The sequence below is a fragment of the Cyrtonyx montezumae genome, unplaced genomic scaffold (assembly GCF_038088225.1).
Source record: "Cyrtonyx montezumae isolate F1298 unplaced genomic scaffold, pur_monq_1.0 scaffold_18, whole genome shotgun sequence".
In the NCBI taxonomy this organism is placed as follows: Eukaryota; Metazoa; Chordata; class Aves; order Galliformes; family Odontophoridae; genus Cyrtonyx; species Cyrtonyx montezumae.
In genome coordinates, this window is record NW_027071914.1 from 16,800,971 (window position 1) to 16,944,174 (window position 143,204).

At 50.4% G+C, this 143,204-nt stretch overlaps 2 protein-coding genes across 2 annotated transcripts; one reads left to right on the top strand and one right to left on the bottom strand.

The window, feature by feature from the left end:
- Positions 1 to 63,538: 63,538 nt before the first annotated feature.
- Positions 63,539 to 69,363, bottom strand: YIPF5 (Yip1 domain family member 5). Its single transcript, XM_065734937.1, has 5 exons — positions 69,164 to 69,363; positions 68,258 to 68,427; positions 66,819 to 66,964; positions 64,504 to 64,685; positions 63,539 to 64,030 (listed from the first exon to the last, which is right to left on the bottom strand). Exons 1-5 carry the CDS (start codon positions 69,265 to 69,267, stop codon positions 63,868 to 63,870), a joined length of 765 nt encoding a protein of 254 aa, XP_065591009.1. The 5' UTR covers positions 69,268 to 69,363; the 3' UTR covers positions 63,539 to 63,867.
- Positions 69,364 to 77,639: 8,276 nt separating this feature from the next.
- Positions 77,640 to 110,343, top strand: KCTD16 (potassium channel tetramerization domain containing 16). Its single transcript, XM_065735015.1, has 2 exons — positions 77,640 to 78,682; positions 109,892 to 110,343. Exons 1-2 carry the CDS (start codon positions 77,851 to 77,853, stop codon positions 110,341 to 110,343), a joined length of 1,284 nt encoding a protein of 427 aa, XP_065591087.1. The 5' UTR covers positions 77,640 to 77,850.
- Positions 110,344 to 143,204: the final 32,861 nt, after the last annotated feature.

Here is a 143,204-nt window from a genome sequence, read left to right on the forward strand (position 1 = left end):
CTCAGGCCTCGACGTGGGATATACATTACAAAGTGTGCTCAACTATTTGCACATTCAGTTGAAATTTAGTGAAAAAATTCCTTTAGAAAGAGGGGAGAGAACGTTTGGTAACAGTGAACCATTTAAATCCAACTTTTTCTTTTCTTTTTTAATGCTTGTAAATCATACGAACCAAAAAAGAAAAAAAAAAAGAACTGGTTCAGCCCCTCCTCCCACTCCAAGTCAGGATCAATTATCGTTAAGTCATTCCTGATCATACCTGCCAAACTTCTTCTTAAAGACTTCCCATGATGGAGTTTCCTTAAGCTCTCCTGGCAGCCCACAGCAGTGCCTCGCTATTTTAATCGTTAGCTAGGTTTTCCTGATGTCTAGCCTAAATTGCCCTCACTGAAATGGGATGTTTCATCAGATCTGCTTTCCTGAGTAGAGAGCTCGGTTGTATTAAAAGGGGCCTGCACACAAAAAAAAAGAAGATTGCACTTGTAAGAAACTGGTCCATTAGGAAAAAAATATGGATCTGTTCTGCAAAAACCCCAAAGGAATGGCATGACTGCTGCCAGTGCTCATGTGAGATACGGGAGAGTCCAGAGAGGCAAAAGTAGCACAGGAAAGAAAGAATTTCACATTCTGGAGTTCCGAGTTGCTGTTGGTCAATGGGTTTATAACTCGGCCCAAAGAAAAGGGCTGTGAAAGAGCAAAGGAACTTTACAACAGATCTCCAGACTCAGCAGTGTGAAGTCAGTGAGCTCTGCCCTGTGCTGGGGGAGAGGGGCACGGGACAGCCGTGTGCTGGGGCACTGCAGGCCTGGCTGCACACCCACGGCCGTTCCCAACACGGGGATTCACTGCTGCTTCCGTCTGATCCGCTCATCTCAGTCCTAAAATGAGTCCGTGTTAGCATGGCAGGGTGCAAGCAAGTGCACGCAGATGGTGCAGAGCATAGTGGGCTGTGCAGAGCACTGTAAAACAGAAATCAATTTCCTTACAGTCAGTGGAAGCGAGCCAGGGTATAGCTACAGCCAATGAGATCACAACTGGGGCCGCATTATTTATTTACCAAGTACAATTAGGCAGTGCAGAGACAGGAGAAGGTTTTTCTTTTAATAGGGTGATTTAGTCCAATTCTTCAAGCAGCTGAAGTAAAACAGATAAATAGTATTTAAATCAAGGAGTTAAACAGGTGATGGATGCAGTGACTGAAGCACTGCTCCGTGATTCCCAGCCTGACCCCTCCTGCTCAGTGCCTTGCTGGAGACAGTTGTTCCCAGACACCTTGAAATGAATCGAAAATGCTCTGCTACTTTAGAAGTAGCCTAGGAGGAAGAAACTGCAAGCACATTTTCAGGTTAATGAGTAAAAATTGCAAACTTCAAGACGAACATGACACTAATTGCTAAATCCATGCAGCTCACAGCACTTCCTCACCCCGCGTCTCCTCTCATTGTGACAGAGTGCGACAGCAACAAAAGAAACGCTTGCCAGATTGATTACATTTTATGTTACTTCATCAATGTGCAATAACTTGCGCACTAATTACTGTGCTCCCAGCCCCAGTGAGAAACACTTGAGGCAAATGATGCTGCCGCCTGCGGGGACACACGGATGGGGCAGCGTCTGCCCGGGTCCCTGTTTGGAGACGTGCTTTGACACGGGTGCCCCATCCCTGAGCTGCTCAGACCACGGGCGGGCTGCGGGGAGCAGCCGGGCCGAGTGGGGCGGGGGGGCCGCTGCATCCTGAGCCGTTCTGTGGTTCTGTGCTTTCCCACCGCAACGCCGTTTTGCGGCCACATTCCTCGCGGAGCGTTTCCTATCGCTGCAAACCGTGCCCGCTCCGGGGCTGTGTCCCGGGGCCGTGCCCGCTGCGCGTCCCCGAGTGCCACCTGCCGGCCCGGCCCGGGCTGACATGAGAAAGTCAGCGCTCCTCTTGAGCATCGTCGTCTGGTCGAGAAAAGAGTGCTGACGGCACCGCTGGAGCTGCCTGCGGGCAGCTAACCCAACCGGGAGCAGAGGTGCGCGGGGACCAGAGTGGAAGCAAAGCAGGCACGCATCCACTTCCAGCCCCAGGAGGAGGGAGATGCAGCGCCGGGTTACCCCCGAGCTGCAGCACGCTGCTCCCAGCTGCCTTCCAGCTGCTCTATTTGCATCTACTGCATCCCAAAGGTCATTCGGTGCACCAAAAGAATGACTCTGCTTGCCCCAAATCGGTCACCATTTGAGCGGTAACAGGGGGAGGGGGTGGTTTTGTGGTAGAGTCCCTGTGATCTCCCCAGCTTTCTTCTGGGTCCCACTTTCCACGTAGCACCGTGCTTGTAAGGACATCCTTCTGTGCACTTGTGCATGCTCAGCACAGCATCCAGCTGGCCAGAAACCTTCCCTAAGGGAAGAGAGATCAATTCTGATGCAGTATGAAACAGACTTCCTTCCCGGGGGAAGAGCTGAAGGGAAAAAGTGAGCCCCATGCCATCCCTCGAAGGAGCTCTGAGTTTGGGAACTCAGAAAATAAAATAAAAGGTAATGTCTGAACCAAGGGCCACTTACAAAGGCAAGATGGGCAGCAAAAGCACAAAAGCTCATATCACATATGGAGGTTGAAACAAAGGGCCTGACCTGGACAGCATGAAATATCCCACCCTCCTCCAGCACTCAGCATCCCACCCACCGGCAGCTGCAGAGCTGGGCTGCTGCTGCCTGAAGCCTGAACACGGATGAGACAGCAGTAGGAAAATGTTCCAGGGGATGGGACCATAGCATGACCTTTCCTAGCTGCTAGGCAGATAGCTGACATTTCCAAGTTCTCTATATGTTTTGAAAACAACACAGAGTAAGAGATGTTTTCCATGACTATTTCCGCATCCTTCCCTCTAAAACCAGCAAACATTTGTCTTGGGTTCTTTTGCTATGAGAATGGGCCTAGTGCTGGAGAAAAGTCAGTTTTGTACTCGCAAATGCAAATATTAACACAAGCAGTTTGGCTCGTGCTTCCTCTGCTGGCACCACAACGTGGGCTTTTTCACCTACGAGCATCACTGCCGCGGGCTGAGCAGCAAGTATTGAATAACAGCAGAAAAATGCTCAGAATGAATGCTCAGTGAAACAGAAAGGGGCAAAACGAATATCCTAGCATTACAGGAGGAGGAAATATGAGTGAATTGGTAAAATTAGAACAGCAGAGCTCAAGTTTCATAGGTCAGAGAACAGAAAACTCTTTTCAGATTGTTAAACTTCTATGGGTCCAGCATTTGGAGGATGGAGCAGCTGATTTCTCTCTCCCATTGAGTACGTCCCAGTCTTGTTCAACGCAAGGCACATGTTTTTCTGCTTGTTTAGTCTCTTCTTAGTCTTATTCAAATGTGGTTTTGAAGCCAAGGATGCCTACTTATGTACAAAGAGCCTTTTGTTATTACTCTCATTTTCTAATTACATAGAACCAGTAAAAAAAAAAAACCTTCCAAGGATAAGCTGAAAGACTATTTTCTTTGGGAGATGCATTCTGATTATCTTCTTCTCTCAAAAATCAATCAGTTTCCAGCTGGTGCATTAGGAAGCTTAGTCCCTTAAATGGTAAGAAATGCCGGATGAGTGGGAGGGCTCCTCAGGCGCTGCTCCCAGGCTGGGGCTGCCCCAGAAGCACGTCTCCATCCCACGGACACACCGGGCTGAAGGCAAACACCAGGCACACAGAACTGGCCCAGGATCCAGCAAGACTTCCCTTCATTGTCGTCGCCCCGCGCAGCCTGCCTGGCTGCTGGCTACCTTTCCCAGCAGGGAACTGGTCCAATGGCACTTCACACCTTTTCTAAAGCAACAACTAAGAATCTGTTTAATTTCATTTATTTTGCCAGCTTCAGCTGCCAGCCGTTGGTGGGTCTGTGCTCCCCTCCCTGAACTGCTTGTTAAAGGCTGCCAGGCCTTGCATTATTTCTCTTGTTTGCCTTGGTGTTGCCTCCAGGTTTCTAAATGCTGCTTTAGGCCCGGGGACCTCAGAAGCCGTGGTGTGACCCAGAGCCTCTGCGTGCCGTGTTGGTACCGGCTCCTCCTCGGGACCGCGCTGCAGCGATGGAGAATCCCATCCCCATCACCTCCCTGGGTCACAGACCACATGCTCTCGGGAAGCACTGACACACAACATCCTGTCACTGAGTGCTGCTCTGGGCCAGCCAGGCTTGCACCAAGAGCAGCTGGACACATGGGCAGCACATGCACTCTGTTTCTGCAGTCAGACCCCACCTTATCTCCAGCCCTCCAGGCACAGAGAAACCTGAGTTTTGTGCAAAGCTGTGTCCCCGGCCCTGACCAATCCTGATTGAAATGAAGAGATGCCAAGAGTGCTGTTTATTTCCTTAAACTCTGTTTACACGTTGACATTTGCAGCCATAATAACTTCCCTGCAGGCTCAGCATGCTGCAGGAAGGCAGCACCCCGCTCCGTGTCAGCGGAGCTGTGCCCATCTGCTCTGCTCCCCAGGGAGGGAAGTCAGCACTGGTGCGTGTCTACCCTGTCCTGCTCAGTCACCAACTACAAACCACTATTGCTGCACTCTGCTTAAAGGCTTTCCTTCAGGTTTCACACAGCTCTGTCCCTCTCTGCCTGCCCCAGCTTCCAGAGCGCATCCTGACGTTGGCACTTCCAGGGGAGCACAGCCTCACCCCGCAGAGCAGAGCACAGTGCCATTCCACACAGCAGTCACCATCCCTCAGCGCCCGTAACAGAGCTCACCCCTCACCCAAAATCAATCCTGAGCTTTCTTTTAACGTCATTAAACTTACTTTGAAAGACAGAAAACCTGGGAAGGAAAACTTTGTAAAATTCTGAACCAACAACAAAACGTTCTGTAGTTGGAGGATTTTTTCCTGCATATCTACGATCAAATGAAAAGCCTGAGGCTCTCAGGTGTGATTTGGAGAGCTGGGTTCATGGCCAGGCAGAAGGAACATGCTTCTCTATTGATTTGCCACTGTTACTCATCATCCTCTTACTGTTATCAACGAGACAGGAATAGAATGAACAGACAGCTAAACAAAAAGGAAAAGTTCTGCAGCTGCTTAAAGCCAATAAAATAACCGCATTATTGACGAGGTTATCAAAATGTCAGATGTGCCAGCTCAGCTGGCATTCTTCTCTGCCTTTTTATTAAAGTCCTATTACAAATAAAGCACGCACACCAAGCAGGCAGAGCTCAGTATTCAGTTCCTTTTCTGAAACAATCGTTGAAGATGTTTTAAAAATTGCTCTGCAGTTTGCATCTTCAAGTAAATAAATGCACAGTGGCTTTGTTGTGCTTCTTTGCCTTTTCTTCCCTCTTTTTTATTTTTCCTGGGGATGTGGGGGCACTCCTGTGCCTGAGATGCACAGCACAGCACAGTGCTGCCTGGTATCCAGGCTGGGATCCGTGCTGCGGTTCTGCAAACCCTCTCAGGACATGGGGCTGCACGGCAGCGATGCCCGCCCTGCTCCTGTCTGCTCCCTGTGCTGCTGGCAGAGATGGCAGCCCTGCACTGCACTGCCCCTCCGGATGATGTTTCCCAGTGCCACCTCTCACTGCAACACGGACTGCACTGCCAGCTGCCGTCCCTCTGCTCAGCAGAGCCGGCTCCGAGGGTTTGGAGAACCAAGCCTTCGTCCTACAATTGTTCAGATCTTGTTTAAAGAAGTGGAAAAAAAATCATCTGAGCTCAAAGTGAAGGCACGGTGACACCACAGCATGCTGCCCCTCCACTGCCTGGCATGAAAGCCCTGACGTCCGTGGTTCCCAGCACAGGTCTGTCGCTGCGGCCTGTGCTCTCCGTGTGGCATTGCCTTGGCAACATTTTTTATGCTTTGATTAGGGAGCAACTGATGCAATATTTCAGGAGTCGGGGAAAAAGGGTTTGATACTGAGAAAAACATTCTGGCTGTTCTGTATTGTCCTTGAGGACTTCGCTGTGTGCCGTCACCGAGTGCTTAGCAACAGATTGGTAGCGGCTTGCAAATCAATCTCTGCAGAGCAGAAAGCACAGTATACAATGCTGCGCGTTCCAGTTCAAGAGATGCGATTGGGAAGCTATATAAGCATCAATTATGGTTTTTCAGATGTAGTTAATTATAGAAGGGAGGACTCTGATCACAAATCAGCTTTCCTTGCTCCCCTTTCAGCCTTTCAAAAATCAGGAGAGAATTACTATAGATTAGCAAATTAGAAACTGCAAAAAAGTAATTATCCAAAATTAAGACGAGTTGGCAAGTGCTGCTTCTGAGTGGATTTGTGCCAGAGAAAGGAAGGAAAATAAAGCTGGCATCCTCTACAAAGTTTGAAATGTAATTGCAGTTATTATGCCATTTTATATATATATACATAAACTTTTACTTTTAAAAGGAGAGTTCTATGATGGATAACTACTCAGGAGCACCAGCAGGATGGACGTGGGCATCCAAAGAGAAGGGAGCAGCCGAGTGCAGAATGCAGCCAGAGCTGCTGGGCCAACACGGGGTGGGGAGGGGGACCCGGGCTGACCCCAGCTCTGCAGCACCCGTGGGAGCAGCGGTGTGCCTGCAGCCCTCCCCCTCCTCAGCTTTTCATGGCTTCATTCAAATCCTGCCTAACCGAGAGTCCATCTGAAATAAACTAGAAATCATAGTGTTACAATAAAGGAATCTCATTTGTGTGTACGTATCCAAAGGGAATTTCAGTTCTCTTCTGGAGTTCCTACTGATTTAAACATTTGAAGTGGAGATGGAAACCTTCCCTTCCCTGACTGCATCTCACCAGGCGCGGCCACGTGGCTCTGGAACCTGCTACAATCCCTCGACGTAGTCCTTCAAATTCTGCACTAATTGAATTTAAAATTAGTCCCTAGTGGGGCCTAAGTAGAAGCCAAGTAATTTAATGGTCAGACAATTAACAGCTCCGTATTAACCAGACCTTGTGAACAACAAATGTTGCCGGAGCGAGCGTGCCGTCACGCCGCGTGTTCTGCTCTGCTGAGAAGCACAGCTCGGTGCTGCCTGGTCCTGCACCCGTTTCACTGCTGGGAAATGGTCAAATGCTGATCTGTGAATTTTGTTATGATTATTATCACTGCACCAGGTGGGAGCAGCTCCGTGGGCTCTCTTGGATTTCCTCTTGGTGACTTTGTGCTCTACTATAGCTGCATCTGTGCCCTTTCTGGAGTCCGTGTGCAGCAGCCGGGGTGAAACGCGGCGCCTTCAGCGGCAGTCACAGAGCACAAAGCAGCACCATAAGGTGAGAAATACCGGCTGACTCTACACCTCCCGCGGCAGAAAGCAGCGACCACCGCTTCGGTGGAGAAACAGAGAGAAAAGGTGAGAAGTACCGAGAGGACTTCCACGGAAAGCACTGATAGTTCAGGGATGCAGCCACTAGGGCTCAGCCAGGGATGGGGGAGGGTGGTGGAGGGGAGCATCGCAGACGGGGCTGGGGGGTCACGGTGGGGTAGCCTGCCCCTCTGCCCCCAGCCACAGTGTGCTCAGAGCGGCACAGCAGCTCTGAGCTGCTCGGATGGACAGACTGCACCTACAGCTGCAGCCATCCTGCAGTTGGCCCCTCACCTTCGGTTCGTAATTATTTGTGAGGGGATGGACTGCGAGCCCTGAATTGCTCCCACTCACATGGGGGGGAATCACTGAAGCGCAGCTGCAGAAGGATTTCTTCTTAAAACTAAATACTTCTTAGATAAGACAGCTCTCTCAGCAGCAGAGCATGCCTTTCACCCTCACACAGTCTGGGAAATGCAGTCTTTTTCTTTTCTTCCCCAAGGAAATCCCACTCCAGTACAGAGTGCAGTGCTTTGGACTCGAGTGCTTCCCTGAGCCCGGACCCGGCTGCATCCCGTGCTCCCACCAGCAGGCTCCTCACACAAGCTCTCTGCTCTGTTTCAGGTTTACAACCTGTCACATGTAATACTCCAAAAGTTCAAAACGAAGTGCTTGCATCAAATGTTGTGTGCAGCATAAACGCATTTCTTCAGTGCCTGGCAGGCTGGAGCGAGGCAGCATGGCCAGAACTGTCCCCGGTGCTTTACAAACACCACCCAACACACGGCCAAAACGTTCCTTCTCTATGCAATGTCTACAAAGGAGGAGGACCTCAAACCAAGGCCTGGGAACTCCGTGCTGGCTCCACGGTGTGGGAGTGACACACACTGCTGGCCTTGGGCAGCACCCAGCAGGATGGGGACCCACCCATGTGGCCCAGGCAGGGCAGGGAGCAGGCAGGCAGGGTCTGGAGGTAAAGCTGGCGGGGTTTGGGGGACACAGGTTATGATTTATGGAAACTTCACAGGTCAGTTCTGCTTTGGGATAGAGGACCCCATCTCTGCTCCCTGCTCCTCAGCCCCTTCACCTGAATGCTGGTGATAAGAGCTCTGCTCCCCGTGGGTTTTGTTGCACTGGCAGTGAGTGCCATTTATAACTCAGACTGCTTCCATTTTTACGAGGATGAGTTTCATTGGCTTCTGCAGAGACATCTCTGAGCTATCAGTGCAGGAAGAAACTCAGCTCCAGCAGAGGTATGCAATCTTACATGAGCCACAGGGTGCACTGCTGCTTCCCTTCCCTTCTCCCGTCCCTCCTGTCTGAGGGTGGGAGTTAAAGTCCCGAGCTGCACTGAGATATGTGTTCGTGTGCTGACATTTTTCACGGTGCAAAATGCATATCTGAAGAAAAGGCAAATGGCATGAGTTTGGTGTGAAAGTAGGAGGTGATAAATGAGCAGAGAAGCAATTCAGCAAAAGGAAGAAGGCTGATAATGCTGCGTACAGCACTGTGTCACACGGCCTCCTCATTTACACCATGCAGACATCACTCCACTCATTGCTCTGTTCAGGAACCTCCCCCCCCTCAGTGGGACGATGAGCGTCTGCAGCCATGGGAACAGGAGTCATTTTCTGAGCCCAGAAACTCCACTCTGATGGAGTGCACTCAGGTCCGACTGAAATGCACGAATTCCTCCAGCACTTCTGCAGAGATTACTAAGTCACTGAGCATAGGTGCTACATCTGCACCTCATTTCCACCGAGTCCTAACTCCCGAGCTGCCCTGTGAAGCCACAGCCCCTCTGTGTTATAAGGGCCTTATAACAAGGTCCGTGCCCCTGGGACTCAGTGAGGGGACACCACTCCCACCACAGCCTGGTTAACGAGCTGAGTGCTGCCCTAACTGGAGGAGGACCGCACTTCTGTTGGCAGTGACATTTCCATCTCAGCAGGAGATGCTGTTTTAGCCACTGAGCTCTGCTGAGCCTGGTGACAGCACGCCGTGCTGGATGCAGGTGACTGCAAAGGTTTAACAACCTCACTGCTCTAACAAAAAGCCCCTGTGATCACTGACTACAAAAACTCTTTCAAGAATTTTATTCTTGGAAACACCGTTCCCAAGGTTTACGTTACCACGTCTGCTCTGTTTGTGTGCTGCCTTGCAGCTGACAATCTAGCAGGGGCAGCTATGAGAGTTGTGTACGAACTACAGCAAGCCGTGTGCCAACAATAACTGCTGTCTGTACTGATGCACACAAAATAAATGCTTCCGTTCACTCTGGGAAAGGCAGGCTTTGCTCTTCCTTCCGCAGAGATGCGCATCGGAGGAGTTGTTTCCTTCTCACCATCTCTCTATTTGAGTTGCCAATGCAAGAAGAAACGTCCGCAGAGAGCACACTGTTGGTTGTCTGGGTGTGAAATGCTGGCTCGAGAAAACATTTGGATTTATATATCTTTTTAGATTTTGGGTTAATCTCTGTTACAAGATTAGAAGGTCTTCACGCTGAGTTATGCACAGAACCATTTCATATGAACACTCCCATTTCTCAGTGCTGTGAAGGCTTTCACCGTTTTATTCACTTAGCTTTCCTTCACCTCTCCACATAACGGAGGAAATAAGGGATGTCCTTTAGGATAAATTACGGCCGGTTGCTGCTCCTGTTCCAAACATGCAATTTGCTGAGCAGTCGGTGACTAATGCTTCAGTTACACTGTTGACAACTATTAGACTGACACCGCTACAGGGATTTATTCTGGGCACATGATAATGACTTGCAGGGTGTGCTGCTTCTTTAGTACTTCAGCAACTGTTTTCACTTCTGGTCTAATTAATTGCATCCAGTTAAAAAGGAGCTCGAACGCTGTGTTTGTCACTTTCAGTCATTTGACCTTCTAGGAACATTAAATGTGGAGCTCTGTCTGCCTCTACGCAGCTCTCCCTCACATGCTGCATGTCATGGAAGATAAAATAATTAACCCACCGTGCCTAATTCCAGCGTGGGAACTTATAGATATTGAGATGGGATTCTATCTGTATTCGTTTTCTTGCCCTTGGTGTTCAGTATTTCATAACACCACTCTGTAACGAACTGGGGAATGCTCATATCAGACAGCTTTTGCAAACCGTATTTATAAAGGGATGTTTACAGCCTGGACCGGGGAAGCCCATTCCTGCAGTGACACAAAGGAAATTAAGTGTGAGGTGAAGACGTTGGGGCCTCGAGGGGCCTTCCCCTGGCTGTAGCCTCAGCAGCAGCTCTGAGCAGCCACCCCAGTGCCACTGGCACTGCAGCAGTAGTGTGCACATGGCCAACCTCAGCCTTCCTCAGGGGCAGCACTAACATTCATTTCCAGCACATGTAATTTAGCATCTGCGAAATGGAAACACGTAGAGAAGCATGTGATGAAGACCAAATGAAAACAGCTGTTTCCACTGCAGTGGAGTGGCAGCATAAAAGAGCTTCTGAGTTGTTGGAAAAAAAGCAGTAGGAAATTGGTCTTCATTCCTCTGCGCTCTGCAACGCAAACAGCGCAGTGCACGCACACCTGGTACAGGGTCCCTTCACAGGGCCCAATACTTTAATGAGTTCTACTGATAAAAACAAAGAGTTGTGGCTGAAACAAAACCCTGAGTGCCAGTAGTACTCGTACCTTGCACACAAAGCTCACTTCTGTTCAGCTAACATGAAAGAAGTGAGCAGCAGAGGTTGCTCTGGTATGAATTTGTCCTTTGGAGGATAAAACCATGTCCTTGCCCCTAGAGAGGGCTGGAGTGGAGAGATAACAACATCTGGCCATGGGAAACCTTGCCTCCCTTCTGCTCAGGAGCGAAGCAAACAAACCCTGAGGTCACCACAGGGAATGTAAGCTACGGAGAAGTGGCAAAACCCAGCAGTCATTGCTCTGTGTATCTCTGTTTACCTGAATTAAGAGACCACTTTCTGAAAGGCGTCTTCAGATAAAGGAAGAGACCCAGAAGCGCATTCCGAAGCTTTGGGCTGTTTGGAAGTGATTTCAGGGGACAGTAATTCACCCTGCAGCAGTGAAGGGTGTACCTGGAGTGCATGTCCCATGCTACGAGGCACACGCAGGGCACAGCTGACTCAGACCTGGATGCATGAAGTTCAGCTAAAGTTGGACCGACTGTTCTCTTTGAAGGTGAGCTGTGAAATGAGAGCACCTCACCCAGTGGGGGCTGCAGGGCTGTGATGGGGTGAGCCTCTGCTCACTGCTCCGTGGGCGCTCCGAGGAACGGCTCCTAATGCTTTACAGCTGCCATCACTTCACCACGAGGGATAAATGTTTGCTTGAGATCTCACAAAGAAGTCAACAGAGCACGACACCAATTCAGGTCTTGCAGATGGTGCTGCCGTCAGCCCCGCGGGCCTGAGGATCCCCAGCACATCTCCACGCAACGGGCCAGACACGTGCCAGCAGCTGATGCTCACGGCTAATGAGCTATCTCAATTAAACACCCGGCTCGTTTCAGAACGGTGCTGCACTCATTCCAGGGGTCAGGCAGCAGGGGCTCAGCACACCGCATCTCTTTGGAAGCTGTGCCTTCCTGCTTGCTGAGCTCCAACCCTGCTGCACAGCAGGCATTGCTGGCAGCTGCTGAGTTAGAGTTAAGTATTTTGTTCGACCTGAAACCTTTGATTGCTTTCAGTCTGGTCACTGATATCTGAATACTTAGAAAGCCTTGATTTAAGTCAGTGGGGGTTGGACTCGAGGATCTTTAGAGGTCCCTTCCAACCCCTACAATTCTGTAATTCTGATTTAAAGAGTTTTCTTTTGCACATGTAAAAAAACCCAACAAACAACAAAAAACCAAAACCAAACTAAAAGATAAACCCTCTCAGAAACAAATGCAGATCCCACCGAGACGTTCTGAAAACTTTATCCTATTCTCCCAGCAAAAACATTTGCTTGCTTGAGTCATTTTCAGTCACTTCAACAGAAACAACACACCTGAATGCGAATGGATATTCACAGTGCAGAACACGAAGCAAACTGTCAGGGAGGCGTGGACAAACCCGTGCTGTGCAACAGGGTTGAATGAGCTTTTTTCAGTTATGGAGCCCTTCTTTCCCTACTCCCAGAGTTTTGTCCAGCAATCGCAGCACCCCAGATGAGGGACGCTGTATTTGCAGTAACCTGAAGATATCTTAATGCCAAATGGCGCAACAGAGAGAACTCGGCAGCTCCTATTTCTGAAGGACTTGGCACCCAGGATGGTTATCGTGGTATTTTTGTGATCAGTAAACACAGCGTAGTTTGTGTCATAGAGATAATTTGCAATTAAAAACTTATTAACAAAGTTCAACGATAACAAGAGGGATAAAATGCCAAGATGTGGTATTGCTTAATTACGTGAAATAGTTCTACCAAACCCAGAGCTCCACAGAACATTTTTTCCTCTCTCTAATGAACAATCCGTTCTCACTGAATCCTAATTAGCCTCAATAATGTTGATCCTGCTCAAGTATTAGAGGCAGAAGACGCGAGCTGACTGCATCCTGGGGCACAGCCGTGCGGGGATGGCTGCGCAGTGCTGGTGCCCAGGCCCTGCTGGCAGCTGTCTGCAGAGGACAGGAGCACTGCCCAACACGCGGCGAGCTGTTGTCATGCCCTGCCTGTCGCCCCGTCCCCTCCTTTCCAGCAGATTAAGCACGTGAGCTTATCCAGACCTGTTTAAAGCCTCAAAATAGGCCTGAAGAATCCAACAAGAAGAGGCTTGTAGGAGATTTTCTTGTTTAATCACCATTAGAAATATAAGAATTGGAAACCGAAGAGCAGAACCCCTTCAGCACGTTGCTTCTGCCAAGACTGCAAAGTACTGAAGTGTATGAAAATGAGAAGTTGACAAGGCCCCTGCCCTGCCAAGCCCGAGCTGCTCCCATCCCCAGCAAAGAGAAGCAAGCAAGAACACGGCTCTTGAGACAGCTTTGGTGAAGTACAGACGCCAGAGCCCCGTGCTGTCTGAGCCACGTTCCTTCCTCTCTCAGGGACCGAGCACTGCCTGTGCTGTTCCTGTGTCCCCCTGCAGCAGCTGCAGCCCCCCCGCACCCCCTCCTCCCGCACACTTCTGGACCAGTCTGGGCAGCACCAGCCTCTCCCATTACAGCTCCTGATGTCCTGGAGAGTCCCCGAATTCTCTTCACACCTTTCCTAGAAATCAAAAACCTCTCCCCATCAAATCTTGTGGTGCGTCTCCACAAAGAGAACAGAGCGCTGTAGGAGATCGAACTGGAGACGAACAGTGCAGACTGCAGGCAGAAGAGAAGCCAGACTTAACTCCCACGCCCCAGTGCAGATCCAGAGCTGCTCCGCTCCTGAGAGGAGGACGGAATTAATTAATATTTCAACCGATTAAATTCTACTATCTATCTGCAAAGGGCATAAGCGATTGGTTGTTAATGATGCCCACAGTAACGAAGTGATTTTTGTGATTTACTGTGCTGAGGATCCTCAGAGTTTCAGGAAAGTTTCCACTTCGCAGTATGGATTTGCTCTCACTGCTGTCTGAGAAGTGCAGGAGGCAGCAGAGGAGTGCCTGCACATGGGAATGTTTGTGGAGAGGGTCTTCCCACGTCATTAGCTCGGCCAAGGAGAAATTAAATCTCGAACTGAAGCAAAATGAGATCCCATCCCTTTAACAGAATTCTTTCAGCCTCCAATAACAGCGTCTCATAGCTTAAGCCCTGAACTGGAACAAAGCACTCTCTCTTGATCTACTTTCTCCCACTCCTCCTTGCCAGCCTCTGCTTTTTTTAGTGCGCTGAGGCATTAACCCCATGCAGATTCACTGCTTTACATGTCCCAGCAGCAGAAATGAAACCCTCACTAAGGAGAAATAGGCTTCGGTTGAAGCAAAAGCTGCATGAGGACTAGGTTTCTTTGTATGAGGAAAAAGGAAAAGTAGAGACACCCCCTGGACACCTCCTCACATAACGTGATGTGGGTCAGACCGTGTTAATGGAGCAGAAAGTGCTGGAAGTCACCAGGACACGCTCAGCCCTGGCACAGAGATGGCCAATAGCAGTCAGTGCAGAGCACCGAGCTGCTGGCACGCTGTGCTCCCTGGTACCAGCCTGCCTCACTCACACCACACAACATCTTGCCATTGAAGATTCTTAGTTGGGTAACCATACTAATGAGATCTAAACCAAAAAGGTTCCTCCAGGTTCTCTACCTGAACAGCAGAGGAAGGGCAGAGACTGTCCCTCCTGTGGCAGCTCTGGGCAGAGCCAGGACTTCTTGCTGCAGGAGCTCAGTGCCCTTCTGCTTATTTAGAGGCCTCAGTGATCATTCCTCTGCACGTCTCTCGTTGCTGCAACACCTTCTGCAGCCTGTTCCCACTCCTGATCAGCTCACCTTACCCATGCACTGCTCATCACAAAACATCTTTCCTAAGTTGCCTTCCATGAACCAAACACTTCTGCATTTCTTCTTTAAGTCTCCAGGGGTCTTTTCCATTCTCTATTTTACTTTTGGCATTAAACCAAATTGGGAACAGAAGAGACCAATGTTTTTCTGTGGACCCAAACTCCTGTCACTCCTGGAATCACGACCGCCCTCCCATCAGTAGATCTGCACGAGTGTGAGTGAAAGTACACTGATCTCTCAAGTGTTGGTACACATCCATTTGTGTAACAGAAGGCACAACAGGAGAGCAGTGAGCTCAGTGCCCGGCTCAGGTGTGCACAGCATCACTGCTCTGCTCCTCACACTTCACACATTGCATCACAAAGATTATACATCAACAACTATGGATTCTTCAGCACAAGAAGTGCATATGCGTGACATCTTCTATGGAACATTAAAATGGCAAAGGAATCAGGAAGCTCAGTAACCTCCAATCCCTGTGAAAGAAGGCTAAACGACGAGGAGGAACACAAGTGGTCTGGCAGTTTGCATGCATTTCCCTGATAAATTTAGGAGCTAGAGTCCTGTGAACCCATCCATCCACAGCAAAGCAAACAGCTGCATGGCCCACTCACCCAGCACAGCATTCCTGAAGACAGCCATTCTGAAAGGCAGCAGTGTTTCATTTTCCCTTTTCTTTTTCTTTAAGAAAAGCATGAAAACTAGCTGTGTTGAAGTCAATTATTCACATCTACTGACTTCCAGTGTCAATATCCATTACACAGCAGCAATTACTGACACAGAAACAACAGTGCAATCCTCTCTGTTGTTGATATGAAAACAACCAAGTACAAAACGGTCCAGCTGAGCCCACGTGAGTGCATGCAATGAATTCCCTTCGCTGCTGAGGGAGCACCCCTACTCTTGCTGTTGCTGAATGTGTGCATTAGCACTTTCTGGTTGGAGAAGTATGCAGAGCAGATGCTTTTTTTCGCAGTTCTGTTTATGTAAGTGCTGAGCACCTGCCCTGTCACCCCCAGGCCCAAACGCTCCATTTGCCCCTTCTCATCTCCCCCTCCCAGCTCAAGTGTGGGGTGGGCAGTGTGGGGGGACAGGGGTGAACCTCCTGCACACACCCACCCATGTTCACACCCCAGCAGCATCACATCTGCTCTGGCCAAGCAGCTCTCCAGAGGCATCCAACTCTTTCAGTGATCTGTGATTTCATTTTAACAAAGCATCACATTTCTCAGCCTTGGAAAAGAAAAAAAGGCTTTTTGTAATGCATTCTTTGAGGTCTCCCCTGCAAATCCCAGAGTAGAGCTTGCCAGAAGAAAGCTGAGGGGAGAACTGATGAGAGAATGCAGCAACATTGGGTCTCACAGCCACTTCCCTGTCTTGCCTAGTGCTGGATGACAGCACAGGGACACACTCCAGCTCTGATTTGCTCTCTGCCCCCCACCTCCATGCCCCCACACCCCAGCACCTGCCTCGCACTGCTACGAGCACCTTGAGACCACATGTTCAGATGCACATTTCAAACTTCCAGAGCACGTGTCAAAAAGAAAGTGAACAAACCCCTGTGCGTGTCCTTCCTCATGGATCTGGAGCCTAATTGCTTAACAAGCGTTCGCTTATCTGGTGAGTGAAGTAATTAATGACCACGTGAACCACGTTAGGTGATGCATGGCCAATAACACACCCCCTCCCAAGAACAGCAGTGATGAACTGCACTCAGCCAATTACAGCTCTTGCTGTTTTCTTCTCAGATGCCCAGATTACAAGTTAAGCAGCATCATTAGCTAATTAAAATCAGAAACAAATCGAAGTCTGAGACTTCTTAAATTAGACAGCAACAGCAGATGGGTAGCCCAACAAGATACTGCCTTGGAAGTTATTGTTGTGACTCTGCAATGAAAGCACATCACAGAGTAAGGGTCTTCTGGCATGGATGCTCTCATAACTGCAGCATTATGGACTCCCATGGGTGACACACACGGGCAGCTGTGGGTAGTAGGCAGCTTTGCCACGTGTGCTTCTAGCTATGTATTCCCAGCAGAGATAAAGAACCATGAGAGCAAAATCCGCAGCGCCTGATGGTGCCATGTCACACATCACAGCCCCTCTGCCTGCACAGCCCCCCCACCCCACATGCACAGCAGCTCTGAGCTGGGATGGGGGCAGGAGGGCTGGCAGTGCTGCCAACACACACCTCACCTGGGTCGTGCGCAGGGCCATAGCATGAGTACTGCATGCGTTCATCTTCAGCATCGCCCACAGAGAAAATCCTAAATTTAAGTGCTAAGCAGTGCTCACGGGGATGTTATAAATTCAGACTCCCACTCTGACACAGATTCAGACAGGCTAATGCTCAGCTTCCTGCGACTTCCACTCAAACTTCGCCTGCCTCCTCCCACCCATATATCACTTTTCTCCTTAAGTGCACGCGAGCGGTTTGCTGCCCAGAGAGCAAACGATCCCTGATGGGTAACGTGCAGCACACATTTGCATTCTGAAGCCTCTCTGCTTCCACGTGCACATCAGATCACTGGAAATTAGGAGACGCATTACTCATTAAGAGCACGGCAACCAGCAAGTTCAGCATGCCATAGGACCCACAGGATGCCCCCGGCCCTGCTCACAGCCCAGCTCCAGCACGGCCCTGCAGTGCTGCTCAGCACTGGGTGAGGGGCTCAGCCCTGATTTGGGCTGCGGGCACTGCTGGGACACAGCCATCAGTCCCTGTGTCCCCGTGACCGTGGGGTGAACTCAGCACAGATGATTTCATCGGGCTCAGCTCCGTGCAGCCGCCTCCTCCTGCTCCGGAGGTTTGTTCTCATTCTTGGAAGATTTTTCTTTTTGACTTGTTCAGGCAAAGCCGACACATTTACAGAGCTGGTGCAGACTCTTTGCAAAGGTGGAAATGCAGGAGGGCCCCCAGCGAGTTGTGGCTCTGGGCTGCCCCAGCAGCGTGGTGCCCTTGGATGATGTCCAGGATGAGCTCAGCCCGTGGCGCTGAGCGCTGCCGGGGGGGCACAGATGGAGGCACAGTGCGGGGGGTGCAGGGCACCCCTCGGAGCACTGAAAGGCACCCACACGTTTTTAATGTCAGTCTGTTGGGCGACCGTGGAGCACGGTGCCTTCACAAAACTTCTTCATGGCACATCTCCTTCCAAGCCAGCACAAAGCAGCTAACGCAAACACACGAGGAACACCACACCAGGCTGGGACACTCCAAGCAAGGTGCCTTCTCACACTTGCCATCATCTTACACATCCCTTTGGCAAGCGGACAGATATTTTTCAGCACATCTTTCATCCACCTATTTACTTTAATTAGCAACTATTCCTGGCCATCTCTGAAAGAAGGTATTAAAGCATAATCCATCAGCAAGGAGAAGTGAGCTCCTGCGAGTCACACAGGCCCTGCACCGCTCCACCTGTGGGTCCCTGTGCCCTGCAGGGCAGAGCAGGGCTGTGCAGCCCCAGCCCCACTCATCCCCTCTCTGTGGGAACCTGTCGTACACTTCCAGCTTTGTGATAGGTACAAACCGCCCTCTGCTTCCAACCTCCTCAGAACTGCTTGTTTTCAGGACAAGGTAAATACCTGATAGCAGTTACATTCTGTGCTGTGTGGGTCAGAGTGCTTCAGAAGGCCAAGCATCCATCTCTTTCACTTTGGCAGTCACTAAGATAAAATCTGGACACTACAACTTTGAAATGACCTTCACCAACCTTCTCAAGATCTCACAACCCCTTAATCTGATGGAGGGCTTTGACCTCTGAGCATTGGATGGATCAGTGCCTCGCCTGCATTTCTGTTAATTACTCCCCAAACTCTCACTGAAAGCAGAAGATCTCAAAATAGCATTCTCAGTCCAAACTTTTCTTCTTTGTAGTGAAAAACAAACAAACCACCCTACCTTTGCTCCTGAGCCTTCCCAGATTTTCTTCTTGGTTTGTTTTGCATCAGGCATTGCTGCTTGCTTGTCGCCTGAAATGCAAAAATAGGAAGGATTGCTTTAAATTATTCATTTAAAAATTACTTTTAAAAACCACTGCACATAATCATGACCTCTGTCTTCCCACTGATGGCAGGGAGCCCACCTGGTTATTTCCTGGTAAACATTAGGGGCCATCTCTGGACTTTAAATCAAACTTTCTTAATAGAGAGCTCGGCTTTGTCACTGTAAGACATCAATAGCAGGGCACCTTTCCAAGGCCTTTAAAGATTATTATTATTGTTATTGTTTTTTACCAACTTGACCGGTGGTTTAGATAGCTGTGTGACAGGCAATACAAGGATGCCCGAGCCAGATTGCTCCAGGAAAATCAAAGCAGTCACACTGTCTTCAGAGATGCAGCTCCAGGAGCAGCCCATGGAGTGACACTGAGCAGCAGCGGGCACTGCCAGGCGTGGGGGGCAGTGCATCCTGCTCGGGGGGTGGGTGGGGCTGCCAGCAGCCCTGGCTGCTCCCACTGCACACAGTTATGCCACTTTTCCACCACCCGATGAGAAGAGAAAGCCCTGTACGATTCATTACAAAACCCCACTGAGTACCACCGTCCGATTCGGGTTAGCACGGCTGCGTGGAGGCTGACTCCTTCCTCTGCTCCTCATCAGCTGTCGGACAGCGATCAGCTGCGAGCTCCGATTTCCATTCTGAACGGAGAACATGACCGTGGCTCAAAGGGCCACCGCTGTCCAAAACCGTGCAGTGAGAGTGGGCTGTGGTCTGCGTGGGGACAGCTTGGCCACAGTGCCCGGGGAGGTGGGGGAGCTCACTGGGCCAAGCACACGCACTGTGCCCCGGCAGCATGGCGCGACCCTTCCGCTCACCCCCACAGAACGATCTCTTACCAGCAATGTTAATTAATTCCTATTTACCAACCCTTACAACATTTGTAACATCTGCAGACTGAACCTTGGAGGAAATGCTTTTCATTTGACATGGTCACGTGCACTGTGCCCAGACGCGTTCTGAGGCTGCAGCCATCCTCTCAAATTAATTCTCAGCTCCTGCAGCCATAAAGACTCCTCCTGGGGAACAGCGAGTGTGAACCACAGCAGGAGGATCTGATTGATTGCAGCTGGGTTTTATCGCACTGTTTGGAGTACTAAATACACAGCTCCAGCAGAATGGAGGTGCACAGAGCCACAAACTGTGAGATAAAAATCTCACAAAGGGCCTCGACATATTCCTGGCATTACACTCGCGGTACACATACCTGTTTGTTGGTAAAAGCATTTCCTTATTCTGATCTGGTGCAACACACACACATCCTGCCCACCAGGCCTGGTCATTCCCAAAGCAGCTCTTCCCAAATGAAGCATAAGGTTTCTGGGGTCACAGCTTGCCCGTGGATGGAGGACCTGGTGACCCAAGCTGCACCACGCTTCACCACCCCCCGAACAGCAGAGACGCTTCAGAGTTCATTCAAATGCTGCTTGGGAGTCTCAATTTTCCCTGAAGAAACGGTGTGAAACAACACAGCACACTTTTCCAGATTTCCCAGCTGGCAATGAGGGAGCCCTGGGGGCCACGGTGCAGTTTGAGAGGGCACAAATTGTTGTAGGACATGAAAAAGTGAATCCGGATCTCCTGGCAGAAATCAGCGGCACAGATGGCTGCTCCAGAATCCCTGCTGGGAAAAGAAGTGGAACACTTTTAATGTAGTGGTATCTATAACCTCCAGTGCCACGTCCATATCAAAAGCACCTTCACAGTAACATATTCAGACAAAAGGTTTTCAGCATAGGTTCTGCTAAAGGAACGTGAGAACAGAGACATTTTCCAGCACTGACTGGCTCGCTCGTGCTCTGCAGCTAAATCTCAGGTTATAAAATGAAAATGGGAGTGTTATAGTAAAAGCCCTCTGCACGTGGTAGCGATTACATCGCAGGCTTTCATGTCACCCAGCGCCAAGAAGGACAAGAAATCCTGCTGCTGATCTCAGAAAACCCAAAGTCCCCAAATTCATTACTGGAGACAACAGAGCTCCTTTGAGCACTGTGTGCCATCATTCATCCCGCCGGGCCCCACCTGGATTTAGTTAATGAAAGTCAAACTTTTAATAAATACCTCTTCAAATGAAAGAAACTACTAAAGATGGTGTTTCATTTCACTGCAAGCGGTCTCCTCTATTTTCTAAATTGGAAAGTATTTTCACCTGATACTTTGGAAATGAAGTCACGACCTTTAATAACTCCATTCAGACTAAATGCATAAATAGAGCTAGAAAGAGTCTGTCCAAGTGCTAACCAGAGCATATCCCATACATCTTGCAGTCATTAATGGCTGATGAATTCAGCTAATAATGTCAGAGGACATTGTCAAGGTTGATGGACCAAAACTTGCCCTTGTTTTGACAGTACTTCTATGGGAAAGGGCTCTTATGGGGAAAGCAATTACCCAAAAGAGATAGGTTAATAGCGGACTTCTCCGAGGCAATTTGGATGGATGGGCAGTGGTAGATGTATATAATGGGATTCTTTTTTATTATTATTTTACTTTTCTCATAAGAGCACCAATTATGATTCACCCTAATCTTCAGTTCTGGTGATTTGCCAGTGTTCAGTGTCATCCAATCTCAGTACAGGCCTTTATGACTCCCACGGGGCCGTGGACAATAGAACAGAGAACATTCATCCAAGGATCTGTCCTGATCCGGCATTTTCCTCCAGTCAGGCTCCTATCACCCACGTCTTTTCTGACTCCTTTACAGGAACAGTGTGCAAGTTTCCCTTCCCACAAATACAAGCCTAAATTTAAATCAAGCTCCCAGAAGTAAGAAATGCTTCATGTCAATGGAGTGACTTTTTCCTCTCGTGGCTCAGCAGTTTTTCCTCATGTCTGTAAGGGGTCCACAAGCACTACTGGTGAGAGCACAGGCAGTGCAGCCTCCCGTGTTTGGTTTTAAGAACAAACACTCTGTTTGCGCCAGAAGAACAAGTAGAATGGAACAGGGAATGGCACAGCAGGTAACAGCAGGAAGGAGGAGAGGCTGAGCAAGAAGCAGCCCCAGACTTCTCAGGGCTGCAGGGTGTGTTCCTGCCCCAGCAATGGGACTTCTGCACCCGTTTGTATCCCCCATGTCTTTCTGCCTTCAAAGAAGTGTTTTAATTCATCATCATGAGGTTAATTTGCTTTTTTTTTTTTTTAACCAAATATAAATAAAAGAACAGTTGGGCACCAAGATTATAAATCAAGAGTGACAAAGATGATGCAGTACAAAAGCGAAGCTGAGATGGCAACATGAAGAGGATGCACTGAAGTCTCAGGGAAGATGAGGTGTGAAATTTGGATGCTACAGACTCAGGTGAGCTGATGGCAGCATGCCAGCATCTGCTCATCAGTCTGCCTGCATTTAGCGCAGTGACCTGACTCCAACCAAATGGTCACAACCCATTAAATCCATCAGGATTTATGCATGCGCCCAAGTGCTCCACTGGCTGCAGGCTGCTAGTTCACAGCTTTAAACACAACTAGATACCACTGGCACTGCTAAATCAGAGACTGTGGTCAGAGCACAGACTTTAAAAATAATCTGTATTAATTTAGAGAAGCTTTAAATTGAGAGGAAGGGAGGAAAAAAAAGAAGAAGCCCTGGGAGGGCATCTGGAGGAGCAGAGGTTGCCAGGGCGTGCTGCCTGCATGGCCACGGCAGAGCGTGGGGAAGGAAAGCATGCAGGAGAAAAATAGAGAAGTGCTTTGCTTTCACTTCAGAGTCACAAATGTCTATTATTTTGCTCTTATGTTCAAAGAGGAGATAAAACTCAAAAAGGTGCCACTCCACTCATTTTTCTTTTTTTCTTCCCTATGTGTAGGTGTAAAAATGAAGTGTAAAAGCTGCAAGCACAGCTGTGCTGTGCCTCCACATGAGCACAACCACTGACCAGACCCCTGTTCAGACCAACCTCTGCTCTGAGCAGCGCCCAACGTGAAGCAGAGAGCAGAACACATCCACTGCAGCCATGGCTCCACTTGATCCCACAGCAAAGAGCACTGTGCTGATGGGAGCGAAGCACTCCAGCCCTCTTACACACAGATCACTGCCAGATAGCCACCACCCCAAAGCTGTTGCCCCCACCTGCACGCTTCCCCGCCCCCAGCAGAGGAAACCATAGCAGTGAAGATACCAGGCCAAAGTTGTCTGCAGCTCCTTCCAGATGTGGCAGTTCCTCCTTGACACTGTGTCAAAGCCAATGGAGGAGAGTGAGACAAAGCATTCGTAGACATCCTGCCCACAGCAGTCAGAATTCAGAAATTAGGAGTCATCACATTTCAGAAACTCAGTGTCTTCAGACCCCACACCCAGAGGGCTTGCTCTGGCCACGAGCCCACTCCAGCACTTCTCTTTTCCCCCATTCTAGGAGCTGTGGTCTTTCCCATTTCCTCTCCTCCAGAAGACAACACAAAGCAAACCTCAATTCCCATATGTAAGATGTGAGATTAACACAGTGAACAATACCAAATGGTATTATAGCCAAGATATTTCACAGATGGCAGAGTTAGGCAGATTATCACGATTGAAGAGAGACAATCAAAATAAAGGGAAAAAAACCGCTCACCCATATCTGAGGACTATGGAATAGGAAACTCCAAAGGAGCATTCTCTAAGAAGAGATCCTTCCCTGGTGGTGGTCAGCCCTTAAATGGGGTCTGGGAGGAGTGGAGCCAGCCTCCACCCCTTCCAGTCACACAGGTGCATTGCCTTCACCTGTGCTCCCATGGCTGACTCAGTGCTCGCATCAGGTGATCCATCAGTGGTTCAGGCCGTGATTCAGCAGCTCCCATACACCATAGCATTAGCAAAGCAGCATGCACAAAGCACCACCACTAAGGGAGAGCCCCTGCAGGAGGTTTAAGCCTTGAGGCACCTGCTCAACCCTGCGTGGCTACAAAGTGGATTTCTATACATCAGGAACCATTTAAGATACTTCTTTGAACTGGTAACAGTTAAATCGTTAAACAGCATGTAGCTCTTGTCCCCGGGCAGCAGTAACCATCATCGTGGCAGGGGAATAACTTCAGATCTACCCGAGCACAGCTGGGATGGAGCCCAGCTCCGCTTCCCAGCACTAACGACATTCAATTGTGCAGAGTACTTCAAATCTGTTTTTAAGTCTGCAGTGTACAATCAGGAACATTGGTCATTTAAAAGACAAGAAAGATAAACACACAAACTGAACGTATGTAGATGCTTGGGCCACCGGGAATACGATTCTCCAATTAAAATATTAATAAATGCAGAATATCCCCTTCCTTAATTAATTGGTTAAGCAAACAGTGAGACTAGGTGAAATACTTCCATGATTATTTAACACAGAGCAAAATCAAGAAGGCTGACTGAATAACAATCCCTCAATTAACATACAATGAAGAACATTTGAGTTTTAATTAATCCTTATTGGCGCTGCAGTAACTTCCATGGAGAATCTATTCCGACTCATTTCATAGGCAGGCGCTTCAAGTTGAGGTAATTTTAACATTTGGTGTCCAATATAAATCTGCTTATTAAAACTGATAGAAATACATGGGATTAAAATCAGATCCAAAGGGCAGGTACGCTCGGGGAGTCACGGCTCTGCCCAGCGTCGCTGCTGGCAGCAGAGCATGGCACACCTCGCTCCCTCTTTGCAGGGCACTCAAGCAGGGGTGGATTTTCTGTCATTGTGATTTTGGGGCTGTGTCTCTCCCTGTAAGCTGAGGTGGGCTGGGCCATGTGCACTGCAATGCGCTGCAGCTGTTGGCTCAGGGCTGGCAGCCCCCACCCTGCAACCAGCAGCACTGTGCAGCCTCCTCCAGCTGCGAGGAGCTCTTATAAAACTTAATGCACTGAACTAATGGGCTTCTGCAGGAGTTTATTTAAAACTCATCTACGTTTAATAGAGTTCACTATGTTATCCGAGGCAGATGATTTTCTATCCCATTCCTCTCAGAACACCTCTGGCTTTGGGGCTGGCATCTGCTGACCTTTCTGACTCAGGAGATCTCTTCAGGGAACTGTGAAGGGGAGCTAAAGATAGCGGAGCTATTTCCAGCACCCTGTGCTCCCAGGGAGCCCTGTGCTAGGAAAAAAAGAGGAAAAAAGGCCGATCTTAGGCTGGGGTTTTCCACGAGCTCTGTCAGACCCATTCCGGTACCAAACACCCCACTGTGAAAGAGCAAAGGTGCTATCAAGTGAGCAAAACAGAATACCTTGTGTGTGTGTTTCCTGTTAGCGTGGACACGGGTGGTGGAATGGAACAAGGGTTTTCATGTGTTTAATGACAGCACTCCATTTTACAGGACTGGTTAATTAATGTTTCAAAATATCTTTCTAACAGCACACATCTCAATAAGCAGATGCTTTTTAATGAAAAACACCTGCAATGTTTTTCTTTCTACTGTGCTGCCTTACCATGCTCGTATCCATTTTTGAGAGATGTATGTCACAGAGATAACAAAATACCTCACCAGCTCATGGTCTGTGCTACGCTGCACTGCTGCTGTGCCCTAGGGAAAGCACCACGCAGATGCTGGATAGGGCTGAGTGTGCCCAGACATTGCTTTTTTTCTCCTTACAACACAGCAAGGTGAGTGCTCTCTCCCTGCTGACATGCTGAGAATTTCTGTTTCTCTTGGCTCTAACCTTACATTATTACCACAAGTTCACTCGGGGCTAAGCCATGCTCAAACAATTCAATAATGAGCTAAATTCATAACAAAGCACCATGCTAAATTCACAATCAAAAGTAGAATGGTCAACAGAACAGGAGAGAAAGGCTTGAGCAAGGGTGCAGAGCAGAGCACGGACACAGAGCAATGCACCAGCAGGCTGCAAGGAGCCAGCGGTGATCACCCCCCACATCCCTGGGCAAAATCTCATCTCCCGGTTCAGGGTCCTCCCTCCTCACTGTAAGAACACCTTCCTTCAGTTACAGGGAATGATTGCTGTGTCCACCCTGGCTGGGGCAACGATCCCCTGCAATAGCCCTCTCGCACCAGGTCCGACACTCAGCGTGGCAGAAGCGCTGGCAGCCGTGGTTGGCAGTAGCACGAGGTGGTCTTAAACTGCCCCCTGGGTTTTGCACTGCCCTGAAAAATGACCTCGGAAGCGCAGCCCTCCCTCTGCTTGAGGTGAACGTGCTGAGGGAAAGCAATGGGGCCGGGTGGGTTTCAGTCCACTTGTTCCATGTGAGGCCTCATGTTTGCACAGCTGTGCATCTTTGCTAAATGTGAGCACTTTCTGAGGGGCTCAGCATTTTCACCTCACCCATTTTTTTTTGATTATTTTTTTTTCAGGAAACCCGATGCCCAAATGGGAAAGCTGAAAATATATCAGCAACAGGGAACAGAAATGTATGGATCAAGTCACCCTTTAGAAAAAAAAAAGAAGAGCTTACAGACAAGAAACCCCACAGCAAACCCTTTTTTTCCAGGGGCATGTTTGCATTACGAGTAAACAAACCCACCTCACCATCCTACGCCACCGGAGGAGCGCAGCATCCAGAAGGCCTGCTCATCTAGAAGGCTCCAGCAGCAAACCCAAGCATCCACACTGCGGGCCCCAGAGCTGCTGCAAAGCTGCCAGCACAGCTGTGTGTGCAGTCTGACCCACAGCCACAGCCTCTGTGCTGCTGCTGGTGGTGCGAGGAGGGGAGCAGGAGCACCGCGGGGCCGTGTGGCTGCAGCCTTCCGGGCAGCTCCTCCAGCAATGTGATCGCAGCACTGACTGAGCTCATGAATTTCCAGTGCTGTGATTATGGCTGGCAGCAGGGCCATGGAAACCTTCCCAAAAAAGCTTGAACTTATTAGACTTTATTAAGAGCCCTGCGATAACAAAATGAGAGCTGTGTGAATGTGTCCGCAAGCAGCAAAGCACTTGACATCCGTCCTTGACTATAGTTTGGTAAAGATCAAGCACGAGGATATTTACTGGCTTTTCTGGGAACATAAAGGCTGTAGGAGGGGAGGTCTGAGCAGCGGGGCTTGGCAGAGGGCTCCTGCCCACGTTGCTCTGCAGCCAGCAGCACACAGCTCCCATCCTGCGGCACTGCAGTGGGGAAGTGCAGCACAGTGACCCTCCCCAACTGCCACAGCCCTCCTGGGGGACACAGCACCGTGTCGTGATGTGCTGTCAGAGCTGCAGAGGTCTCCCAGCATCAGTCAGCGCCCATTCATTGCCAGGTGAAGGTGGGAGCAGCGTTGGTGTGCAGGGAGATAGATGGGGGTCTGCAGACAGCGAGAAGTCAGACCCTGTGAGCTTGGGGCTGCGAGAGGGCAAGAATAAATCCCCTATGTACTCAGTCATGCTCGTGAGGAGGGAGCGATGCCCCACAGTTTTCAGAAATATGAAAAGAAGCTGGGCCCAGGCTCAGTGGGACCTGCTCCTGCTTGCCGAAGGGTCACGCCGGTCAGGAGAGATTTATCTCCATCCATAAACACTCCCGATAACGTGAAGCAGCTCACGGGGAGGATCCCTGCCTGTGTGAGTCCCCCAGCAGAGCCGCATTCCTGCGAATCCTTCCTGTAATGATGCAGCTCTTTGCGTGACCAGAAATCGTAAAGATCTCCACGTCGGGGCGGGCAGGCGCCGCCGCAGCAGCATGCTTTATGTCCTGCTCGACGGGAGAAGGGAGGCTGTGCCTGGAACATCTCTGCCGGCCCTCCCAGCGCTCTGATCCCGGCAGAGCACGCAGGGACGGAGCTCAGCGGGGGCTCAACCGAGGCAGCCCCGCAGTGGGGTTCCTCTGTGCCAAAAGGACGGCGCTTTGGACCGCGGCTGTTTCCAGACCCGGCTCACGCACTGCTCCATTCTGTGCAACAAGAGCTGCTCCACGTGAATTCCGGATGTGAAACCTGTTGCTTAGGTGACCGCTCGGGAGCACAAGCAGCCCCGCGCACACGGAGGACCCACGGACCCACGCGGGCACTGCGAGGGTGGCAGCTCCGCTCCAGCACAGCACGCTGCATCGAGGGATCCGCTGCTCCAACAACAGCAACAAAAACATCTTCAGGAAATATCTATTGCTTTGCTCAAAGGTGCATAAGTGCCTTATTGCAACTTCTGTATGTTCCTGCGAGCAGAGCTGTTGATGACAGCTGCGTGTATTACAGACATAACTGGAGATACGGCCATACTAAATCTGAGAAATGTCTGACCCGGGTTTGAATCCCAGCCATCGAATTTAATTACTGCACTCAGTTTATCTCTGCAGCCTCCCCAACCTCTGTGCCACGAGCTGTATGGTTTGCATGTGGATACGAGAGGGGGTTTTGCATAGTGTTCGGCAGAAGATGAAATGATCAACCTCTAGTTCTGGCGACATATCAGAACATGACTCTTTGTTTCCTATCCTTTTTCCCCTATTGTTTGCAGTGCCGCAGAGGGGCATGGCACGCACACAGCTGTCCCAGTGCACACACATGAGCCTTCCCTTGTGTAGCATGAAGAGAAAACACTCAGAACAGGGAGATAAGCAAAGAGGGGTTGCCACATCCTTTAGTTATGTTTAATATTTCTGCACAGTCGAGAAACTGTGAGGAAAGAAACAGCAGCTGAGTTCTGGCAACTGCCACTGCTGCTGCACCCGTTTACAACATATCGCTCCATCTCCAACCTCATTTACTTAAAGCTCTTGTTCTTGTGCTGCTGGTGCACACACTATCTCTCTCATCACACTATCTCTCTCATCAACATGTGGGACTTCTTTCAGTGGCTTACAACCCAGAAATTACTCAGTTTTCTCAGCTTCCCTTCCCAGCATCTTGCCCGTAACGCAGCAGCAGCAGCAGCATCCCACTCACAGCAGGCAGCTGCTGCAAATATCCACAGAAACAATATCCAGGAGCAGAGCCCTTTGGTAAATGGAACGGAATGACTCATGCCTCTTAAAGCTAAAAAAAAAAAATTCAAGAGGAAAATAAATTAAACACCTACTCAGGAATTAGGAGGTTTAAGGCGCTAACAAAGCACACAGCATGTGTTGGCTCAGCACTGCACTGAGCTCCAGTCCCAGGCTGACAGCACAGCCCAGGTCACGTCCCACCTGGGTCTGAAGTCCTGCTCCTCCCAGAGCAGAGCTCACAGGAGCTCCAGATTCCGTCACCAGTATTGCCCTGCTCTTGGGTTTGTAGCCCTGGGTGCCCCAGATCCCTTTGGAGACCGTGTCAGCCTTCAGCGTCCCCAGCATCCTCAGGGAAGGAGCCCCACAGCCACAGCACGTGCTCTGGAAGCTCTCCCTTAGGTCTGTGTCCATCTGAACACTGCTGGGTGTCACTGACAGCTGCCTGTCCTGCTGCTGGGAGCTGCAGCACGTTTGTGTCCTCCCAGCTGTCTCCACGACATCCAGGGTTGTGCACACCGCTCGTGTTCTCCACCATCCATTCAGGCTGACAAGCCATCCTCTATTCACATGATCCCAGAAACAATAACAAGAGAAATTCCACACTCTTTGCTCCCACAGTCTCCTCCATACCTGGTCTGCATCCAGTGTTTCTTAATACAGGATTGTTTGGGACTCAGATGCGTGGCCATGTTCTCTGTGCTCTTTTCCTTTCTTAATTTTCCAACACTGCACATTTTGAAAGCACCTCTGAGCTCTGAGGTGATGTTATTATTGGCTGCAGCCCAGGTTCCTCGAGGGAACTGGTTGCCCTAAGCACCACCAGTGTATCTGGGCAGGTCAGGTGGGATTTCTTTCCCTTTTCACATTGACTTCACATTGGTTTACATCAAATTCCGTCTGCCCTTTCATCTCAAAGTCATTTGGCACTACAAGGACACTGCAGCGATGTGCAGGCAGCTCAGTGCGGCCCCGTGCACTGCCCCATCCATAGCACACACACCCTGTAGCCCTCCCCACTGGGAGCTGTGGGGGTTAATGCTGCTGCCCCACTGCTGGAGTGGGAAATGCACACTCTGCAGATCCGCACCTCTCCTCCCAGTGTCATCTCATCCTATAGACCTTACGTCACCACAGCTAAAATAGTTTTGTGACCGGGCAAATGCAGTGCCTTAAAATTAATGAAATAAATTGCATAAATTTTATCCCTTATTACATTTTTTCCACCTTCAGTGGTTTTACCTCCCCAGCAAGACATGCCCTTAAACCTTACTGCATTCTTTTGGCAATACTCAAAATCAAATATTGATTGCTTTCTTCATGTTCTGGACCTCTGTGGCATCTCCTAAGGACAATGTCGCCCCGCCCTGCTCTGCCCCAGATGCAGTGACCCCAAACCCAGTGGCAATACCCTCACTTCCCAGCAAGGGTACAGATCCACAGACAGCCCAGGAAGCCAGAGCAGGGAAGGCAGCAGGGAGGGGTGCTGGGGTGGGTGAGGAGGGCTGGTACAGAGCCCATAGCCCCTTCCTTCACCCCTGCAACGGGCACAGAAGGATTATTCTCATTTTACAACCGGATTATCAAACCCAAGATGAATTTACATGTGTCATGCTAAGCCAAAAGGGAACACTTACAAGAAGGTTTTGAGTGAAACTGGATGCTTCCGAGTAGGTTAACAGAGATGATTCATTACGGAGTAATTGGAGAGTATGGGAACATCTTTGGCTAAATATTTTATTCCAGCTGAGACTTTAATCAAGTTTCTAAAGAACGTCTCCTAAGGCTTCACAAACTGCTACAAAGATTTGCATAGGTAAAAACCGCTGCGTTGGAAAACATCAATAATGTAAATTAAAATGATCGTTCTTAGCTTCTAATTTTTTTGGTGAAGATAAGTAGACTGCTGTGCTTAAGTGTTGGGAAAATCAATGTAAGAGGTGAATAACGGAAAGACAGCAATTTGAACATAGAACCTAAGAGCACAAAGCGGGGCCGCTCATGTCAATATCAATTTCAGATCTACCCAGCGGAAGTCTGATTTCTACTGTTCTGACTAAGTTCCAATTGTTTTGAACGAGCAGAACATGTTCTTTGGATTGAAGGTGAAGGTGAGCTGATGCCTGCAAATGCCACAAAAAAAAGCTATATCAATCAATGAAGGATAATAGGAATGCTTAACATTTACCTAGCCCTCCGCAGCAGCACGCAGCTCAGTGACAGTGCCCTGCTGCGTGCCCCCTCCCAGCGTTTCCTTCTCCCTCCTCCAAGGCTCCCGAGCACTGTGAAAAGTCTGAAATGACAATCGGTTCCTCATCTTTAAAGCCATTTTCAAACATTAATATTTTATGCTAAATACAGAGCAATCTCAGAGCAGTGAGAGCAGCCAGGCCGGGCATGGGGACAGCGAGGGCTGTGCTGCCAGGACACGGGAACCCCTGTGCCACCCATGGGTCCTGGGGACATGGGGTTCTGGGGGCCGTGGCCGTGACCCCTACAGCTTCGTGGCATCCAGCATGGGCTGTTCAGCACACAGAGCATCGCTCCGTTCCACGGATGTGTGTGCTCCATCCAAATGAGCACGCTCTCAGTCCGGCTCTTCTCGCTTGTACATTATTTACACAAAAATATCAGTTGCAAACAACGCAGAGCAAAAAATAACATTTGGACATATGGACCTCGGAATGACCTCATCCTGAATTCACGGGGTGAAGCCAAACTGTCCTTCAGAGAGGAAGAGCGAAAAAGAGAAAATCCTGGCCTGATCCAAACCGACCCAAGCCAGCAGCAGTGGCTCTGCAGTCACCCAGCACAGAAATGCTCCGTGCAGAGGATGCTCCCCACGGAGCACAGCGGCCACGGGAGCACCACGTGCTCCATCCGCCGTCAGAGAACACACACACTGCTCCCCACGTTCCCTTCATGGCTGTTTTTTCTCAGAAAAGTTTGAATCCTGCCCAGGTTTCAGAGGTGAAACGCAGAATGACTTCCCCAGAACTAAATCATTGGCTCTTATAGATCCAGAAGCAACACTTTAAAATAATGACCGAGCCATTATTCACTCCCGTGACATTTGTTTCAATAATATTAATCAGAATGAACTCATTTGGCATGAATGCAGCATTGCAAGGCCTCCTATAGAATTCTTAGGGCATCCAGTGGCCGGGACATTACTTTCATTGTTTTCCTACAAGTTAATCCCAATGTGGGCGGGCAGGTCCAGCAGAGCTCAGGAGGAGCTCTCTATGTGCTCAGGGAACAACTACATGTGGTTCCCAGAGGGTCGGTGCTCTCTGCTCGCGGGTGTGGGGTGGTGGGGCCGGGACCCCCCCGTGCTGCCCCGTGCTGTGTGGCGCCGCCCGATGGGTTTTGTAGCTGTGCTTTCACAGCCGCTCTCTGCAGGCTTGGATGTGTTGCCAAGAGACTGCAAAGCAGTGCCAAGCTGTGTGTCTCTGCTGGGAGCTGTGAAGGAGCCTCTGCCTTCTTTGGGCTACATTTTAATCGAGTGTGTCCCGTGGAATCAGAGCTGGAAGATGTTATCCCATGCGCTCCATATCCATTGTCTCCAAGAGATAAGCAGTGCAGCTGACCTGCGCTCCTCACTCCCCAGTCCAAACGCTGCCTCATCCATAAATATTTGTGCTGCAAAGCTCCTCGCACTGCCAGGAGCTAGCAGGAAGGAAAAGCACTCACCAGAGCCTGCAGCGGGTTGGTGGGAGCTGCGGGAGGGGACCCTGCCCCGTGGGGACAGCACTTCTGCTCTCAGGGGAAGGCGGGCGCAGTTCGACCAGCGCCGGGGGGAAGCTGCAGCCATTGCACAAGGAAAAGCTCTTCATCCTGCAGTAATGCAGCAAAAGGCTGATGGCCAACCAGCTAAAGCACACGTGTGAATAGAAGGCAGGCAGCAGACTCGTCCATGGTGAGAACCTCAATTTTGGCAGTTACCAAAGCACTCGCATGGCAGCAGGAGCACACACTGCGGCCTCTGCAGTTGTGGAATTAGTGTAGCACAGACAGCACCTTCACAGTGCACTTCCTATTGTCTTAGACAGTTTACAATCAGAATATTTTCAGTTTCATACTCCAAGCCTATGCAGAAAGTACTTTCCTATAGAAACACGACGAATGAGAAGCCCACATAATCCTGGAATGAGTCAGCCTGAACGCGACAGATAATAACACCAACTCAGACAGCTCAGGAGTCACATCACAGCCCATCCCCCCGCCCCCCAGCAGACACCAGAGGGGGGTACCACTCTGATGCCTATTGCAGGTGCAGGGGCTGCTCTGGGGATGGGAGCAGAGGCGATGGCCTCACATTGTGCCAGGGGAGGGTCAGCTGTGTACTGGGAAACACTTCAGGCACCGGCACAGGCTGCCCAGGGAGGTGGGGGATCACCGTCCCTGGGGGTGTTCAGAATGGTGGAGATGCAACACCAGTGGACATGGTCTGTGGGCATGGTGGTCTGGGGGTTGGGGAGTCCTTTTCCAGCCTTCCTGGTGCTGTGATCCTACCATGCTGTGCCTAAAGCACCGCGAGAGCCCAGTGATGCCCCTCCGAGGTGGGGCCAGCTGCTCACAGCATCTCCTTGGTTAAACTGAAGCGTGATCCCACCCAGCACCACCCAGCTCTCTCACATCTGCAGTCCCCCCTCGCTCTCCCATGTTTCATTGCATTACTTTCATCACGCTGCTCTGAGCCTCAGCACTCGGGTTGTTGCAGTGGCTGTGAGCTAACAGCACTCCAGAAGTGACTGTTTCTCTTCCCTTTCCTAAGGACTTTCTATTAAACTGTAGCAGTCACCACAAATGTATAAGCAGACATTTTATACACAATCTCATGTTTCAGGGCTTTCAGTTTACATAAGCTCTGCTCTACTCTCACCACAGGAAATTTTATCTCTCAGCGACAGCGTTTGCACAGACCGAGGACTTGCCCAGCTCTCCTACAGGGCACGTTCACATTCCATAATACATGAGGCTCTTTCATTTAGCCCTGAAAAGGGGAATCGATAGTAAAACCCAAACTGGAGTCCCAGTTGAATGCAGCTGCCACCGCATACAGATGGCAAACAGAGAGAAAAAAAGCTGAAAACAGCTGAAAAAACACTGAAACTGCTGCAGGAATTTCTTCCACACGGGCTCTCCATTTGCACATGTGCTTTGTGAGAGCATCCCATGTACACGTCCCCGTGAGCTGCAGAAAACAGTCTGAATATTCAGGATGCTCCTGGCCCCAGCCAGCCTTACTGCACCTCCTACGGGCGGGGGCTGCTCAGGACCCAACAGCACCGCTTTTTTCACTCCGTCCTTCATCAAGGCTGTGGAAGACAAAGGAATAAAGAAAATCTGAGGCATTTAGGGGCAAGGTTTGCATTCACGTAAGGCACAATTTGCCCTAAATCTAGGGTGTCCATCATTTCACCTGAAGGGAACCCCTGCTGCTGCCCCAGGGAGGGCTCCATTTCTCACTGTGGTTTCCAGATGCTCACAGATGTTGAGAACTGGAGCACAAGAGCCAATGATGTTTCCCTGAGGTGTAACAGGTTCTGCATATGTGTGCAGGTCTGACTGCACAGCTTTGTGCCCTGGGAGAATCTGACACTTCTTGATGGGAAGAAAGATATACAGATAATGTATTTCATTCAAAGGAATGAAATACAAAAACTCTTTGAAAGGAAATGGGACGCTGGACACTGCGGAGTTCATCACCTCCTCAGTGCCTTCATCCTCTCAGGAGCAGAATTTCAGCAATGATGGTGTGACTGCACGGAGCATTTAGTCCCTGCTGACGGTTTGGCAGAGCTGCTCCTGGCCGCTTCCTGCTGGCTCCACACTTCTGAAGTGTCATACGTCACACACAGAACTCCCACTACCGCCTCCGGTGCTGCTCCAGGTTGAGCTTTTAGCCTGGGGTTTGGGACAGCAGTGGAGCCCACGTGTGTTTTGGCACCAGTGGGAACAAAGTGAAAGCCATGCCTACGCTGTGTAAACAGACATGCTATGTTATGTAAACATCCACTGATCCGTAGCTCATGTTGTTGGGATATGATGTCAGACAGCACTTGGGCACGGTGAAGCAGAACAGACATTTTCATCAGTATATACCACGCAGTGACTGTTCTGATTGCTGTCACTCCCAGCTCTGCTCTCTCCCCATCCCAATCACATTGCCCATCTCTCTGCCACAGGCACACAGAAATCCTTCGTGGGGTTAAGGTGCTTCTACATAACCAGGCCCAGAAGAGAAAACACTACGGAGAAGTTGTCCAGGAATCCTCACAAAGTTTCAGAAAGTGGAGACGAAATTCCACAAATAAGTTATAACATACACTCTCGTATTTAGCAGTGGTATTTGAAATCAATATTTTCCATTACCTCTATAGATGGTGGCAAAATGTATGGTAACACTTCAGTTGCTAATATCTTCGAGCCCGATCTATACAGAATATGTGTTTTTTGTGGTCTGATCATATTGATTCCTCATTTAGCATACAAACGAGGCTACGAGTTCATTAAAAAAGGGACGAACAATTGCAAGGCAGTTTATTCTTGTCACTCAGGGGCTGAGTCGGATGCAGCAAACTTCTGAGTGAATAACAGCCCCTGTGCATGTGCTGGTCCTTAAGAGTCACTCACACCTCTGTGCAGGACCTGCTGCAGGCTTCCCCCAGTGCTGCAATGCCCAGGGCACATCTCCTGGCTCCAGAAGGACACGGACCCCTCCCACATCCAACTATCCTCCCGAAGAAGCATCCTTTGCTTTCTCTCGTCAGCTACATTCAGTGAAAACGTACAAATAATTACCACATGCAACTGATCTGAGTGATCCGTGAGGACAGAGTGGAGAGGTGTTTTCAGCACAGGGCACAGAGCAGCATGCCATCCTTCCTCTTCTTCCTGACAATCGCTTTTTACTTCCCCACAGCTGGAATTAACCCCGGACAGTTGCAGTTCTGGAGCCAGGAGCTCATTTTCTTCCTCAGGAGCATCCACAGCCTCAGCTCAGCACTACACCAACACCCAACCAACAGCAGCAGGGAAGGAGGCCAGCGGAGGGCTGTGTTTATACCACAAGTGGTGCCACAGTGGTATGCTGGTGCAGTCCAAAGGAAGAGAGCTCTCCTGCTGCTGACAGATCCACAGAGCTCACATGTGTGGGTTGTGACTGTACTCATTCCTGTTTGTACACCTGGTAACAGAGATGAGTGCCTTAGGCTGCATCCAAGGGTGGTTCATGAACGGTGCTCACCGGTGTGAGCAGCAGAGGACATCATCATCAAGTGTGGGTTTCACTCGGGCAGTGCAGGAAGCCTGGCAGCCTTCCTACCAGCATTACTGGGGAGGGACACGAGGAACATAAACCTCGCAGCCCTGATGTAAATTGCTCATAGCTTGGAGCATGGTGATGGAAAGCTGTTCAACGGGCAGCTTTGGGTGAAAGGAAGAAGCTTCCCCTTCATTCGTGGAGCAGAGAGAGAGCTACTGCTGGGTCCTGGCTGAGAAAAGGCCGTGGGGAGAGGCAGCCTGTGTGCAGGGGCCAGGCTCTGCTTGGAAGCTGAAAATGGGTTGAAATATCTCATTCTATACTGTTATGCTCTCTATGGTCTGATATATGGACGTCCTTGGTGCTGTGGGGGGAGAACTACGGAAACAACAAAGATCAGATGAACTGCCTTGACTTGCTGCTCTCACATCAGTTACCTTAGCACCTTAGAACCAAAGGTTCTGCCTTTCCTTTGCCTTCTGCATTGTGTTGGCAATTGTAATTGCCAATTGTTTTTCAATGCAAGATGGAGGGACTCAGCTAGCTGCAGGAAATTATAGTGCTCTGCGTATTCGTGTCATTGAATATTTTCCTTTTCTTGGATATTTACATGAGTTATTAATTTTATTTTCTTTTAGGTATGGAAGTTGGAGCTTCAAAATAATCATTTGGCTTGTTTATTTGCAAAAGATCCTCTGATTTAATTATTTATAAGAATTGTGAATTGGGAATGATGAATAAACATGTACGACAATTAATAGCTTCTCTGTTGAATTCTCATATGGAACCAGATGGCCTATGATGCATGTAAATAGATCGTTTATTCCATTTGGAAATCTGAATGTTGAATAAGAAATCAGGTATTTGCAGCTAAAGACCTTCCCAGATGTTAAGAAATACTCTGAACAGAACTGGGGAGTGAATGACAGTCTTTGCCATGTGGAAATAAATCCAGAGGCCTAGGTGGAATTACCAGCCTGGTTCAGCACATGAGCCCGACGTGAATGCTCAGAATGAGTGGAAGAAGAATGCTGGGAACCCCCCACTGCTCCCCTGCCTGCACTGCCAGCCTGACTGCGTGTAAGAGACTAATATCTTTTACCATTGCCTCAAAGGTTGCTGATGAACATGTCCAAGTTAGTCCTGGGAAAGGGTTGTGAAATCCTTTGTCTCAGGGACAAGCTGATGGGCATGTCCTGGGGCGGCCTAAGCTGCAGCTCAGTGGCCATTGAACACTCTTTTGTGGAACTCCCCTCCAAGGGAAGATAACCATCTCAGGTGATACTCCCCTGACGCTGCAGCTCAATGACCGGAGAACACTCGTTTATGGAACTCATCTCCAGGGGGAGATAACCATCTTAGGCGATACCCGCCTGATGCCCAAGCAGGAGAGGTTCGAGGGGTTCGTCACGTAGACTGGAGAAATCTGGGAGATAAATAGAGGGGTCCTGCAGCCACGAAGTTGGAGGGTTTTCTCTGGAGTGGCTTTCTCTTGGAGAAGCTTTCTCTTAGGAGAGACCTCCCGAGCTGATCACTGCCTGCTGCTTCCTGGAGAGGCCTTCTCTTTGGAGAGACCTCACGAGCTGATCACTGTTCGCTGCTGCCCCTCCGGGGGTTGACCCCTCGCCGCTTCTCCCGTGCTGACCCCGCACCCCTCCTCCTGTGCTGACCCGGTGCTGCTTCTACGGACAGCTGCTTGCTGCTCAGGGCTGCCCGTCGCTGCTGCTGTTCTCCCCGCTTCTGCCGCCCCTGCTCTTCTGCTTCGGACCGTCGGAGCCGCTTGCAACCGGACCGCCCCTGGGATCCTGGCTGGTGACTATCCCTGCTTTGTACAAGCCCTTGCTTCCTTCCTATCTTTCCTATCGCTCGCCTTCCCTTCCCCATCACCCTAACAGTGTCCGCCTTCCCCTTCTCCCTGGTTTATAGTGGTAATAAACTGGTCGGACAAACATCTGAACCGTTGCTTCTTAATCTCACGCTGGGTATATACATAATCAAATGAACCTTCGTCTCCCTCCTTTATATTGGAGCGTGACATTTTTAATGGCGTAGTCGGCAGGATACCCTTCGTGAGAGTGTTGTCCTTCCAGGTATAATTTGAACCTTTTTCTGTGTGTGCCTCTTGGAGTTGTGAGCAGTGATATTTTTTCATTTAAATGTGTGTACCTCTCCAAGAAGATCACTCTGAATTCTGAATTTGATAACTTAACTGTGAAATTTGAATGTTTTTCTGTGTGTACCTCCTGGAGATGCAAGGAGCGATATTTTTGACAACTTAGATGTGGGCACCTCTCCAGGAAGACCGCTCCAAATTCTGAAACTTTGCTGTTTATGTGTATACCTCTCGAGGACTTTTGAAATACGTGCATGCTTCCTCGGGAAGACCTCTCTGCATTTGGTGTTTGATAACTAAAGCTTTTTCGTGTGCGCCTCTTGGGTAGTGGGGAACTGTGTACCTCTCCAAGAAGTTTGTTTACCTTAGAAAGTGTTGTTTTTAGCTTTTGTCTTTTTGTGTGCTCCTCTCTGCAAAAGGGTGGAGTGATTGGAACTGTATTTACCCTTGCTTAATAGGTGTGTTGTGCCTCCCTGGGTGGGGGTGAGGTGTTAGTTGTGCTTTTGAATACCTCCTCTCTCCCTCGGTGTAGACCTTTTGTGGGTATTGAGAAAATGTGTGACAGTGCCACAATGAGTTGTGAAGGTGTATTATTTGAACTTTTGGAAAAGCATGGTGCTAAACCCTCGTTAACAGGGGTAGACTGGGCACGGCAGAACTGGTATAACGTGCAGAGCGTCTCTGACCGTATTAGTGTTCTGCAAAAGAATGCTCGTACCCAAGTTGGAAAAGGGAAGGTATTTATTTGTGCGGTATTGGGCTCTGCTCTGGTTGCAGCTGTAGAATTCCGCGACCAGCAGCTTAAAGCAGAGAGCCAAGCTTTACAAGCATTGCATGAATCAGTTAAAGTAAGTCAGGAATTGATAAAAGCTCTGCAAAATCAAATTGTAAACCTAGAAGAGCAAGTAGAAAGAGAAAAACATAATTCTGATCTGTTGCAAATAGCTTTAAGGGAAGTGTTAACGAGTAAGGATGCCAGTGGTGCTAGTGCATCTCAAGAAAAAACATATCCAAGGGAGGAACTGCAAGGTATAATGGCAAGTGTAGACAAGTTAGAAGCCTCCCCAGCTCAGTTGCGTCCTTTAATAAAAACTGAGTATTCATACGATAATAGCGAGGATTTAGATCCTCAAATGAACGTTAAAGAAATCCCTTTCTCTACTACTGAGCTAGCAAAATTGAAAAGAGATTTTGGCCGCTCTCCTAAAGAATCAGAAACAGAGTACGTATGGAGGGTCAGCCTCACAGGTGGAGATCAGATACTTTTAACTGAAAAGGAGGCTGAAGGCTATTGGGGACCAGGAGTATTTTTAACTACTGGTAACAATCGTGCTCCCTGGTCCCTTACACAGAGAGCTGCCTATTGGGCAGGTGGTCTTAATCCCCTAGAAAGGGGAGACCCCCTTGCCATTACTGGAACTGTTGATCAACTAGTAGAGAATGTTCAGAAGGCTGCCTGTCTCCAAATGATGTATGACAGGAAGCTGCAGCCACACCATGAATCTCCCATGATGTTGCCTGTTGATCCTGAGAGAATGACCCCTCTAATCAGGGGGCTTCCAGAATCGCTGAAACCCATAGGCATACAGTTGCAAGGAAAGATACAGGCTATGCCTCAGGGAGAAAGAACCCAGGCAATGTTAGAAGGAACTGCAACCTCTAATCATCTGCAGTCAGGATGCAAAGTATGGACATGGGGGGAGGTTGCCCAAGAGTTAATTAACTATGGAAGAAAATATGGGCCGGTGGTTTCTTCCTCCAGTAAATCTGAACCAAGAGGAGTAAGGCTTGCAGCAGCCAGACTTGTCCTCAGGCCACCTAGCCCAAAGCTTAATGGAACTGGAAAGCTTTCATGCTCACTAAGAACAGGTAGGCGAAACATTGATCATAAACGTAATGGTCTTTGGACTCTGGGCTGGAAAAAGGGCATTCCACGAAATTTGATGGATGGACTGGCAACAGATAGGCTCGAAATGCTGGTGACTGGATGGCCAACTAGATCTGAGGAAAGCAAAACCCTAGGTCCTAGTTGCCTCTCCAGCACCAGAAGAACTACCAGAGTCATCAGGAAACCTTCACCTCTCAAGTGAGCAGGGGGGTGAAGGGTGAATGTTAGGAAGCTCACGACTAGCACTGAAGGGACATTATTTGATTTGTTTTCATTATGCATATAAACGACTACCTGTAAACTGGACTGGGGTATGTTATGTTGGAGTAATCCACCCAATGTTATGCCCTTGATCTCCTTGCAGATCAAGCCTCACAGACGCGGGCAGAAGTACTCCAGCATTGCATTGTTCTGGACTACCTGCTAGCTGAAGAAGGGGGTGTCTGTGGCAAATTAAATGATTCTACTTTTTGTCTAAAGATTGATGCAAACAAATTGCTCAAGGTATATGAAAAATAGCACATGTTCCTGTCCAAACTTGGAAAAGCCCAGACCTTGACCTCTTCTCCTGGCTCCCAGGTGGACCATGGGTAAAACGTATTTTATTCTATATATTGTGTGCTATTGCAACTCTTATGTTTGTTCCTTGTATGATACCATGTTTTATTCAACTAATACAACGTGTAGTATCTTCTATGTACTTTACTTCCTCCTCTGCTGATGGAGAAGTGAGACATATCAGGGCAACAATTGTAACCAAGACTAAAAAAACGTGTGTAACAATTATATGAACATTTTGATTCCCTACACCCCTCCCTCCTTTACCCTTCTGCTTCCTATCTTTTTCTCACCATCATGGATCACCAGTGCCCAATTTTTAAGCAACCTTTGAGTCACGGGGTGGTGTAAGAGACTAATATCTTTTACCATTGCCTCAAAGGTTGCTGATGAACATGTCCGAACATGTCCAAGTTAGTCCTGGGAAAGGGTTGTGAAATCCTTTGTCTCAGGGACAAGCTGATGGGCATGTCCTGGGGCGGCCTAAGCTGCAGCTCAGTGGCCATTGAACACTCTTTTGTGGAACTCCCCTCCAAGGGAAGATAACCATCTCAGGTGATACTCCCCTGACGCTGCAGCTCAATGACCGGAGAACACTCGTTTATGGAACTCATCTCCAGGGGGAGATAACCATCTTAGGCGATACCCGCCTGATGCCCAAGCAGGAGAGGTTCGAGGGGTTCGTCACGTAGACTGGAGAAATCTGGGAGATAAATAGAGGGGTCCTGCAGCCACGAAGTTGGAGGGTTTTCTCTGGAGTGGCTTTCTCTTGGAGAAGCTTTCTCTTAGGAGAGACCTCCCGAGCTGATCACTACCTGCTGCTTCCTGGAGAGGCCTTCTCTTTGGAGAGACCTCACGAGCTGATCACTGTTCGCTGCTGCCCCTCCGGGGGTTGACCCCTCGCCGCTTCTCCCGTGCTGACCCCGCACCCCTCCTCCTGTGCTGACCCGGTGCTGCTTCTACGGACGACTGCTTGCTGCTCAGGGCTGCCCGTCGCTGCTGCTGTTCTCCCCGCTTCTGCCGCCCCTGCTCTTCTGCTTCGGACCGTCGGAGCCGCTTGCAACCGGACCGCCCCTGGGATCCTGGCTGGTGACTATCCCTGCTTTGTACAAGCCCTTGCTTCCTTCCTATCTTTCCTATCGCTCGCCTTCCCTTCCCCATCACCCTAACAGTGTCCGCCTTCCCCTTCTCCCTGGTTTATAGTGGTAATAAACTGGTCGGACAAACATCTGAACCGTTGCTTCTTAATCTCACGCTGGGTATATACATAATCTAAGAACCTTCGTCTCCCTCCTTTATATTGGAGCGTGACACTGCGCCTGCAGGAATGCTAACAGATGAGGTTTGGGATCCTAAGGCAGGAAGCAACACAAGGTAAGCAGCAAGGGAAACTAAAATGAGACACAATTAAGTTGATTAAGGCTCGCAGCACACTATTGATGACCACGGCTGCCCACGAGCTGTTGCACTAAGCTCATGTTCTGAGCACTGCTGGACGGTGTGCACACTCAGCCCTTCGTGCCCACAGTGTGATCAGCATGCCACAGTGCTCACTGTGAGGACATTATCTGTCATAAGTCAGCAGTGGTCCAACGGAAGGGCCTTGGGGTACAGCCCCAGCCAACCCCGCAGTGGGGAACCAGGGGCAGATGCAGCGTTGGAGCACTGATCTGAGCTGGGGGACAAGTGGCACCCCCAGCAGCTGAGGTCTGCTTTTCTTACATGGGAGGAAGGAAACCATTCCCATGACTGAAGCTTTTTGAAGCCTGTCTCCCATTCAGTATTTCACATCATCAGTTTTGGACATATTAATACCACTCTACTACATCATGGAGCAAAGCTGGCCGTGAGCTTGCAGCATAGCAACATGCCTGCAGCACACTGAGTTGCCACGGGCATGGTGCACACTGGCTGCCTGTCCCAGAGCACACAGCAGGGCCATGGGCTGCAGTGGGGCTCTCCTGCAGCACGGCCAGCATAATGAAATCTTGTTGGCTGGGCTCTCTGCATACAAAAGAGTCTGGTGCCTAACACCATGTAAAGAGCCAAAAAGCATTTCTTACCACAGTGCTCAGCTTATAACAAGCCTAGCAGGAATGGACTTTTCCCCTACAAACACTTATTTTCTTACTGTTTTATTTCCTCTGTCATGTTGCTGTATGGGTTATTTTCAGGACAGCAGCGCTACTGTTAGAGATTCACTGCAGCCCTCTCCCATTAAGCAGCCACAGCCCAGCACAGCCATCCCTGGTGCCATAAGAGCAGAGAGGATGCCATCAGCCTCATCCCAGGGCAGCAGGCCCTCCTCAATGGAGCGATTCCCAGCCGCTCCTGAGCAGGAAGACCAGAGCTGAGGAAGCTGGGCAGGAGCACAACGCTGACACTTGGCATCCACACGGCACGAGATGCTCCCCCTGTGCCCTGCACACAACAAACTGCAAAGGAGTGTGAAATCCTCTTGCGAGTGGAAGCATTAGTGCAAACAGGTTTTACTGTAAGCATTAAACCTTCAGTGAAAGCCCTGATAATTGTTTTATGTCCTGTCCCCGACTGTAAATTAGGTTTATTACACTTAATGGTTATGGACAGCATGCAGACTCAGTAGTGTCTCTGTAGGTCATAGAGGCCCACAGTGCAGCGTGAATTCTCCATCCATTTCAGAGGCACAAATTCCTCAGCAGTGAGGTGAAAGCCCCAGTGTATGCTGCAAGAAACCACGTTTGCAAGAGAGTGTCCGAGGTGGAGGCAATGGCTGGGAGCAAACTGCCCAGGGCCACGAGGCTGCTGCACAGCTGGGAGGGAAGGCAAGCTCTCTGCAGTACATTCTCATGTTTTACAGGCTGGATCTCCGTGCTCCACACAGCTCCATGTCATTTGTTTGGTAGTGGGCCAATACATCTGAAATCATATCCTCCCTCTGCTTTGTCTCAATTTTTATTATTTTCTTATGTCCTAAGACTTCACAGACCATTGCAGCACTGCCATTTCGTCATGTCCACCTTCCCCTCTGTCCACATACATCACATATATACAATATTTTATACACATTATTACAGTGTGTGTCCAAGATTAATCACGGAGAATGAACATAAGTGTCTGACAGGGCTCTCACTAACACAGAACAGCCAACGCTCCCAGCCCTGTGTGTGCTGAGACGCAGACCAGGCGGGGGCACAAGTTCAGCCACAGTTGGTGCTGGTGTGGACTCACAAGCAGCACTACTGCTAGGGCAGGTGGGCACAGAAAGGCAATTCCAGTGCTGCAATGCTGCAAAGCTGCACTGTATTGACTGTAGTAAAATTTTCTGTAGCAATTACTGGGATGGAGCTATTGGAAAGATAAGGAGCTTTAAAGTCACAGAATTAAAAAAATCTTTAGACCACGCTGATTTTCTTAGCTATTAACTGAAGAAGGGATACATCAGAAGGAACATGGTGTTATCTCGTGTAATGTCAATGCCCGGGAGGGCCTGAAATCCAGCTGGGATGATAGGAGTCAACAGCACCAATGGAAATCAGCTCCTATTCAGGCACTGAGCACGTGATTTCAAATGCTAGCGTTATTATTTTGACAGCTCCTCACTTTTGTTTTTAAAATTCTAGGAAAGCCTCAGCACATGTACAGAAGCACCTGTTCCTCAGCCAAGAGCTGAGGTGTGTCCTGTAGGATGCTCTGGGCAGGAGGAGCGCAGTACCTGATGTACAACTGAACAGCAGAGGTGGGTGTCCTGGAGATGAAGCTGTTCCTCTTTCCTCCCCCTTGGCCTGCACGCATCCCACTAAAACCCATGCTGCTCCCACAGGAGAAAGCTGAACTCATTCACCTGTGGATACCTCACGTTCCAGGTTACCTTTAGTTGTACAGTGTACATTGAGAGTAATGCAATGATGGCAGCAACAAATGCCATCACGCTGACGATGGCTTTGCTGTGCAGCAGGCTCCTGCACGGGCTGTGGGCAGCAGGAGGGGGTGGCACAGCCCATGGGAACACGGAGCACTGAGCAGTGCTGGGGTGCTGCTCGGTGGGGACAAAAGCACCAGACAACCCATTTGTCTTCCATTAAACCATCACATCTGTGGCAGACCTGCCAAGCTCACAGCAGCCGCTCTGCCCACTGCTCTGGGCAACAAACAGTTCCCAGCCTACTGCAGCGGCTACAGGAGCAAAAGCAGCATTTCCTAATTAGCTGCTTTCACAGATTAACTGCAGGCAGATATGCAGTCACCAGGAGTTTGTGGAGGGCTGCTCTACGGGCAGTGCATGCGAGGCTGAGGTCGCTCGGTGGTGGAGCACTGGGGCTGCTGCTCAGGGCACAGTGCTCTGCAGAGCCACCCATGGGAGCCCGTGCCCCCCCAGCAGCTCTCTGTGGCACAGTGGGGTGATCCCTGGCTGCAGTGCGTTGTGCAGCTGGTGGCTGTTCTCCCCCAGACTGTTGGATCCCTGTGCAGCCTCGCAGCCAACTAACACCGCTGCAGATCCGCTGTGTTGTGGGGTCTCCTTTGCGATGCCTGTTTCTGAATTTCCAGCCTGAGCTACCTTCCTGCTTTCTGAAGGACTGCAGCTCCCTTTAATCCCAACACCCTCCAGCCGATGCTCAGTGCTGCGCAGCCCCGCAGCACTCCTGGCTCTGTCGGACGGACCGCTGCCAACCCGGGGCTGCCTGCACAGCAGGCGGAGCTGGCGGCCGCCGCTTTCGGAGAAACCTCAAGACTTCACAGAGGATTAACGAAGGTGACATTGAGATTCAGCAGCATCTTAACGCCATCTGTTCCCCGATGAATCCCTCCCGAAGGGAGGGGCTCACCCCGCTGCGTGTCAGCCCCGATGCTGTACGCTCCCAGCCCCACGCCACGTCCCACCGTGCCAGGTGTGGGCAGCGACGGATCCAGCGCGGTGCCTCACGTGGCTGCGGGGCTTCCAGGTGCGTTGGCAACCTCAGAGCATCCTGGCTGCTTGGGCCGGGTTTTGCCAGGCAGAGCAGAGAATGGACTCCTGCCATTCAAACAGTGCACTCAGAGAAAGCTGTGCAGGCACTGCAGTGGCAGACACCTGGGTTCTGCGCTCCTATAGGTGCAGCCTTCACCCGAGGACACCCCAGAGTAGTTTTCTGTTCCTGCGCAGGAAGATGCCTGGAGCCAGCTGTCCTGCTGTGACTTAAAGCTAACCTCAATCTCTTTGCCCTGGCCCTGCACCCCCTGCAGCACCTCTCTGCCCTGCCCTTCCTCCTCCACCAGCAGGCCTGCCCCCGTGTCCAACCACATCTGCCTTGATCCCCCACATAACCTGAAGGAGGATGGATGCAGTCTCTATAAAAGGTGACACAACACAAACCTCCATCAGCAGAGGTCTCCACCTGAACCCGGGCAGACGTTAAAGATGTGCAGCACACTGTTGCAAGCAGCAGCACAGAGAAGAGCAGAGCAGTTGGCAGAACGTAAACGATGAGCTGAGCTCGGGGGATCCAGCCAGCTCAGGGACTGTGAACATTCAGGTGAATATGTTGAGCTGAAATATTGAATCATGAGCAGACGCTACACGCACAAAATGTACTCCTGTCCGCCCTGCATTCATTTAAGTGAGGCAGCAGCCAGTGCTCCAACAGCTCGCTGCAGCACGTCTGTGCAGCTGCTCAGGTGTGCTGACCTCCAGGTGGGCTCACTTCCTCCTGGCACATCGCAGAGCACAGGAGATAACCACACAGATAAAACCCCTAAACTGGGGATAGAGGGAAGAGGAAGCAGAGAGAGTACACATCACCTTAGATAGAAAGCATGCATTTACCATGAGGTCATGCTCTTCAGTGATGAGCCTCGAGGATGGGAACCCAACTCCTGCTCCTGGCTCTGTGCATGATGCTGTGGCACAGGGCAGCTCAGGAGCAGCACGCAGCAATGGAACAAAGGTGACACGTTTCTGGAATGGTAGAACAGGGAAAAAAAGAGGCAAACCAGAGGCAGAGCTCAGCATGGGCGAAGTCTGACAGGCTGAAGCAATGGCCCATAGCAGTTGCTACGAGCATGAAGTAGGAAGAGCAGAAGGAAGGCTGGCCCTCTCGTGCAGCCTGCTGAGACAGCTGGCAGCTCAGCTCCAGCAGCACACCACTGCCCAAGCCAATTACTGTGAGTTGGATATTGGTGTATTATCTGATCAGATGTCACTGCATACCAGAGACCGACTCTGCAGGTTTGGAAAGCAGCTGCCAGGGGCCAACGTCCAGCTGCCTGCATCAGGGCAGAGTGATGCACCAGGGCAGTGCTGCCCCGATTCTGGTTTGGTTTTGAGTAGGACTGCATAGGAGAGCAGGACCAGGAGCCCAACCCACACCAACAGTACCACCATGGGGGCTGCAGAGCTGGGGCAGCTCTGGGTGTCAGTGCTATGGGGACAGGGCCACACTTTGACCCCGCAGACCTCACCCCAGCCCACACATCAGCACACAGCGGTAGTGAAGGGGGAGAAAACCGCAGCCCTGGTAACGCGGTGCCCGGCCGTCGGACCTCCCAGCCGTCCCTGCTGCTCAGCTTTGGAGCGGTGCTCGCGCTGCGGTTCCAGCTCACTTTGAGCAGAGGCCAACGGAGCTTTGTCACTCCGGGACAGCACCGGGAAGTCAGGCGAGAGAAGCACGAGGTAAAGATGTGACTCAGATCTTGAAGGGAAAGTGCTTCATTGCTCCATTTAGAGCACATTCCTCCCGGGCCTCTGGCAGCAGCTGCAGTGCAGGCGCAGCAGGGCCCTGGCAGCCCGCGTTGCTCCCCATGCCCGGGGCTGGAAGGGGCATTGCTGTTTGTTTTATTTTGGAAATCTGTCTGCTCTTCTCGAGGGGTCGGAGCTACCACATCTCCCCAGCGCTGCGCTCAGCCTGGAAGCCGTGCACTCGTGGCTGAAGAAATCCCTGTTCCTGAAGGACGTGGAGTTTGCCAACACCAACAAATGGTTTGTGTTTGTTTCAGCAAGCCCTGCCATCTCAGATTCTTAATGTGCCTGTGGACGAGGACCAAAGCTTTCATTACTGCTGGTGTAGACTTGAGGCAGCCTGTGATCTATTTCTATAGCTTGGCTGCATTCACTTTGCTCCCAGATCTCGTTTCTGTTGCGTGGAATTTCTCCTTTTGTTCAGCTGCTGCCATACAGCTCCAGCTCTTTCCAAGGCTGCAGAAGGTGTTCGGTCATTCTGTGCTAAATTCCCAATGAGAAAACCTCATCTGCCGCACAAAGCCCATATTGTTCTGGAAGAACATCTTGAGCACTGCAGAACCCAAACAATCCACTGCTGCCTCTCCAAGGGCGCGTCAGCAACGCGTGTGCCATGGCAGAGCAGCTCCACAGGACGGCACGGCCGCCAGAGGCAGAGCTGTTCACCTGGCAGTGCCTTCCCACCAGAGCAAACTGCAGCCAAAGGTGCTCCCTGCTTTGGGGAAGGGAAAGGGAGATGAGCCGAGGAGGGGCTGTGCATTTTACTGTCAGATCAGGTCTATGTGGTGCACAATGGCATTTCTCTAAGTCAGCCAACGGGATCCTAAGGACGTGCCGTTGTTACGTTGGACCTCTCATCCCCAAGGCCCTTTTGTAGTCTTACCAACAGAACTCACAAAGCCCAATGTACTGTTGCAGTACTTTGAGCACGTTTTTAAGGAATACCAGGTACCTCCAACACCTCTCCACAATGATGCGCAGCAGAACTCAGGCTCTGGTTGTTATCAGCTTTATAACAATATGTTAATGAGGAGCTCAGCTCGTCTCCCTCTGGCTGCGCCTGACTTGCTGCTGTACCCACATCCCACAGCTCCCTGCCCAGGCAGCTGCAGTACTGCCATGGGGAAGGGCTGTAAAGCTCCTGCGGGGTGAGTTGGGTACTCAGACACGGGCACTGTTGCAAGGATTGCACTCTTTTAAGGCTCCCATCATGTTGCACACAACAGCCTTAACTGTGTGCAACAGAGTGACCTCAGAGGTGATGAGGATGAACGCTGGAGAGCTGCGCGTGGGCAAAGCACCGCTCTGAGCCCCAACACTCCTCTGCTGCTCCCCTGTATGGCCCCAGGCAGAAAGCCCTGCTGACAGCAGCAGCTCTGCTGCTCCCCTGTCCCCACATTGGCTGTCCTCACAGCCTGGCCAGAAAAGCTTCAGCTCCTGCCAGGTCATTACCTCCAGGGCCCACGGAGCTGCAGATGTGTGCAGCAGCACAGACGAGCTCATTTCCAGAGCCAGACCACTTCTTTCCCCTCAGCTGCAGTGAGATGCCCAGGATGCAAGAAGGATGCTCTGAGTGAGCCACCTCCTACCCGACCCACCGCTCCTGGCTCGGGGCAGCTCTGATCCGTGGGATGTTCTGGGCCCACACTGCAGGTCCATGCCCACCTGAGAGCTCTACTGCTTCTGCAGAGCGACTTTGTTTGCACGCAGAGTTCTTTACAGATTTTTGATATTTCACCCCCATGGAGCAAAAGCCAGAGACGAGGGTGAGTTGCATAACTTATTACAAATAACCCAGCTCTTTATCTGCAAAGCGGGGTGCAGCAGATCTGTAATATCACCCGGACAGAAAGAGCTGCGTTATCTGCAATCTGTGAGCTGCTGCAGCACTCAGGGAACGTTTGCATTCCAGCACACAAACTCTGCTCACTTCTCTCAGCACATGGACCCCACTTACACAGGAGGGGCGTGAGGAGGATTAGGAGCGCTGAGGGGAGGGGTTATGAACAAAAAAGCAGCGAGTTTCCAAAGTCTTGCACTTACTGACCCATTCTCTGCTATGTCAGGCCTGCAGAATACAGGAACTTACGCTGAGGAACACCAGACTGCAGAAGTACAACAATTAAGGAAAACTGTTTAAAAAATAATAAAAAAAACAGCACAATCCTGCAACAGAAAAGAAGGGCAAATCCAAGGACTGAGGCCATGCAAATTTCCATTAACCTCAGGGAAAAAAAAATAAAAATCAGGACCTTGTCCAGAAGGCAGCAGAGGCGCAGCCAAGCAGATGGCCAAGGAAAACACGGCGCAGTCGGAACGGCCGCAGCCGTCCAAGCACCGCTCCAGCAGCTCCGGGTAGAGCTGGGCTCAAGGAACCTCCTCCCAGTTGGCAGAAGTGGAGCTTTCTCCTCCTGCAGCTGTCTATGGAGATGGCCGGACTCCTCCTTTTTGGTTTTGTTTTTTTAAATGTCTAATTTAATGCCTGTTAAGTGTTCCCAATCAGATATCATTTCATTCATTTCTGAGGGGGAAAAGCAGAACGTGATTCACTGACATTACAAGATGAACACGGGTACTCCTGAGCAGAGCTTAACACGGAGGTGCCCACAGGGCTCCCAGCAGCACCTCCAAAACGGCGTTTGTAGGAGGGGGAACGGCCCCACAGCACCATGGATGCGATGGCATTGGGTCTGGGGGCAGCTCACCAAAACCACCCCGCAGAAATGTTTCAAAGGTTTCACTTCAGCTTCAGTTAACTCCTTCTGCATGAACGCCAGCTGAAGGTCCCACACAGAATGCTGCTCTGCTCAGAGGGTCGGTCTGAAAGAAGCCCCTTTCTGAGGTCCTGAGCTGGAGCACTTGGAAGGAGCGTACCCTTTTTATGAACCATTTTTGTTCCATAAATGAATACTTTCCAATGGAAAAAGTGGTCTTAAAAATTTTCCAGACATCGCCATGCACAAGTGAATGCCACTTTGGTAATTAGAAACATAACGACTCCTATCGTGTGTCCACCCCAGCGGCGTTAGCTGCACGCTGCTCCTCTGCGTTTTCCCCCAGGCTTTAAAAGATGATGGCGTTATTCCCCTCTGCCCATCCTGAGCATACGTGCAATAATGTCCAAATTTCCTCCCCCAAGCAGTGGGAGGTGAGAACTTCTCACATAACAAATTGAGCCTCTCTGCACCCACCAGGAGCAGCAGCAGGGCCAACGCAGCCTGGCTGTGAGCTGAGCACAGCAGGACTGCACTGCTCATTCCCACCCAGCACAGCTCTCACCCTCGGGACTGAGGCAGACACTGCTGCCCCTCCCGGCCCACGGCAGGGCACCCAGCCTGCCCCAACCCTCCGGGCTCCCTCGGTCGGGCTGCAGGCATCACATCACGGGGCTCTACACGGCTGCTGGGATTTGTGCCCTCCTCCCCCCAGAACCCTGCAGCCCCACGCAGGCCGCGGATTAGCGCTGCTCTGCGGTGCAGTCAGGGGTGACGTTGTCTCTGGATGTATTTCTCTGGGACAGAAAGGTGACAAACAAGTTTAAGCCGTTGTCAGCAGAGCAGGTAATTGTGTTTCCACAGGCGATGATTCACTTTTCTGCCCACTGCAATCGAATTGCCCACTCGGGCACCTTCCTGTGCGGTGCGGCCGTGACCTTAATTCCCCATTCCCTCTCGCAGGGAGCCCTGCAGCCACCGAGGTTTGATGTGCAAAGCCCCTCCCTGTCCTGGTACAGCCAGGTCCATCAGCACGAGCCCGAGGCCATTTCCCTCATTTCCTGGCAGACCGCTGTGGGCGCCCTTTGAGTCTGCTCCTCTCACTCCGGGTATGTTTAATAACGTTATTTATGTGACACGTTTTGCAAAAGCCCCCAACGTGAGACTGAGAGCAGCGAGGACAGCACACGAGTTGGAGACAAAAGTTGGAGCTACAAACATATTTCAGTGGGTGCTGAAATGCAGAGATGCACAGAGCCCAGCAGTGCAGCTGCACAAAGCGTGCCGGCAGCCGCCCTGCCCACCTCCGTGGGCACGGGGTAATTACTGCAATTAACACAGGCACCAGAACAGCAATCAGCTCATACACCTTCCCAAGCTTCAACAGTTCACCTCTGTGCTCAGTTACACTGCACCTTCAGCACCACCTGCAGAGCCCCAGCACTTCCAATAACATTTAATTAACCAAATAATGACAGCGCACTCATCACGCTGCCAGCTTTTAAAATAGTCCTAAACATAACACTGCATTTTCACCAGACCTCCAGTGTAGGTCTGAGTGGCTCTCCACGTGTTGCTGTGTATCAGCATCAAGCAAGGGCTCTCGAGGATAGAGGTCAGCACATGGAGACACAAGTCTTGATCCAGAGAGCAAACGCTCCTCATAGAAAAGACTGATAGAGTAAAGAGGGCAATAGTTCAAGCAGCCTCTTGGTTCAGCATAAAACACAAACATTGCAATGCAGCATTAAAGTGTCACTCTGACTTAAACACGTGGCTCTGAGCCATTCCTTCGGCTGTTGCTGCTCAGCACTGTGCCGTTAACCTCTTCATGGTGCACCAAGCATCACTGCTTCAGGACAGCACCAGGCACTCCTATTAGCTCTGGGCTGGCACTTATGGTGCTTTTGGAGAGAAAATCTATTAGGATAAAAGTAGGATAGCCAAGATAAAGTCAGATACAGTGACACTGGCTGCCTTCCCAGGCACCCCACAAACCTAGCTGCTGTCCAGTGAAGATGACAAGGTCCCCCTGGGCACAGACTCCTCGCGTGGAAGAGGAGCTGCCAACACTTGTGTAGCAACAACCCTTTGTGCAGCCTTGGTGGATAGAGTGGGAAAGGCAGAGCATTGCTTTCAGGCCACCCAGGCCCCCAGTGCATGTGCCAGCGAGCAGAGGTAAGGCCCTGGCATCTGTCCTCAGGAAGAAGAGCCATTCCTCGGGCTGCTGGCAGGATGAGAGCACCAGGAGGGATCCCTCCAGGCCTCAGAGCCCTGGGGCTGGGCTCCCAGCAAGAAGCAGCCCCACGAGGCCAGGTGCTGCCCTCAACCCACACAGAGCCCTGAGCTCAGGCGTCAGCAGCACTGCAAAGAGATGCGGGATGAAGAGAATCAAGTGGGATGGGAAATAAATAACAAAGATAAATAAAATGCCCAAGCAGGAGGGGAGGGGCTCTGTGGGACAGGGGGATGCTCAGGGTGGAACAGCCCGAGTGCTGTGCCCCACTGCCAGCCGGGGCTGCCCAGATCCCAGTGCTCACAGAGCAGCCCCTTGCCTCCACGTTTGCCATTTTCCATCCTCTTGCTATATAAACAGCAATGACTACGAATAAATGTTAGCTTCCAACAACAAGCACTGTATGTATGGATTGCATACAGTTTAGATTCAGTGTTTTGGTTAAAAGGTCAGAGGAGCTCTCAAATATTTGGAAGAGGTATTAAATTTATAGCACCTAAAAAAAACCCCACAGTGCACAGTAAACACATGTGCCCAACTTGTGTGTCCATACGTACAAAGAGAATCAGCGCAGCTCAGGCAGTCAGCTGGTGCTGGAACAGAGGGCACCAGCAGCAGCCACACACTCACGGCTTCACCTCGAGATGCTTTGGGGACACCCTCACCCCGTGGCACGCGTTTCCTTTCACATTACCATTGGTTAAACCCACCCCTCGCACACACTGTGCTCACAGCTCTCCTCCAAACCAAGGGGCACCTCCTCCCGTGGAGGTTTATCCCCAGCAGTGGGGCAGGCGGACTCAGGAGCACACTGGGGGGACGTGGGCAGTGCCCCATGCTTGGCACCCCAGAACTACAGATGGGGGTGAGCTGCTCTGCAGCACTGAGCGCCCAGTACTGATGAATGATGATTAACAGAAGGATTGCAATTGCAGCCAGGCTCCGACACAGCACACCTCATCTCTGCGGCCATTCCAAGGATGACTTCAGCTCACTGCTCTAATTCCGGTTTGATCGCAGCACCTGCTGGTAAGGGGAGAGCTCCTGCGGGCTCTTTCTGCTAACACAGAGCCCTGAGGCCGACCAGGGCAGAATACCACCTTTGGAGAGCCCCTCAGAGCAGGGGTGTGTTACCACCGACAAGACAAAACAATGCACTCAGTTACATCACCTTTTGCTACACAGAAGTGGTGGAAAAGCAGAGAAGTGAAAGCGCCCAAACTCAGTTACCAGGAAATTGTGAACACTGCCAACTCCGGACACCACAGCACAGAGCAACACAGAGGGATGGAGATCACTATGAAGTCACGGGCTCATAAAGCCAGTATAGGATTTTAAGGAGCAGCTCAATCATTTTCCACTATTCCCCCATACAGTCCCCCGCCCAGAAGCCGTGCCACCTTTGATGCTTGCAGGCACAGCCCTACAGCAGCTATTGCTGCTCTCCTGGCCGTTACCACAAAGCTCAATTATGGGCATTTGCTTGAAGACCGAGATCCCAGAGACAAAACCCCAATTGCTCTTCCTCCAAATGCACTTAATGAATTCAGTTCAACCCCTGAGCAGGACCCCACAGCTCAGCCCCCATCCCCTACACCCCAGGGCAGAGCTGTGCCCTGGCTGAGCTGCTGCGAGGGGAAGGAGCACCACACATCCCCCGCAGCAGTGCCTGAGGTGCTCAACTGCTCAGGGCTGGCAAGCTCCAGGGAGAAGGAAAGCCTGAAGTTCAGAATTCCTTGCATAGAAGGCTCTTAGGGAGGAAAAAAGAAAAAAAAAAAAAAAGGAAAAAAAAAAATAAAAACCAGCTCCTAATCAAAATAGCATGGTCATTTTGATGTACATCACCTCTTGCTCTTTAGCTTATTTAAGTGTTTCAGTTGCCATAACAACAGAAAGCATTTTACTACAAACTAAAGTGAGCCCACTCCTCAGCGCACAGCAGAGCTGGCTGCCATCAGTGCAGCAGAGCAGGAAGGGACCCACGGCACAGGGCCACCAGAACGACAGCCACGAGCACCCCACTCAGCTCCGGCTTCCACCACTTCAGGACATACACGCAGGTGCAGAAAAGGACCAGCTCCCCCCACCCTGCTGGGTTTGCTCAGCACCCAGCAGCCCCAGTCCTGAGGGCAACAACCACCATGCAGCCCCAGCTCCCCCAGGAGCCCCTCCTGGGCATGCAGTCCCTTCCCCCCCACCCAGCAGCTCCCACCCCTCCATAGCAGGGCTTACCTGCACCCTGATCTCTGCAGCACACCACAGAAGGAAGCAGCTCCCTGGCCTGGCCGTGCTGATAGGCACAGCTGGGGAGGGGCAGTCCTGTGCAAATAAGGCTCACCTGTGCAGATGGATTTCACCTGTGCAGAGGGGCACAACCTGCAGCCATCAGCTAATTAACAGCCTAGCTCACTGAGCAGCTCCGTGGCTGCTGCAGGGCAGGGTGCCTCCCAGCAGCGGCAGTCCCTGCTGTCCCCACGCTGGCTGCTCTCTTTGCTGCTCTCCTGCTTTGGCTCCTGAGGCCTCGGGCAGCTCATTGCCTTTAATTGCAGCACTGAAAAGAGTTTTGATATAGAAAATGCCATCCTAAAGTTATTTGCTCTGCTCGAGAGCTAACGCTCTGCTTTCAGTCTGTTTTTATGTGTCTCTTGGACCTGACATATGGCATATTAATTACAGCCAGAGGCAACGAAGGAGCGTTACTCCTTTACAAAGAAGATGGAGAAACTCAGTTAAGAGAAGCTGATAAGGCAGTGCTGTGGGGAGCAGGCATTCTGCCTCCACTGGCTTCTGTTTCCCACCGAACGAAGCGGGATTTCCTTGCAGGATGTGTGGAATGTGGTTACTCAGCACAGCGAGGCGTGAGTGGGACAGGACACGGCGGTGGCAGAGGCCACGGGGGCAGCTCAGCATCGCCCCGCTCCCGGACACTGCCTCTGCACGGAGGCACTGGGCCCAAATCCCATCCTCCTCCGCATCCCTCTTTAGTTCTCGTTCCGTGCGCTCGTTAAGGTCTGTCGGGGGGTGCCCGGGCAGCGCTGGGCTGAACCCCGGGGGCGCCGCTGACCCTCATTCTCCAGGCATTGCGAACAGACGCGATCTGCTTTCTTCGCTGGAAGAACAGCGGAGCTCTTCCAAAACTTCAGCCGCGCGCAACGGGCGCCGTAACCGCACACGGGCGCAGAGCCGCGGGAGCGCGCTCCGTCCCACGGCCCCGGGCGTCCGCGGGGCCGCGCTCATTGCGCCCCGTGCAGAGCCGCGCGCGGAGCGCCCCCTGGTGGCCGCGGGAGGAACGGCCGCGCCTCGGGGCTGCAGCCCACGCGGGGAGCGGGGACACGGACGCGAATCGCGTGTTTTAAACGTGCGGGGCTCTTTGGCCAAAGAGCGGAGCCAGGGGAGTCTGGGGGGACGACTGGAACGTTCTGGAACACGTTCGGGGCTGCGCTGCCTCTGGGAGAAACGCAGCGTGGGGCGAACGGAGCTCTGCCCTTCAGGCACTGTGCACCTGCGGGTCCGGTCCCCCGTGTCCGTGTCACGGCCCCACGCGCGGCACCGCGCCCACGGGCACGGGCTCCGGCTGCGGTCGGAGGGCTCTGCTCGGGGCGGCCGTTGCTCTGAGAGAGAAGTGCCCGCAGGGCTCGTTTCTTCCCAATACCTGTAAGGCCCTGCGTGGTGTACTCGTAGGTTTGCGTTGCAGATATCTGTTCCTGTTCAGGCAGATCCCGCAGAAGATGAGTTAAAATGCAGCCCGAGAAGTATTGAGAAACCACAGGTACATAAATATATCAGTTAAATATTTTACTGGCTCAAAAAACGATGCAGTTCTGTGGCTGATAACAGCGTTGATTAACAGCGGGAGATAGCGATGTGCTTTTGTTCTGGCTCTGTGTTCCCAGCGGAGCAGCAGTGCTGCCATGGGGACGTGGGCTCAGCTCTGCCTGGTGGGCTCAGGGAGCCTCTGCCTGAGCCTCCTCCGTGCCTCAGTTTCCCCCTCTGTGACACAGAGGTGACAGTAATTCACCGCATTCCTTACACACCGGGTTGGCTGAGACTGGTAAAGATGGAAAAGGTATTTTGTAGGGAGAAAAACTGAGCAGAGCAGAGGGATAGCATGAGTCCCTGAAGTCCTGCTGGCTCTCCGAGCTCCACCACGCGCTGCATGCATCCACGGGTTACTCTGTGAAAGCCAACACTGCTGTCAACATGCACCCATCAGAGGCTGCAGCCCTGCCCATCTCCCGGCTGGAACGGAGGAAGCTGATGGGAGCAGAGAGAGGCTGCAGGGCCTGCGCCGGGTCAGGACATCCACTTGTTGCTTCGGACATTGGTGTGGGTGCCCACACTGAGCCATCAGCACTGCTGGCTGTGCTGGGGCGGGGGGATCTGCAAGGGAGATGTGGGCAGCCAGGACAGGGCTCCCTGTGCACCACTGCTGCCCTCCCCATGGCATTTCCACACTGCAGCTCCCCCGCTCCTTCTGCAGTTGGTGCATTAATCAAAGGCCCTGGAACGGAGAGCAGGACCATAGCAACAGCCTAACACAGCTGGGTGGTATCTAAACACTGAGACCGAATACATCGGAGTGAAGTGAGTTGTTTGGGGGATTGCACTTCAGGTTTCCATGGAAAAACCTCCCCTCAAACATACTCCCAGCTGAATTACTGTGTAAACTGGAGAGATGTTTCAGAGCTGCAGTGATGTTTTAATGGGCGCTGTCTGGCTGCCGCCGGTGCTTCACTATTTCAAAATATAGTTCAGCTGTCTTTTCTCCAGGGTCTTGAATTCCACCTATGTTTGCTTTCAGAAATAATGAAGGAACAAGAAATGGCCTCTGTGATTATTCATCATCTGCTGAGCAGCCCAGGGCGAAAACAGGCAAACAAACGCGCGGAGGTGGGGGCTGAATGCGAACAGAACACTTCAGGGCTACTCACAGCACGGACCAGGAGCAGCTCTTCAGAAATGCCCGCTGTGCAACCAGAAGGAAGCAGGAGAAAACTCCCTTCGAATTAATGAAGCAATTTAACTCGGAGGCTGCGGAAGAAAGACAAGAACTCCCGTTGTATTTCTGTAACGCGAGTTCTGCGATGTTGTGCTCCCTGTGCTCGTGGTTCAAGGGCAATCTGTGGCTCTCTGGGGATGCTTCCCTCCCTCCAGCAGGGCAGCACGGCTCCATGCTGTGGCTGAAGTAGCCCAGGTCATGCTCAGAGGGGCACAGCTCTGTGTTGGTGAGGAGGTGCACCATAGGACTTAAAATGCCGATTTGTACCTTGAGTATTTAAAGCCTTCCAGGATTCCCAGCACATAAAACTCTGATTTCAGCTGGTGAGAGTCACTGGGTCAGAAAAATTGGTTTTCTCACCAGAGCTGGGCTCCAGGGTAAGAACAAGGCATCGTGCTGCAGAACTACTGCATTCTTTGTACTAACACAGTGCATATTTTCACATGTACTGTACAGTACTGCTAGGACATTTTAATAACAAATAAGAAAATCTTTGTTTTTGAACACATGACTTGAAACCGTCTAGTTTGAATGTTTACATGCTACTTGAAATGGGATAATCTCCTGAGCCTCAGCCCACGGCCCCAGGGCTGGCACTGCACACAGCAGCAGGGCTGGCATTGCTGGGCAGCAGTGGGGCTCTGCAGGCCGTGCATACCACGAGGATTTACATAACATGGGGAAAAGCCAAGAAAATAATCCCAACTGAACAGAGTTCCTGATGCTCACATTCAAACAACTGACTGCCAGGGAATGTATTTTTCCTCTCCCCCTCTCTCTGTGCTTCCCATGATCGTTTGTTAAATATATGAAGACCTGCTCTTTGCCTCACCCTGGAGCACTGGGACCTTGTGTGGATTACTGCCTCTTGCAGTTCTCCAAAATGAATCACTGCATATTTGCAACAGGTCTTAGTGAAGTGATGGAAGTTACTGCAGAAAGCATGACCTCGTTCCCTCCACACGGAGCTCAGCTGGGTACGACAATGAAAGAGGCAGAGGTTAAGGAGCAGAAGGAGAAAGAGGCCTGCTCAGTTAAACCAGCCTCAACACCTAACGCTGATAACGTTATCAAAACTGCAACCAAGCGAATAAAATGAACGAGCCTCTTGCTTCGGAACTGTCATCTCAATTTGTAAACATCTGAATGAACAAATGCTTTTGATCTGGAAGAGCCTGAAGTTGGATGAACTGACGTACGGCAGTGAATCCTCAGCCACGCCGCTCCAGGACGGCACATCAGGCTGGGATGAAAGGACTGCGAGTGGGAGAATCCCAGGGGAGCGCAGGATGGGCAGAGATAACGCAAGAGCCAATTGTGGGTAATCAAGGAGATGTTCTTGGTACTGAGTCACTGCGGCTGAAACCCGCACTCAGGGCACCATTTTCCCACATCACATTATAGTCGTACATCCTTTCCCCTTCTTCAGCTCTTAAGAGCAATGAAATTGTTGGGGCCCCTTAATCAAATAAAACACAATTACACCACTTAATTATTATAATATAGGGATAATATATAATTATTATAATTTAGGGAGATGCACGGTGCTTACATGGAGGGTTCATGCTCTGAGCCACACCAGCAGATTCTGTTTGCCCCATAGTGCTGAGCTGCACTATTTCCCCACCCGCTCCAAGTGTCAGCTCCACAATTAGCAAACTGCTTTTAGAACTGATTAACGAACTCAGGCCCATTAACTCCCAGATTTGCTTAACTGAAGGCTGGCTGCTAAAATCTGTGACCCCATTTGCAGAGCATCAAGAAAATATTCCTTCAGCACAGAAAGCAAAACAAGAACCCTCTTCTCACACGTTGCAACAGCCAAAGCTCCGAACCCACGGCTATGTTGGCTTATGGAAGAAGACCCAAAATATCCAGTGGTGAAACTCTGTCCAGTGTGTCTCTGTATTCAGAGACAGTGAAGAAAGAGCAGTCAAGGCAGAGGCAAAGGGGAGAGTTCAGAACAAAAGCTACCAATGCTGAACACAACATTTTATGTCCATTTATCACATGTGTAATATAGAGGTGAAGGAGCGGGTGGCGGAGCAGCCCCCACTGCTCATGTTCGTGTCCCTTTGGGTGCTGAGGCTTCAGGGAGGTCAGAAAGCAGAAGGCACTGTGAGTGCTTCAGAGGGAGAAGTAGAGTTCAAATTGATCTACACAAACAGGAGACAGGATTGGAATCGTTATGGGGTAATTCATTAAAGTACACAGCCCTGTTTCAAAGAATAAACATCAGTGCATACAAACAAGGTGGGAAACCACGGGCTCAGCAGCATTTCTGCAGAAGGGGTTTGGGGATTGCAGGGGACAGCCACAGTTATTTCAAGGAGGAGAAGAATGACACGGGAAATTAGAATGAGTTCACCATTATGTAAGAGGCTGCTGCCAGGAGGAAGCGAATGAGCTGTCATTCATGTCTATTGTGGGGAGAGGAGTAATAGCAAAGTGCATTAAAGGAAGGAAGGAGTAGGAAGAAACAAGGCTGACATCACAGCCCATTTTCTACTCACAAAGATAGCAGAGCACTGATGAGGTGTTGGAGGCGGCAGTGTCACATCTCCGCACTGCACGGCCCCGCAGAGGGACCCCAGGAAGGGCAGCAGGTCAGCAGCTCACAGAGCAGGTCCATGGCCCTCCAAATAAACCAGACCACTTGGCAGACCTCGGCTCAGTGAGCCCACAAGAAAGCTTTGACTTCGAATTCAAATTGCTGCTGAAGTCTTTGCTGGTGTGTGCTCCCAGCAGCACTAAGAGCTTCCTACTGTCAGCCCCAACTTCTGCATGAAAGCAGATACAAGCTCCGTGATGGAGCAGCCAGCTCTGCTGAGTCAGCAGTAACACAGGTATCCAAGAGGATTATGTTTTCCTACACCAGCAGCAGAGGAGCAAAACTCTTGGGAAAAACGTAATAGCCGTATATATGGTAAGAGCATTGTAATCCCAAGAATGCTGTGGTGGAATTCAGCACATAAAGAAGTGGAGCAACACCCTCCTTCCCAAAGACACCAAACTACAGCAGTTTTTGGAAGAGGGCCATTCCAGGACTGCTGCCCAATCTTGGATGGTCTTCCACGTCACCATTCCTGATGAGGAACGAGACGTAGTGCATTTTTAATAACAGCACTTCCTCCAATAAAGCAAATAATAGGAGACAACAAAAAAGCACCTTAAGAGCACAGTGCCTGCAGTTCTCCCCAGCACAAACTGCTGCCTGGCTAATGGCCTGCTGGCTTTCATCAGGAAAGCACAACGCTGGCAAATACAGCTGACAGAACTTCCCATTACAAAACTTCTTCCACTTCCAAACTGTGTCCCAGAGCACTGGGCTGGGAATTCACCCCCAAAGAACAACCTCACTGTGCTTCACTGGGATGAAGATGGCCAAACGTAGCCAGACCTGGACAACCACACATCCCTTTACATTATCCCTCAAAGGATGCTTCCCTGCCTTGCAGGAGGTCCTCACATCTTGAGGTATTAGGGTTTGGGGTGCCTAAACTAATAAAAAAATCTTTACAAACTCTGAATCCCACAGATCACACACATCAGTCGTTTTCATTCTGGAGGGGTGCTATTTAAATAAAAAAGCCTATTGGTGAGAGGATGAATCAAGTTACACGGAGAAAAGACAGCACTACAACACAATGTGATCTGCACCATGAGCCCACCAGTACCTCCCAGCAGTTGGGAAGTGAAAAACTATTCCTGCTTTTGCACTGAAGAGAGAAAACAAAGACTTCTACAAAGAATGGGAGGCAGCAAACTTTTCCCATTGCCATGAGGGCTGCCCTGCAGACACAGCACCTCCAATTTCATGGGCCAGGGCTGAATCAGTGGCCCTGCTTGTAACAAGCAGCAGAAAGCCAAGCACACATCAGCTGCACAACTGCCTGGGGATGCAGGTGCCAGTGGTGGGGAAAACGAAGAAGGAAAAGAGGGGAGTGGCCTCCTGATGCTGAGCTGTGCCAGCCACAAGCCCTGCCTAGCAGCACACCAGGTATGCTGCTCACAGCAGAGAGGCTGCAGGCCCACCCAGTGGAGCTGCTGGAAACAGCAAGCCCCAGTTATCCCATGCCTTCATTTCTTACAGAAGCTGTAACCTGTGCAATAGAGTGGGTGCAGATGATGAAAATGATTTTTAAAAGGAGCTACCAGCATCTGTATTTGAATTCTTAAAGCTGAATAACAAGTGCCAGGAGAATGCAGGATGAAGCAGAGAAAGTTAATAGTGGATCCAGAACTAGGTGAGATCTCCAACATTAGGCAGTGGGAGAGTGTTCAGGTTCCACAGACAGGTAAAGTAAAAAAGGCACTTCCACAAGGAAGCAGGAATGAAGAATTACAGCACGCTGACAGTCACACCATGTGCTGGCAGGAAACAGTCTGACACTGAAAGACAACTGACACAGAAACAAGATCCAGGACTAAATCAGAGTAGAGAAAAAAAAAATCAATAGAATTGATTGTGGATAGGCAATAAACGGGGTCAACAGAACCACATTAACTGATTTATCACAGAGCTGGGATATTGAAGACCACCAGGTCAGGTGTTTTTATGAAGCTATGAATCAATGCTTGACACTGCTCCCAGCCGCGTGCAAATCAGGGCCAAGTTCTCCACATCACTGAGGGACACCTGAGGTGAACCCCAGCACTGCAGCAGAGCACTGTGCTTTCCAAACTCAGCAGTTGCATGGCACTGAAACAAATGTGTTTTGACATTTTCCACTGTGCACTTAGCTTCTAGGAGTACTTCTTGTTAAACTGTTTTTAATACATTTTTCTGTCAGAGCACAAATATATTATCTACAAAATCAATGCAAGCCTTAAGAAATGAACTGTACCCATAAAGTAAACTTATTCAGTCAACAAAAATAACACAGCAGTGTTTGAGAATTAGAACCTGGAATGCACAGGAAAGTCTGTGAGCTTCTGTACTTACTAAAAACATCCTATGTTAATTAGGTCTCACTTGTAAAGACAATCACTGTAAGTTACTTTAGCAGTACAGGACAGCATGCTCCACCAGCAGGTAATGCTCCTGGTTGGAAGCAGGAAGAACTCTGTGCACCAGGGCCCGCTCACTGCAAGAACAACCAGAGAGCACTGACTACAGCACTTCACCAAACAAATGCAACAGTCTGATGTAGGATGGTGACTAGTAATAAGGTATCAGAACAGAAAATCATCTGGCCTCTTGAATTCCTACCCAAAGAAAAGTTAAGGCTTTTTTTTCCCCTCTTATGCACGAGTTTTAAAATTCATTACCATAGCAGCACTGTGCATCACTAACTGGTTCTTAATGGTTGTACACTCATGCAGTGTGTCCCACAACTCCCAGTAACACAGGATAAAATGGCTCTGGATGATAACAGAGGATCTGGTCAGTAACTTCCAGCAGCACCAGGAAGGCATTTTTAGGAGAGCATGAAGAATTGAAGAAAGAGCAAAGAATTCACTCTCATCTCACTAAGATGAAGGCTCACAATGTAAGCAATGGCAGCTTTCCACCAAGCTTGCCTTCAAAGTAAGGCCCATTTGCACACTGAGGCTTCGCAGGTGCCAACAGAACACTTCTGGTTCAGCCCCAGAGACCTTCAGACAGATCCCTCCACAGTCCCAGCAGATGAACATGAGACAAACACCCACCATAAATACCATGAAGTAAAATCCCTTGGATTAAATTGCCAACAAAATAGTAATACTTCATTAGAGTGTTCCCATTTCTGGGTGGGGGGGGGGGAGGGAAGTGATGACCACATCCCCTCCCTGTGAGGAGTGGAAGTGCCTGCATCCTTTTCTGGCTTACTCTGACAATGAGCAAGAGCTTGCATACAGACCAAGCACCGTTGCTCTTCCACTTCTCACATCTGTGATCTAGTTTGTGGTAACAGTTGCTTGCAAAAAGTCTCACATTTCTCAAGTACAGTTAAACATTTCTGGCTGAAACAAGTACCAAACCCACTGATCAAACATAACTTTAAATAGGATTTTGCTGCCATATGAAGGTTTATATTTCAGTAACTGAAGTTCACTCAAAAATAAAGATTGGAAGAAGCAAACACCATTTTCAAAATCTAAGGAAAATTTAATCAGTGTGCCTTAAATTACTTTTACAGTAACAACAATACTGACAAGCATTTTCAAAATGGTGTTTTTCTTGGAAGGGCTGCAGGAGATTACTCTCCACTGCTCATTTGTGCACCATTAGGAAAAAAGCCTCTGGCTGAAGTCTTCAGAAATTCAGGTTAACATATAGCTACTTAGACATCCAGACGTACTCATATTTCAAGTGTGACAATTACAGAAACCTCTGATTTTAAAGCATCTGTTTTCTAATTCGTTTTTTCAGTTCCTGACATCCTGAAATACTATCACATCAAATGAACACGTAAATGAGACTACTGAACTTAAAGAGTGTATTTGTTAGAATACAGGAAGTCATTGTGTACGTTCTGTGCACCTGGGAAGAGGGCAGAGAAACAGGTTCTTTGTTACTGCAGGTTTATTCAAAGAGAATGCCAAATCCACACCGTCCGTGGCTTTGTCAACTTCTGCTAAGAAAAATCTTACAGTCTGTAACCCTTCTCCCTCCCCTCTCCTTCACCCCCCCCCAAAAAAAAAAGACCTGAACTAACCCCACCCATCTTGCATAAACAACATAAAGTTACTTTTCTGAAGATATAGGAATGGGAAAAAAAATTACATTAATTTGATAAGCATGAACACTTATTAAAGCTATAGACACCTCAGGTCAATTGAGAACGGTATTCAAAGTTCTAAAAAAGTGAACACAAGACATTTGCTTCCATTTTCCCGATGATTTAAAACCTGTCTAAGTTTGTGATGTCACCACTGTACAGGTGTTTGCAGCTGCTTCTGGTCCAATGAGATCTCCCAAGTTGATAGCTTCAGTTTGGCCCGCTGGAGTCCAACGAATTGGAGTCTATTCAGAACACAGAAATGAGAGCAAAGACCCCATACAATAAAGCGCAGGGGTATGCTACTAGAAGTTGCTGTCCTTCCATTGCTAAGGCAGAAATAAAGATTTTGGAAGCAGAAAAGCTGCACCAGCCAATGATCCCAGCCGTGAGTATAATTCCCATCACTCCCCTGTAAAGATAAAAATAAAACCAGAACTCATTTATGACTTGTGCATACACTTACAGGAACTGTAACTGGATCCAACACCTCTTAAAAGCTAAAGCCCTTAGAATTCATGTCTCTCTCTTGCTTTAAAAGAAGTCACACTGATTTCCTTCAGCCTGAAAAATTCCATTTTGCATCTTAACTCACAACTAGCTCCTAGACATGGCAGGTACTAAGATTTACCAGATTCAAAGCTGACTGAAAACAATGCTGTTGTTTGATTCTGTGCATTTAACAGCTGCTGACTGACTCAGAAAAAAAGAAGGGTGGGAACACTGCTTCTGCCTGAAGAGCATCAATATTTGTAATTTTACACTTACTACAGATTTCTGTCACATCCAAATTACCTTCATCACTGAATATCAGGATTTCAGTTACTAGCCACCTTTATCTCACAGGAGAGGAGTCTACCATCAAGTTACTGTTTATGTACTTACTGCAATGAAAACACAATGGCAAAAGTGGAGAGCAGGATCATAGGAAGAAGGCAGTATCCAAGGACACTGGCAACACAGCCAAACGAGACACCCGTCATGCTCATCAGATTCAGGAGACAAAACATCCCTAAGCATCCAATTGCACTTATTCCATACACGTAGCCAAACTGAATTTTACCAGCCTGAAAGTCAAGCAGAGCAGTGCATGTTAATTATCAGGAGAGGTGATGTTCCTCACAAGAAAACAAAAGAAGAAAGAAAACTGGACATTTCTAGAGCATCCTCATTTTCCCCATTGTCCCTCCAGTCCTGATAACCATACTCAAATCCAACATACAGTATCTTCCCATAACCTAAATTCCAGCACAAGTATGTGCCCCAGGCACCCAAGAAGCATGCTTTTCCTAAGATTACATACTTCAATAAATAGATTTTAATCAAATTGGTATTGTCTGGACTGCAAAAGCCTATGAGTTTTCAGCAACCAATTTGTTACTATGCCTCGAAAATTTTGTGATAACCAACTTTGCAGAAGTGAAGACTGAAGAAGTTTGGAACTTTACAAATCCAGTTGGAATTTGCAATAGACTCCACAGAGTTGTGGACAACATAAATCACAAATAAGCAGTGAACTCATCCCTCTCTGGAACTTCTTGTGGGGGGAAAGCACTGGGGCAGACGACAGCCTTCAGCCCCTGCTCAGACATGTGGGATCAGTCCAAAGCTGTGCCAAAGCAGGCTCAGTGCTGGGACACACTGCCTCATGCTGAGGGTGATCAAACACTGGATGGGCTTCCTAGAGGAGGAAGTGCTGTCTAAATGCTGTCTCATGCTGGTCAGTGTTCAAGAGGTTTGAAAAACACCCTCCCAAACGTGCTTTAACTTTTGGTGATCTTCACAGTTCCCTTCCAACTGAACTCTCCTATAAAAGTTCCTTGAACAGCTGAAACTGAGCTGCCAAGTACTGTATACAAAGAGCAGATTTAAGTCATACAGATTAAAAAAAAATCCAAGTCAGAACTTTGCTTAACTTGGAAGCATGTTATTTTGTAGCACGTGCACCCCACATCAGCATTTGATTCTCCGACAATATGACATGATCAAAATGCCACAATTGCAGCCCTCCAGGTGCTCCTCTGGTGCACAGCTCCTACACCTGCCTCCCACTAACTTCCACACCACAGGTATTTGTAGCACAGCTCTGCCTTCCCTCGAAGTGCTATGAAACCTGCTTTAATCCTTTCTTTTTCCTAGCCTGCACCTGCTTTCCCTCACTACACTTTCATTCTTACTCAGTATTTTTACTTAAAATGCAAATAAAATAATAAAAATAACACCGACAGGGCTCCAAACACCACAGGAGAAAGAGATCATTCCTCACTAAGAGTACATTCAAAACTCTATTACAAATACATCTATTAACTCTGCTGCCCCAGTTGCCATAAATAAAAGTTACATCTGGAAGTAGGCTTACACTCCCTCAGTACCAAAGCCCTGCAAAACAGCAAAGTGCCATTCCAGAAAAAAATAAATGCAGCGCCCAAAGACATTTAAAGAAGAAAACTCATTAAAAATACTGATGCTTCCTATGACAAGGAAGTCTGTCTGCTGATTTAATAACTCATTCATTTAATAACTGACACTTCTGAGTCATTAAAGCACATTCTAATTTCAATGAAGTTCAATTAAAAAAAAAGACTTCATCAGATGATGACATATTATGAAGTATAAACCATTTGGACACAGATTTACTTTAAAAGTGTTTTAAGACTGGCTCAGCTGTACTAGCACTGCCGAAATCACACTGCATGAGCTTCCTCACACCTGGAGGAACAGTGAAGAAACAACAAAGTATCATACAAAAGACAAGGTGAAACGAAGCAGAGACACCTGAAGCAGTAAACACCAGAAGCTTCAAAATGCAGTGCATGGTTCTGAAAGTACAGCAGCTCAATCTCTTAAAAGCTACAAGTAAAATCTGAAAACATGAGCCACATCTGTTCTTGTGACCAAAACAATCCATATTACTCAAAAACAAAGCATGTACACAAAGATGCACTGCACTGAAGCAAACACAAAGGGAAAGCAAGCTCTAAAACCCTCATTTAAACTCTGCAAAAGAAAAAGGATAATTATTAACGCCAACGAGTTATTGTACCAAGGCCCATCTCCTCATCCATGGAGTTAGAAACTCTCCCTCAGGATGCGTTTTTGTACCTTCCAGGCTAAGGAGTCACTTCCAAAACAGACAACATGTAATTTGGCTCCAGGTGTGTTGAAGCATAAATAGTAACAGGAGGCATTTAGTATCTTACCAGCAACAACGTGGCTCCAAAAGCTAGACAGAAGACCATTGGTCCAGCCAAGTCAGTCTCATTCATGATGCTGCCATCTGCTACTTTTAATGGGTGCAGAACCGTTAGTGTCTTCTGCCAGATGTGGTCAAAATTGATCCCCAACTCTACAAGTTACATGAAAAGAATTATGCATATATCATTTCCTCCCAATTCTCCTCTTGCCCTGTCTGCTCCGCTGTCAGTTTTCCCTGCCTCTCCACTTTAAATTCTTCTCTAGGAATTATCCTACAGGAACCAGAGAATGAAGTAATTCCACCTCTCCTCAAGGTGCTGACCACATTGCTTCAACAAATTCCAGGTCTCAAACACTCTGAAGTGCTAAGCTGGCTTCTAAAGAACCAGATAAGAGCACAGGAGTGGGGTTCTGTGTCAGACCAAAGTACAGTTAACCCCAAACACTGCTGCCCTTGTAAGTGGCCTAAAGCACATACATACATACAAAAACATCCAAACAAAATATGCACATTTCTCAAATATTCCCCAAGTTTGCAGTGACTGGTGGCTCAAACATTTCTAAATCCAAGTAGCTTCTCTACGCTTAGCTCCCCTTCAGTGGGCTTTGCTTTCACACAGCAGCCATCCTATCATTGAATCCACTCATACACAGTCATCTCTTTTAACACTGATGCCTAATGACACGTGTTTTACAGCTCCTTGCAGCTGGAAATGATTTCAAGTCCCCATCCACACAATTCCACCACAGTTGCACATGAAAACCTGGTTATGAATGCAGTAATCATATGCCCACCTTGGGCCCTGAGAAGCATCTACATAATGCACTGCGTGAATAACACACATAAACCCAGATGTGTGGAAGAAAAACACAACTGACAACTCTAAATCAGCAACTGAAAGAACTTCTTCAGTTATTTGGCAATTAACAATGAGGCATGAGTCGAAAACTCAAAGCGTCCATCCAGACACTCACTATACATCCATTCTGGCATTTGGCAAAGTCTGTACTCCGTACAGGAATTCCTGCAATGTTTACCACTTGCCTTCGGCAATGAAAAGTTTCAGTTCTAACCACAGAATCAACTGAACCTAACAGCATCAATTTGTTTCCACAAAAAGTGGACATTTTTAAGTATTTTTTTTAAATTTACCACCGAAAAAATGAGTATTTTATCACAGCCAGGCTATTTAATCTATCCCACCTTCCACAGAACAGCTTATTATTTATAAATAAAGCATAATCCTAAAACTCTGTCCAGGAATTCATGTAAGATCATGCTTTCTGTATACTAAAATACAGTTAAATACAGAAAGATAATGAGAATATCAACTCAGTTGCATACTTTCAGAAGCAGAGAATCAACACCCTACTACACAAATCACTCAAACTGGGGGCCAAGTGGAAGGAGTTTTGCATTTTGGCTGTAAATCACAAGTTATACCTTCTAATAGAGGAGGCTCATCCTCAAAATTGCTTCCATAGAATGACTGTGCTGAAGTTGGAGAATATGTCTGTGTCGGCTGGTAAATCTGCCCTGTGTAAGGCTGCTGCTGCATCATCTCGGGAGGGACAAATCCACTTTGCTGAGAGTACTCGTAGCCTCCATACTGCCTATAAAGAATTACATCAGATCATGGATAGATAAAGAAATTTATTTTAAATGCCTCCATAGAAAAGTCAAAGCTCACATGCAGTAGGCAATCAGTCCTGCCTGTCTTCTTGTTTTAGTTACCTTCAACAATCCCTCCTCAGATCCAGGCCTGCTGGGCACTAAAGTGCATTCTTCTATTGAAGCTTTTATAAACAGTACTGATGGGCTGAAGAAGTCATGCTGCTAGCAGCTAAACAAATTACTATTGCTGTACATGCCAGCATTGCTTTCTGCTTTCAAATCATAGGCCTGCACCATCAACCATGACTACTGCAGCATTCTAACACATAAGAGTAGGAAAACTGTCAGAAAGCAATTCAACTGTACCTTCATCACTACTGACATCTCATTTGATGCCAGCATTAACTATTTAGAACGTGTGTTCACAAACTCAGTTACAGAACTAAGTAGCTCACTCTATCACTCTTGTCTCCCTCTATATTTAAAGGGGATTCAAGAAAAAAGTAAAGTGAGAAGTTTCAAAGCCCTGTTTCCCTCCGCTGCTGCGTCACAAGCACCAGCCAGGGTTAGGACACAGAGGAAGGCATTACCACATGGAAGTTAAACGCTTTATGATGTTCACCAACGGGAAGCAATACGGGGAAAAGCAGCTTCTCAGCTTCTGCTTCACATTTACTAAGGAGGGGGAAAGCATACGAACAGATGAGCACAAGGAAGGACCCGCACCCCGGCTACCTGCTGTAGGGCCTCCCGCCGCCGTACTCGTAGGGCTGCGCCTGCTCGTCGATGCTGTAGCTGGTCTGGAAGAACTCCGTGTTGAAGCTGTCGAAGCCGGACATCGCCGCCGCCTGCGGGGCGCTCAGCCCGGAGGACCCGCGGATCTCCTCACGGGCAGCGGCCCTCGGGGCGCTCCCGCGGCCTCAGGAGCCGTGTCCCGCTGCCTCAGGAGCCGTGTCCCGCTGCGGTCGGGCAGGAGCGACTTCTCACAGCGGTGCCGCCGCGCCGCACCCCCCGCGCACCGAGCACGGCCCGCACCCCCACAGCGCTGCGACGTGTCAACGCGCCGCGAGAGCACTTCCGGGGGCAGCGCCCTCACGCATGCGTACATGAAGGGCTACAGCGCCCCCACTGAGCATGCGCAGTCCGCGGCCCCGCCCTCTGCCTGCGTGGCGCCGTCGCTCCTCCCGCGCACGCGCAGTATCGCGTTGCTACGGGAACGAGGCGCGGGGCGCCGGAAGATGGCGCCCGGCGCTGTGGGTGTTCCCGCGCTGGTCCCCGCGGGGCGGTCCCCACAGTTTCAAGTCTCCCTGTAAGAGTTGAGGAGCACAGCTGCTGCGCGCTTGCACCGAATAATTGTCATGTGCTGCCATGTTCACGCGTGGTGCAGCCACCACTGAAATGTAACCTTAATTTTAATCGTGCTCATAAATCCTTTACTTGTGTTAATCCATGAGAATCCCAGCGGGCGCTTTGGGCCGTGCACCCATGGGGCGGGAGCAGGGATGAGCGGTGCCCAGACAAACCCTCATCTCCGCTTCAGCCAGTGCAGAGATGGAGCAGGGCCGTGCAGATTGCACGTGGTGTGGTGGTAGGGCGTGCTGCACGGCCCTCTGCTCCCTGCTGCGTGTGCACGTGGCCCTTGGACCACAGCTGAGCGAGCGGTGCGGGCAGGTGGTGGGTGTGATGGGTGGCTGCCCCAGGAACGGGGCAGCACTGGGCTGGGGCTCACCTCAGCCCTTGTCGGTTAAAGGCGGCGCTTTTGGTTTTATTGCTTATGTTTTACTTTGTGATTTTATTTACGTGTTTGTCCCTAAGGCCAGAGTTTAATTACATGGAGTGGTTTTGTCTCCATGTTCAGTATCCTGACCTGGGATCTTGCTGCATCTCCTAATTGGAATGGAATGTGCTGTTCACTACACAAATGGGAGAGTTTTGTGTGAAAGGGACTGTGTTGGTGATGATGCTACTGAGAGAAAAGGAAGTAATTGCTGGTGTTCAGTTAAATAAAATGAATATTTTGCTGTGGCCAGATGAAATGTTGGCTAGAGCCATGGACCTCCTTGTCTTTACTAAAGACCAGCTGTCAGCCTTCACCTTTAAAATTACCTGCAGGAGCTAGGGTCCACATGGAATGGAGAGAAAAAACAAAAATGACTGAGACAGCCCAGGGTGGAGATGGAATTGTCATTGAGGTCTGCAGGTGCTGTTACATGACAAATAGAAGAGAGAAGTTGCTGTGATTGGAGGGACTGGAAAGTCTAACTAAAGAAGAGACTAATGTGAAGCTGCTCCCTTCCTTCACAGCCTCATCTTCACCAGTCATTCCATTTATTCATCTAGTTTAATCATTTTGCTCCTTTTTTTCATGCGTGGCCAGGAGAAAAGGTTGTAGGCTGACTTAATGGGAGTTTGTTTTTATTAACTCCCTACGGTACTGGTGCAGAGTGCAAGACAATGTAAAGATGCATTGTTGACTCAGGTGGGCTTTGTCATAGAATCAGGGAGAAGCCCAACTGAGGTAGTTCAGGTGAAACTTCAGAATGAAATGAATCATAATTGCCACTTTAATGTTGTTGCTGAACAGGTACACAGCAGTGAGGTTTAGAAATGTGTTAGTTGTGCACAAATAAACAGCTGCAACCCCATTCCTGATGCAGCTGAACTTCTTACATGCCTCTTGGAACTGAATGCTTGCCACTTGGGTACACATGCTTCTGCAAATGTGACTCTCTGTCTTGAAGTACATGTTTTTCTTCCCTTTTTTTTTTACTTACCATTTTATTTTCTTTTTTAAAATTCATCATGACTTAGGACACAATTGCAGTTCTTTTGTTACAAACTCTTGGATGTAATCTTCTTCTAGTGTGATTACTGTATTTAAATTACAGTCCTGTTATAAGCCTCTGCAAAAAGTAGCTTGTGGTGCAGTGTATACAGTATCTCCTGAAAACAGCCTCACAGAAAACATGGATGGTTGTAAAGCTGAATGAAATAATGACGGGGGAATTATAGTCTCAGATAATGCAGAGATCAGTGACTGTGGTAATAAGCTGCTTCCTGCAAATTTATACTTTAGGTAAATTAGTATTTGAAGTCTGAGAAATCCAGGCTTTCATGGATAACCCATAGAGTGTGCAGGCTACATCTGATGTTGATGGCTTAGTGCCACTTTGCTGAACCGTGTGACTTTGTTGCAGTTCACTAGACAGTGAAATGAGACCCAAATCCCAGGCAGTGGGCTGTTTAATTGTGATTTGCTGGTGAAATGTTCTTTGGCTAGAAATCTATTTGGATTTGCTTAGATTATTAGAATTTGCTCTCAGCTTAGGTTTGAGCTTTCATTAATTATCTCTCTCAGTTTGCACTGAGCTTCTCAACATTTCTTTATGGTATTAATTGTCAGCTTCAGCTTTGCAGGACCAATTCACCCTCATCTGTAGCAGTGCATAGTCTGGTACAGGCCTGAGGGTCCATGACAAGGCAAGGCATTGCAGCTACATAACTGTTTCCTTCTTGCATGACTTAGAAGGCACGTCATGCTGGGTGGTGCTAATGAAAACAGGTGGAAGTTGGTCCTTCACACACCTTTACCACCAACATATTCTTTCTGGAGCTACGCATATGAGAGTACCCTTCTTCTTATGAAGCAAAATAGAAATGATTTTGTGAGATACTGCATGGAAAGGAAGCTTCCAAACAGTTAAGGAGATGCATCGGTTTCTGCCAGTACACGCCTCACAGTTCACAAATTTTTGCCTAAAAGCCAATCAGAGATGATCCACTATTCATGAAGATTAACCAATAGATTTGGCAAGACTCCACCTTCAAAAATATAGCACCTTGTACAGTGAGTCTGCTTTGCACTTGTCTTACAAAAGGTGCAGATTGTTTTCCCTGCTGAAGCTGTCCCCACACTCCGTATCTGATGGTAGGAAAAAAAATTGTCACAGTTTTTCTATTTGAATCCTCTGCCTTGCTTACACTTGCTTAAGCCTGCCCATGCTTATCTGCTAAGCAGCCATGAAAGCTGTTCTTCCTTTTCTTTTTTGTTAATGAAAATACATTATGCACATGAGCTATAATTAAAAGATTGTGGGCAAAGCTGTACAATGTTTTACCATGTACTTTGTGATAAACTCTAATTCATGGCACTCACAATTTTGTGAGCAGATCCTTTTCTGGGGGAGACTGTCATTTAACGTTGCTTCATGCTTTTTCTCCAAAGTGAAAGATCTGTTAGGACTCCACACATACTGTTGAATTTCAGCAAATGAAATCTGCACCATATGTAATTTGCACTACTGGACCAGTGGATAACACATTAGTTTATCTCACTGTTGTTCTCCTTTTTGCCTAACTCAGTTCTAGGGAACTCAGTTTATAGAGCTTCCTGAGGGATGTTAAGACTGCTCTGCTCTAGAAGTACCAGAAATCTTTCATGAAACATCTAGGTTAAAGATCTCTACTACAGCAGAGTTCCTACCAGGGTGTAGTGTAATGCTACTAGGGGATGGAAAGTACCACAATAGCAGAGTGACAAAGTCTTTGGCTACAGTAAATGGGAACAAGTCCAAATACAGCAGCCATGGATGCAGAAAATGAGGGAAAGAAGCTGCTTACCTTTAGAAAGCCTCAGATACACAGGGATCGCCAGTGAGATGCTCTCACCTCCACTGCCAGCCCTTAAATGAGGTCTGGGAAGGGGTGGATCCTGGCTCCAGTCCTTCAGGTCATTTAGGTGCATTGCATACAGCTGAACTCTCCTGGGTTGGCTCTGCCTTCCCACCAGGTGCTCAGTCACTGCTTCAGACCCTGGCTTAGCGTTTCTGCTACACGTGGTTGCCATCCATAGCTATGCCATCTATAGCTATGGATCTATAGCATATGCCATCTGTAGCTGCCTGCAGGGTCTGGTGGTGGTTCTCATTGGAACCGGTGTCCCTTTACAGTGCTCTGACAGTGAGCCAGAGCTGGGCCCAAAGCACCCACTGGGGACAGGCATTTCTGCTTCTCTTTGTCATGCCGCACTCCTCAGCAGATGTACTCTTTTCTGCAGTTTAATCGAGCCTTGTCCTGGTGGACTGTTGCTTTGGCTTGGTATTTAGGTAGAAGGCTGCTGAGGAGCACTGGAGGTTACAGAGTATGTGGCTGACGGCTCCTGGGGTGGCAACAAGAAGTGATTTCCAAATCAGAGCATCAGTCTGGAACTGAAAGTACTGTTTTACTTTTTTTTTAATCTATTGTGTCTGAAAATCCCTCAGAGCGATGAAAGTTCCCATGTGGCTTTTCAGCTGAAATCTTCTGTCCCAAATCCAACTCAAATATTTCTCTCTTCTCAGAATAACTCCTTCAGTTTCCACTAGAAATTACTGCTGTATGTCTGAGTGCCTCCAAGTTCAGTGTGGTGCAGCTAAATGCTGATGAACAGCTTCTGCATTTCTCGCTATGCGTGGGTGCCTGGGTTGGTATTTATAGCCTGTGTTTTTGTACTGTGAGATGTAAGGTGAGATGTGTATGTACCATCGCTACTATAGACTAAATACCCTAAATACACCCTTCCTAGCATTCACTGCTGCTTCTTTAAAGCACCTACCCTATCTTAGCACCCACCATCTGATGAAGTCAGTAGTCCCATGGTTCTGTGAAAGCCTGAGTGCTAACATAGCACTTTGTCATAAGGAGTGGCCTCGGAGCTGTGAATGATGTCACGTCACTAGCGTGTCAGGTTTCAGCGTAGCTCTGATGTGACCTTTGGAACATACTCTCTAAGCTCGGGCTGAATTTTCCCCTTGCTAAATTGAAGGTTACGTGGGCATCTGTTGAAAGTGGGACAAGCTCCATCCTCTTCCGTTTGATAGACGCCGCTTTTCTTTTCCATCAGAGGACTGTAACTGCACTTGAGATGAGCTGCTTTAGTTTCACAGCTGAATAGCTAAGGTCCTTAGTGTGGTGCTGACACGTATTTTACATCTAGGTCACTGTTGTATTTGGCCCAGATTTTCAGGTTTCTCTTGTCTCGGGCAGTGTTCCGATGGGTTTGGCCACTGGCTTGTGTTTAGCAAGGAAGCATCGCGTGATGCTTCTACAATTGAAATCAGTGCATCAAAGGAAATTGTATTACAGTAAAATGATTGGAGCATCCTGTGTAAAGAAATAAGGGTAGGAGTTGAATTCCTTTCATTTATGATTTGAACAGTGCAGACGCTTTTCTAAAGCTGTTGTGATTAAAATTCTAAGGTTTTTGTTCTTTTCAAAGGACAACCCTGATTATAATTTTTCAAAAAGACTCGGTTTAAATGCGTCTGCATTCACTAATCACACGGTATTGATGTCAGAATACTTCACAGAACCTTGTCAGGAATCACAGCTTTCTCTCAGGCTCATCCCCACGCTGCTGCCTGTGCCCACACGTCAGGCCTGCCTTGCTCCCCTGCCCAGGGAGTCCTGTCAGCCTGCCTGGGTGGCACGGACCTTAATCACGCCGTGTGATCACAAACAGCTTTGGTGCTTGTTTGGACAAGATCAGTTGTTTACTGGGCACACTGAATTGATTCCCCAAGCTTTGCCAATAGGACAGCACTGGCTTCGTGAAAATTGACTGAAATATTATTAAAGCATATTAACTAACATTAATAACTAAAGTATTTGAAAAAGGTGATACAATACTCCTTACTTTCAACCGAGGCAGCGTGAATGAGTTTAAAAAGGAAGGCTACCATTTCATCAACCTGGTCATGCAGATGTTAAAGCCTGATTGCTTTGTCTGTGCTAGACTTAAACGTGTGCTGAAGCCATCTGAGTTAACATGTCCTCACACCAACCCTTTTAAATCCTCATTCTAAAGTTTATGGTGTGCTCGACAAGTTCTTCTTCAGCCGGTCCATGGGAACAGCAAGTGAGGATGCACAATACTTGGTCATTTTCTGAGACACGGTGTGCAGCCCCTGTAGCAGTCCCATATTCTGCTGTTCTGCAAAATAGAAACCAGGTCCAGAAGTAAGAGGCAGAACCTTGGCTCAGGAGCATCGCAGCTGCTCTGGTATCCTATTTAACTCTCAGGCTCGAGGTTGAGAAACTGTAAGTACACGAGTCAGTGGTTTTCTCCATCAGCCTACAGAACTGTACTTGGTGAGTTAGTGTCTTCCTCTGTCCCTCCCTTCCTTCATTCCTCCCGAGGTATCTGCAGCTTCAGTGCAGGCAGCAGAAACGAGCAGCATGCTAACTTCCTCGCACGAAGCTTTCACTCTCGTACTTCCCCTTGGGGTTTTCTTTGGTGTTTGAATGAAAGGCTATTTGTCATATGTTCATCATTCTGAGTGTCCCAGTTTAACGAGATCTGATGTCTGCCAGAATACAGCGCCGAACTTTTCTGATATTACTGCGTAACTGTGTGTGAAATCACTGGTGACTGCACGTTGTGGTGCCGATTTTGTGAGCCAGCTGAGCAGCCCGGTGACTTCATTTCGTCTTACGTTGCATGCGGTGTTTATTTAACCCGAGACAAGCAGCTCACGCTGAGCAGCGCCCGAATGCCCGCTTGCCCGGCATTTTTCACCTCGCTTTTCCCGCAGCGTTCGCCGGGTAACAGCAGCTGCGAAGAGCCGTGAGCGCGGCCGGGGCCGGACGCGAGGTGGCGGTGCCTGCACGGCCACGGCCGCAAGGAGAGCGGGGCGCGGCGGGAGCCCCTGCCCCCGTCCTCCCCCCCCCGTCCTTCCCCTCGTCCTTCCCCTCGTCCTGCCCCCTGCCCTGCCCCCGTCCTGCCCCTGTCCCCATCACGGGTCGGCAAACGAAGTGAGCGCGGCGGCCCCACCTCCCCCCTCCCGTCCCCGCGGTAATTGCACAGCTCCTCGTTGCTGGCTTCTGCCCTTTCTGGGTCGCCGCCGAGGAGATGAGGAGTGCGAGCAGCGCGATAAAACCGCGCTCCTACCGGAGAGCCGCGGGCGAGCGTGCCGGGAGCGCCCACCCACCGGCTGCTCCCACCCTGCCCGCCTGCGTCGCTGGGTGAAATCACCGCCTCGCCTGCGCGGAGCCGCGGACAGGCACGTGTCGGCGGGCGGGCAGGGGCCGGGCGCTGCCGCCCGGAGCCGCCGAGAGAAGCGGAGCGGGAGGAACTTTACCCGAAGTCGGGCGCGCAGGGCTGCGGCGGCGGCGCCCCGAGGGCGGGCGACCGGAGCGGCGGAGCGCGGCCCCGGCGCTGTCCGCGGTGCTGCCGCCGCTCGTGCCGCCGGCGCCGTCTCCGGAGCCGGCCCGGTCCCGGCCCGACTCCTTTAGGATGATGCAATCGGCATCGCCCTCCGCGCTCCCGTCCCCGCGCCGCTGAGCGGAGCCGAGCCGAGCGGAGCCGAGCCGAGCAGCTGAGCGCGGGAGCGGCGCGGCACAGCGGGGCGGAGCGCGGCGGGCGGCCCCGGGCCCGGCGGGGACATGGGAGCGCCGCGTTCCGCGCTGCCCGGGCGGAGGCGGCCGCGGGACCCGCTGGAAGCCGCCGACCCTTAGCGCGGGCTGCGGGCTTTCTGCAAGTCATCCGAGGCACTGTGCCCCGCCGCGCTGCCCGCTCTCCCGTGGCCCCGCTCTCAAGGAACCCGATCGGATTTATTTGGGATTTTTGTGGTTTTTTATTATTATTTTTTCCCTCCCCCTCTGTGCTGTGTGTATTGGTTTCTCGTCACCTGCCGTGGTTAACTTTTTTTGTGACTCGGTTTAACTCTTGAGATCTACATGAATGTCGTTAAGAGCACTTTTCTTGCCTTTGCTGTCCCTTGCTGGGATCGGATCTGATACTATCTGGACTCTATGTGCCTGTATGTGTGTTCTGAGTGTCTTGAATTTTTGCTTTCCTTTACAAGAGCTATGCATTATTTGTAACCAAGGTAAGAGCTGATGTTCTCATTGCCTCATCTGCATGTTTAAACTAGATGTCCGTTTGAAGATAAGCTATGTGTATTCCTTAAACTGCCCTTCCATTGACTAGTATTTCTGAGAGAGAAGTGTAGAACTTGGAAAAAATAGATTATTTCTCAGGAAAGCTATCGGCTTTCTAAAACAAGTTGTTTTTCTCTATTGCAATTGCTGGCACGCTTAAGAGGTTAATTTAAATCTTATTTTGTTTTCCCTTTTAGCAGACCAGTGAATTATCGTAGGCTGGGCTTGACCTTGATTGTGATGGCTTTGTTGGAAGATCTAATGATGTGATTGCGTTTCATGAAGGGATTTCTCTTCAGCCCCCATGGCTTAGGATATAAGACACTTCTATCACACTGTTACTTATGGACAATTCAGATATTTTTTAGACAAACCTTTTGGGTTTCTTTCTTTCCTCACTTCCCCTTCCCCCGTTTCTCCTTAATATCGGGAGCCTTACTGTAGACTTTGATGTGATTGACCATCCTCCTGCTTTGCACTGCTGTTTCCTTTCTTAAAGTACAATGGCTCTAAGTGGCAACTGCAGGACTTACCTCCCTGCTCGAGAGCAGGGGTCTGGGCTGCAACCCTTCCCAGAGGTTGTGGAGCTAAACGTGGGTGGACAGGTTTACTTCACTCGCCACTCCACCTTGGTTGGCACCCCTCACTCCCTGCTGTGGAAAATGTTCACCCCAAAAAGAGACACAGCCAATGATCTGGCCAAGGACTCCAAGGGAAGGTTCTTCATTGACAGAGATGGTTTCCTTTTCCGCTATATTCTGGACTATCTCAGGGACAAGCAAGTTGTTCTACCTGACCACTTCCCAGAAAAGGGAAGGCTCAAGAGGGAGGCTGAGTACTTCCAGCTCCCGGACTTGGTCAAACTCCTGACTCCTGATGACAGCAAGCAAAGCCCCGATGATTACTGCCACAGTGACTACGAAGAGGTCTCCCAGGGCAGTGACACGAGAATATGCCCCCCCTCATCTCTCATACCATCAGATCGAAAGTGGGGATTCATTACCATTGGGTACCGGGGGTCATGCACTATTGGCAGGGAGAGCCAAGCAGATGCCAAATTCAGGAGGGTCCCGAGGATTTTGGTTTGTGGAAGGATCGCTCTGGTCAAAGAGGTCTTTGGCGAAAGTTTGAATGAAAGCAGAGACCCAGACAGAGCTCCAGAAAGATACACCTCCAGGTTTTATCTCAAGTTCAAGCATCTGGAGAGGGCTTTCGACATGTTATCAGAGTGTGGATTCCACATGGTGGCCTGCAACTCCTCTGTGACGGCGTCCTTTGTCAATCAGTACACTGATGACAAGGTCTGGTCCAGCTACACTGAATACGTCTTCTACCGTAAGTACGAGACATTTCTGAGGGAAACATAGCTGCCTGTGTGAAGCCTGACTCTTCTGCTGACTTCAGTTAGCGAAGCATGAGAAGTGCAGATTTATTTGTATCTGCTGCAGATTGAAGCTCTATTTTGATCTGAGGTGATATGCTTCAGTTTAAGCTTTCAAACCATAAGGCCAGGCTGAACTCAGTGGCTTGGTCTTGGCTAGGTGGCAGCACAGACTGCCAAAAGCACCCCATCCCTGTGCCTGGAGGATGCTGCTGTCTCTGGCTGTGTAAATCAGCTATCTGACGGCCTTGCACACTTCCTGAGTGCGAGCAGGATGCGATGTAAGCCATGCAAACACGCTGCAGATTTAATTACAGAAAACCTTCAAACTGGATTCGTTTTACAAAGGTAATAGCTGATTGATAATAGTCAAGCATAGTCAGCCAAACCATCTGTCAGCAAGCCTGACACGCTTACATGCAGGGAAGGGAAAACAAAATCCTGTCCCCCTGGCTGCTTTTCAACAGGGAGCCTTCTTAGAGCCAACTGATGTGCTCTGAAATGAGGGCTTGGAGCAGAGAGAGGCGAGTTGCTGTGCCCTGTTATGCAACACGCCTATGAAAAACAGTCCTCGTAATGAGAAGTATCTGCCCTGCTTACTGCAATCACATCGGATCACATAGAGTTGTGGTAATTTTAGCTGATAGCTCTAGCAGGCTCATTAACTTTCTAAGTTGATATTCAGGTAGAGGCACTGTTACCAATGGAAACATGAGGATGATTTTGATTCTGTATTTCTATATCAGAAAATCATTCCTCAACTGCTATGCTTAAATATGCAAGGATGTTCTCCTCCATTTTCATCTCAAGAGGGTGAAGAATGGCACATTTCATTGGTCATTTGTACAAATGGGCTTTAGCCAGCTGCTGCTTTGGACAAAGGGATTTAAAGAGGGATAAAATCGCTTATCCTGCAGACCTACTGTGCTGTGTGCAATGCTTACAGTTGGCAGGCTTGGTAACGTGGAGAGCTGACAAAAGTTTTAGATGAAAGATGATGCATCAGGAATTGAATGGCATGTGTGTAATACTGGATTCAGCGCCATCTACTCATGTCTCAGCTCAACAGGCAGCCCTAATCTGCTTATGTAATGATGCTTAAGTTAACGTTCTGAAAAGCCATCTGTATTTTTGACATGCATAGATTTACTTAGAATTAGTTTTCTAGCTAGATTTCTCATCAGAAGGTCCAAAGGCCTTAGAGCTGCTTATGTGCTAACAAGGATGGAGGATTTCTGTTCTTGGGCTTCTCGTGTTCGTCTCGTGCAAGTTAGAGGAAAACAATTCATGTAGTTAAATCAATGAATCAAAATGAATTTATTTGAATATAAAATCAGAAAAGTACAAGTTTTTATATGCCCGATGTTTTGCTAACTGAAGAGAGGATGAAAGGAGGTTTGCCACCAATTACCGAACACAGGCTAGTAACTTTCATCTTACCCAAATTTTTACCTTCCAGGGATGCTCGTTGCTTCCACATCACTGTGGTTAGGGTGCTGAGATAGAGAGGATGAGATGAGAGGAACCTTACAGATTTTGGACAGTGAAATTCCAACAAGCATCACAAAATCTTCTCTCACCGATACAGAGAGCTCCCAATGTAATTAAAGTTCCTGGAAAGGCTTTTCCAGTTCAGTAAGTTGTGCATTTGGCTCATACCGATTTTGTGGATTTTTGACACTTGAGCTGTTTCAAAGATGGGTTTTTTGAAGGATCCTTCCCTAGGCAAAGCGAGGACTGTGATTCTTTTATATCGCGACCCAGATGTCTGCGTTATGCTTCGTGGTGGTGCATTATGTCTGCGTTATGCTTCAGAGCTGCTGCTGGCTACAGGGCCCTCCAGTGCAGCGCTCACCTGCAGCAGCAGAAGTCTCTTTCCAAATCTTGCAGAGCAGTATCATTTTAAACTTTGAGGACCAATAAAACTGACATCTGGCTTTCTAGTGGAACGTTACAACTTCTCTGCAGCTGTTTAGTCATAATTATTTAATTAGAAGCTGCCAACTGTGTCTGTGTAAGGATTAATCCATCAAGCTGTTGTGATCAGGTTAGTGGTCCTAAGCATGGGAGGTGGCCAGTACAACTGGATAGAGGGGTGCAAAGGTGGTTTTTGCAGAGCAGCTTGGCAGCTCCTGTGAAATGCTCAACTGAGGGAATCTGGAGCTGGGAAAGGATGATTGTTTCCAAAGGAGAAGGAATAGAAAGGGGCAGCAATGTTTTGATGCACCAAATACATTGTGTGCTCCGAATAACTCCTCAGGAAGTACATTTCTGTGGTTGGCATGAAGATAAAGGCCATTCTTCATGTACAAATCCTTTTGAAAGTAAAGCAGATGGGCTGATGGGGATGTAAATTGTGCAGCTATTCACATGGGCACAGTGTGTGCTATTAACAAGATTGGACAATTAATATTGTATGACATTTTCTCCCCTTGTTCAAGTTTAGATGCTACAAAGGCTAATGGGAGATTCATGTTCTCTATGGAGGAGGTCTTCCCGAAATACAGGGCGTACAGGAAGCATCCAGAGCAGCAAACCTGAAGCTGTTTTGCTGAGTGGGTGGTGAGATGGGCTGCAAAGCCTGCACACAGGATGACAGTGCAGTCCTGGGAGTGCAGCTGGGCATCACTCCAGTTTCAAGTAGGCCAAGGCAAAGGAGGATTTGGAGGCAGGCAGTGCAGGTCCATTAGGCCCATAATTAAGCAGCTCTTAGAAACATGGCAGCTTTGCAGTGGGTAGGCCAGAGCCACGGCCTGTGTACCTGCTCACAGGTGGAGTTCAGCACATGCATTTTAAAAAGTCAATATTTAAAGTTGAGTTACTCAACTGAACATTGTTATTATTTTTCTGTACTGTTTTTTCAGTGATCTTGAAGTGAAGCCCCATCTCCAAACATTCATTTTTGACGAGGATGAGCGCCTGTGCGTGGATTTGCATTTTAAAATGTTTTCAACCTTTACAATGGGATGAATCAAAGTCACACACTGGCACAACTGGTGAAAGCTGGGGGCTGGTGGCGTTAAGGCATATGGGCTGGCTCAGCCTGGCCCTATCCGTGACAGAGGCAGAGGCAGGCTCTTTCTCACCGCCTCCCATAACCTACACAGCAGCCCTTCTTGCTTGGATCCCAGCACAAAATGTTGCCAGGACTGCTGGTGACAGTCCTGCACAGGCACGCTGTGAGTGCCGGAGTGCAAAACAACAGGTTGGGAGTGGAGGAGGCTTTGGCTTCAGGCAGCAGGTCAACAGCACGACTGGGTATGTGCATGTGTCTGCAGTGCGTCATGGCAGTGGGACGGGGTGGGGAGAAACTGCGGCACAGCCGCACCGTGCACTGCTGTTATCCCCCAGAATCCTGATGTCACATCCCTTCCTTCTCTGTGCGTTTCGGTGGCTGAGATTATGACAGGCTCTCAGAGCAGCTCTTGGTACAGAGGGAAGACTTGAACGCTGGCATGTCACAACAGCCCCTGCCCCTGCTCTCTGGTGGCTGCGGGGCACACTGCGAGGAGCCGGCTGCCCTCTGCTCATCTGGAGCAAGGAGGTGGAGAGGAGAGCTGCTAGGCAAGAGGGAGCAAATATAGAAGTACAGATGGAGGAAAAAGATAGAAAATTCACACGCAATCTGGAGGGAAAGAACTAGGGAAAAGATGGAGGTACTGACAGCTACACCAGGGCGTAGGGAGGGAGGATTTGTTAGGAACGTCAAGCCGTCAGTTTATCACAAATATTTCTCTGCAACAAGCAGGTGGAGACGGGTTGAGAAAACCTCCTTCAAGTTCACTACAGAAAAGAACGCAGAGATTGAGACAGATGGCTGTCCCTACCCTTCCCGGGGCCATTTTCCAAGTCTGAGCAAGTGTGAGAAAAACCGAGCGCCCGGCCTGCTTTCCTATGCCTTGCCTTGTGCCGGCCACTTCACATCTTTCAGAGCAGCTCGAGCACCTGCAAATGATGCAGGGAAACTGTGAGGTATTCCTGGCAGCGGAGCTCTGAAAAGGAAATATTACTCGACAAGGCTCTTGCTCCTGAAGGTCGTGCACTGCCTCCAGCACAGGGTGCATTTTGGCCTTCTTGCCTTTCTGTTTCAAGGAGATGCCGGCTGCGTGTGGTTGTCATTTGGTGGTAGGAGGCTGAGAGGTTTCTGAAGTAGGTTTTGGATTTTGCTGGGACAAACAAACAAGTCCCGTTGGGTGGGGCTGGGCAGGAGGAACGGTGAGCCGGGATGCCCGCAGCCAGCCCTGTTGTACATGTGAACAGAGCTGAGAGATCGCACGCTGATGTGCATGTGGCTGACTCATAAATGAACTGCGTGGTAGAAACTTGACTAACAAGACTGAATCCTCTTGTACAGGGACACCCACAGCTCTGCTGTCAAATGGTTGGATGTGGAAGATGAGTATCTCCTGTTCTCCTACATCTTTAAACGGAACCATTTTATGTTCTAGTAATTCGTTCTCCCTCTTTTTAAATTGGTAAAGGGAAAAAAATGACACAAAGGATAACAAAATAAAATCTAATCCAATGAATAATACAGTCTTCCTTTCCTGTTGACAGAAGCTGTTGGCTTCCAGGTAATTACTGTCATCATCAGTGAATCTGGTCCACCTTGCTGATCCAAACTCTGAACCCTCTCAAGGATGCTGGCCGGCGCGTGGCGGGGGTGCAGAGCAGGGTGCTGAGTTCGTTAGCGTGTTCGTGGGTGTACAGGAACCTTGCTGTCAGCTTTTTTGGTCGTAGTTCAGGGTTGGATGATGCTTTCCCGCTTCGTTGTGGCCTGCAGAGGTTGTCAGTCTGATTAGAATTATTCCGTCACTTTGGTACGACCCTCATCGATCTGGAAGTTCGTTAGAAATGTTTGGCATGGATATATAGATCTGTTATCTTGCTGCCCTAAGGGACATCTCAGTGGTGCACATCCCTGATGCAATCCTGCTTTGCAGCCTGGCAGGTTTTGTGCCCAGGACACTGCCCCATCTGTCCCACACTCCCGCAGACTCTTGCACGCGGTGAATTGCTGAGGTTGTGTAAGGAGCCCGTGCTGTGGCCGCGCTTCGGACCGGTTAAGATGCCGATGCTTGTGGTTTTCCTGTCTTTTCAAACCACCTGGAGAGCTGTGCTGGCTCACTGCTGGACAGGTAGAGTAGCAAATGGGGATATTCACACAGGGTTGGATGGCCACAGCTGCCTGCCCTGCTGCAGTGGGCAGAGCCCTGTGAGGTCTGTCCTGCTGCTGCTCTGCAGGCAGAGGAGGGCTGCAGAGGGGTAATGGGGCAGAGCAGCTGTGTAGGACAGCTGGCCCTGCACTGTGCCCTGCAGCTGGCCAGCTCGAGCTGGATGTTTTCTGGCTGCAGTCTGCAGCCCTACTCTGCCTGATGGGTTCAAATCTTTTTAAAACTCGGGAAAAACAAAATCAGAAAGAGCAAGCAGTGTAAATATGAAAACAGAACGCAGATATTGCCATTCAGTGAATATCAGCAACATATTGTATATACAGACAGACACTTCCTTGCAGCAGGTTGGGGTTTTTTTTCAAGTCATCCTGGATTTGTTTAAATTTATAACCACATTTTCTCAGTTTCTTCTCCTTTTTTTTTCCGGCTTTTCAAGTTCAAGGCTTACATACAGTAAATATGGAGACAGGAAACAAAATATAAATTACATCTTTGAAAAGAGTAAGAGGAATCTTTTATGAATCTTTTATGAATCTTACTCAGAATGATTTTTTTCTTTAAAGGAAGAAAATAGACCTAAGCGAGTGAGACTTGGTGGAATTGCTTCAGTTGTCTCCAAAATGGAGTGGCAAATGAGTTGGCCATTCTGAAGAATCTTGCTTGAGCGGTTTTGCCCTGCTCTTTTCAGAAGGCATTCTCGGGCTAATGCTGGAATCAAATGAGACATGCATGGCATTCAAGCTAATGTTAACGTTAGCAGTCATTGCACACGTATAGGTATACCGGGTTAGGGTGAATCTTAAGGAGCAATGGATGCGGAGCTTTAAGCCTGGTGGTGTAACTGAGCTGATTATTTGGGTGATGTGAGAAGTGCTGAACACCTGCAATGCTTCGCAAGTCCATACAGATTCACATCTGGTGACTCATGAAACATCCAGGCTTGGTACGGGAGGTAACATCTCATTTTACTGGTCCGGTGTGGGAGGCTGGATTTATTTCAGAGCTAATGGCCCTCGCTGAGGGCTTTGTAAGACCTTCTCTTTTGGAGTGAGTGCTCCTTGGTTTTACCTTTGCTGGCAGGAGCTGGGCAGATGAAGCAGGAGGAAGGACGTCAGAGCACCACACAGGCTGTTTTCTAAATTAGTGTCTTGTATTAGTTTTCTAATTACATGTCTTTTTAAGTGAGAAGTCTGGGTCTGTGATAACACTTCTTACATTCCAATGGCTGGTTATGAGCATTGTTGAAATAGCCATAAATACAAATTGCTTGATTGGAACATGTTCCCGTTGACCACTTTGCACTGACCTCCCTTCTGTCCTTAAGGGAGCGCTGGTGTGAGCGCTGTGCAGCTGTGAGAACTGGATGGGCTTTGGAAGTCTCTAAATTATTGCTGATAAAAATTTGTTAGCACTTCTTCTGAGTCTACTAACAAAGTGATTAGCAATTTGTAGGAGCTCATTGATTAGCTGCTAAGGCAGCTAAAATATTCCCTTACCCAAAATAGAGTGGAGAAATCGGTGTCTGTCTTGCTTCATAACCCTCCCTGAGAACCACTGCCGTGCTCAGTCAGAGCGGTTTGGGGGTGGGATCCTGCCGCCCTGGAGAGCACTGGGAACAGTGCGACAGCCCCCACTGTTTCATTTCAAACGTGATCACATGTGGGAGATTTGGGTTGTGTTTGCAGGCCGGGATCACTCAGGAGGAGAGCAGCAGTGCCCTGCTCTTTGCATGCCTTTGGCCGGGGCCTGGCAGCCCAGCAGCCAGAAAAGTCCCTTCTCTCTTTTGGAGGAGCCTTATTTTAAGAACTTCACATTGCATTTCTATCAAAATGAATCAGAATGTATTTTTGCACCAGAATTAAATCAGGCTGAAATAGAACCCAGAGGAACATGCTGATTTTGACTGAATATTGCACTTTGAATATTGTCAAGGCCAAAAACTCAGAGTAAAACTTTACTGAGCAAAAACATGCCATCAGAGAGCCTGAAAACCTGTTTACTTGTGCTCCTACAAAGAAAATCGTACTGTTTTTTTGTTTTTTTTTTCAGCTCAAGGTTTGCATCAGTAGTGTGGGAAAGAGCATTTTCTTCCATATAGGAACAGAAGGATTGCAGAGGCTGAGCTCAAGCCAGGAGAAGGCAGCTTTTACAAATGCACTCTTTGCATACTCACATGAAAATGTGGTAAAAAATGTGGTTGTCAGCTAAATTAAATGTAGCACCTGTATGGATAATGGGTGCTTTCATGTCCAGTTTGGCAGTTCTCAGCCCATGGAGACAGGCAGGCTTGCAGCAGGACGTTCCTGGGGAGCGTCAGGCCCTGCTCTCACCTCCCTCCATGGTGCCTTGCACGCTGCTGCTCCGGCTGCCATGCCCAAACAGATTCCCTGCAGCACACGGAGGTGTGCTCGTGTATTTGCTATCAGCAGGAGCAGACCCAGGATCTGACTGAGCCTGGATGCAAACAGGCAGGAGCCGTGGCCCCCATTGCACCCGCGTCTGCTGGCGGAGCTGGATGCTGTTCTTCCACTTGTCTCTCTTCCACAAGGCAGCCCGTGCTGCTGAGATATCTCTTGGTTTGGGCTGGCTGTTACAGATGAGATGAGCTGAACCGATGCAGTGCTACAGATTTGCGTCCTACAAAGAGATGAGGTTGTGGAAACCCAATCTGAGCTGACAGTTCAAAGCCCCTGTGGGGCCTGAAACCAAATCCTGGATCTAAACATCTTCTCCTTTGGGAAAAACGGCTGCATGAAAACATGGCAGTTCAAAAACAGAAAGATAACAACGAAAGGAAATAAGAAGTCATCGGCTTCGTGGAGCGGCTGCTCCACCGTGTGCCACTCTGAGCAGCACGGGGTGGGGGCACTGCATGGGCAGGGAGCAGTGCTGCAGGCGTCTGAACAGAGACAGCTTCTGCTGGTGGCTTCAGCACGAAGTGCAGCTGCCTGGAGCGTGCCTGAATCCAAAGCAGCTTGTCTGTGTGCGGGTGGGAGCCTCCCCCAGGTGCGTGGGACGCTGCCTCCTCCCCGCCGCCCGCTAATGGCACGTGGGAAACCAGGCATTTTCTGGATGAACACTGAAAGCTGCGTGGCAGGCAGTAAATAAATGATTGCAGGGAGCTATTGCACATAGATTTCTTTGAGGTACGGAACTTAATTAAATTTCATGCACATGCTTACGTAGCTCCATTGATTGGGAAACAAACGTGTGCTGTGTTTTGGAGATTTACTCACTCGGCAGTGTTCTGCCATCCTCCCCTCTCCTGTGCCACTTCCATTCATTTTCCCTCCTGCAATGCAAGAGGAACACGTTTTTATTTTTCTTTCTTGAAGAAATTGATCCTAGGACATAGAGAATATGTTATATGCTCTGTAACTACACAGTATTGCTAAGCAAAAAAAAAAAAAACCAACCAACCCGAAAGTGGAAGAAGGCTTGATGGATGCTGCATTCATTTCCATTTTGCAATGGATTTTTTCCCACTAGGACCAATAAAAATTACGTGAAAGCTTTCAGCAGCCTCTCTGGTACTAATTAGTTAAAAGATGGCGTAAATCTCACTGGGCTCATTTATCAAGGTAGTGTTTTTTTAGACACTTCACAAAACTTATTTTTGCCATCGAATTCAAACTCTACCTGAATTCCCAGCGCTGACCACTGGCCCTGCACTGGGATCTCAGCACCTGCTCCTTGCTCCAGCACTGAGCTTGAGGTGCTGCACCCCCAGCAGCCCCCACTGCATGCTGCAGCGAGCAGCCCCAACACAGCCCCAGCTGCCTAGAGCCATGCACAGTGGAGGATCTCTCTTTGGGGAGGGCTATGTTGGAGTAGCGAGCTTTGGAGGGTGACAGTGTGCTTCTGGCACTGAGAACATGGGCGTGCATCACAAAGGGCACGGCAGCTGGATGAAGGATTCTCTGTGACTCTTGGACATGCTGTGAGAATCCAGGGAGTGTGTTCTGCGTGCCCCTCAGACCCAGATGTCCTACCTGGCATGGCTGGGCCCCCCACCAGCTCTGCCCATTCCCCTGTGCTGGCTGCTGCTCTGTGCTCCCAGGGGCTGCTTTCAGCTCCTCGCCTCATTTAGGCATGGCAGGGAGCTGTGGGTGAGTGAGGAGACTGCCGTCCTCGCTCACGTAACTGTGATTTGGCATGTTGGTACAGTATTAAAATTCCAGTTGAACAGATGGTGTCAGGATTTTAACTTATGCTTATGAGATGCAGATGGTCCACGTAGTGAACTTGTACACCAGCTATTTTTATTTTGAACAGGTTAAGAACAAATTACTTTTGGATTGTTATTATTGCTCTCCTCGTCGCTTCTTTTTCTGTGTGTGTGCGTGCACATGTACCCATGTTCTCAAAATCTCTTTTCCTCTTAAACTGAAAGCAGCCCCCACTGCCCACAGCCCCTCTGTGTGCCTGCCTCCCCCCCAGCTGCCCCTGGGGCACAGAGCAGAGCTGGGGGAAGGGGCAGCTCCACACCCCACTGCTGCCTGGGGCAGTGCAGGTCCTGCAGAGCACCCGCATGCATTTCCCGTGCTGCTCTCTGGCTGGTGCTCAGGGGAAGGACTCATGCACGTGCTGATCTTTGTCCTGCCGGTGCCTGTGGTTCTCTGTGGCTGCTCAGTGGGGTCTGCTTGGTGCTGCTGCTGACTGCCCCTGCCCCACGCTGCACCCACATATGTTACCATGCTTCCATCTGGCCCCACCAGCACTGGGTGGTGATAAGGAACAGAGCAGGGGCTCTGATGCTCTGGGTCTTCTCGTTCCCCGTATGTCCTCAGGAGACATGGGCTGATGTCAACCTTTTTTCCCCACCTCCAGCTCATTGTTCTTCATCTTCTTTCCTTCTGGGGATCATTGGTACAATATTCCCATCCCTGGGCTGAGAAGGCATTACCCAGCTCACTGCTAACCTGGGAGTACGTGTCTGAGCTCTGCCAGTGGTCAAGCAATGGGATCAGCAAAAATAAATCTCCATCTATTATCTGTCCTTGATGCACTTCACGTTTACATCCTGGCAATAACAGCTCAGAGAAGGTTTCCACGAAAGATGATGAAAACATATTGCAGGAGGGCAAAGCCAACAGCTGCAGGTGGAGGCATGATCAGCTTCATTTATTCCTCCCTCATACCTGCTGTCATTACTCAGTGCATTGCATGCAGACAGCAATACCCAGCGCCCGTCAGACCCGCAGCCCTCAGATGCTGCTCCCACCCCGAGGGGCTGCAGCTGCAGAGGACAGTGCTGCCCAGGGGTGGTGAGGGCCTCCCCAGGACGCATCCCATCCCACCCCATAGGGCAGCCACGCGATGCACACAGGGCTCTCAGGATCTCCTGGAGTGCAGAACTGTAACATCACGGAGCTGCTCCTGCTCTGCAGCTTTGTGGTGCTCACGTTCTGATGGGGGTGGGATGAGTAATGAATATTTCATGAAAAGCCATTACAGGACTGTATGTGGAGCAGCTGACTTTACTGCACCTGCACGGATGCTTCCTCGCTGCAACCAGTGTAATTTTCCTGTGCTATTGTTGCCAGAATGGGGAGGATCAGCAGCAGAGTTGGGCCACCACACGTCCCCCATCCGCCTGCCTTCCCCCCAGGGGCAGAAATATCAGAGCTGTGTCACTGCTTCTGAGTGAGGGGATGAAAGAGCTCTGTGCTGATAATGCCTTGCACTTTGTGCACGTTCAGGAGCCCCCCTCTCCCCTGCACATCCATCCCAGCCCAGAGCAGGAGCTCCAGGGTCAGGGCAGAGCTGCATGGAGCAGCCTGGGAGAGCTGGTGGCCGAGGCTCTGGAAAGCTGTGTGTCCTGGCTTTGGATATATGTGAAATATTAGCTGGAATGCATTTACTCAGTTGTGGTGACAACTTCAGTTACATACTGTAATTTTTGTTCGCAGCGTTACAGAGCCACGGCTATAGAACAGATTAAGTGTTGTTTAAGAAAATGATCAGAGGTTTTGTTTGCAATCATGCTGTAACTCTTCCCTAAATACGGGAAGCGTTCTAAATTGGTTTGTATTGATAATGGCATGGTAATGCCTTTTCTTGCTTGTACAGACTGTCGTTGTTTTAATGTGCTTATTCCCAAGGGATGAAGTAACTGAGGAGAACAGATTAAGTTAAACCTTAAAGAATGTTTTCTTTGGGAAAAATCACATTTCCTTTAAAACTGCTTTGCGTAAGGTCGCTGGGATCTGATCGTTTGCACTTCCAATTGTTCATGTCAGCAGTGCTCATTGCTGGAGCACGGCATCAGCCCTGGGCTGTGAATCCCACAGCTCTACATTCACCAGCACATGAATACAGGATGGTGCAGGCAGTGTGGATGCAGGCACTGTGCGTGTAGGCAGGGCAGTGCAGGGGTTGTGCAGGCAGGGTTGGTGCTCCCTTCCCCTCCCTTCCCTTCTGCCTCCTCCCTTCCCCTGCAGGGATCTGGGGATGCCTCTGTGCTACCCCCAGGGCTGTGAAGAAGCAGCCTTCAGGCTACAGACCTTTATAGACACTGCATTTCTAATCCAAAGCCTTTTCCTTTACTCCTATCTGAAAAAGCAAACTGGGAGACACTTGTGTGCTCGTCAAAGGGTTCCTCCATGGTTCTGCCCGTCATCACAGCTCCATCATGTCCTGTGCTAACTCAGTGTGTGGTGACACAGGCACTTCTGAAAGACACATCTGCTTTGAAAAACCCACCTCGACACAGCTTGCCAGGAGCTGTTTGGAGGTACATGGCTCACAGCCGTGCTGAGCAGCTTTGTGCACGTCCACCTGCATATGGCTCACACAGAACTGCTCCCTCCTATGGGTCAGGGACTTGCCCACATGTCCCCAGGCAGCCACTTGTTCTTAAAAACATCCCCAGTCCTCCAAACCCATCACAGCCGTGTCTCCAGACAGGTGGATGAGGATTCACATCAGCTAACGTGAACTACTCAGACAAATGACAAGAGTTAGCAATGCCCATGCATAGACAGTACTGTGTTTATGTCTGTTGCAGTGAAGAATACGACAGGATCTTAAGAAACAAAGCTTAATCTGATCAAAAGCTGCTTTAATTGTTCATTTTTATTGATGCTCTGTTCTCAGGTGAACAAACAGCTGGCTGGGGAAGCAGAAGGCAGCTGCATTTAGGGTCACTGATGGCTTTGCTCCCTGGAAGCAGTGGGTGACCCTACAGAGAGCAAACGAACGAACACCCTTACTTACCTACAGGTTATGTGTTGGGTTATTTAAGCTCCAAAATATTTGGTTGCTTCTCACAAGATGTGCTGCCTCCTTGCATATATCCCCACCTAGCTAATTTAAGGCGTTTTAACTTCTAAACTACCTGCAGGTTTGCAATGCTGCGGGTTGCAAGCTCTGCTGGGAAACCATGCTTGTTTGCAAGTGGCATATAGATGCATACGTGCCCAGGTCAGGAGTGCTCAGATTTTTAGCACAGCTCAGGCTGTGAGAACGCAGCAGTGGTGGTGGCCCTGAGGAATCTGGATGGGCCCTGAGCTCAGAGGGAGCTCACGCTGGTGGCAGCGGTGCCCGTGTGTGCCCACATCCCCCGGGGACAGTCCCAGCTGCGCAGGTCTGCGTGAAGCGATGCGAACTGATGGCAGTGCTGTCAGGCAGCACTGTGCCTTCTAAAAATAGTGCCCTGCTTTCCTCAAGTCATTCATTTTTGATGAATGCCTCAGCTTTGTGTTTGTTTGGCAGCAGTACGAGGATGCTGTGCTCACGGGCGTTGTCGGAGCTGCAGGTATCTCAGGAGGGCAGCTTCCAGTCACACCATGCTCCTCGAGGCCCTCCACCTCTTGCTCATTATGGGTTTGCTCTCAGCTCTTTATTGTGGTGGCTCAGTTTCTGTTTGGTGCTGCTGTGGTTTGCAGAGGTCTGGGCCACCTATTGGCGTGGGGTTGGAGCTGTGGTTGGACTCCGGGTTTCTTCAGAGCTTTAAGTGTTTGTAAGTGTGTTTTGGGGGTGATCTACTTCACGTGTTCTCATAACCTAGAAACACGCCTAAAAAGAGCTAGTTTGAATCCTGTGATGGGCTTTCTGTTCTTCTGCCTGTTGCTAGTTATGAGCCTAGTTTCTTCTACTGAATGCAGCTGCTATGGCCTTGGTAGCAATAGAAACTTAACTTTCTTTAGATGTAATCTGTAGCCACATACAGAGTGTAAGAAAATCCAAGCCACAGAAGCTATTGCAAGTAGAAGGAAAAACTTGTTTGCACACCAGGGGCTCATTCCTATGTAACAGTGTGTATGAGACCAAGCTGGGAGTCAGAAGTGCAGAGTCTTCCCCTGACTTCTGATGCCGTGCTGCTCGTGATGATCAATGTGATTGAAATGGCCACTGGGGCCATGAACCCCTGTGCTGCCCCCCAGCCCCTGGGCAGCCGTGGGTCACAGTCCCCTCGGGGAGCTTTGGGGCTGCAGAGCTGATGGGGCAAGGAGGTGCAATGCGTTGTGCTGGGCTCAGCATCCCCCCTGCAGCAGCCCACCTCTCCCCTGGGAGCACGGTGTTCAGTGAGGAGTGCTCAAGCAGAGCCCAGCAAATCTGGGCTATCTCCAAAAATGGTTTTGTTTGACTTTTACTTTGCAAACCAGCAGCTCTTACGCCCCTCAAATAGAAGCGTTGCTCAGATAACACAATTCACATGAAAAGATTTCTTGAAATTCTTTAAGTGCACATTAAAATGCAAATCGCTCTTCTTATTAAAGATTTCTGGAAGTTCTCTGACAACACATTTAAATGCAAATCACTGAAACGTAGACTCCATATTAAAATCCAAACAAGTGTGTGATCCAGGGGCTGAAATTAAAATGGGACTCCACTGCACATCTCTGCAAAGCCAGGGCCACCCCAGCAGCACGCAGAGGAGCTTTGGATGGAGCAGTTCAGTGTTCTTGGAGCAGGGAGGGATTGGGTGCATCCCCGATAACGTGCAGCACCCCTGTCCCTGCAAGGACCCATCTGGTACAGACATGTGGTGTGGGTTTGTAGCAGAGCACGGCAGAGCCTGGATGGAGCCTCTGGTGGGGACCCCGTGGGCATTGGGACCTCCCTCTGCGTGCCTGGTTTGGGCCCTGAGGTCATCCACAAACCCCATGGGGAGCAGGGGCACAGCACCCGATCCTGCCCACGGATACCCCTGGGGTACAGCCAGGAGTAAGAGGCAGCAGAACACATGAAGTCACTGAATAAGAAATGGGCTGCATGTGGATTTCTGAATTTTCCCCCAAATTATGCAGTGTAAGGTTAAAACTCCGTCCTCAGCCAAACTGATGGTAATGATTTGATGGGGTTTGATGGGAGCGCTCTGAGACCAGCTCTAAAAGCTGCTGGTGCTATGGGATGAGCTCAGCTGCACGTGTCTGAGCTGGTTTGACTTTAAAGCATGATGATCCATTAGGAACAACAGGCTTTAATTGTCTTTAAAACTGAATGAGGTCTTTTTTCTCTTGCTCCGCTGCACTCATTCAGTTCCTGCAGGAAGATGTGAGGGGACAAAAGGTGCTTTTCCACCACCTCCACCACCCCGAGTTTGTCACCGCTTCCCAGGGCTGTGCTGGGGTGCTGCAGCAGGGCAGGGTGGCAGGCGCAGGCCATGGGGCAGAGCTGGGTTGGTGCACAAAGATGTGGAATCATCACCAGTGTCATTCAGGTCTGGGCAGGCAGAAGGGAGAAGGTCCCTGCAGCCCACTCCCACCTCACGCTGCCACGTGTGTACGTTAATAGCTGATGTGTAGTGCACTTGGAAACGCCTCCCTGCTCGGTCCCCCCCAAAAGGGGATCCTCTTCTCTCCTGCTGAATACCCCACAAACAGTGGTTCACCAACTTAGGGGAAAAGCTCTGCTTCTCTCTGCATTTTTTCTGTAATTTAATGCTCTAATCAGGGCTTTTAAACTCAGCTCTATCAGTCAAATGCTTCTTGATGACGAGGAGCAAAACCAAGCTGTGTAGCTGCTGAATGGATCATCAGCGAATTGCAATTTTAAGGGAAAAAAAGTGTTTTTTCATCTCCAAACTATGGTTATTAAAAGCCAGAAAGGCGATGTTGGACAGAGGGTCTTACCAGGAAAATTGAATCCCTCACTGGAGATGGACCTGGTCGCTCTCCTTTCCTCCACACAGTTTGTGTGGCATGGAAATAATGTCACACCCCAGTAATTGTGAGTGATGCACGAAGGCCGTGCTGCCACCAGTGTCCTTCAGGAGCTGAAAAAGGAGGAGAAGCTTTGCAGCTCCTGTATTCTTGTGCTGCTCATCTCTGCCTTTACTGGAAATCCTTTTGTGTTGGGGAAAACTGCAAATCATACTGTGAATTGTGGCAGAAAAGGAGCTGTGTGTGCCAGTGTGTGGGTGCCTCGGGGAAAGGGAAACCAGTGTCCAAAGAGAGCCCTCCTCCTGCTGCCATGCTGCTCCACGGCCCTTATGTGACACCGAGCTCTGTGCTTCCCAACGGCACAAATCCCCCGTTTGTGCTCTTCATTATGAGCTTACAGAGCCTGGAAAATCGTGGAAGCAGCATTCCCTCGACTAACACGTGTGAGCTGCAGCACACAGCGCAGATCGTGGTGGAAAATGACATTATTTTTGAGCCGTTTATCCACGGATTTCGTTGCTAAGTTGGTGCTTTCTCATTCAGAAGAAAGAGATGTAGCAGTGCCTGCCCTGCTGGGTGCCCGTGTCTGTGTCACAGACACATGCTCTGCACCGACTCCGTTGCTTAACCTTGCTCTCTCCCTGCTGAGATCCATGTGTTCTGTCCCTGCACTGAGGGACCTCCAGCACGTGGCTGAGAGCCTTCACTGCACTGAGCCAGAAACGTTCCTGCCTAAAATTCACTTTTTTTTTTCCCCTTTGTAAAAGAAAACAAACCGAATCATTAATCTTTTTTGCAATTCTCGCTTTCCTTTCCTTCTCCTTCCCCTCTCCTTGGCCATGCAGTGCAGTGTGTGATCTCCTCCTTTGCTTGCCGATGTCTTTTTTCATTCTGTGTCAGTTTCTTTGCTGCATGAAGAACATCCCCTGCTTTGGGTGCTGGCTTCTGAATGCTAAAGATGCAAAAGCTTCACTTTCCTTTTACTTGCACTGGTTAAATAGGAAAGATCCCCACACACACACACAATTTTTAACGAGTCCCCAGTGAGTTGCCTTAAAGCCTACCATTCTGTTTGTTGCTTCCTATGAGTAACGACAGGCAGAATCAGCAGGTAGCTTGGCTGGTGTCACCCAAGGCAGAGCTGCTGCAGGCTGGCAGGATGTTCCCAGGGCTCACCCAGGCTGCTGAGATTGTTTCCCATGCAGATTCACACTTGCAGGTGCCAAAACCAGAGGGTGCCCCCGCCCGGGGTGTCCCACATAGCCAGAGGGGTGCGTCCTGCAGTTCTGGGGGGGGAAATTTGCTTACATGGAGCTGCTCATACAGACACCGTGTTGGTGATAGCGGTGAAGTGCATGGTGGTGCAATGAGAGAAGGTGGAGCTGCTCCACATCCCCAGAGGGCTGAGCTCCCTGGGACGGAGCAGGGCAGTCTTCTTAGGAAGGGAAAGTTCTGGAGCTGGAAGCTGTGCTGTGAGTCATCAGCACCGGTCATGTGTTAAAGAGGTGTTGGTGGATGAAGGGACAAATGAAAGGCAAAGACAAAGCAGGTCATGCTCTGAGAGCTGCACAGAGCATTAGTGGAGGTGGCATCTCCACATGCCTCTTGTTAACGCGCTGCCTCCTGCCCATGGGCATCACCTGAAGCTCTGCATGGGCACACACACACACACGCCCCATATCCAGGTCACTTGCTGAGCACCCTGAGAACATGCTGGTGGGCAGCTCCACGTGCTTGGTGGCTATAGGGACCCCTCGCTCTCTTGCATTGCCCCCCAGTGCCGGGCGCAGTGCATTCCTGCTGGGCTCAGTGTGGTGGAGGTGACCGTGTCCCCTGATAGCAGCCGGGGAGCTGCCTTCCATTTATTGCTGCTCTGATTTGCATTTATAGCCCTAGCAAGTGTTCAGGACAAATGGATCTAAAAAAGCAATCGATGCCAGTAAGCTGTTATTCTAGAAAGGCCACGGGCATCGCAGTAGACCTTCAGCTTAAAAAGCTTTTGAGGACCTCAGCAGACTTGTGATAAGGTCTCAAATTGCATCCTTATTTTCTGCACTCACGCTGTTCAGCCCTTCAGCTCTGTCCTTCACTCGTGTTATCCAATGCCTTCAACCCCTGACCACAATCAAGGACGGGGAATGGGCTGCCAGGTCGGCACTGACAGTGCTTGTGCAGAGCAGCATTGGTGCTCAGTGGTGGGGGGCAACCAGCACACGGCAGTGGATGGACTGGGGGCTGCAAGGTCCCTTCCAACCCAAAGCATCCTATGGTTCTTTGATTATCATTTATTTTCATTCATTGACCCTGTTCTACTTGATATCGTGTGCTAATTACTCTGGTTCTGCGTGTTGATAATTGCTTCATATTACGATAACAGTTTAAAGATCACAAATGATAAACAGCACCTCATCTTAAGAGCATTACTAACTTGCTCTGCAGCCCACCAAAGAGTTTAAACTCAGTTTAAAGCTCCCATCGCCCGCGTGGAGATAATGTTATGGCTGTGATGAATGTAATAAAATCCTCATCTCCATCCCCCTTCAGATTTCACGGTGAATGCCTAATTATTCTTTCCCACAACTAGATTCATTCTGATTTTGCTAACTGAAACAAAAAGCCAATTTATTACTCTGTTTGGAGCAGCCTGGCCTCGTTCATGGGAGTCACTGCTCAGGTGAGCTGACAGGTGACGGCCTCATGTTGCAGCAGTGGAGGTTCAGGTTGGATGCTGGGAACAATTTCTTCTCCAAAGAGCGGTCAGCACCAGCACAGCTGCCCCAGGAGTGGGGCATCACCATCCTGAAGGTGCTCCAGAGCCGTGGGGATGTGGCAGTGCGGGATGTGGGCAGTGGGCACGGTGGGCTGGGCTGGGGCTGGGGGTCTGAGGGGTCTCCTCCAACCTTCGTGGTTCTGTGGTTCTGATTCTGATGGGGAAGTGTGGGAGTTCGGGGAGCTGCTTTGGGCTCACCCTGAGCTGGTGATGTGCTCACACTCTTTTAATTTCAAGCCAAGAGCAGCATCTCAGCTTCTGAAGAATGCAAGCTGGAAATACTTGATGTTTTCTCTTCTCAATTGCCCAAGGTTGCAAAGACTAAAAATGTATTGTTATTGACTGTGTAACACCATGGGAGCATGCTTGGCACTGTGTTCTCTAACAAACAGGAAACTATTAAAAAAGAAGCTCTTAATAATTGTGATTTAATTAACCTGGATGTGTCTGTTAAGCAGACCTTAAATGTTCTACTCAGGGCATACTCTATCCTGCTATATTTTCGTCAGAAGTTTCTTGTTGTATTTATACACTCTCCCTTGGGGATTTTATGAATTTCAGTTCCCATAATTAAGTCATGATGAGGCGTAGCTTTCATTTCTATAAAATACTGAAACCTGAGGGGCACGTGAGGGCCGTGAGTGCACTGACACCTCTGCCTGGGCTCTGCTGCTCTAAATGAACCCTGTCTGCTGGGGAAGGCAGACGCGGCGCAGCACTCAGCGTTTGTCCTCATAAGTCACATTGCCAGAGTTTGTAATTCAGGCTGGTAAAACAGACGTGACACCTGGTGTGGTAGGACTCACAGGGCCTTAACATGCAGGGGGGTTTGTTAGGTGTGACTAACAGTGGGTGCTGGTCTCCCCCAGCGATGCTCCCTGCATCCTGCAAGCAGTCAGAGACCGAAGGAGAACACTTCGCCTTTTTGACTTTGGTTTTGTTAAGGCTGTATCAGGTCTGGTTGGTATTACAGAAGGGGAAGAATTCAGAGAACAGTTTCAGCTTATTGGTTTAAAAATAAATGAATAAGGCAACATCTGATGTGAGCAGAAATCTCTGCAACTAATGCAGAAAGGTCTTCTGCTATTTAAACAGGAAATGCATTTTTGTTTAAATAAAGGAGAGAACAGACTATTTATTACTGTTCAGAAATCCGGATGGCATTAGCAGCTGTGTAAATTAGTTTAACTTAATTGACTTCAGCAGAAATAAACCAGTTCATCTCTGCCGAGAGCTTGGTTACATGGGACTTAATTGATTTTTGAGCTGATATTTTTATTAGTAGAAATGTTTAGGGTTCAGACAGTACCCATCAACACAACAGCCTTTCAAGGCAAATGCACTTACCGTATCTGTATTAATGAAGGCAGGCAGATAAAAGCCCAGCTATGACACTGCAGGCAGCCCTCAGACAGATGTGAGGGCTGTGGTCATGTTTCCAGCCAGGGTTGTGCTTCATCTGGACTGAGGAGAGTGGTTATGGGATGGACCTCACAGCTCCAGGAGACCACGTTGATGTGGAGCATGAGCACTGGTGGCTGAGAAGGCTGGTGGTACCTCAGGGTGCACCACGAGGAGCATGGCAACTGGACAAGGGAGGGTCTCCTCCCCTCTGCTCTGCCATGGGGAGGCCACATCTGCAGCACTGAGCCCAGTGCAGGGCTCATACCTGCAGGCAGATGGGAACTGCAGAGATGGAGGGGCCTGGAGCAGCTCCTGATGGGGACAGGCTGAGAGCCCAGAGCTGTTTGCCTGAGGGAGAGAAAGCTGAGAGGAGATCTGATCAGTGTGCACAAACATCTTAAGGGAGGGGATCAACAGGATGGGGCCAGGCTCTTGGTGGTGCCCAGCAAGGACAAGGGAGGGCACAAACTGGAACCCAGGGAATCCCATCTGAACGTGGGGAAGAGCTTCTGTGCAGCGAGGGTGGCACAGCCCTGGCATAAGCTGCAGGAGGGGTGAGGAGTCTCCTCCACAGAGATTCAAGCCCACCTGAACACTTTCCAGTGCAACCTGCTGCAGGGATCTGCTGCAGGGGGCTTCTCCTTCAGCCCGGGGCCGTGCAGTGGGTTTCTGCCTCTGGGAGCTGTGAGCTGACCCCCAGGCAGGGCTGCTGGGCATCCCTCACCCCCATTGGGACCTGCTGCAGTCAGTATGAGTCAGGGCTGGGAAGGGGGAGGAAGGAAGAGAAAAACAAAGGGAGAGGGTGTATCGCATGGTGCTCATTGACTGTACTTAGTCTTAAACTGTAAATTCGGTGGCATGTGTAGAACGCCGTCTCTGGCAGCACTACGGCGTTCTTTGAGTAACTGCATTGTGTACTTCAGTGCTTCTTTGATAAGATGTAATTTGTGGGCGGTGATAGGGACTTGGTAATCCCAGCACCTCGGGGCACCTGTACAGGGGAGGGCTGTGCTGATGGAGAGCTGTGGGCTGACCCTGGGGGAGAAACCCGTGTGTCATGGGGGAAGTATTATGTGCAGCTTAATTGGGGTGACCCTTGCAATTAACACCTGGTACTCTAAAACAGCCAGAAATGTAGGAGCATGTGAATAGCTCTACCCTTTGAAAAGTGTGTACTGAAAGCCTACAGCCAAAGGCAGGGGGTTCTGTGCAGGGTGGAGGAGGAGCAGGGGGTGCTCAGTGCCCATGCAAATGTGGCCATGGCTGTGGCCCCACAGCCGTGGGTACTGTTAATCCAGGGCATGGGACAGTGATGGGGATGGACCAGGACAGCTCCAGGTGCAGCAGTGCTCCACACTTCCAGCAATGATGGAGTTCTGGAGTTGAGAGCAGTGGAGGTGGTGCAGGACAGAGGCAAGGCAGTGTTCATGGGGGGTAACTCATTACCAACATGGTAACCCCAACAGGGCTTGTTACGTTTCCTCCCAGTCCGCCCTTTGCAGGTGGGCAGCCCAAGATCTCTGCAGCTTTGGCTTTTCCCTCGTGTCTGGGATCTTGGTGGCACCATGCAGGAGTGACAGAGCCATGCACACACAGGTGGATGTGGGGTGCTGTGTTCCCTTTTATCATTACTGTATTAAAGGCTGCTACTTTAGAAACAAACACGTCGTGCCGTAATTTGGTTGAGAGCCAAGAACAGCATCTGCATTTGCATTCTGTGAATTAGAAAGCAATCTGTTGCTGGAGGGAAGCTTCTTGTTCACTGGAGCTCAGTGTACTCCTGAGATATTTCATGAAATAGTGCCTGCAGCTTTTCTTCCCCCCGTGCCTCAGACAGCGGAGGCCGCTGGGCACTCTGACAGGAGCAGCCCCAAGCTGCTGCTGCTGCTCGGCCCATCTCGCTCTGCAGAAACATCTGTCCTGAGATGCACTGGGGAAAACCAGGTTTTGTATGAAGCATTTATTGGTACAGCAACTGAAAATGAAGTAGTTCTGAATGTGAGATGTTTGCAGTGAAATCTGTAAATACAGCCCGGCCCTGGGGCTCAGCCTTCCTCCACAGCAGCGGTGCTGCAGCTTCTGAGCACCTCTGTGCCCCCCCTGGACCCACTGCCACCGCTCTGTGTCCTCCCTGTGCTGGGGCCCCAGGCCCGGACACGGCATATATTCTCTGTAAAATGCAAATAGGTGTCTGAAGCCATAAATAGTGCTGTTGTAGTGGGTTTTGTGATCTGTGCTGGGTAATGCTTTCCCCTGAAACCTGCGAACAGCCAATATTTATAACTTGCACGAATTGAAAAGGAATTTTTTCTCCATTTCAGATGAAACTTTGAAAGAGCAGTGTGGAACAAAGCCCGGGGTTCTGCATCCCTGCGGAGACCACACTCAGCCCAGGAGCAGTGGGTGCAGTGCCTTTGGGTCCCGGATGGGCTCCGGGTGCTTGGGGTCCCATCCCCGTGCTGGGCTTGCTGCACTGTAAGGAGCAGCTCCTGCTTTCAGGGCTTTTTCCATCGGCAGCCCTGGAGGTTTTGTTTAGTTCATCTGCTCTCCTTGCAAACTGTGGCAGTGAGTTTAGCTGAATCCTTGTCACGTTGCTTGAGCTAAAATTGAGATGCAAATGCATAGCAGTTCTTCCCACTTTTTATTTTTTTTTCAGATGTAGAGAGCAGGCATCGGGGAAGATAAATCGCTGTAGTTCCCTTCAAGCACATGCTGCTGAGAGACAAACACTAAAACATCAAAATAACACTTTTTCTCCCCCTCCGCTCTTTTTAAAGCAAGGATATAATTATTGCACACGGATCTCACAAGAGCACAGATCAAAGCAATTAAGTAATGGCTCTCAGCACTGTGGAGCGTGGCAGCACCCGGCACTGCCGGGGTCGGGCTGTGGCACTGCACTGCTCTGCACCACGGGGACCTGTGGGCACTGCCTCTGCCATCAGCATCTGCCACAGCCCCGGGCTGCCTGCTCCCTCAGCACCATGTCTTGGTGAATCTTGGGTGGCTGAGGTATGCGTGTGGGGCTCCTGCTTTCCTGCCTGACAGATCCCAAATCCAAGCCGAGGACTATTAGGTCAGAATTTGGTAGCAGGTCAATTCTGTTGGTGGAGCAAGGAGCAGAGAGGAGGCTGTAAGTCTTCCCAGAGGGAGGGGTCACAAAAAATCACTGCAGAGCTGAAAGCATTTCACACTGCCCACGGGAATGTTCCCCTATTTCAAACATACCGCTCCCCTCTTGCCCCACTCCTCAGCGCATTACCCCCTGCGAGGGGACTCAGCACCAGCCTGTTTCTGCTTATGGGGAGGCCCTGCTGCTGCTCTGCACTGCTGTGCGGAGCACTCGGTGCAGTTCTCCTCCACGCGGGTGAGACCAGAGAGCAGGGCATGGCCGGAGCCCTGGCAGGGCAGAGCTGGGTGGGAGCGGGGCAGCCTGCTGCAGGAGGGCTGGGAAGGGTGGATCTCTCCGTGCATGGCCTCAATCCAAAGTATTGCTGTGGAAAACTGTCATCCCTGGATGGTGCTCTTTGGCACTGGTGTTCTGACCCAAGCTACAGCAGGGAAGCTCTGTGGTACGGATGTAATTTGGTTGCATGAAATAGCAGCTTTAAAACCAAAGTTTTTCTGAAATGAACAAGAATATTAATTAAAATGTGTAATTGTAGAGATCCTTAGAAAGTAGTGATGTGTCATTGTTGCTCTGATTCTTCTTAATCAAGAAAAGAGCCATTGAAACAACACAGTAACCACAGAGGTGAGGACTGTAGAGTACGTATGACTCTCGAGGATCCGAATGTCATTCTCTGTCACTCCTTACACACAACAGCTGTTTGTGTCTTTCAGAACATGCCTGAAATAGGAAAAGCGCGAATCCTTCCAAAGTCTGAGCGATGCGGAAGGGGCACAATTTGTGTGCTGTGATTGCATGGAGGCTTAGGAGGGGATTTGAGCTCCTATCTGGGCACCTGCAAAGCTTGAATTCCTGCCATCGCTGCTGGTTGGCTGGAATAAAACACGCCTGCCAGAGAGCTTGGCTGCACACAGCTTCACCTTAGCTATTTTCAGCTATCCTCTGTCTGGTTTAATCACAAATCTCTTCAATGGTGCTGGAAATTGTTCTTCAGCAGTGTGCCCATAACACCACCCTTATAAAAAACGTTTTGGTCACATCCAATCTAAATCTCCCGTTATAGTTTTAAACCATTTTCTCTCGTCCTATCACACAGACCCCACTGAAGAGTCTGTCCCCTTCCTCCTCACAGCACCTTTAGGTACTGAAAGGCCCCCTCAGCTCTCCCTGGAGCCTTCTCCTCTCCGCCTGCACAGCCCCAGCTCTCATCCTGTCCTACAGCAGAGGTGTTCCATCCCTGGAAAGTTTCTGTGGCCCTGCTCTGGACACAGTCCTACAGGTCCATGTCCCTCCTGTGCTGAGAACTCCACATCTGGATGCAGTGCTCCAGGTGATGCCTCCCAGCGCAGAGCAGAAGGGCAGACCCCCTCCCTTACGGCTGTGTAGGGCTCTGAAGTTAAATTGCAGTTTCATCAGTTTCATCAGTTGCGTGGTAAATCGCTTAGCAGAATTTCCCAGGGGGTTTAAAATCAAGTTTGTATTTTCTTACCAGCACACTGCCCTCATTGCTGTGATGGGGGGAGCTCAGGGACCACTCACACTTCCCCAAATCCCAGTTTCCCACGCCAGCGCTCCCAGAGCTGCTGTGGGCTGTTGCTGCAGGTTGCTCCTGATTTTGATGTCTGAGCAATGCAGGCTCAGGCTGGGAATGCTCCCCAGGTGCTTTGCTCCAACCCCTGGTCGGACCTCCAGCTGTCTCCCAAGCAGTCTTTGGGGTGGTATTAGCAGCAATATTCAACCTGGAAGAAAACTTGCTCCAGGTGAACACCCCAGTGCCGCCAGCAGGCTCATAATGAAGAAATAAAATGGAACAAACTAAATGCTGCCGTGAGCCCCGCGGTGCCGTGGGGTGCGGGGAGCAGTTCTGCTGGGTTCCCTGTGCTGGGGACAGCTCTGGGTATGGGGCTGCCAGGGAGGGTGTGGTGCTTGTGTGGGGTGGGGGGAGCAGAGCTTCCCCTGCTGGGTGACAGCAGCACCCAGCATGGCGTGGAGGTGGAGGAGTGGGCTCCAAAGAGATGGGCGCGTTCCCAGAGCCGCGTTTGACTCTTACTGTAAACATCCTGAAATGGGGATTTCAGAAAACATACGTTAGACCAATAACCATATCATAAATATGGATTTGTACTACAGTGGACGAATATATCTGCTGAAGTATTTTTTTAAACAAATAAATTCACGGCTTAAATTGTTCAATGATTAATATTTGAGCAGTTGCAATGTATGCAGAGTTACCTTAATGTGTTTGTAGGTCAAAACCCCGTAACACATCGTTTGTGCACTGTTTTTTACCGCTGTTAAATATTAAGGGGCTGTCGGTCATGTGCACCGGGGCCCCATCAATCACTTTGACGCTATAAAGGGGCCTTGAAGCAGAAGTAAATTACTTTGGTGCTTATTTTATGGCTCTTGGATGCAGTGAGAAAGCTGTGAGAAGGCAGAGCGTGTGTGTGAGCTCCTGGCTGGCAGCACTCCGTTCCTTCTGCTGCCTTCCCGTGCCTGCACACAGCCAGCCGTGTCCTGGGCTGCAGCAAAAGACGTGGGAGGTGGAACTAGATGATCTTTGAGGTCCCTTCCAACCCAATCCATTCTGTGACCCTTTGAGTCTCTGAGCAGAGCCTGGAGGCACAGTGCTGCTGCAGAGCCAAGGCCAGGCCATCCCTGCTGCACTGCCAGACGATGCTGTGGTTTTTTCCAGACTCAGCCTGTCTCACAATGAGCCCTGCTGGCTTCTGGGCAGCTGAGAAGCACAGTGATGCCTTCAGAAGCAGTGTGCGTGCACACCGTGCATATGACTGCTGAGTCACAGCCTGACCCACTGCCTGAGCACCTGCAGAAAGGACCGGTCAGCCCTGGGAGCACAGGTGAAGGCAGTTCACCTGTGTGACCAAAAGGGGTGGAGCCTCCACCCCTCTTAGACCTCATTTAAGGGCTGAGTGCCCCTGAGGAAGGTTGTCTTGTTGGGGATCCCTCCTTTGTGGGAGATTTCCTGTGAGCCGCAATGCTGGGGGATGGGTGAGCATTCCATTTTCTTCTTTCTTTGTAGCACCTTTCATTGCATCGGTCCTGTTGTCATTGCACGGCTGAGCTGCTGTGCTCCCCTGAGGCCCCTTCAGTCAGTAGCACTGCTCGCATTATTTCTACAGGGGTAGGATCAGACTATGATGGAAATGAGAGCTCCGTGTCCAACGTTTCCTGTAGGTCAGAGGACACTTAGTCCCATTTTCTGTGTTTGATGCTTTCCCTGTTATAGCTTGTAGTGAAATCCTTCTGATGTTATTATTTTGAATACATTTGTAATGCTCTGAGATTTCTTGTAAGAGCATTTTTCATCTGCAGAGGTGCTGGGCTTATAATTGCTGAGATTTTCTACTTTCTTATGAAGAAGTTATATGGGATCTAATAATGCAGATATCAGCAGGCTGTCTGTGAATGACACTAGAAACCCTATAGAGTTCAATAGGCTCCACTAAACAATCCCTAAAGAGCTTTTTCATCCTCTGCTAGAAACACATGGAAGAAAATTTCTAATAATCTGGCTTTTTCTGCAGAAAAAGAAAAAAAATAACCCCATTGTCTCCTACAAATGCAGAGCGGGGGCTGTGTATGGAAGCGGGGTTCTGCTGTGCCATGGGGCACGGTGACCTGCTCAGCACTGTGCTGCCCTGAGGAGTGCCCGTGATGGTGTGCTGGGTGTGTGCCTGCATCAGCCTGGTGCTGCTGCTGGGAATGCTGCGAGCAAAGTGCTGCGCTGCTCTGGGCTGTGTCTGGAGGGTCTCCCCCTGCATACACTCATTTAATGCAAAAGTGCTTTGCTCTAGATGCTAAAATGGATAAACCACGCCATTCATTTCCTAAAGTTCAATTCTCCACTTATAGGATAGTAAATAAACCAAGCTAACCCACAGCAAGATTAAACTGCGAGATACGGGGTTTAAGGTAAAACCCACTGTGGCTGGGAACGCTTCTCTCACATAAACCACATTTATCTCTACAGAGCAGAAGGCTGTTTTATGAGGTTCAGACGGGGGAAAAAAATAAAAGCTTCCAGAGAGAGTGTCTTAAGTAGCTCATAAAATCTGAGCGTGTGCCCCTCTGGACAGGGTGCTCCCATCCTCCTGAAGTGCACTATCAGCTCTGGGTGCTGAGGGCTCTGCTCCCCAACTCGTTCAGTGCAGTTCTCAGAGCTGAGTTGCAGGTAATTAATGAGCAGCGGTCCTGCCAGGATGCCTCCTGATTGCCACGTGGCCCTGGTGTTGCTGGGGCTGAGTTGGGGGGCCGTGGGGCCATGGCAGCTGCTGGTTATCAGTGGCTGCTGTGCCAGGGCCATGCAGTGCTCTGAGGATGCCATTTATGCAAAATGAGGCTCGGTTCAGTGCTGCTGGAAATGCAGTGCAACAGCGAAGAACGTGAGTTATGTATTAGCACCTGCTGAGCTGTACCACGTGGAGCTGTCTGTGATGCTGAGCACTCCACGGGTGGGAGCGCCCTGCAGACCCTGCTGGCAGCTCTGCAGTCAGCTTCCTCTTGCTGCACTGATTTCTGGTGACCAGAAAAGCAATTTGGGGACACATCCTTGCTGCCAAGATACACGGCCTTGCAAAGAATGCTGCGGGCTTTGTTTTGTCTTTGCATTCGGATGTTCCAGTGCCTAGAGGCAGCCTGTAAGCAAGTGAGAGCACCATTCTTCACACATGTACATAGCAATGGGGGGGGGGGGGGGGGTGGAAATGGCTTTGAACTAGAAGAAGGGAGATTTAGTCAGATGCTAGAAGGAAATTCTTTATTCAGAAGGTGGTGAGGCCCTGGCACTGTTGCCTGGATTTGGAGGTGCCTGAGGTCATGGATGGGACCCAGTGCAGCCTGAGCTGGGAGGGGGCAGCCAGCCCAGGGCAGAGGGGGACTGGGAGGGCTGTAAGGCTCCTTTCAACCTGACCATTTCATGATCCTATGATATGATTCTATGATTCCAGTGGTTCATAGCACACGGCTGAGCACACCCCTGGCCCAGAGCCGTGCCACTCCTGCTGTGTCCTTCCGGGACCTGGTGGTTGCTGGGCCCTGTCCAAGTGGAGCCATTGCCAACATGTCATCCAAGTATAGGTTTATTTTGTTGGGTTTTTTTTCTGTCTGCAAAAGCAAAACCACTTCTAATTTCTCTTTAGAATCTGTAATGTGTCTTTGAATAACCCTTTCCCAGACTGTAATAAAAAACAGGCTCCCCTTCCACTCCTGCCTTTAGCACCGTGCCGCCGTTACCGTTGGGTGTCCTTGGAGATGCTGGTGCCATCTGGGAACACAAATTGGAGGCAAATGTATTTGTTCAGCAACATCAGCACGATTGGCTGTTGCTGCCCAGGCTCCTCTGCTTCTGCTCTGAGTTCCCTGCACCGATGGCTCCTGCAGGAGGTGGAGGGGGCCACACAGATTATTCCACATTACGTTCAGAGTAATGACGACTCTTAAAATAGCTCTCAATTAGCAATTGATTGCAATTAATTGGAACAACATAGATTGATATGATGCCTTTGTGTCTCCAGAGGATTTATCTGTTATGAGTCCTAATTTTTAGGCATTCAGAGACTGTGGCTCCTGTGTTATCTTAACCATCTGTGGGCAGCTCGCAGTGTGAGCTTTCCAGAAGCAGGGCGCCCGCGTGCTTCGTCTTTGCTAATTAAACAGGTTTTAGAAGGGGCTCGGGTTCAAATGTAAACTGTGAAGGGCAGAACGAAGTAAACCTGGGAGTGGGTTTCCAGCTGTGTGTGTGCAAGTGTGCGTGCTGATGTGTGTGTGTGCTTTGCACGGCTCGGTGCCGGCTGCTGCCGCAGCGTGGCCGCGGTGCCCTGCGGCTCTGAACGTTTGCATTATGCACTGGGGAGTCTGGAGCAATGCTCATGTGGGAAATCCGAAAATTAGGGCACTGAGGGCGATGCTCTTTCTGATTAGTTAGCCTAGATTGGCTTTACCTCCATTTTAATTAATGGGTGATTTAACTCCTTTCTTAATAGATATCAGGAGCACACTGGATTCAATCCACGATCCAGCTGCACTGCGTTGCTGGGTGCTGACCCCGGGCTCTGTGTCCTCCTGGGGCTCTGCCTCTGTGCCCCGGGGCACAGCAGCCCCTGCTCCTGTATTCCACTGTCACTTTCAAGCATAAATCTAAAGCAACAAGATTGTATTAAGATGTTAAAACAGCAGTAACAAAGATACGGGGCAGGGCTGGGCGTGATGAGATGTAGTGGCAGCTGCTGACTCCCCATGTGCCCAACTTAAGCTGGAGATGTCTGAGTGGGGGCAGGAAGAGTGAATGCTATTGGTAGAAGGAAACTTTTGCATCATTCTTTCATTTCTCTGTGATTTCCTTGGAGGAAGATAAATGCCACAGTCCTAATGGCCAGATTTTGTTTCCAATTGCAGCATTTGGAAAGGAAAGGGACTGCATTTTGAGCACAGAGTGTTTTAGGTTCAGGTTGAATATTGGGGCAGTTTCTCCTCCAAAAGAGCGGTCAGCACCGGCACAGCTCCCAGGGATGGGGGTCACCATCCTGGAGGCAGTCCTGAATGTGGGGATGTGGCACTGGGGGTGGGTTTGGCTGCGGATCTGAGGGGTTTGTTCCAACCAGAATGGTTCTGCGATCATGGAGCACTGATAAGTGGCAGCATGCTGGCAGGTTGATGTGTGTACTGGCAGGGGCAGCATCCTCCTGCACATGGTTGGTCCCCACGCAGGCACCTCAGCAAACACTGCTGCTTTTACACCTGATCAGAAAACGTGCACAGTAAAAGCACATTAAAGTAGAACTTTAAAGCCATTAAAATGGATCGGGAAGGAGCTAGGGGTCTGTGGAGAGCAGCTCAGAGCTCTGTGCTGAGTCAGGCAGTGAGCAGGTTGTGGAGGAGAGGGGACAGCTCGGACGGTGCTGCCTGCACAAGATGAGCACATTCAGAGTCCTTGATCCGGAATGCACATTAACCTGCTGCACACCCGTCCTGCTGCCAGCGCTGCTCCTGGAGCCAATGCTGCATGGCATTTGTCGTTGTCCCTGAGCTTTACCTTGGTAATTTTATTTGGACAGCAGTATTTTCTGCTGATAGATCTGGCTAGATTACCGACTCAGAATGTATTTATTAAAGCACCAATTAGACCTCGGTCTCTCATCAATCACAACGCCTTTAATTCATGCATGGATTCAAAACCCATTTGAGGTGCTGTGCCTGTGTGGACAAGTGATTTACATCATACTGTCTCTGGGCCACCATCACCTGCCTGTGGGCCTGGGCTGCCCGGGCACATTTTACATAACGTGTGGTGGCTTTCAGCACCTCAGCCCCAGGGCTGGGAGGGCAGGAGAGGGACATGGGGCACCAGGCTGCCCCACTGCCACCCACTGAAGTTCTGCTTTGGGAAGTGGCGTGGTGGGGGTGGGCTGGTGGCTGAGCTTGCTGATCTTCATAATTTGTAGCAGCTTCATTCTGAAATATCACAACGTTGTGAGATGTATAGAGCTGAAACTAAGAAGAAAATTGACTGTACGTAATGTGGTGTTAAAACTAATAAGATAGATGTCAAAATGAAAGGAGCTGGTGAAGAGCTGAGTGCTTTCCCAGTGCGAATGTCACTGAAGTCACCATCTGGTTTTGGAAGGCCGTGGCTCCAGGAGCAGTGCCAATGGACCCACCCAGGGGGTGCCCAGCTGGGGCCACGTGTGTTCACACTGTGCTGCTGTGGGCTCATTTGGGACTGCTGGCACTCACATGCGAATAGCTGATGCTCTGGTGGGCTGCTGCAAATAGTTTTTCTCAGAGCCCGTCCAGGTGGGCAGCAGATGCCCCATGTGCGCTGCAGGGCGGTGTTAGGCACACAGCAGTGTTCCTGTGAAGCTCTGCTCCTGGAGCAGCTGTCTGTGCTGGGGGATGGGGGCAGGAGGAGCAGCGTGGGGCCACATCCCCACACTCAGGTTGCAGAATGCCAGTGCTGTGTCTGCCATGGGCTGTGCAGTGCTGGAGTTGGGCTCTGGGCACTATTTCTAACAACCAAAGTCACCCAAAACCCCACAGATTTTCATTGCTTGCGGTCTCTTGGCCTCGTGCTCATCCATACCGTGAGTGCTCCCTGCCCGTGGGGTTACTGCATGCCACAGCTCAGGTTTCCCATTCCCAGCTTGCGGTGTTTGCTCTAAGAGGGAGAGGAGAAGCATGCGGCAGGAGCTTGTGTCAGTTACACATCAGAGGCTTTGCTGCTGCTTCAGAACCTTCTAATGATAATTATAGCTAAGGCAGTAGGAGAGAAACGTTCTGAGATCAGGGAGAGAGGCAGCAGAGCCAGGCTGGGATTAACGAGCCCCTTTTATCCCAGCATCACTGAGCAGGCAGGCGGTAATTACCGAAGTGTGCAGTCACATCAGTGCAGGGTGCACACCTCTGCCAGGACAGCGGCTGCTGGGGGCCCAGCGTGCCCCGCACGGCAGCGGGCGGCCGTGGGAACGGCGGCACCAGTGCTCCCAAGGATTGTGCTGCAGGGGAAGCGTGGGCTCAGGGAGCTGCGTGCAGGCTGTAACCGCGCTCTCTCCCTCCAGGTGAGCCGTCCCGCTGGGCCTCGTCCCACTGCGACTGCTGCTGCAAGGACGGCAAAGGCGAGAAGGAGGGTGAGAGCGGCACGTCCTGCAACGAGCTGTCGACGTCCAGCTGTGACAGCCAGTCGGAGGGCAGCTCCCCGCAGGAGACCGTCATCTGCGGCCCCGTCACGCGGCAGCCCAACATCCAGACCCTGGACCGCCCGGCCAAGAAGGGCCCCGTGCTGCTGCTGCAGCACTCCGAGAGCCGGCGCAAGAGCGACCTGCTGCGGACGCTCACCTCGGGCTCCCGCGAGTCCACCGCCGGCAAGAAGAAGGCGGTGAAGGAGAAGCTGTCCATCGAGGAGGAGCTGGAGAAGTGCATCCAGGATTTCCTCAAGATCAAAATCCCAGACAGGTTTCCAGAAAGGAAGCATCCCTGGCAGTCGGAACTGCTGCGGAAGTACCACCTATAGGTGGGACGGTACCCACTGCGGGCGGAAATAATTCCCGATAGTAATTATGTGTTAGGTCACAAAAAGAAACCCAACCCATCTCTATAGTACTGCCTAATTTGCCTATCTCACCTTAACATTTATAGTCGTAGGGTAACGATATTTTTCCAGTTGTGGAAGCACAATGACAAATGTTTTTCTTTGTCAACTCTGAGTCTTACACGAGCAGAGTACCTTAAGGGCACACGGGGCTCTGCTGTGCTCTGTGCCGGGACGGCGTTGCCTTCAGCACCTGGCTGTGGCTGTGCACGTATATATATGTGTGTATATACATCTCCGTGTATATATCTCAGTATATATTGCTGGCTGATTGTCTGGCTCCCTCCTGATCACTGCACTTTCTCAGGAAGAGCACTGTTAGCAGCTGTGGATGCTCGGCTCTTTGCAGACTCTGAGGGCCGCAGCAGACCCTCCCCCACCCCCCTCCCCCTCTTTCCCTTTCCTGAAGCACCGCACCGTGAATGCGTTTCCCTGCAGATGGGGTCGGGGCTCTGTCGAGGTGCTCCCCGCGGTTCTGGTGCTCTCCCCGCTGTGCCCTCAGCCCGTGCTGGTGGCAGGGCAGGCACAGCAGGCTCCCACCACGTGCGGCAGCAGATGCTGGGGATGATCGGCCGGGTGAGATGTGCTGGACGCTGTGGCTGGCAGGGGACGGCTCTGTGGGTCGGCAGCAGTGCTGTGCCGGCTGTGTGTGTTCCAGAGCTGGAAATGAACCGCACGGAGCATCCCTGGGTGCGGGCGGCACTGCTGCCAGTGCGGGAACGAGCCCCGGGCTGCTCAGAGGAGCTGCTCGTTGTCAGCGCAGGAGGAGCGGCCGTGCGGGTATAGGGCTGGCTGGGACGGGCAGCTTGGCTCAGACTTACTTAGCATCTCCCGGGCTCCAGAGCTCCTGAATTGGAGACCGCTGTGGGAGATGATGTCAGAGAGCACAGGTTATCTCTGCTGATCCTCGGCCGGTTTCAGTGGGGGGTTCCTCTGTGCCCGCGGGGCTCTGTTCCCACCTCGGGGAGCAGGGAGGATCGTAAGGGCTGCGTGAGCAGAGCGGGTGTCAGCAGGAGGGTGTTGCTGGGGGTGCACATGGACCTATGTGGACCAAATAATATTTTCCCTTCTATTTTTCCCCTCTATGCAGCACAGAGATGCTTCAGAGCATGCTGGTGGACGGGCTGTGGGGTGTCAGCTCTAACCTGGCAGTCGGTCTGTTCCCTTATTTGCAAAGCTGTGGGCAGCGCCGGGCTGCCCGGTGCTGGCAGTGACCCCCCCGTGCCCCCCAGCCCAGGAGGGACCCCCTCCCTCTCCCCACCCCACAGCGCTGCATGCGGTGTTCTGAGTCCCTGACGTGTCAGCCCCATGTGTACCATGGTACAAACTACTTGTCCAGTCCTATGGATAGATTATGCCCCCGCGGGGTTTTGTAGATTAATAGTAGAAGAACAACAGGACAAAAACAAAACAACAACAAAAAAAAGCACTTTTAAATTCTTTCTATTACAAAAAGACATTCTTTATTTTTCTTGGCATCGATGTCACGTAGCTGCCGGTCCCTTTGTGAGAATGCTTTTATTCTAGGGCAGTGTCCGGGCACGGGGAGCAGCACTCGGGGCTGTGGGTGGGGGTGGGGCTGCGGGCGGTGCCCCCCCGGCCCCACGTGTGGCACATCAGCATCAGTTGAGTGGCACCCACCGAATTACCTCTTCTACTCTGCGGCGTGGTTCACGTGTACATAAGTGTAATGTCAACTTGTTTACAGGTTATTTTGTGCTTAATCGTGGAAGAAAAGAAAAAAAAACTAAGTAAAAATAATAATAATAATAATAATAAGTTTTAACGACAAACGTAAAGGAAGGACTGGAAGGAGCTCAGCCGTGAGTGTGCTTAACGCAGTATCGCCATCCTTGGTTGTGGTCTCACACGATGCATGCATCTCCGTGTCGTCAGTCCCCACCGGTGCAGCTCTTGGCCATATTCTGCAGTCTGTGAATAAGAATACGCTGCTGTGACTCCGACCAATATTACACCCTTACTGTTTCTACTGTGCTATGTAAAAAAACCAACAGCAACGAGGAAGTAGCTTTTAGCCTGCTGTATTTCCCTGGGGTGGGTAACACCCAGAGCGTGGGCACGGGGAGGTGCTGGGGGGGGTCAGTGCCACGGCAGAGAGCAGAGCTCTGCCTTAGGGCCCAGAGCAGCGGTGCAGGTCCTGCAGGGCTGGCTGTTAGTGACGTGCTGCTGGTGAGCTCGGCAGCTGTGGGTGCACGTGTCCCGTGGGACAGTGAGCTGCTGTCCTTCACTGCTGCATGCACACGCAGGAGTGGGTGTGTGGGTGCCTCCACACCTCCTCGCCCGCTGCGGTTCCGCATCGCTCCGTGTGCACCGCGGCCCTGCAGAGCGGGGATGGCTCTCCCTGGAGGTTTCTGGTCATTTTCTCACTTGTGCCCACAAGAAGCTGAGCAGCGGGGGGCTGCAGCCTTCATCCCCCACCCTGAGCAGGGGTGGGAGCACTGCCACAGCTGCGCCTCACCTGGAGCGGCTGTCACTGCATTGGGTTCACCCGATGGAGTGTCCCCAGGAGCACCACCGCCGCTCTCCCGTGCTTTGCAGGACGTCCCACCGGGGGAAGGCTCTGTCACATTCCAGGCCGGGGCAGCTGCTGGGGAGGGGGGCACAGCGGAGGGGGGCAGCCGCAGGATGTGGGCTCCTGTTTGTCCCCTCCCTGCATGGTTTCTCAGGGTCACTTCTCTGCACCACCACGACTCCAATGGAGTCAGCAATGCTGGGGTGGGAGAGCAGAAGAGCAGCAGCTGAGCACCTGCGTGGCTGCGTGTCCTGGGAGGGGGGGAGGGTTAAATTATTTGTAGTCTTCGATACTTTGGCTTTTCCTCAGCAGAGCCCTTTGTGACAGCTCCTCCTGCACCACTGCCTCCCACACTGCTGCACCTCCCACAGTCCTGCACTGCCTGCACTGCTGCCTGGAGCAGTGCTCATCTCCGAGGAGGTCTGTCCGGACCCGGGTGCTGCCCTCAGCTTCCTCGGCTGCAGCGCAGGGCCCGGGGCTGCGGGGCTGTGTGCACGAGGAGCCAGCTCGGTGCTGCAGAACAAAACCAATTAGCAGGGCTCCAGCTCCCTGATAATAATTCTTAGGAGAAGTGGAACCGTTCTGGAATACGTGATTGTCTTCATTTCTTTTCACGTGCAAAGAAATAAAAAGCTCACCCTTCGCTGGCAGCCGGGGTGAGGACGGTCCAGCGGCACCGAGGAAAGCCCAACTCAGAGGCAGCTCTGCCCCGGCCCTGCCGGCACACAGAAGGGGCTGGGGCTCCCGATCGCACCTCCCCCGGGCAGCAGCACGGAGCCCTGCAGGGCTGGGGGTGCAGGGTGGGACCTCCCGTGGGGCGGTGCAAAGGAGCGGAGGCCGTTCGGATTGCAGTACCTGTGTGATCATTACCGCGGGCTTAATTACCTCCCATACACGCTGCACAAAGTGCATGGGGGGTAGGAGTGGTGTCCTTTGATAGCAGCCGGTGTCAGAAAATAATGCTAATCTGCCTTACCACTGTATAATGAAAAGCACTTATATATAACGTATACACACACGTGTGTCTCCTTCCTGTGCCGACGGACCCACGGCCGTTCTGCCCCAGGGCTGGAGCAGTGGGGCTGAGTTACTGCTGCGCCCCAGCACAGAGCACTGAGCTCAGCAGTGCCAGAGGAGGAGGAGGGGGATGAAGAGGCTGAAGCTCCTCTGAGGGGGCAGAGAGATCTGTAAATACAGCAGGTTAAAGGCTGGCAGCGTGACTGCAGTCTGTATTTCAAGCGGATGTTTCCCATGTTTTGTAGTATCGTTTTATTGGTAAATAAAAACCGACCAAAGACAAAGAGGCGTTGGGTGCTGTGTGTGCCCCGGCCCAGGCCTGGGACACAGGGAGAGAGCCCTCCAACCGAGGGGAGGGAGAGCTGGGCCTTGACCCCATAGGGGGAAGGCTGTGCTGGGGTCAGGCTGCTGGGGGGGTGGGGAGTGGAGGGCGGTGGGTTCATGGCACACCGAGATGCCGACACAAAGCAGTGGCACCGCACGCGGCACAGCTGCAGCCCCGAGACTGGGAGTAATGGTTCCCTCGGAGCCGTGGTGGGAAGGGGTTGGCTGTGGGACTTGATGTTAATGTGTTAATGACTCCATGATTCTGAACAGCAGTCCCTCAGACGCAACCCAGGCGTGTGGACGCATCGCTGCAGTCCTGTGACTCCACGCAGCCCCTGCAGGCACTGCTGGCAGCTCAGTGCCCGGCGGTGCGGCTGGGACGGGCATCTCCCACCCCAAACTCAGAGCCAGGCAGCTCCGGGCACTGCGGGGGGGAGGGGGGGTCACTGCTGCCCAGAGCTCTGCACTGCGCTGCGCTCACTGGGCCAGAAAGCTTAAATATTCAGGAAGGAGTGCAGCTCAGTGAGCATGTGGGGCATTACTTCTGGTCTCTGTTCCTGCCTCAGGAACTGCCTGTGCATTTTCTATTTCTTAAAGAGTGAATAAAGCTGGTAAACAGCATTACTTCCTCTCCATCAGCAGCGCCCAGCACCGTGCCAGGCTGCAGCTGCCTGGGCTCCCAAGCACAGCCCCAATGCCCCCACAGTTTGCTAAGGAAGCGGCACTGCTTCCCCCCCCCCCACTGCCCCCACCCCACGGGGAGCACTGAGAGAGCTCCACCTGCACACTGTGCTCAGCTGTGGGCACTGGGGAAGCTGCAGCTGGGCTGGTACCATGCCAGGGCCAAACAGCGAGCAGCACGGCATGCATCCCACCCCAACACAGCCACACTGGTGTTTATGCATAACAAAATAAAGGTTTAGCTTTGATTTCTTCCATCAGGACAGCCGTCCCCCTCTGAGCTTCACCCTCCAGTTGGTACCCAGCCTTCCCGAGGTTCCTGTGCTTTCAGAGTTAATGGAGTGCTAAATGTTACGGCAGGACCTGGCTGCTGAACCCAGCTGCAATCAGTTCATTGATTTGCTCCTTCAGGTGGCTCCTATTACATTCCCTCACATCTGCCAGGGTGCGGTGCAGCTCTGGGTTTTGTGGGGCCCAGGGCTGCTCTGTGGGTCTTGCTGCTCCACCCGAGTGCTGTCTGGGAGCCGTGCCTGCGTTGGTCTGGGACACCAACGTTCAGCTCTCTGTAAGTACTGGAACGCTGCGGTTCTCCTCCTGAGGGGGTGGGCTCTGCTCTGCTGCCGTCCCTCCTCCGGGCAGAGCCCTTTGTCGTCCCGCAGCTGCGTTTCAGCAGTGCTATAGCGGATAATGTCCTCCAGGTTAAACCTTCAAAGGCATCAGGAGCCGTGTGTTTAAATGATAGCAGAAAAATTCCCCTAACTCCTTAAAGTTAATGATCTTCATTTTCATTTCCACATATTTCTCTCCATATAATAGCCAGGTGCTAAATCTTCATGAGATTTTTATAGTTTCACTGAAGGAATATTTGCATAATTATTAGTGCATAATCTACTTTAATAGTCCCCCTGATTTTACTATTAGAGCCAAGCGTGCGGTGTCAGCTCATGGCCCTGGGCACACAGCTCCTGCACTGCTGTGCTGTGCTGTGCTGTGCTGTGCTGCAGGAGCAGTGCATGCCAGCCCTGCTCCCCTGGGATGTGGGACCACGGCCGGGGAAATGGGAGCGGGTGCCCCGGGGCTGGGATGTGGCGTGGACACAGAGCAGTGGCTGCTCCAAACCCATCCCACGTGGGTGTGTGAGCCTTTGGAAGTGGGGAGATGTGTGTGGTGGAAGCAACGACCTTCCCTTGGAAGGAAGGGGGCACCGGCTGTGTCTAATCATCACGGACATCATCTGATTGTCTCTGATCAAGAGCTGCTCACACAAATGCAGAGCGTCTTGGCCATTGATGTTATCTGATTAATTAAGGACAGTCGTTCTCCTTGGTAAGCTGGTGAGAGGAGAGCTGCCCGGCTCGTCCTGCAGTGACCACAGATGGACAAATGCAGGAAGGCTTCTCTTCAAAACAGCCACAGAACTCTCCTAAGACCTCTGCGTGTGCAGGCAGCGGGAAGCAGCTGGAAGGAGAGGCAGGCAGAGGTGAGTTTGTCACGGTAGTGTTCCTTCTGTGTTACGTAGGTGGAAGACACCAACCTTCTGATGTCTTCAGCCCACGTGGGCCCTCTCGTAAAGTGTCATTCACAGATATTTTTTAGACCATTCTCACAGAGATTGGTAAACGTTCCTTTCCTTAGGGCTCATCAAGGACAGAGCTGGTTGATGCTGTGCTCAGAACCGGACAGAAGTGTTCAGTGTTCCCCGAAGGAGTGATGGCTAATCTAGGCTGAACATTTTTAATATTTAAAATTCCTACACCAGCAACCCAGGCGTAAATCATACCTCCCCACAAAAGGCAGAGCAAAGACTTTCTGACTCACAAAATCTGGTACAGATAATAAAACATCTCAAAAAACTGTAGGTAGTGGTATGGAGAGGATACAGACTGGGGGCAAATTGTCTGCGCTGTTCAAGAAGCGTTTAGATGAGGTGCTAAGGGATTTGATTTAGTACTTGGGTAGGGATAGTGATAGGAGGATGGTTGGACTAGATGATCTTGTAGGTCCTTTCCAACCTTATGAACCTATGAAGCTATGATGATGTCAGTATCTGCATGTTGGTGTCGTTAGTAAACAGAATCATGTTCAGTGGAGCCCCACACCCGCACTGGGAGACCTCAACCACTGCTCCTGGGGTGTCCCCATGAGGTGCAGCTCCAGGCTGGGGTGGTGAGGAGAGGTCTGCGTTCCTGGTGTGATGGTGTGCTGTCCTGAGCTGCTGGAAGCTGCTGTGTGATACCTGCACGTGGGGCTGTGCGGTGCCTCAGCTCACCCATGGCCCGGCTGTGCTGACATCACTGCAGTGCTGCTCTGAGACCCCGTGCAGAGCACCAGGTCTGCTCCTGCAGGGCAGCTGACAAACAGCACTGCTCTTATCCTCCCAGCTAGATGCAGGCAACAACAGCACAAGTCAGGGAATTTTTTTTAACGGGGTCTGTCAGAATAACATGATAAAACGTTGCTGTCATCTCCCAAAATTGTGCCTACTGTAATCTTCAAGTTTTTTCAACAGTTTTGATGGTACCTTATTTCCATAATAGCAGATAAACAACCATGTAGCACAGGGCTATAATTTCATTGATTGTTCCTGGCAACCTTGTATGCTGTGACAGCTCCTGCAGCTCGAGTGATTTGTCACTTGGATCTGGAAATGCAGCCCTCCATCTTACCAGGGCCTGAGTTCTATGCACAATCTTCTGACGTTTCCCTTCCCTGTCACAAAGACGTGAGGATCCCAGGCTCCTGCTGCCTCATTTCCCCGTGCCTGTGGTGCCCAGCAGTGCCCAGCAGTGCCCGCTGCCCCTGCCTGCACCCCCTGCACCAGGCGTCCTCGTGGGGATGTCTGGGTGCAAAGTGGGAGCACCACCTCTGTGTCTGAGAGGCAAACGATCGGTGTTGTCCCTTGCACAGCTGTAAGAAATTAGAGAATAACTTCTGGATAAATAGATTTATGGGTGCAATTTGGCTCTGTGGGGCTGGGATGGGGAGTTTGTAAAATATTTATCGTTTTCCTCTACAGTGATGGAATGAGAACCGGCTGCACAATGTGTGGGTCTTCATTAGTGCATTCCACACGTGCGTTGGTGCTCTGTCTCCTCTTGTCCCTTCATTAAGCTTGTCCTCGTGATAAATTGGCCTGGATCGTTAGTTAATGATTGCCTCTCTAGTATGGAGTCAGATTGCTCGAGTTCTGCATCTCAGACTGTGCACGAACCCGGGTGCGTTTGTCTGCTCCGTAATTTAAGCCACAGCGCTATTCATCCCACACCCCATCAGAACAGATAATAAACCACTTTGTGAACAGATGTGCCACTTACTCATCCCATTCTATAAAGATAACGAAGAAAATTTGATCTGGAGTGTCTCTGGAAGCTGATCTGAAAGACAGATTGGAATGAATAATCAAGGCGTGATGCAACCATGCGAGAGAAGGCGGCAGTGACCGCTGCCCCGACGGAGCGCGACCGCGCAGGAGAAGCAGCGCCTCGTGGGGCCGGGCTGCTGCTGCACATGGAAATGCTCTGAATTGCTTTCCCTTTGAAGAAGAATAAAAGATAATTTCTCTTACAGCTGGAAGCAACATCTGACATTGCAGAATGTTGAAAGCGCGTCGGAGAGGGATGGGGGAGCTCAGGCACTCGAGGTGAGCGAGATAACGCCTACAGCATTCAGCAGCGCACGTAAAAAGGCGGAGGAGAGTGGAAACCCGTGAGAGCAGCGTGCTCTGAAGGGCCATTTACCCCTCATCAGCTGTGTGCACATCTCTCTGCAGCTCAGATCCGCTGCCACTGACTCCCATCGCTGGGAAAGGAATCAGGAGCGCGATGGAGGCGGGAGCCACCTGCTGCAGATGAGTACTTGCACGGACTGCAGTGGAGCTGCACAGCGCGTGGCTGCTGTTAACTGTCAGAAAGATCATTTAAAATCCCCAAAGTGTCTTTGAAGGGAAAAATAAATAAATAAATAGATAGATCGTGTTTAATGTTGGTGAGTTGTCCCGGGCTGAGAACGGCGTGCTGCATGTGCCCCATGCAGGAGAGGCACAGAGGGGCAACACGAACGAGCTCTGCAGTGCTGTACTGAAAGGAAGAGACTGTGGGGGAGGGCACAGGAATGGGGCACCCCCGGGGTTACCCCCCAAGGGAGCAGCCCCACAGCCCCGGGTCGGCCCAGCTCTCTGTGCTGCAGAGCCCGGTGGGGCCGTGCAGGAGTGGTGTGAGCTGTGACACCGCAGCTCTGTGCAGCTGGGGAACGGGTCAGGACATGGCCTTCCTGCGGCGGAGCACAGATTGGAATGCTCAGATTGTTTTACTCTTCAGCAAAAGGCTCACATCTGCCCAAGGACGGGAAATGACGTGGGCAGCCCATAGCAGTTCATCAATGAGAGCGACCCCGAGACGGGCTGAGTTCATTCGGTGTGGCAGAGTCCTGACAGGACACCACAGAGCAGCACCTCTTGGTGACATGGGTGAGAGTTCGGTAACAAATCAGAACGAGATGTGGTGACCCCATCTGCCCTGAGAGGGGCAGATGAAGGAATACAGCCATTGCTCATTTTGGAAACAAAGGTGAGACTGTGTATGCCCTCTGCCTCAGAGGGAACCTGGTATGTGTAACACGGATATGGAGACGTCATAGAAGAGCCAACGAAGGGGCAGCATCGGTTCCTCCACTCCCAGAACCTGAGGAGGTGATGGATGATCCCAGGCAGTGTTTTAAGGGCCCCACGGCCCCGGTGCAGGCAGCAGAGGGCCAGAGAGCCAGCATGCACGCTGAGGGATCACGTGCAGTCTTAAATATTATAGGAGGGTGTATTTCATCCAGACAGGGAACTTTAAGCAGGACACAACAGACATTCTTCTTACAATATTAACAATTTACCACCTGAATTTTATCTTCTCCTCGGATAATAGCCACGAGACGCTGGGTAAGGGAACAATTGATTTAAGATCTCAATCAAAAGGAAGCATTCCTCTTATCTGTATAGCCAAGCAATGAAGCAGCAGCCATCCGGGGTTATGGTACATTTGTCAGTCCATTAGAAGCACAGACTCTATGGATCTATATATGGAACAGGAGACATTTGCAGAAATGGCTCTTGCAAATATCTGTAGCGGTGAAGCGCTGCGATCTGTGCCGTCCACTCCATTTCCTCAGCGTGTACTGAAAAGGCAAAGGAAAAAACTCTTCTCCTTCTTCCTCGTGCCCAGACTCGCTCATTTCCACGTGCCTTCATTCAACAGTTTCACAGTGGCTGCAACCCAGAGCTGGAGGAGCATGAGGGTGAGTCCGGGTGTCCCCTGGGGATGGGGCTCCAGTGAGCCCAGGACCCCTCAGCAGAGATTTCAGTGTTACGTTGTGTTCTGAAATGTTTGGCACTGGGGTTTGTTGGTGAGAAGCATTTCACATGGCTTTGTTCAGTCTTGTCCACCTGCTGAAGACAGGGGAAGGATTCACCATGAGTTTACAGATGAGAAAAGCCCATCAGGCGTGTGCTGCATGCCCACCCGAGTGCGAGTGCACTTTGAAACGCACAAACCAAGAACTGCTGATTCCAAACCCTTGGTAACCATTCCCCCGCCTTCTGCTGTCTCCTGTACAGAGTATATCAATGTGAGGCAAACTGTCAAATCCAAACAGCTCTGAATATTACATGCTGGTATGTTTGGTGACAAAATGAAGTACCCAAGCCCCTTTTTCCTTCCCAAACTCACCGTGCTGGCTGCAGCATGCCATGCTCTCCCAGCAGGGCCCCGTGCAGCGGCTGGGGATGCTGGTGCAAGCTGTGTTTATTTTTAACGTGGCTGTTCTGCAGAGATAATTGTGTCAAGCTGAATGCACAGCGCAGGGGTTACATTTCTATTCAGTTACCATGGTTGCTAATACTTAAAAAATTGCCCGAGAAAGGACTGGAATCGTTCTCCCCACGCAGGGAAGTGTCCCCTGCCTCCTCCCCGCGGGCGCTGCCCAGCTCCACGCAGCTCTGCGTTGGCTGATGTGGGGAGGAACCTCTTTGCAGCCATGGGAGAGAACCACGCCGAGGAGCAGAGTGAGTGGGGCCGGGACTGCAGCTCCACGCAGTGCTGCTCAGCGACAGGAGATCACCCGTGAGAGCAAAGCCAGGAGCGGGCTGGGAGCCGCCCCGAGGCGTGATGGGTCCGAGCTCACCCCGGTGCCAGCTGAGCTCCATTCACTCCTTTCTTTGCTCCCCTGACCCTCCCGTGGTGGCGGTTCCCTCTCCCCACCCGTGGGCCTTTCCTGTGAAGAGGAATTTAAAGGGTCGAGAATCACCAGCCACGCTGTCCGTGTTTCAGCTTTCCAGTTGTACTCACTGAGTGCACGAACACGTCCTCGGAATCGGTTTCCTCCTCCGTGTCAGATCCTCCTCCAACCCGGCTCCATACAGACCCTACTGGCACCACGCTCCTCCTGTGTTCAAGAGAAACCAAGAGGTGGAGTTGAGATTATTTTTATATTAAAAACAACAACAACAAAAAACGTGCTATTTTAAATTATTTCTCCTCGATGACTTTGTCCCACTGAGACACCACTCTGCAGTTTGACAAAGCTGAATGGCAGTATTAAATCAAAGCTGTATGCTGCCTCCCCCCAAAGAAATGTTTTGTAGAAAAGGCACAAAAAAAAGGTTTCTGCTTCCCCAGGTTTCTCCCATAAGTGAAGTGCTACAAACCACGGGTGGGCAGCGGGGCCTGCAGCTGCCATCACAGTGCTGAGTCTGCCTGGGGACAGACTCACCTCCTTCTGCTTTCTGAGTCTGCCGAGAGGAGAAAAAGCAATTAAACACATGGCTCGTTGGCCTTGCAGTGAGGGAGCTGCTGAACTGAGGCTCACCTGGCTCTGCTGCTCCTTATGAAATGAGCACATGGTTTATTGCTACCTATCCATAAAGTTATTCATCATTCCTTGCGAAGTTTGGTGTGAATTCATGTGAAAAGCCATTACACGCAGCAGTGTTCACCTCCCATTACTCTCCTGTTCCTGCACTCCCATGGGCACTGCTGCTGGCTGTGCTCAACCTGCTGCTGCCCCACCGGCACCCACGGGTGGGACAGTGAGCACCTGGGGGGGGTTGAGCAGAGCACTTTGGGGAACACTGCTCCCCAGGCAGCTCCAGGACGCTGCCCACACTCCAGGACGTGCCTCCGGACACATGAGGTGCACAAAGTGGGGAGTGAGCTGTGTGCAATCCCACCAGCAATGCCTTGAATGTGCACATAGCAAGCATGGGAGACCCAGGTCATGGGCAGCAGTCTGTGTAGCACGGGCAGACCCAGCTTACACACATGGATCCAGCACTTGTTCCTCTTACCAGAACTGCAGGAGTCCTGGTAAGGCAGAGTCTCCCTGCCTGGGGACATGGCCAGGGAGCAGCTCACAACATACCTCCTGTGTTTGGATTCATGCTCTTCTGTAGGACTGCAAGGGCTACACCTTGAGTTGGCACAATGGGGTGAGAGCAAAGGTGACCTCATCTGGGGCTGAAGGTAAAGCAGGGGAGGGCTCCAGGGGAGCCCGGGGCTGAAGCATGTGTGCCTGTATCTGCAGTACCTGCAGCCACTTGAATTATTCAGCATTGTTCAGCACGTTGCCTTGCAGAAAGTGCCTTCCTACACAGAGGAAAATGCACAGATACTGAATATTGTGCAGTGTCAGTATAGGATTCAGTGCTCCTCCTGCACCCCAGGAGACGCTGCTCTGTTCCCGTCAGAGCACCCACACTCAGCAGCCGTTGGGGTCACAGCTCCGTATGGACGAAGAATGACCCTATGGGGCCAAGGGCAGTGCACTCAGCTGTGCCCACCTGACACCCACTGCCATCTGCCCAGCGCTGAGCTCCAGGGGTGCAGACCTCCCCCTGCCAGGACAGACGGGGTCCCCGGGTGCAGTGACGCAGATCAGGAGTGAGAATCTGGGGGGGTGGGGGAGGAGAGATCCGAGAGCTGACAGCATCCCACAGCACTTCCCATCAAATCAGCTCGGGGCACTCTCATATCTGCTCCCTGAGGCGCGGGGGACTCAGTGCCTCCGTTCGGGCGCCCGCACCGCTCCGTGGCACCAACACCTCAGCGCCCGCAGCCCCTCGGTGCCACCCCGTGCTGCACCCAACAGAGCTCTGCTGCGCCCTGAAGCCACGTTTGGTTTCTGGTGCATTTTCTGCCAACAAAAGAGGATCTACTCCTTTTTTTTTTTCCTTCCATCAGCAATTTTCTACAGTAAATAAGAAAAGGAAATGGAAAACCTTGCAGCAAGCCCCTGAGTGCTGAGGCTTTTACATGGGCTCAGGCGTGAGGCGGGTTGAGCACAAATGGATGCGCTGAGCCGGTGTGGGAGATAAGAGCTCAGCACTGCCACAAGGAGGAGGAATTAATGGAGTGGAGGGACGGGAATAGCAGGAGCCCGAGCCTGAGCCGCGACAAACAGAGGAACTGGGATGTGACAGCTTTCAGAATATCCTCCAGAACTACGTGTGGCCATGGAAAATACTTCCTCTGCGTTAGCACAATGATCTCATCGTAATGTGACTGCGAGATATCACAACAGTTGGACCTTTTCCCTCTCCTGTTCCTGAGTGCTGTGAGTGGAGGAACGCTCATCCTGATGCTGCCGGACCCACAGAACGGGGTCGGCCCCTCTGCAGCAGCTCCACACAGAAGGGAGCGGAGCAATGAGCAGCACTGTGCAGGACACAGTGACCCTGAGCCACCTCCCGGCCCCGGGACAGCACTGACAGCACGCACTCATGGGAACGTCCCCCTCCGTTATCAGGAATAGATAACAGATGGAACAGGTTGCTGCCAGCAGCAAGTGGCACTCACTGTGTCAGTGCTCCAGAATGCTTCATCTTCACATAACAGCCCCTTTACCCTAAAAACACATGAGATGCACGGCCGTGCTTTCTCCACCAGGTTACTCATGAGGCACTGGGACGGCCCTCTGCGAGATCCTATCTGGTGCTCATAGGTTCATAGGTTCATAAGGGTGGAAAGGACCTACAAGATCATCTAGTCCAACCATCCTCCTATCACTATCCCTACCCAACTACTAAATCAAATCCCTAAGAAAATCTTAATCAAATCCCTAAGAAAACTACTAAATCAGATCCCTATCAAATCTGCTCAGAGCTGTTGAATTGAGTACACCATGGTGCATTGTACATCCCCTATGGCTATTGCTTCCCTGAGACAGCTGGTAGAGAGGATCAGCTCCTCGGAGACAAATGTGCCAGGATCCGAGCTGCAGAGCTGTGTGCCCTCCTCACGTGGGGAGCAGAACCCCTCTGTCCGCACACGGCCGCGTCCACTCACTGCCCCACAGCCCCCACTGCTTCACAGCTGCACCTCCCAGCGTGGGAGCGCTCACCTCAACAAGCGAGCAGAGCTGACTGGAACAACGCTTTCCGTTTGCAAGAAGAGAAAATGTTAAAAGAGGCAGAGAAACCAACCTCGTCCAACCTCCAAGGGATCATTCCTACAGGAGCAATTGCACAGGAGCACTGATTTACACAGCTCTCTCTGGTAGTGCCAGGCTGCAGCGGGGTGGTGGGAGAGCTGTGCGGGTGGGCGATCCCGAGCCCTGCAGCACGGGCTGCTCCCCAGCACGGCTGTGCTCCCAGCGGCCCCGAGGTGCCACCCCAGTGAAGGGGTGCACTGCTCCCACCTCCTCAGCACTTCCAGCTCCAGGAGGAGGGGAATGCCCACGGGCAGAGCTCTGCAGGGGCAGAGCAACGGTGCGTGCCAAACCCAGCACCAGGCAGCCACGGTTCTGCCTTTGCACTGCCCCTGTTGTGATGCTCAGTGTCCCGGAGCTAAATTGCTGTTTTGGATGTTAGCCTCCATAGTTCACGATAGGCCTAATTATGAGTAACAGTCTGTACTGTTCTTTTATCAGGGTTTTTGTTTAGCATGAGGCATTGTATTTGGAGATTCCCTGTGCCAAGTGATCCTCTCAGCTCTGCAGCTCACACCGCAGCCTGCTCCTCACGTAGGAGAGCAGAAAGAAGGGGAAGGAAACGACGTCCGCTGCTCTGGCTTTGCCCATCCATCACCTGCAGGCACACAGCAGGGCTGGAGCACCAACCAGTGCTCACCACCTGATCTCAGCCATCAGCCTTCAGCTGCAGCCCACAGCAGGGCTCCAGCACTCACAGCATGGAACTGGCGTGCCAACGGGCTGCAGCCCCGGGGAGGCAATGTGCATCGATCAGTGCTGTGCATAGAGAGCTCCTGCAGAGCTCAGAGCCAGGGGGGACACACGGGGACACAGCCCCAGGAGTCATGGCTGTCCGTCACCCTGCAGGGCACTGGGGGTCACACCCAACCTGGTCAGACAGATTCTGAGCTGTGCAGGCTGGGCAGTGACAAGCTGCTCATACCTGGGACACTATGGATAAACGGTTTCTGCTGTGAAGTGACCTCACGTGTCAGAAGCTGCTGCACATTCGTGGCTTTAAAGCATTCCAAGAACAAACCCGAATGCCTCACAGTACACCAACACCTCAGCGAGGTGCTCCCGCTGCAAAGCCATGCACGGAGTTTCAGTAAATTTGTTTGAATTTGAATTTTTCTTGAGTGAGAAAAAAGGTGACATCTCAGAAACGTCCCCCATCTCTCCCACCCACAGCCAAGTGCTGCTTCCAGGAATCACGCCACGTTTATTTTTAGCTGCCTGTTTTCACATATGATTCAAGCCCAAGCGCTCGGGCTCGCAGCAAACAGAACAGTGCTGAGCTGCAGGGCACAGCCAGCGGGCACTGCACCCATTACCATTACTGCAACAGTGGCTCTGCACCCTACGAACATGGCAGAGGATCAGCAGTCGTGGTAAGAGCAGATTGCTGCAGTTAGCACCGCCGGCAGGGACACAGTGCAGAGCAGGGCAGTCAGCATCCAGACACAGGTCTGTGCTGAACCCGGGGACAGGAACGTGCTGAGCCCAGTGCAGCACAGAGCTTTCTGAGGGTTCCCGAGCACTCTGAGGCTCTACTGCCCCAGAAGTGCCCATAAGGGCCTGGGGAGCAAAAACCAAATCAAGAAAAATACCCAGAGAGCGATGTCTGAGTGACTGAGGTGCTGCCAGCTCTTCCTTTGCTCTAAACACAGTGAGGAACAACCCCAGAACACCTCGAACCACCTCATCAGCTCATCAACCACCCGCTCAGCTCTCCACATCACCCAGCAGCAGTGGGTACTTCGTCCCATCCAGCACCAAGCAGGGACCACGGCGCACCACGCAGCGCTGCACACGATGCACTGAAGACATCCCCGAACTCTTGCAGACCAGAGGTACAAATCTGCTGCTGACACCTGGGGACATGGCGGTGAACGCTGCAGAACACTTTGCCTGCCTGCAGCTGCAGCTCAGTGCTGCTCCAGGGGCAGCAGGTGCTCCCCAGGCCACCTCTGGAGCTGCAGCTTTAACCCCATCATACGGCTGTGGGAGCCGCTGGCGTTGCCTTTCATTACATTCAGCTTAAGAAGGTACAGAGGGACCCAAGCAGGCCTTTACGTGAGAACCAGGCCCTCCAGGAGAGGACCCCACAGCATTTATCCCCCACACGCAGGTGGGAGCCCGGCGTGCTGTGCTGGATGTGTGGCAATGGGAGCACCGCTCTGCGGGGCCGGGACGGCTCTTCCATGGGATCTCTGTGAGACTCGGATTTATGGCACAGGAGTAAGAGCTATCTGAACATGGCCCATAAAATGGGAAGAATCGTATTTTTCTCTTCAGCAAGCAACTTTTAACAGCTCTGTTGGGTGCTTATTTGCAGTCACAAGGCAAAAATTTTGTCTCTGCTGTTTATGACCCTTTTACTCATTTCTGCGACAGGAGGGTGGCTCAGAGAGCCGCGCCAGCACCGCTCTGCTGCTGGGTGTGAAGTGCTCCGGGGGCTCTTTGATGTGCAGCCTTCTGCTGCACTAATGTTCCCATTAGTCTTGATTACCTCTGCAGGGGGTGGTAAAGGCTTCTGCAACAGAGTGGCTAGGAAAATCCTTCTTGAGCCTCTGATATTTTCTTTGTGATATTGCCACGATCTTTGATGAGATATCAGTTTGGAGGCATTTCCAGCCCCGCTTTTGGCCTCAGTTCTGCTTCCCCGGGCAGCTGGATGGCTGCTGTGGGGTGCAAGGACAGCAAACCACTCATCGTGGGCTTCACACGGCCATGGTCTCCTGAATAAAGCATTCCAGCTGCTGGAAGCGCGCAGCCCGGACCCAGGAGGCATGCAGGCACACCAGCAGCTCCGAGCACTGCTCACAGCTCTGCCAGGAGAAACGCCGAACAAAAAGAAATGTGAGGAACAGCATATACATAAACCATCCCTGTGAGGGAATGGCTGGGGGTGGGATCCAGGGGGTTTAGCTGATGTAACGAGAAGTGGAAAGCCAAATAATTCCCCTACAAAACTAGGTATTGGCCTAAACTGAGCTGTTCCTGCTGCCGCAGCGGACGCACTGGGCTCCCACCCCGAGCTGTGATTCAGTCACATCTCCACGCCGTGCAATTCACCGTGCCAGACACCAATTTGCCATCATTACTACGCAGTCCTTTGGTTCAAAGACCACTGAACATTACCTCCCATTACAGCTCGCGCCTCCAAAGCACAAAGCAAGGGCACAACAGAGCTGCAAGCACACGGTGAAGGACAGCAGGCAGCTGCAGCTCCACGCCACGCAGAGTGTGGTGCCCCTGCCCTGCCCTTGCTCTGCTCCTGGGGCACAGCACTGAGAGACCCCCACTCTGGGGACCCAGAGCAGGGCCTCGACCCCCCCCCCCCCCCCGAGGGCCCATGAGCATCCTGCCACCCCGTGCTGCTCTGCTCACATCGCTGTGCACTGCGGGTGTGGGTAAGGACAGCACTGGGTCCGAATACTGTGCTGTGAGAACAGCTGTGTACCTAAATCAGCGCCAAGCTGGTGCATTTAAAACAGCCCCTGGCACGTCTAAACACTCTGTAAATACAGAGCTAATATCTCCTGAGATCAATTCGTCATTAATAAGTTATAAAAACAGGATTTGATGCACACCAAAGTACAAGGGTGGAAAAAAGCCTGTTCTCTGCTTCCAATTTTCTCTCCTAAAATTTAGCAATGATATTATCCCAATGATAATAGACCCAATCTATTAAGGGAAAGCAATTATTACAGGTAAGATGTATTAGGTGAGAGTCCAGGCGATAGCTTGAAATGTGTTTTCCAATATATTTTGTCCAACATTGGGCACATTAGGGCTTGACTGTAATGCATACAGCAACAAATCTCATGTCTGAAAATGTGTATTGAAAACCAGAAGTCCGTGATGTTTTAATAAGGATTGAACTGAAGATATCAGTCAGTATCCATTTAAATTCTGGGGGACAATTATCATCCATCAGCGGATGTCACTGTGATTAGAAACCACTGTTAATGATTACAGAGAGCAGAGCAGAATTGAACCCAAGTGTTTAGTGAATGCACAGCCCACCCCTACCACCAAATGCGCAGAGGACTACGCACCCTCCCCTGCCCCAGGCTGCTGCCAGACCCCTGCATCCTGCAGAGCACCTCTGAAAATGGGAGATGACGTAGGGATGCCCAACCCGTGCCCAGAGCCGTGTCCTGGAGCTGCAGCAACCATTGGGGTTTGGAACATTTGGGGATTCCATCCCCTGAGTCATAAAAATTAATGATGGTTACTCTGATGAAGCGGACTCCCTTCCCTCTTTTGATCTCAAATCTGCTTCAGGCACACGTCTGCCGGACTCTGGTTCTCAAGCCTCCTGCACCCACAAACTGCAGACTCCAAAGGATGAGTTCTGTGTGTCATGCAAGCTTGGGGAAGCCGCACAATCCCAAGGTACTGGTCTGGCTGTGAGGTGACACATTGATCAATGCCCTGTGTGTCTGGAAAACGATGATCCCTTCCACATATTCACAGTTTGGCTTTTTTCTTCTCTCCCTTTTCTCTTTTCCTGAAATGCTTTTTTTCTCAGCCCGGTAACTGCCAGCCAAATCCCAAGCAGTAAAGCCCACAAGGAACCCTTATCAGCTGCGTTACACTCAGCATTGCTTCCACTCACACACACGTAGCATCCCAAAAGATGAGCACTGCTGTCACAGCCACAGGAACCACAGCTGAGACAGAGAGCACCGGAGGTGTGCCTGGAAAGGGCTTTCTGAGCAGAGGTTCCTGAAAGGGTTGGGAAAGAGGTCCTGTGCTGAGCAGAACTCTCTGGGCTCAGGTCAGAGCTCTGGGAGCACCGTGCTGCTGCGTGGTGCCAGGGAGGTGTGCCCGGGGTCGTGGCTAACGAAGCTTCAGCACTGATTTGGTTTTTATTATCCCTGCGCAGAATGGAAAAGCTGTGATCTGCTTAATGTGGGCAAAAGACCAATAATGCTCCAGCAAAGCAGAACTGGAGCAGAAGTTTTGATTCCTAATGTGCTACAAAAAATTAAACCATCCGTGCAAGGTTTTCGTGAGCCTCATGGGAACAGAAAACCAGTGCAGGTAAGCAAAGCATGGGGAAAGGCACCAACTGCAGTCCTACATTTCCTCTGCTGTCACCTGCAGCCTCCTCCAGGGCTCGAGACAGCACATGTGGGGGAAACAAAGCTGGTACACATGTAAATAGCAGAGAGTCAGCACCCCTCTCTAATGTATCTGCTCTGTGAAACACAGAACAGGTTGCAGAGCAAGATAATGCTCCCTGCACCAGAGCAGATAGTGCTGGATGGCAGCTTGTCCTTCTTCAGGAGAAACGAGGACGAACAGAAACCTAACACGTGAGTTATTTGAGAAATGTGGGGTAAATGGTGTTGGTCTGAAAGAAAACAATGCTTTCCCAGCTTTCCCTTGTGGCATTTGGCTTTCTTGTCCTGAGGAGCATCCAGATGCACCCCCAGGAGAGAGGAGGAGGAAGGATACTGGCTGATGGGGCGGGGACAGGTGTGCCCCCCCAGATTCAGCTGTCTTCCAGGAGGAGATGGCACACAATGCTCTGTGTGCACTCTGCTATGCAGTTGCACTGATGGTAATTTAGAAACACTGAATACTGAGCTATGTTATGAAATAAAATGTGCTGGGCATTGCAATGCCCTCAGGAGGAAGGGCTGCAGGTAATTCCTTGTCTGTTCACTCCTGTGACAGCCACTTGTATTTTTTTACCCACAGAAGCACTAAATAGGACTTAAAATACCCTGTAACTAGTATCTCCCATCTCCAATTCAACTTTTAATCACCCAAATCACTGAAACAAGCAATTCAGACGTATGCAGGACTGAATTTTCCATCCAATTTAGTTATATAATTGAGAGGCTATTTTGAGTCTTAATTAAAATCTATAATCTAAAAATACCCTTTTCCCACTCTGGGCACCGTCGGTGTAAGTAAGAATCAGGTGCCCTCGTCCTTCCAGCACCAGGCTGAACACATTGATCCAAACAACCAACTCAGAGCACTTTAATTCTCTCCTGGGGATGGGAAGGGCCACACAGGGGGCGGGAGCACAGCACTGACCCACGCACATACAAAAAAACAACAAAAATAACCCCCCCCCTCTGATGTGGAGCACCCAGCAGGAAAACAAAGCCAGGGGGATCGATAGCTAAACGAGGAGCAGGGCAGGTCATCAGTATTAATATTTTACTCATTGGCAAGGGATATTGACTTTCAGGGAGCTTCGCTGACGTTCTGCAGCACGCATTTAAAGAGCAGAATCCTTTTGGAAATCTTTGGAGTGCATTGAGAAAAGAGCACTCCATCCTTGACAGCAAATCTATTTTTGTCATCATTTTATATCAGGAGGTGCTCTCCCATCAAACTGAGATGCACTGAAAGGCCGACCTGCCCAAGCTCCCGACCTGTGTACGTATCGAGCAGCTTTATAGAGCCTAATTGCAAATAATAGATTTTTTTGTAGATTTATTTATCTCCTGTAGAAAGTTTAATCAAAAGTTACATTAGTGCCACGCCATTCACCTCTGGACAAAGAGGATTTTACATCGCCCAATATAGATTTTTGATAACCGCCGGGAAAAGGCCGTTCCGTCTCTCTTGAACTTCACAAGTTCTGTTCTCCGTTAAGCAGCACTGCTCACGATGTGCCAACACAACGGGGAGAGCTGCTGCAGCCACCTCAGCACTGCAGGGCCAGCTCCTGCAGCTCCACACACACCACACCAGCGCTCTGCTGAGCTGCACACAGCCACGGGTCCGGATTAGGACCTGAACTCCACCAACCACATTATTGCGCCTGGAAGAACACGACCAAGGGGAAGCCCCACGCGAGGCACTGCAAGGCCTGTAATGCTATCAGGAGCTGCACAGTGGATGATCCAGGCACAGCTGTTCTACCTTTGTCTATTAAAATCAATTAGGTGAGAGCCTCGCTTCCTTTCTTTGGGTGGAAACACCGCATTGTGGTGAATGCTGCAAGAATGCCTCTGGAGGATGGGCAAAGAGTGAGCTTGGAATCACAGAACCACTGAGGCTGGAAAAGACCTACAAGATCACCATCCTAACATCCACCCACCACCAGTAGCTCACAGTTCTCGTTGTGTCTCAAAGAAACAGAAATTATACAGAAGTCTCTGAGATAGATATAACAACGTTCATCCCGCAGGTCACCTCGAGGGGAAGGTTCCCAGAAGAGAGGCAGCGCTCAGCAGAGCTGCGCACACCCACAGAAACCCAAATTCAAACTGGCGTTCTCGTTTCCTACAGGAAAACGCCAATCCATGATGTCAGCCCACGCAGACTGTCTTCCAAATTGCCATTTTGCTTTAACAACCAGAAGCAGGACAGAGCCAACATCAGACGCGAACCCAGCACGACGCGCAGCATCTCCGATCCACCTTCCGGACTCCACCTCTTTACAACACTGAAATTTGAGTTCTGCTGCGTAACAAAACACCTTTTGAAATGCAGATTTGGAAGAGAAAAAATTTGTTTTGAAATAGGTCACGTGGGAACTAATACTCAAAACATTAAATTAATATAGCGACTGTCACTTGTGTAATAGATCTATTTACTTGGTAGAAGAAAACTTAGACGTTGAGAAGTGAATTAGCACAGTGTTTCCCTTGGAAACTAACCACCGGGTCGGTGTGCTTTTGTATTTGTGTAGAAGTGCTTGTTCTCACTATACTGCTTTGCTCTGCTTTCCTCAGCCTGAGGGCTCAGAACAAACGGGACACTTTAATTCAGTTTATATTCCACTTCATTTTTCAGATCCCAGATAGTGAACCACGCTGTACGAAGCGCTGTGTATGGGTTGAACACCGGCGTCTCGGTGGCACACTCACACTCACTGCACATATATACACAGACATACGGAAGCACGCAGTAAATGAACCGTGAATCAGTTGAACGGAGAAGCCAGGATCCGTGCACGTCCAGCAGACAGCAATAGGAAGGAGACGGGCGGCTGAGGAGCAGTCAGCTCCGCAGGGAATGCCCTCGGGAAGCACAGCCCAGCAGCTGCATCCCCTCTGCAGCCATCAGCTCATGGATCAGCACTAACGAGTGACCGTGGGCTTTCCCTCAGCACTTCCTACTTCATACCCACTAAAACTACAGAGATGCGGTTTCTGCTTCAGCGTACAGAGCAGCAAAGCACAAAAACCGAAGGGGACGGGCTGCAGCCAGCTGTGAGCACTGCCATCCACGGAGCAGGCCTGGCCAAAGTGCCATCTGTGTTCACGATGCCAAGCGTGGGCTTTGGAGCCCAGGGCACCGCTGCTCACACTGACACCCATGGGGAGCTCACTGCCCAGAGTGTCCCAGGGGGTAAACCAGGCTCAGAACGGGGCTTTTCCCAGCAGCGAGCAGGCAGTGCTCTCCCCACTCAACCTGTGCTTCTATGAGGAATGCCAGTGCTGACATCACACCACCACCCCCAGAGCGGTGCTGGGCTTTGCTCTCGTGAGCGTGAGAGGAGCAAAGGGCATTGAGCACAGCAGCGTGAGAGCGGGCCCTGCAGTGCTGCAGGACCTCCTTTCCATTTCTTCTCCAAAACACACATCTCACAGACGGGGCTGGCCTCACTTAAACCACTTCATAATACATTTCAGAGGAAACTGCACAACTGCCTCCTGTCCTGGAGGGACTCGGTGGTGGGGAGGAAGCATTCAGCAGAAGTTTGTCTGCTCTCGTGCTCCCTCTGCTTTCATTGCACATGGGCTGTTCAGCTGAGCAGTGGGACAGGACGGATGGGAGCACTGCTCTCTCCTTGTTCTGCTGATGTGATGACAATGGGAGGATTATTTCTTAATCTCCAGTGTGGTAAGTGGGTAATTATTGTCCAATTAGACTTGCTATTAACCTCTCTGTATCTCATTTTGTTGTCCATAAAACAAAAATAACAGCACTTACCACTCTCACTGGGACACTGTAGAGATTTATTGGTTAATGTATGTATAGCACAATGAAAATGAAAAGCGGTGCACGTTGCCTAAGCATAATTATTAATAAGGAATCGCTGTCAGCACCGCTAATACGGCTGAGGCTCCAGGAAGGGCGTGGGGTTTGGAGCTGGAATGGGGCACCGTGGGTCCTCCTGCAGGAACCCTGGGGACTGAGATGAGGACTCAACTGCAATTGTTGCAAAGTATGGCACGTACTTCTTCCTTAAATCTAAAAGAGTGTGACACAGTGGTTAAGATAATATGGTTTTACATTTCCTGATTGAGGCGAAGCACGGCCTGAGGTGTCCTCAGCTCCCAGAGAGCAGCACGGGGCCGGGTGTGCAGGCCTGCAGCTGCTCCGTGCTGCTACAGATGGAAATAAAAATTAATGAAAAAATCCATCACCAGCTTTGGCAGCAGCTTGCAGCCAGCAGTGCGGGCTCTGAGGAGGAAGAACTCACAAAGCAGGAAGCAGTCTTTTTTCTTCACAGCCCCGTGCCCCACAGCCCTCAGTGCGAGGAGCCCTGTCAGCAGTGCTCCTTGGAGCAGCACGTGAGAAGCTGCTGCTCTGTGCTGTGCAGAGCTGCACCGCTCCTCCTGGAGCAGCAGCTGAAGCCGAAGCTCAGCCCTTGGGCACAGTGCTGCTGCGGAGCAGGGACAGCCCTGCAGGAGCATGGGGGACCCCACAGCCGTGCCCACCGAGGTCCCCATGCTGCACACACGTTGTGGCCGCTGTCTGAGAACTGTGCCATGATATCCAGGAGGGATAATTTAACTGAAGTCCACACTGGCTGCTGCATGGGAGCAGCAACGGAAGCCTTTATCCATCAATGAGCAAACGTGATTTCAGAGGTGTTCCTTCCTCAGCTCAGTTCTCACTGAAACGTTGGGATGGGTTTCCGTGGATCGCCGCTGCTCCTTCCCCCATCTGTCCCACTGAGGAGCACCAAACAGCGCTCTGCTCTCACGGCATGTGCACGCTCACACCCTGCACACGCACACACACACAGTGCACGCTCACACCCTGCACACGCACACACACACAGTGCACGCTCACACCCTGCACACGCACACACACACAGTGCACGCTCACACCAGCGCTCAGCCCCCGGCCGCGCTGGGAGGGGCTGCGCCCTCAGTGCTGCTCTGCTCTGTGATGCAGCCCCAGGTCCAGCAGCAGCCACCAAGCCCCCAGCGCTGGCAGCACAGCTGGTGATGCTGCTGGGCTCTGTGCCAGGACCACGGCCACTAATTAATAGCTCTGTGCCTTATTCCTTCCCGCATACTACAAGAAAACAGAATCCCATGCAGCACACAGACACCGCTTGTTGTGTTTTCTCTGTGAACAAATACAGAAAAGATAAACTCTACCCAGGAGTACCTACCAGCCCTGCCCTGACCAGGAGCATCGATCCGACGCCCGACCCATTGCTGCTGCCTAACGAAGGCGGTGACCAAACCGCTCCTTTTGCAATTATCCTCCCACAAATCACTCCTAACGAAGAGGAGAATCGACGCGGAGCTGCGGAGACCGCTGCTCCAACACGGGAGATTAATCTGGCGGCACACGGAGGTGTAGGGGTAATGTGGTAATGAGTTATTGATTTTTTTAATTAAACTTTACTAGTATCACATTCTCAACCTAAATGAATGCATCATTAGAGTAATTAATAGCACAGCGTTAACGAGAACTGTCTGAAATCGCAATCAGCGTGCGGGGGCCCTCCCGGCACAGCCCTGCAGCTCAGCCCAACCCTCCTCTCCTCACTGTGCCACAGCATTTAACACACCACAGAACTGTGCCACCGCACTAATTCAGCCCTAATGAAGCTGGCAGCTATCAGGAGGGGGGCACAAGGAACAGGGACCTCAGGGCAGGCTGCAGGAGGCATGCTGTGTGCTCCTCTTAAAACTCACCTTGAACTCCTTTAGTTTGACGTTACCACTGCTGATATCCCTGTATTTCTTGGGGAAAACCAGAGCCTATTTTGAAGAATTCCTTTAAGGTTAATTACGCTGACAAATAACAGCTCCAAGGTCTGAGCAGATTTAGCTGATCACAATGAAGTGATGCTGGGACCCCGGAGAGGACCGTCACCACTGAACGCAGCCCAGAGGATTCCTGGTGCCCCCATACCAGAGCATCGAGAGAGAGAAAACACCACCTCACTAATCTTCCTAACAAACCTCTTCTAAAGATGATCATTCATAATTTCACGGTGCACACGGGCTGGTTGTGGAGATTTGCTAAGCTACCAAAACTGTGACAAAAAGGGCACAGACCCAGAAATTGGACAGCAGCACGTGCAGCAAAGCAGCCTGTGGTGTCCCTCTGCTTTGAGCTTCAGTGGCACTGTCCTGAGGGGGGGGAGAGGCAGATGGACCCTGGGAGAGATGGATTACTCTGCATGATTACCAGACTGAGGGTGCAGAGTGCACAGCACGGGCACAGGGCAGCTGGGGCTGTGCACATAGGGAGCCCTTCCCTCCCTGCTCACCCATGGGCGTTGGATGGGTGAGTAAAGGGTAGCTGGATGGGTAGTAAAGGTGTGAAGTCACAGCTGCCCTTGGTGCAGCCCAGGAGATGCTCTGCAGCCTGCATTCCAGGGACAGCCCCGTTCCTGTTCCACTGCCTTATTCCTATTCCACAGGCAAAAGCACTGAGCAGACACAGATGGTGTCACTGCAGTTCAAATGGCTCTCACGGATTCCTCATGGTCCCTCATGCCCTGAAATCATATCCATGTAGATTTGCACGTTAAGCTTCCTGACAGTCTAGCCGGTCTCACGGGAATAGATAAGGATAAATCAGCATCAAGTCATTATTTTTTTGAGGGTTTTCTTTGAGGATTTTTTTAGTGCTTTTTTTTTTCTCCCATAATGGAAATAGAGCTATTATCAGAACAACATGACATTAAGTAAATGATATTACTGCAAATATCCACCAATTTCCATAATGCTTCCATGCTGCATTTCCATAATTTCATACACTCCTCCTTTTCTTTTCATTTAACAGCACTTCTTCCAGACAGGAGCTCAGAGCCAGGGTTGGCTCTGCACGTCGGGGCCATCAGAGGTGCAAACCCACCCCTGTGCCACCCACCACCATTATCTTTGAGCCCAACATTGGGGCTGCTCTGCTGAGCCCACCCACCAGCTGCTCACCCACTCGTGCCAAGGCACTGCCGCCTCTGCCACTCAGCACAGCCTCTGAATCGCTTCCTCCTGTGCACTCCCAGCCCGTTCCCAGCCTGTGCCTGCAGACAGCAGCTCCAGCAGAGCCCGGGGAGTGCAGAGCACAGCCCTCGGGAGCACAGTGCCGTGGGACACAGAGCACGCAGCTCCCTGCTCACAGCCCTGAGCAGATGGGATGCTCAGGGTCTGCGGGCGGATCAGCAGCCATCAGTCACTGCAGAGGGATGTGTGCCCATTGCTGGCACCACCTGGGAAGCTCAGGATTTTGACGTTTTATGGAAAGCCTTAAGAGCAACGCAAATTTTAGTCAGTGCAGGAGAGTCAACCACAAACTGCCTTCCGATCTCCCATGCAGGCAGCGAATCGAGTTCCCACATTTACTGCAGGCTAATGAGAGCAGCAGCAGCTCAGAAAAGCTCTGAGTTGCACACTGATCTTTACATCTGCTTTTCCAGTCTTTCATTTCTGTGAGAGTGGTCCCCTCGAGGAGGGCCCAGGCTGGGCAGCCCCAGACCTGCTAACCCTCCAACCTCAGGGAACAGCATCCTCACGTACAACTGGGCAGAAATTCCAATTGCTCTGTCAGCCTCCTGCAAGCAAACCAAATCATCTTTCTGTCTTCCCCCCCTGATCAAGCACACTCAGAATTCATTGCGCTGCTTATTCTACTTTTTATCTAAACACTCACACGGCGAGATTTGTCTTCCCTAATTGAAAATCAGTACAAGCAATCCCACAGTGTGCTCCCCTCTGTGTGTGGATCTGGGACGCCGTAACAAGGAATTGCAGCAAAAGCAACCTCAGCATTCACCTGTTGTGAATGTTTTGCAAATGAAGTGCCCTCAAACACTGCAGAGCAAACCCAACTGAGGGGAAAGCTGATTCATCTGAGGAGTCCAGCACGTTCCAGGCTCTCTCTCCCAGGCACCAACGCTGCTGGGCGCTCCTTCAGTCCACACTCATTTCCCAATCTCAGGTCCTCACACTGATGGATTCACTCCATTCTTTGCTTCAACATTTCTATCCTCCCAGCTCTTCTCCAACACAATTTTATTATCCTCGGCCTTTGTGTGGATTTTTAATTATCCTTATTATTTATACAGCACAACACATGCAGAAAAATTTAATCATGTTGTTTGTATGAGCTAACCTGATAGACTAATGGGAAAATTAAGCATTTTCTTCCCACCACTGGCACAAATGCAATTTCTTTCCTTGCTCTCGCTAGCGCAGTGTTTATAAGGCCTGATGTTGCTGCAGGTGGCAGTCTGCTTTCTGCAAACAACAGGTAAACCACAGAACACAACAAATCCCTCCTGCCCCAATTCCTCCGTGACTGTGTTTCAGTCCTGTCACGCAATAATTAACAAAGGAAGCAAAGAATAAAGTCTGTGTTAGTGAAAAAATGTGAGGAGCTATTCAGGAGCTCAGAAAGAAGTCTTGAAGAAAGAAGAAAGGGGATCACTGAAGTATGGCACAGAGCTTCAGTCAAAATGGGTTTGGTTTTGGCTTTTACTGAAGTGTGTTCCACAGCAACAAAACAGAGAAGCCAGAGGACACCACTGATAAGCACTTACACCGCTGTACATCTACACCACGAGAAGGTTTCTCCTGGTCTGTAAAGCCAAGCACAGAACAGGAACTTAACCAAAACTGCCAAAGCAGAACATCTCATTAGTGCACAGATGTCCAAAGGAACAAGGCATCTACCCAGGTCCATCCCTTTAATGTTATCTGAGCAGTAATGGAATAGTTAAGCAGCTCTACTGCTCCCTAGAAAGACAAATACATGACTGCTTCAAAGGAAACAGAGATGACTGCAGTGTGGCAGTAACTGGGGAGCAGCCGCCCATCAGCAGCACCGTGATCAGGCCTTTCCAGCTGTGCTGCAGATGTGCTGAAGCCCTTACACCCAGTGACACGCATTCATGGGCCCTTTCCAGCTGACATCCTCACTACTCTGCTTCTGCTCTGCCTCAGTGGGAGACGGGCACAGCTGGGGCATTAAAAAAGGGCATTGCAAGCAGGTAAGGGAAGCCCATCCAATGCGTTCTTACAATAACAAGCACACTGGATTAGGGTGTGGATCACACACTTAGGATAAGGATTTTTCAGGACATTTTGTCCCACACAACACTGCTCAGGAAACACAGCTGAGTTCAGACTCCCTGTTCAGACCAGGGCAGCCCTGCAGGGGGTTTCCTTCAGCTCTTTCCACTGGGCACACAGTGCGGGTGTGATTTCTGAGCAGAGCAGACATTCCTCGGTGACTGGCAGAGCTGACCCTACAGATACAGCAGTTTTTAAATGAAAATGACCACCTCTGTGACAAAGCAAATCATAACATGAGAGGACAGAATCCAGCTGGAAAGGATGTGCAAAGAGAAGGCCAGCCTTGGCATGGGGGAGGCAGAAACAATACCAAACACGCAAGGAGAGCTCAGCTTCTGATCCCGAGGTCATTTCAGGTGGGCAGTGTCAGAAGGAGCAGCAGGCATTTGTTGGATCACCGTGCTCAGATAGCTGGGGCACATAATGGAAATTTCCCTGCGAGGCTCTAATTAGGCGCCCATCGTTCCCATATGCTCCAGTTTCACAAGGACAAAGGTACACGGGTCGCTCTCTGGGCATGGATTGCCTCTGCTGCAGAAAGTCCCCTCCAGGCACTGCCTGGGAAGGAATTGCACTGTGTGAATCTGTTAGAAGTCATCATTCAGTGTCTGCTCACTGTGTCCAGGGCTGTGCCACCACTTGGTTACAATGCAAGTTTAAAAGCAGGGTAGGACCACTTCCAGGGTAATGAAACTCCACAAGGAGAAAGAATATTGGCTTTAGAGGTCTGAAACCCCTGGGACACTGCTCTGAGGCCAACTGCAACTCATCTGCTCTGTGAAGTCCAGGTTATGGTTTTCAATTGCAGTCTTTGACAACCATGATTAATTTGATTGGATTTTGTTATGTTTCTGCAATTTTCTGGTATGAGATTATATTAATTAAAAAAAAAAAAAGCAGAAAGAGAGAGAGATGTAAGGAGTTTGCCTACCCCACACCAGATGGAGTGGAAGCCTTCAGCATAAAGGCTTTTAATGCAAGCCTATGTACATTTTCAATTGGATGATCTATGACATAATGAGATCTGTCAAGCAGAAGTCATCTCACTGGAACTGAAATATGACTCGACATCCACATTACCCAGCACAGAGCAGATAGATATTGCTATTAGAGAAGAGAGGGAAGAGGTGACAAAAACGTCCCATTCATGGAGAGCAGTGGTCACATTTCATTGTAATGGGAACGGGAATCATTTGGCACTTTAATCACAGCAGCATCTCCTGTGCTGAGAAGTGCTAACAGACGAGTCATGCTCTGTACATCTCATACCAAGGGCTGCTCTGTGGTGCTGAGAGCAGAAGTGCATGGGGAGGGCTGAGAAGACAAGATACTGTTTGGGAGTTATCCACTTTTCATTACCACTTCAGCATCTAAGAACTAGCATAAGTGACTAACGGCATTCACTGCATTCCCTGCCTCGAAAAGCCATCCCCTCTCTTCTGTCTTCATCAATACCCCGAGCACACAGCACAGTGCTTCCCAGCCCCCTGTGTCCTGTCCCTCTCCCTCCAAACACAGCACAGCTCCATCTTTGTCTTCCCCAGAGACCATACCATGCAGAAATAGTGAAAAGCAAGCACACTCCATCACAAATCCAGCACCTTCACGTTGTCTTCCTTCCTGTGATTTAAACTCTGCAAGGACATCCTAGAGGGGTCAGCAGCCCGACCTGGCTGTGCCTGCCCTGGGTCACCCAGCTCTGCAGACCCAGAAGTGAGAAGGGGTGACCTGCAGGGCTCTGCTCCCGGAGAACAGCTGTGTGCTGGAGCAGGGCCGTGCCACACAGGGTTTGATCAAATAATTGCTGTCTGGGGAGGGAAATGAGGCAGAGATACCCTTGGTTTGTGCAATCATCCCTGAGATCTGAGCTGTATTAAGAACTAATCATCTGTGCTCCCCCTGCAATGGGTTCTGTTAGAGATGAGGGATAGATACATAAAATATGACTTTATTATAAAATATGCAGGAACCATAAGGTCCACAAATATTTGGCTCTCTCCAGAAGTGATTTGACAAAGAAGATTAAACTTCTTGTTATGCTATTCCCTCGTTAACAGTCCACTTAATATTTGACTAAGCATTATGCAGGATCAAAGAGGACCAGAAAATATCCCCTAACTCTGTACAGAAAGATTGAGGGCACGTTCAGATGGACTGGCTGACATCAAAGCTCCTGCCCCCCAACGCCATCAAAGCGAGATTTCATCTCCTGCAGCCCCACTCACTCACCAGTGCTGGCAGCGTGTGATGCCCACCCTGTGGCTGAGCATGGCACCCCAGCTGGTGGAAGCAACGCTATCCTCTTGGGGTATCCATCTTTTAAACCAGTAAAAAGCAGCAGCCCCCACCGCTCACTGTCATAACGTGCAGTGATCACCACCTCCCACACAGTGGGAAGTGACCTGGTGGCCCTGAGCAGGTTGCACCTTCCTGGGGCAGCTCGGGTTCAACTCGCTCTCAGAGCGGTTGGGGTTGGAAGGGCCCTCCAGAGGCCATCAGATCCCACTCCCCACCACGAGCAGGGACACACACAGCTCCACTGGAGCTCAGAGCCCCCCAGCCTGAGCTGGGCTGTCTGCAGGGATGGGCACCACTGCTTCTCTGGGCAGTCTGTGCCAGCACCTCACTGTCCTGAGTGCGAATAACCTTCAGTCACACCCAGTCTAAATCTGTCAGTCTGAAATCAGCTCTGCTTCTGCTCCTCTTGCCTTCAGCGCACAGACTCACACCGTAAACAAGCCAATAAGCCATAGCTCACAACACCTCCTTAAAGCAAAACTTTAACACTCGGAGATTCATTTTTGTACCAACTCAGTTCAAAATCATATTTATCTCCCACTAAGTGGGAATACAAAACTCATGCCAGAAGCAGTATTTTGATATATCCTGGATGGAATGTGCCCCACGGAGGCAGCACACAGAGCTAAGTGCATCCTGTGCCCCCCGGGGCCCCAGCACCTCCCTGCTGCTGCTGTGCAGCTCACCCCAATGAAAGCAGGGGCTGCCAAGTTCCCGACCTGCTCTGCCCACCAGCAGACACAACCTGCTGGAAGAACAAGGTCTATCACAAAATCAATGCTACGTTTTTCTGCACTTAATTCATCTCTTTCATTGATTATGCCACTGCAAACCGTTGAAGCACATCTGCAAGAAAAGATCTAAACGCTGAGGAAGTTATAAATCTGTGTAGTGAGGATAATGCTCCAGACCCAAGCTGCTGGACGGGCTTTCATGCTGCCTTTACATTTAACTAAAATAGGAATCCCTGCACGGTGTCACGTAGAACAAAAACCCCTTTTTCAGTTCCAGTAATTCACAGATCGCAAATATTTCTGAAATTCCCACTGCCTGTGGGGTCGAAGCTCTCCTGAAGGCCCAATTACCCCCGTACAAACACACCAAATAAAAACTGATTAAAGTAATAAGAGTTGTGCAAAGCGAGCTGCATGCATTCCTCAGCACACCCCCTGCCTCGGGAACTGCAGGATTAGATTCATCTTCTGTTATGTCAACATAATCACAGCTCCACGGCTGCAATCCACCACAGTGACACTTCGGGGTGGGAAATCTGCATGTCTGCAAGTTTTGTAACGGCCTTCTTATTGCAATCTCGTGATTCCTGTGATTTCTAAAAGTGGCTATTAGCATAACCATCACAACGAATATTGAGGGGCTGCGGCAGAGCAACCCACGCACCTTGCAGCCCTGAAACACAGCACAGAGTGCTGGAGTGGGCCCTGCAGCGATGGCAGCACAGTGGGGCAGCACCAGGTCGCTGCCACCACCACCCCACGGAGCCTCACATGCGACAAAGCTGTGAACAATGCTCAAACAGTCTGAGCACAGTTCCAGCTTTGTGAAGCCACTTGTCTTTGCTGATGCTCGATCTCGGCACCAGAAGCCTGCTGCAGTACTGTCAGTGGTACACCCCCCTCCAGCACTGCTTGCTGATGTGCTGCTGGTTTCTGTGCCAACACTTTGCACACAACGCAGAGATGGAGCACTGCCCCTGCTCTGCTCTCCTGCAAGCCAGCCCGGGCTGCCCCCACTCCCACAGAAACCCCGAGTCCATACAGGAACACCAACAGCTTTGGGCTCATTGTGCTCTGCCACGCAGCAAGGACCTGTACTGGAAGAGCAGACCCAGGTGAGCTGAGGGTACCGGGGCATCCTGCTCCGAACTGGAACCATATTCAAGCAGCACAGAGCTGGCGTGGTGAAGCTGAGCTCAGCACTTCTGTGAGTGAAGGAGGAGGAGGGGGAAATCGCAGCTGCACGGATTATGAACTGCCCTGCACCTTTCTGGGCACAGACATCGATATCCATCAGCACTTCGCTGCTGTCCAATGTAAACGTGGTTTGACATTTGCAGTCTGACCGCAGGATTGCGCCCATTTTAACCACCACCTATTTGCAATCCTTCATTCATTTATTGCTGCCAAAAGAAATCATTTCCAGCGCCCCGACTGCGCCGCCTGCTCGTGGCACTCCCTGTTCACACCAATTAAAGCACAGACTGC

Coding starts and splice junctions, on each gene's coding strand:
- YIPF5 (XM_065734937.1), bottom strand. CDS start 69,267: ATGTCCGGCTTCGACAGCTTCAACACGGAGTTCTTCCAGACCAGCTAC. Junction 68,428..69,163: donor GGCGGGAGGCCCTACAGCAG/GTAGCCGGGGTG, acceptor AATTCTTTATAG/GCAGTATGGAGGCTACGAGT. Junction 66,965..68,257: donor TGAGCCTCCTCTATTAGAAG/GTATAACTTGTG, acceptor TGTAACTTGTAG/AGTTGGGGATCAATTTTGAC.
- KCTD16 (XM_065735015.1), top strand. CDS start 77,851: ATGGCTCTAAGTGGCAACTGCAGGACTTACCTCCCTGCTCGAGAGCAG. Junction 78,683..109,891: donor CACTGAATACGTCTTCTACC/GTAAGTACGAGA, acceptor CTCTCCCTCCAG/GTGAGCCGTCCCGCTGGGCC.